Raw genomic sequence first — 144,179 nt, 5'->3', positions numbered from 1 at the left:
TTATAAGCCCAATTAAGGGCCTTTCTGGTGGCTGGACCTTGAGTGTGTGAAGCAGAGAGCTGACCTCCGACTGCCTGGTCCATGTCTCTAACAGCACCCAGGGCATATACAGTCTGTGGCTGGTCTGCAAAGTTCTGCACTATATTGTAACAGTTACACACACAAATAAAAAGGCTTATGTGGATTATGGTTGACATAATTGTGTTGACAGCTTGTGGAGAAGCAAACTTACACTATATTTTTCAAATCACACAATAATTTGCCGATTATTTGCTGGCCACGTTCTCTCCGCAGATGCTTACCCTGATCTGAAGATGTCCGTCTCCTCAGAGGGAGCTGTTCAGTCCATGACACACAAGGCTCTTGTGAGGTTCGGTGCAGACTTCAGCATCTCCTGCACTATGGAGGAACCGCTTTACCCTGTCATTTTCCACCTGCTGACTCCAAGTGGGAATTACACCCTGCCATCTGTCAATGACTCTGCTCACTTCCTGTTCACAGCCTTTGGTCCCGCCCATATGGGGGACTACACCTGTGGTTACAGTGAAAATGAGTCAAGTCACATCACAAAGAACCTGACCCTTTACATCAGCCCTGGAGGTATAGTTCCTTAGCTGTTTGAAGATACTTTCTATTTTGATTTTTATGTTTAATATCTCTACAGTCCCACACTCTGATCTGCTCCTGAGAGCTGTAATCCACATTCTCATCCTGCTCATCTCCACCACTGCACTCCTCTACTGCCAGGTAAAAAACAGGACTAAAATAAGACTAGACCAGAACTCTGATCCAAAGGTCAGGAGTTAGAATCCTGCTTCTGACATAAAGCATTATTGATAAAGCAGTCAAATATACTGACTCATAGGTGGTGATGCAATTCCAGCTCCTATAGATGAATATTGTTGTTGTGTCTATGAACAAGACACTTAGGCCTGCATCGCCCCACTGTCTATATACACTGGTGTATGAATGTTTGTGTGGATGGGTGAGTGGTTCCTTGATGTTCCTTGATGTAAGAGTGTCTTCAAGGTGTTAAAGCACTATGAATGTGACCAGCACTAAACATGTTTTTATGTAGGACCCCAGACGGCAACATTATGGACAACTGTGATTTGCTCATCTCCCTCTTCAATAAAAGGCTAAAATAACCCACATCTTTGCTCACTATGATGTTAATGTTGCTGTTAGGCTAACTAGCTAACAATTAACGTAACAGTTGCATGCTAAAGTAAATAGTTACCGAAACATTGAAAATTCACAAATCTTTAGCCTCTAATACAGTTGAAACCAGAAGTTTAGATAAAAAGACACATATGCTTTTTTTTTTTCTCACTCTCTGGTATGAAAACAGACTAAACTTTTCCTGTTTTAGGTCAATTAGAATTACCAAAATTATTTCCATTTTCTAAATGTCAGAATAACAAGAGAAGGATGTTTTTGGACAAATTTTTCATTACTTTCTTCAAAGTCAGTTTTACGTACAGTAAGAGTACTATGCATTTAAACAATTTGAGAAAACCCAGATGATAAAGTCATGTCTTTGGAAGCTTCTGATAGGTTTATTGACTACATTTGAGTTAATTAGAGACACACCTGTGAATGTATTTGAAGGCACATCTGAAACACACTGCTTCTTTGTGTAATATCATGGGAAAGTCAATAGAAATCAGCCAAGATATCAGGAAGAGAATTGTGGAGTTGCACAAGTCTGGTTCATCCTTGGGTGCAATTTTCAGATGCCTGAAGGTGCCACGTTCATTATGTTGATTATGTGAAAATACTGAAGCAACATCTCTAGGCATCAGCCAGGAAGGTAAAACCCTGGGTGCAAATGGGTCTTCCAAATGGACAATAACCCAATACATACTGCCAAGCTGGTTACAAAGTATCTTGAGGATAACAAAAAGAATGTTTTAGAGTGGCCATCACAAAACCCTGATCTCAATCCTATTGAAAATCTATGGACAGACCTCAAAAGACATGTGAGCAAGGCAGTCTACAAACGTGGCCTAGTTTCACCAGTTCTGTCAAGAGAAATGGGCCTAATTATTGTGAGAAGCTTGTGGAAGGATATCCAAAACATTTGACCCTGGTCATTCAGTAATGGTAAGGCAATGGTTCCAAATACTAATGAAGTGTATGTAAACATCTGTATTTGAAAAAAATAATGAAGTATTGTCTAAAAAAAATCCTTCTCTCATTATTCTGTCATTTAGCAAATACAAATAATTTTTGGTAATCCTAATTGACTTAATACACAAAAAGTTTAGTCTGATTTCATGTCAGAGAATGTGTCTTTTTATATATCTGTATCTGTAAACTTCCAGCTTCAACTGTATATGTGTCAAACATGCTTTTGGTTTGTTGATCTTGTAAAGTTTTATGAGAATTCCTTGAACAAATTGTTGAATGTTTTTGGTTTGCGGTGAGGTTGAGGTACACACACCTAGTAGTAAATATTTCAAAGGTCAACCAACAGCATTTGATCACAATTTCATCATCTGGGAAAATTGCGAAATGAATACATTGTGGGGAAAGATTTAGCATGTGCTATCATGCTATCAAGAATAAAATCCTGTCAGCACTGGATAATCACAGCTGGGTATGATTTAACATGGACTATGCTTTGTTTTTGTTTCAAGTTTACATTTGTTAAAGTAAGAAAAACTGTGGGCCTGTGAGAGTTTCTGATTTGGCTGTTATTAACGTTCATATTTTGATTTACGTGACCTGACCCCGGATAAGCGGAAGAAAATGGATGGACGGATCTTGATTTACGGACACAATAGCAAAATAAAAATATAAAGATCATATAGAGTGGATTAATACAAACATTTTAGCAGTTACAGAGAGAGTTGACAATTTTTCAATGTAAAGTGAATTGGAGAAGAATTGATGGAGCCAGAAGCACGCTCATGTTCACTTCCTTCTTGGAATGTGGTGGCTAGCAGGTTAGATATGTCTATTTATATATACAGTCTATGGGTTAACTACAGAATCGATGGAGCCGGAACTGTGTGCCCTTGATCACTTCCTATTTGGAACGTAGCCACGGGTAGTGGGTAGTGCGTTAGCTATGTTTTATTGTAGTTTTATTTAGCTGGTACTATTGTTTAGTACTTAAAGGTGCAGTACCTGATTATTCCACAGATATTTCTCACAATTCTTTTATATGGGAAGCATCATTATTCAACTTTCAGAAACCAGAGTGGCGTTTTGCCCTCACCGTAATCCCCTGCTAACCGCACACTTCTTGGTTCACACAATAAAATGCTTTATAATTAAATCCAGACATTGCAGAGTAGTCTCATTTTGATCCTTAAATCCTTTTACAATGTCTGTACCGGGACAATTTTTCTTTATTAAATGTAAAAGTGGGTCCACAAAAAAAAAAAGTTTGAACAAAGGGTGTATATATTGCTACATTTAAACTGCAGTTAGTGTTAGGGCTAGTTTTGGACCCAAAAATAGACTCAAGGCAAAATGTGAAAATAATAGTTTATTGTCCCAACGCCAGGAGGATGGGAAGATTTCCAGGAGAGGTAGCTACCATTTGAAATTCAGGAGCCTTCACCACAGGAACTGGTTTGAACAAAGTAAGTATCAAAATCTAGTCAAGTTGATGTAGAATCTGGCAGAGTCTGTCAAGAGAGCTGGGTCTTTGGAGTCAGCTTAATTGCAGACTGAGTGGAAGTGAGTGGTTCTAACAGACTCCGCAAACACACACACACACGCACACACACACAAGTAAGGGGGAAGGGAACACCAGACCGGAAAGATTGGAGTCACAGCCAAGGCCATGACAGTTAGTTAATGCAATTCTTAAAGTTCATGCTTAGAGTCAACCTGAAACATCACAGGCTTACATTCTTTACATTCCTGGCAGCGAACCTAACGCAAGATCTGGATATGGGTATCAAGGTGCCCACTGAAAGGTTTAACCCCAGCTGCAGCGAAGGACGGGTCAAATGCAGAGGACATTTTTCCCCCTGGCACAAGTACTACCTCAATTGGAACACCTTAAAGGCCCTATACCTGTCTTAAAAACATGAAAAGCAAAACTAGTTCATTTTAAACAGTTTGCTAATTATTCACCACAAGCACCAAAGACCAGAAAGGAGTTTCGCTATCATGGCAGAGCTTAACACAACTAGCACGCTAACAGTGTACTAAAATTAGATGCAAACTGTACACAGTGGACTTATTTTGACCTCAAAAGCTGCTTATACAACGTATCTGTATTGGGGCAAGATACATTTGCTCAAATACATGGAACAACTCAGGTACAGAGGCTTAAACTCTGATATTAATCTTTTGTTTTGAAGTTCCCATACAGCACGCAAATCTCCAGGCAGTGCAAGAAACAACTGAGCGGCCATCTTGTTTAGTTGTGAGGTTTTCTCTTCCAAACATGCCCACATCAGAAGTTTACTCCATGGGGCCACAACATGCAAACAGTTAGGAAAGAATGTGGATTTTTTTTTTTAAATACTGGTGTGAAACTGAGCAGGACTACAGCAGGGGCAGGCAGTACAGAGCTTGAGCTGGTAATGAGGTCTGCTGCGAGTGTGGGAGACATTGTCCAGAGGAGTTTAGGAGACCGAAGTGGGACAGAGGTAACACTAGGGTTATACTGGAGGAAGTAACAGCAGCAGGGGGTATATGAGGTTGTGGTTAAAGAATGGGTGTTATGCAAAATTGAATTTTTTGAGCTTTCTACCAGGTTATTACATCATTCTCTCATCAAAAAAATGCCTCAAATGGTTTTAGATGTCATCCAGGCATGTTTTAGTAATTTAGCATTCTTTCCTGGGCCCTACTCAAACCCTCTTTACGGTTAGCTGTAAGATTCTATCCAATGCTCCGCCCAAAAGCCTACATCATCCATGCTCATCTGCTGGAATCGCACCGCCAACCTGCAGGCCATTGGATCTGACCACTCGACCAACAATGCATGCAAACTTTTTTAAAAACCTGCCATTTCAATTCTCAACAGACTTGTTTGGGATAATTTTGGTGCTCATTACAACATTATAACACAATTAAAAGATTAACCATTACTTAAACATCAGCGTATAAGGTAGACCAGTGTGGGTTTACCTAATTCAGAGTTAATTCTATCCACTTTTGTGACCTCCATTGGATAATTTCTTGTGTAGAACTATAAAGGAAATGATGTAGTCCATTTTTAGACCAGGTTTAGCCCTAGATTAGACCTGGAATAGGCCTGTTATAGACTTGGTTTAGATCTGGTACTTGGAAAGCCAAATCGTTTCATTGGTGGTATTGGGTATGGAAAGTTTAAGAGCCTCTGATGTAGATATTGGCATTGTACTAAGAATGCATAACTATTGTAAATACATTGAGAACTACATAGACCATAGATCATCCTTCACAAAAGATGAACATATTGCTGCTGTCACAATGATTTGTATATATAAAGATGGAGGGGTGAATACAAAAAAGGATAGAATGATGCACTGGTTTATTCAAGGTGGGTGAAGTCTTTTGCCCAAGGACGCAACAACACTGATGTCTCATTATGTCACTTGACATTCCCAGCAGTCTCCCACTCAGTATAACCAGGCCTAATCCTGCTTAGCTTCCGAGATCAGACAAATTTGGGAATTCTCAAATTTGTATGACAAGGTTGAATGCAGGCCATTTCAAGAGAATAAGTAAGATTTCTTTGATTAAAGGGCCTATATTTCACAATTTCTTATGGCCATTGGTTTAGAAATACTCATCTAAGAGAGAGATCATCACATTCTGCAATCAGAGGACAGCCAACAGAATGTATAGACACTCCTAAACTAACTATGGCGTTATAAATAGTCACCATATTTGAAGTAAGTCCAATGATGCCCGCTCCCTCTCTAACTGAGCCTCTCGTGCACTGCAGTTGGCGCATTTACATTCTGAGCACAGAACACCATCCCTTTGGCTCAGATAAGGGCGACTCCTCCCTGGGCAAACATCACAGCAGCTGACAGGGCATTTGTAGTAATCTGAGCGCACTGTAGGGGGAGCAAGAGGTGATCCAGGGACAGCTAATGCAGTATAGGATTCAACAAAGGTGGGGCACAAATTGTAATTATGAGAATATTAGTCTGTCATAATAATAACTGTCAAGTTTTTAAAAATATATATAGTATTAACTACAGAAGACATATTGCACTTTTGGATCATTACGTTGATATGGACTTTTTAAATCACAATATTTATAATATACGACGGAGTATAAGGGTCAGTTAAATAAAATTAATTATGCAGGTGCTACAAGAATAAAGTCGTAGCATTTCGACATTAAAGACGTAATTTTACGAGAATAAAGTCGAAGCCTGAAAAAGACGTAATTTTACGAGAATAAGGTCATAGTACTACTAGAATAAAGTCGTAATATTATGAGAATAAAGTCGTAATATTATGAGATTATAGGCTGCTGTGCGTGAATGAGTGACCAGTGCGTTGTGTGCTATGGAGAATTTGGAGCATTTTGTTCAGATGTACTTTCAACTGGGGTTTTTCGCATGATGAAATACTGTGTCTTTTAGCCCACCATCACCACACTATCATCAGTATAAGTACTTTGAAGGGACAGTGCAATCATTTGAGTTTGTTTAGTCGGAGGAACCAGACAGATTTGGAAGAAATTGCTATACCTGAACAAAATGCTCGAAATTCTTCATAACACACTGGTCACTCATTTACGCACAGCAGCCTGTATTCTCATAAAATTACGACTTTATTCTCATAGTACTATGACTTTATTCTCGTAAAATTACGTCTTTAATGTCGAAATGCTACGACTTTATTCTCATTGCGCCTGGATAATTTATTTTATTTAACTGACCCTTACATCGTAATAATTAAAAAACTTCCTGATTGGAAAATATCCAAATATCCTGCACTGGCTACCTGTTGCTCAGAGAATAGACTTTAAAGCAGCTCTGCTTGTGTATAAGTCTCTCCAGCACCATTTAAGCACCAAAGTACATCTCCCACATGTTAGTGCCATATGAACCATCTCACACTCTGAGGACTTCAGGGACCGGCCTCCTGCTGATGCCCAGAGTCAGGACTAAACATGGGGAATCAGCGTTTCAGTTTTATGCAACTAAAACCTGGAGCAATCTTCCAGAAGATGTGAGACAGGCCTCTACTTTGACAATGTTTAAATCCAGGCTCAAAACAGTTCTGTTTTGCTGTGCATACGACTGAAAGGTTTTTATTCTGCACTGTTTTAATGTTCATTTTATGATGATTATTTATGCTTTGATTTGTTTGTATTATGATTTTAATGTATTTCTTATTCTGTAAAGCACTTAAAGTAAAGTACAGATGTAAAGCAATTTGTAAATCATTATCTATAAATTGTGCTATTTTATTTCTAAACTTGCCTTGCCAATCAGGTATTAGGAGCTGATTCCAGCCTGCCCCTTTACAGTACGTCGGCGTAAAATATCATTCCAATTAAAGGTGACGCATTCTCTTGGTCCCCTATAATAGCTGCAAATCACAATAGCGGATTAAAAAATTTGTGGCAAAATGGCTATGTAACACTGCGGAAGCTGATATGTATCACAGATTAAAAAAATTAAATTGGAGAACAAAGTAAGGAGGCCCACAGAGCAGTGGGCGTATGCTGGAAGCCGTGAAAAAGGGGGTTGATTGGAGAAATGACGTCTTAATACAAGAGAATAAAGATAACATGCATGAATCACTCCAAATACAGCTTGGAGAGAGTACATGGTGAGAAGATACAACTATAACTGAAAAAAGGATTTGGCATTGGTAAGTGCATTTTGGAGTTATTTGGAGGGAGTATTCAAACATAGATAACTAAAAAGGGGGGGGGAGGTGATTTATGAAACACAAATCCATAACTAAAACAACAAATAAATTAAAATCAAGGAACCGAATCTGGGTAGTGTAGTCAATACTTAATATAATTAATATATAATTAACAATATAACTTTTTCATTACTGCAGAGTACTATGAAGTATTTGAAATATTTTGTATATAACAAGGTGGATAGTACTGATTTACATTTACATGAGTAACTTTTCAGGAAATTGTACTTTTCAAAGTAATTTTCTAGCAGTATACTCTTTCTCCATCTTGAGTAATATTTGTATTGAAGTAAAAGTACTCTTATTTGAGTAAAGGTTTTGGTTCCTCTTCCCACTGTGAGTCAGTCTACAAGTGACAAAAGCTTTATGTCAACAATATGAGAGGATTTGAACATTTATGTTTCTTGCAGCACTTCTTAGAATATATGATTTAGTTTGTGTTTATCCTTTGAAAATACCATATTTTCGCATTATTTAATGTTTTGTTCTATCAATTAAGCTAATTAAGCTTATTAACTTTAAATTATAAATCAGATGTTACTCTACCACCTCTGGTCTAGAAGGATGTTGGCCTGTACTCACCCCCATGTCCTGAAGCTGATTGTAGTGTTGTATTGTGATGCCCTCTGCTGTTGATCTAGAGAAGAGCTGTCCAAACTGTAAGCAAAGGAGCTTCACAGATTTTCCACTTTCCTCTGATTCTACAAAAAGAAACATTAATGAGCAAAAGTTAGTAAAAGTCCTTCAATAATATTTCTTCAGAAACTAGCATGTTTATTTTTTTTTTTTAAATGCTTGAAAAAAATGTATGCTTACTAGATTTGTCAAATGTATTGAAAATCAGATACTAATCAATACTAAAACTAGTATTGAAACTAGATATTCATGGAGCAGGTATCAATACTAAAAAGTGGCATTTACAGGCCAGAAATGAACCTTTCCTGAATGGCTATTTGTTTAGTATTGAAATCGAGTTTTAAATTTTTAGTATTGTGACAGCATTAATTCTTTGTGAGTGGACTCATCTATTCTTAGGAAAAGCAACATGATCGCCATAGAGAAAACAGGTAGCAGACGCTCCATCAGAAAAGTTGCATAGTGCAACTTTAATATTTATGTGACGTTTAAAAAAAAAGGTTTGTGCAGAAATGTGTCCTTTCCTGCCATTTACAATAAAAAAAATCATACCGGTAATTAAAACCAAATCAAAAACTCTACATTTTGGGGCATGAGAATAACTGTGTTTGGATTACACTTCAAACTACACATGTTCGGTCACTCATGTACATTTTATTTTATAGATTCTTTTCCAGGCCAAGGTTTCATTTGTTTTCATACCTGACAGTTTGGACTCCTCACTAGCGCTCTTCCTTAGAGTGGTCGCGTGATGTTGCTGTGACGTGTCCGGTCAGCTGATTTAAAAAGGTTTTGGTGATGTCTTTCTGCTGGTGAAGGCAGGATGACAGCACCATCAGCAGTCCAACTTCTACAGGACAGTATCCCAGGTGTGTGAGAGTAAAAAAAACCTTCTTCCCAGTTTATAATCCTGTGGGCACGTTTCCATATGTAAATTGCCTCTTTAATCCAGCAACAATGTTTGTTGTCCTCCGTCACTATGATGTTTGCTCCGTCCCAGTCCATAATGTGGTTCTCTCTTTTGCAGTGGTCAGAAATGGCTGATTTGAGTTACTCCTATTCCGCTTAGTGTTTTGTTGCTCATGTGCACACCTTCATTGTTTCCTTCTCACATTCTGTCCAATGTTTCTTTTTCCATGTGCGAAAAGTTTTCTGCACAGTTTAAAATGGACACAGACCGGACACGTCACAAGACCACTCTGAGGAAGAGCGCTAGTGAGCAGTCCAAACTGTCAGGTATGAAAACAAACTAAACCTTGGTCTGGAAAAAGAATCTATTAAAATAAATGAATGGAAGACCAGATGAATCTCACTGGACTCATGTATGTGTAGAGTACATGTGGCACAGCTCACTGGCACTGTGGCCTTGTCCTATGCAGTGCAGCAGAAGATAGAACTCTGGTAATGTTTGCAGCAGACAGCAAGATCGCCCATGCATACACAATGAACCCTACTCCTGCAGAGAGAGGGGTGGGGGGGCAGAGACAGAGAGAGGGAGGGGCAAAGAGAGAGAGAGAGAGAGCGAGAGAGAGATTAATGACACAACTAAACACCTTATCCATCCAATGTACTAAAACATGGAATCTATATACAACTAAGTAAACTCAAACTAATTAGATTTTTTTTTTTATTATTATTTTCTCATAAGGCCTTTTTTGTCCTACATTTAGACTTATTTTCTAAACACAAGGACTATGTGGGCTAACCTAACCTCAATCTGGCACCAGACTGATATGTTTAACACTCTGAATAGAGTCCTACACATGGATCAATCTGAAACGGCTCTTGCTGAAAGCAGTTATGAAAAGGCAGAAAGTAATGGTGAATATTTGAATCTGATTGACTGAACAGTCAAAAATTCAAACTTTTGTTACATCCAGTTAAAGAAAAGCACAGACACCTTCCCTGAAATAGGCTGAAGTACAATAGCTTAGGGGCCTATCCTCCATCTTGCTGTGCAAAGTTATGTCTGGGCTAAGAATAAGAAATATAAATAGAAAATAGAAATATATTTTTTCTTATTTCCTTAACGACTAAAAGATGGTGCAGGGGCGTACCCATGCCACCTTGGGGTTGTACCCAGGACCTACTTGATAAGAGGCAAGTGTTAGCCACTCACCCATTATGCTGCCAAATAGCTGTATAATTACCAATTACCAATATATGTATAATTAAAGGTGCCCTATGTAACTTTTCTATTGGAAAGTCTGCCACCTGCTTGTCTACATATAGATGTTATTGGTTTGCAGGGAATGTTTCACAGTGTGGCATTACAGTTACCAATCTTCCATTTATGCAATTTTAGTTGTTCAAAAAACCTTAAAATATCCATTCTTACTGTGTACAGACTTGCCTCTGTACAGATCTGACCTGTACTACATGTAGGTAAGGTACACTTTATTTCCCTTGTAAAAAAAAAAAAAGAGTCCTCTGCATTTAACCCCTTCTTCAATGCCGCTGGGGAAACCTGTGAGGCGCAGTGGGTGCCACAGTGCTGTACTTACGCACCCATCTCCAGGTGTTTAGCTAGTCTTGGTCACGACTACCTCAGCTGGAGGATTTGACCTTGAGGTGGTACTTGCGACAGCTTTTCAGTTTGTGAGTTTGCCAAATTTTAGATCGGGTGATACATGGAAAGACAAATATTTTCTTTTGTGGTACTGGGTATGAAACGTTTTGAATTCCACTGACCTACTGTGCATGATTTGGGTTGGAAATTCACCCAGACACAGCCAGAAACACACAACGTTCTTGCTGTGAGGCTAACATGTAGGTAAACGATTAATGCTATGGAACATTCAAGGCAAAACAATAACAACTTTATGGAGAAATACAACTGGCATGAATGACATAAGGCTTCCTCCCAGGACTTACCCCAAGTCTATAGTTTCTGATGACATAACATGACACACTCCCATTGTTTTTATCATCTTCTCAATCCAAACCAGAGTGTTCAGTATTTGGCAGATAAAGAGTTAAACTGAATCCTCTATATGTACTTTGGTCCCTCCCTGACTCTTGCTTCCTTCCTCTGGTTTCAAACTGCTGCCAATGACCCTGTTTTTTCTACTCTTCCTCCAAAATCCTCCATACATTGTATTTGTACTTCTAATTAGCACAGTGACCATGTTGAATTACGCCAAAAGGTTTCCTCAAATTAAAGTGGAACTAAATGCTCTGTTACACCTTGTGATGTCATGAAGTGGTAGTTTTCAAATTACCAGCTACCTTTTAGCTTTTGTTCAGTAGAGGTTGACAATTCCAAGGTTGGAACTATCCAAAGATTCTAGTGAAGGTGCATGGAGTTTAAAAACACAGTTGAGCACTTTCTGTATTACCACATGACATCACACGGTGGAACAGAGTGTTTTCCATTTGAGAGAAGAACTCAAGCCTAAATGTGCAGGGTTTGTGTGTTACACAAGCGTGAATGAAAACAAAACACAAGTCCAGGTCTGTTTGTGATGAGGAAACGGCATTATAACATATAAGCCTTTTAACATGTAAAAGGTGAAACATGTATTTTGAATTTTTAAAGACAAATGTACTGTAGACTTCATATTTCATCAACTAAACTTCTGAATAAAAGCAATTCAAACATGTTTTTTTTTTCAGAGTTAAAAAAAATCCAAGACTGAATTTTATATGCAAACTAAGTAAATTTTCAGCTTTCAGGTCTAAAACAGAGTGTGTGCTGCCTTCAGTGGCCACTGCAGTTTCAAGTAATATGTGACATCACATAGCACTTCCCTGATTACAGCCAGGTGTTTCTGCAGGGGTGGAGTTCCTTATACACTCAGACCCCACTCCTCCTCCCCCCTCACTCTCCTTTATAGTCCCCCAGATACTGCTTAGTAGTATCTGGGGGGCTAGTAGGTTAGTAGAAGTTTAGTCCCACTTTAATGGCAAGGTCAGTGAATGAACCTAAGGATGGAACAGTCGACATTCTGGCAATAAATGGATATTATATTTTTCTTTTGCTGGTGTCCCTATCATTTTCTTTATGTAATTTTGTGGGGAGTCAACTTAGAAGTAAAAGTGAAAGAGGAACTGACATTTTGTATTTAAGTATAAGAACAGATACAGTAGTAATCAAATTACACAATCTTATGATACCTGCTGCTGTTACAACTGGTGCTCCTTGTCCTGCTGTAGTGTTGTTGCTACTACTGCTAATACTCTAGTGACAGATACTGATATTACTACAACTACTGTTACTAGTACTACTACTACAACAACGGCTACTACTAGTGCTGCTTCTTATTCTTACTAGAGACAGAGCTGCTGCTTGGAATAGTTTGACTTACAACTAATGCATTAGCTTTTTGGGACGCTAAAAGCTGCTTAAAATGGTGTGCACTATTTTTTTCACTCTATAGTTGGTGGTAGTAAGCTGTTTGCCCCAGCGGCCCTGGGACAAACTGACAGAAGTGAAGCTGCCAATCTGCGTCATTCATACTAGACGAAGTGGGTTAAGTGTCTTGCCTATTGCTCTAGTGCCCCACTGATACTCCCAGCAGTCTTCCATCATAGTAAAAACCAGGCCCAACCCTACTTAGCTTCTGTTAGCTTGTTACTGTTGCCTCTTTGTCTCCAAGGAGATAATTGAGTCTGATGCCATATTGTGGAGCATTCCAGGCAAATCAGTAACATCTCCATGGAAACAAGAAGGAGCACTCATATTACACCATTTTATGTCTGTTATATTGTTTCCTCATCAAAAGTATACCTGGATTTGTGTTTTGTTTCATTCACACATGTTTAACACACAAACCCTGAATATTTAGCTTGAGCTCCTCTCACAAACAGAAAATACTGTTCCACCGTGTGATGTCATGTGGTGATACAGGAACTGGGCCACTGTGTTTTTAAAACTCCATTTACCTCCACTAGGGTCGTAACCGGTGGGGTTGGGTGGACCAAAGACGTGCAGACTCGGGGCAGATTTACAGTGTTTATTTACAAAATGGTGAAATTCAGTTCAAACACAATAATTAATCCAGCGGGGGACAGGAGCCAGAGTCCAGGGCAGGATCCAGGAGCGGAGTGCGCAGTACGGCGCCGGAGCGAGGTGCAGAGGATGAGCCGGGATTCGGGAACGTGGGCCACAGAGGCAAAAGACCAGTAGACCAGAGCCAGGGAAAGGAGCAGGGTGCAGGGCAAGGTTCAGGGGCGTAGTGTGCAGGAGACAAGGTGAAACAGTACCATACCAGGTCGGGGAAGCCAGGCGAGAGTGGAGCCGGGAGTGCGGGAGCTGGAGCAGGGCAGGAGACAGGATGTGGACACGCGGACAATCTGCCCCCGAGCGTCTGGTCCGAGACGGTCCTGGAAACAGGGTGAAGACGATTAGACGATCTGGCCCCCGAGCGTCTGGTCTCAGCTCCTTTTATCCATGGCAGGAGGTGGTGATTGCGCTGATGAGTTCCAGGTGTGTGCGGGAGGAGCCAAGAGCTCAGCCCAGATCTGGCAGGTGAGGGAGGGAAAGAGCAGGACAGGAGGAAAACTAGGAGAGGAATCCATGGATCGTGACAACTAGAATCGTTTGGATAATTTCAGCCCTGGAATTACCAATCTCTTCTTAACTTGAAAACTAATGCTTCATGACATCACAAGGTGGAACAGAGCATTTTGAGCTTTGGAGATGTGGACAGACTAATAATGCAAGGTCACCCAAACATGTGTGAATGAAAAACAAAACACGACTCCAGGTGTGTTTTTGAGGAGGTAACAATGTTATAACATAGCTTAAATCTCTCAAGAGCCAATTTTGCGTGATATAGGACCTTTAAACTCTTTCCCTGGCTCTAACAGTGAAGCGTTTGAGGTCTTGTTGAAATGCTGCTTCCATGTTCATAAAGTGAGTGCGTCTGATTTTGCCACCCGTCTGTCTGCATACAAAACACTCACCTCTGCATTTACAGGCCTCAGACGAGCTCACTCCACTCCAGAACCTTCTACTGACAGCTGAATAGAGCCTAATTCAAGTTGAAATGCGATCATGCAACTCAGGATGGGACAACAAACTATAATATTGGTAACTGTGATTAAAAAAGATGACAGTAATAATCTGAGCTAAATTTAAAAAAATGTTATCCAAAAAACAGACAGAAATTGTAATTAGTATTATGATATTATCTACAATAAATAATAATAATAATAATAATAATAATAATAATAATAATAATAATAATAATAATATTTCAGTGTTCTTCTAAGCTACACCTTTAATGAACTTTCTTATCTTTTGCGTCAGCCCTTCATGTTTCAATCAGACACATTATTATTGCTCGATTAGGCAGCGTGGGAACCTATCAAGCAACCTCCTGGTCCAAGGCAAATGCTTAACTTTTAATGTCATATTTGTTGTATGTAATGCTGATTCTATAAAATGCACAACAGACATAAGAGTACAACTTTGAATGCAATTGGACTCAACTTTTCTGGTGGAAGGCTTGTCTCCATGGCGATGTCATTGCTTTGCCTAGAATGTCCCACAGTACGGCAATTGGTTGTTTTCAGATTCTTGAATGTGATGATGTCATACTCACAAATGAAGGGCAACAGACAGTGTTTCCTATTGATAACATTGGACTTTCTGTTGTGTAAATGCTCAAATGTTGAACCTAATCATTTCTATTGATGACTACACCGGAGAACTCGCCACATTACAACTAAAATCAGCATTTTATCAATTTTAACACGGCAATAAACTTCAGTGAGTGACTTAACAAACACCTGTAATTAAATGGCCTGGGATCCAGAATACAATACACACTTGTCCAATGTCTTTTGTCAGTATCAAATCAAATATGTCTGCTTACTATGAAAAAAAAGAGAAAAAAAATATCACAGGCGACTGAAAAACATTATGGATTTTTGCAAAATAAATGAGTGAAGCACTAAACGCTGTTAATCTGAGGTGAGAGAAATTAGATTTTGCCGAAAATGTTGGGTGAGCTTTGTTTTACATGCAAACAAATCTGTCGTGTTTGAGCTTTGCTTGAGAGGCGACGGTGGGAGCGGTGACCAGACTGATAAAAATACAGAGAGACATCAATCTGGACCAGGAACATAACTGAATAAATGCAAGATAGATATGTTTAATGTCATATTGTGAAATATTCCAGACTAAGGTGTAGACAATTTTACCTTACCAAAACATTAACAGGGAGATTAGGAGTTCAGCCACTATTTACAGTTGTTTTTTTGTTTGGTTTTTACGCAAAATGTGAATAAAATGACACACTTTGTATCATTTAGGATGCTCCCAACTGATTTGTTTTGTTTTTTAGCTCAACTTACATAATGTGAGGAGTAAGTTTTATTGTTTTCTTTTTTCTTTTTTAAGAAATGTGCTTCATTAAATACATTTTTTTTTATATATTCCTGGCATTGTAGATCTTTTTCTTTGAGTGAATAAAACAGTTTTCCATAAATGAATGTGATTTAATATATATCGTTGCATGCTAAGAATATGTTATGGCTATAAAAATTTACTTGGTGGCTCAACATTCTCCCTTTTACCAAATTTATGGACCAAAAACATTGATAAGCCAACCTTGTAGACAAAGGAAACGCTGACGGTCGCATTTCTCTTCTGTTTTGGCCGCCATGACGGATCAAGGCTGTTTCCATAGTAACAGATGCAGCTCCATGGAGAATCGGGCCTGATGCTCCACCGCCCGGTTTAAATTTATATGGACCACTAAACAAGGACAGAGAACACACGTTAAAGGTGCACTGTGTGACTGTTCCGGTTGAAATGTTATTGCCTTGCCTGGAATCTTCCGCAGCACGGCATTTAACCTATCTATTTCTATGGAGACAAGTAGGTGACACTTCAGACTATGTTACAGGTCAGATTTATGGAGAGGCGACCCTGTATGTTGTAAGAATGCATGTTTTTAAAGTCTTTCTAGCCTGAAACTGAATACATTTCAGATATGTTTAATGCCATACGGTAGAATATGCTCCGGCAGAGCAATGTCATCATCATGGGGACAAGAAAAGTTCCATAGTGCAAGCAGAGGACAAAATAAGACGGATAAGACAAGGCAAAATATGTTTCTAGTGGGGAGTATTTTAATTAAAGAATGCACATTAGACAAAATTGACTTTTAACCTTTGAGCCCTGTTATATTGTTGTCTCCTCATCAAAAAAATACCTTGAGTTGTATTTTGTTTCATTCATGCTTGCTTCATTAATCCATTAATCTGAAGTCGTCTTTTCACTCACAAATGCTCCTTTGGCATATTGACCATTTAGATAAAACTCCAGATTTCTTAAACCCATAAAGCCCATGAATCACCGGCCTCATTCTGCTGTCAAAATGTGTTCACAACAAAGGCATGGCTCTAATAGCATCACATTCACAGAGGAAAAGGACTTCAATTGTTTTCTTTCTAAATGTTAATTCCCGTAGCTGACAGTAGAGGGAGCTCCAACTCCTAAATGCTTCATTGGAAACAGACTCTTTATAAATGGATATAGCTAATCTGCTAGCAGCTGAGGTTTAAAATAGGAAGTAATCATGGGCGCATGTCTGGCTCCATCCACTCTGCCTCCAATTCACTTTACGTTGAAAAACTATCACCTCTCTCTGTAACTACTGCTGTGAGCCTTGTCATTTTGGTCTTAAAATGTTCGCATTAACCAGCTCACATGATCCTGTTATTTTTATTTTGCAATTGAGTCCGTAAATGAAGATGTGAACATTAATAACAAACAAATCAGACGCCTTCTTTCCCTGAGATCATTCCCATTAGCGTTAGCAACAGGTTTGATTGACAGCGTTGCTAAGCGCTCACTCCCTGCTAAACCAGCAGTGCGGGCATGAGGGGGCATTACTTTCAACAGCCTGGCTCTTTGGCATGCTATGAACTCAGCTCCAAATTTGCCCCTGTAACTGCTAACCTTGATTTGCTATTGCTATTTTGCAATAAAAGTGTAACCTGTGGGCAGCTGACATAGCATTAAAACAGAGTGAATAAAGCAGGACTAGACAAACAGTTTGAAATTTTGTTCATTTCTAAATTGAATAATTTGTCTAAAAATTCAGACAACTTCCTTACCATCATTTGAAATTTTGACATGATCAAACAATACAATATAAACATTAGAAGGGACAAAAAGGTTATTGAAAACTAGACATTTAGAATTTCCCCTTTCATAAAAAACTCAAGAAGTGACCATCAACTCCACATTTAAGTTTTTTGTTTTTTTTTAGCTTTTACCATATTATAATGTTGTTCCCTCATCAAAAACATGTCTGAAGAGGTTTTACATGTTATCCATGCATGTTTGCGTAATTTAGTGATCTCTCCTTTTCGAACCACCTTTACTGTTAGCTGTCAGATTCTGTGCAATGATCAGTTGATGAGCCTACGTCACCCATCTCACACGACAATTCTCCACAAATATACAAAAGCATAAAAACTGTACACAACAAGCTAACAAACTTGATGCAATGTTATGATAGCGCTCTGAAGGGCTAAGAGTGACTTAGCGCAGCGAACAAAGGGAGAGGAGACTCAGAGCATCAAAACTGAATATGATGATGATTTGAACATTTGTGTAGTACTTTCTTACTCTTACTGTTAATTTCTTGAACCACTACTTTGTACTTCTACTTTAGTAATATTATTTTTGAAGTAACCTCGCTCTTACTTGAACACAATTTTTGGCTACCCTAAATATGTTACAGCACCATGTTATATATCGGCTTTGACGTGTTATGTGGCCTTGTTTTTATCACGCCTATCCTCAGAGTTATGCTATGGTTGCCGTAGTAACAGATTATCTGCAGGATCTAGGTCAGGAGTCTGAGTTTGAGAGTTTCTATTGTTTCTGCTACCCCACCAGACCCCTCATACTTTTATACATAGTTTTGTATTATTTTTCATTTTATACTGCATTGATACTGTTTTTGTAACTTTTCTAGTTCCTCTGTACCATATATTCACTGTTCCTCCTCTATATTGTCCCTTCTAGGTAACATATATTCACTATGCTTCCTTTGTACAACATTTGATGAAGTTTATTATTTTACTTCCTGGTTGGACACAGGCAGCAGATACGGTAGAGTACCTCAACCATACTCAGAGGTGCGTAGTACTCAGTTACATTTACTTGAGTAACTTTTTAAAGATGTACTTTTCTATCAGCATGCTTTTACTCCGACTTGAGTCAAATTTGTATTGAAGTAAGAGTACTCATACTTCTCATACTTCCTCTTCCCACTGTGAGTAAGTCTACAAGTGAATAAACTTTTATGTTGATGATATGAAATGATTTGAACATTCACTTGAAATTATAAATCAAATGTGCTGACAGTTACTTTGGTACTTTTTTACTCTTACTGTGGTAATTTCTTGGAACACTACTTTGTACCTCTACTCGAGTGATATTATTTTGAAGTAATGTTACTCTTAAGTGAGGCAAGGCAGGGCAAGTTTATTTATATAGCAAAGTTTCTATGCAAAGTCATTCAAAGTGCTTCACAGAATAAGAAAGACATTAAAATGATAATACAAAAAAATCAGATATAAATAATCATACTGTAAACAAGGTCAAAAGGTTATCAACTGACTATTAAAATTGACAGAACTACATGTATGTATTTCGACCTAGCTTACAAAAGTACTCAAGTACAATTTAATTAAAAAGTTACTCAAGTAAATGTAACTGAGTACTACCCACCCATAGTGACTTTATATAAACTATAGAGTTACATTGACTTATAGATATTTTTGGAATTCTCAAAAAGAAGAAGTGTGATTTTACTCAGGAAGTGGTTGCTTAAACTGATAACACCAGGTTTAGGTTATGAAGAGTTTACAGTAATCTACCTCACAATTAATTCATCAGTCAATTGAATAACTGTAATAGACGTTTTAAGACACCAGATTTTTACTCTTTGACAACATGAAATGATTTGATTTGTTTCTTGCACTGCTCCTTCAGATATACTTTTAATTTATATTTTTTGTGTCTTTGTGTCTATCTTTTGTAAATACCAGATTTTGTGCAATTACATAAAACTCTCATGATTTGTGCTTTGTCAGTTTTACTCTTGCTTGAGTACTTTCTTGGATCACTATTTTCATATAAGTAGTTAAGTGCTATACTTAAGTACACATTTTAGGTATCTCTACTTAAGTACATTTTAAAGTGGATACTTTTGACTTTAACTTTGCTACATTTGAGAGCAAATATCTGTACCTTCTACTTCACTACATTTTTGAACTGGACTCAAAAGGAAAAGTATTTTTATTATTGCCTGAGACCTGCTGAAAAGGCTGAGGGTTTATTTTATCAACTTCAAAAATATACAAATAAAAACAGGTAGAAAAAATGATTCAATTGTTTGTTGAACAAAATTTAGCACAAATCTGTATCAAAATCACAAAATATGAAGCCTTGTAAGACTTCAAAATATGCATGAAATACTTTTACTTTTTAAATGGGTACTTTAATGCTTTTATTTAAATTGATTTTTACATGCAATACTTTTACTTGAGTATGTTTTTGCTCCAGTGTCTGTACTTTTACTGAAGTAACAAAATTAAGTACTTCTTCCACCACTGACTTGACTTAGTGATGTGTAGTCCATATTTTACAGACTAAAAGTTGCTCTGAAGTGTATAAGTCGCACCAGCCAAAAGCTGCATGATAATTAAGAAAAAAAACCATATATAAGTCGCACTGAACTTTAAGTCGCATTTTTTCAGGATATTTTATTTTACAAAATCTGAGACCAAGAACAGACATTTTATCTTTAAAGGAAAGTTATAATAATAACAACAATAAAATAGAAAACGACAGGCTTAACAGCAGTACAGCACGCTAACGTAACACATTTATATGTTTTCAGCTACATGAAGCAGAGACAATGAACTCGAGTCTGGAGTGTTAATGAAAGACATCAACAGTTAATCAGATAAAGCATAAAAAACAAGCTAACAAGTTTACTCTCGATCCCACTCCATATCACTAAATCCATTGAATTCTTCATCCTCGGTGTCGCTTTTGAACAATCCCGACAATTCTGGAGGTAGATGAAGCGTCGCTTCTGCTTCCGCTTCCGAGAGGCTGTCATCAGACTCACTATCAGTTCCAGTTCCAATTATTCCAGCCTTTCTAAATCCCGACACGATGGTTTCGGTCGTCACTGAAGACCACGCTTGGTCGATCCATTCAATGACTTGCAGGAAACTTGCATGGCGCATATCCCTGGCTGCTGTGAAACTGTGTTCATCGATCATCCACTGCTCCCATAGGTGACGCAAGACTGTCTTAAAGCTCCGATTCACCGAAATGTCAAGTGGCTGGAGTACTTTGGTTAAGCCTCCTGGAATGATGCAAGGTATGGAGTTGAAAACTTTTAATCTATCTTTGAACTGTGAAGTGATGTGCGCTCGCATACTGTCCATCAGAAGCAGGGCTTTGCGTGTTCTACAGAAGCCATCCGGACGCTTAGTGTAGCACTTTGTAAGCCAAAAGTTCATAATTTCTTGATCCATCCACCCTCTCTCATTCACGGCCACGACAACTGAGGGGTATTGAATTTTGGGCATGTTTTTTTGTTTGAAAATGACCATGGGTGGCAATTTTAATCCATCTCCACAACATGCCAGCACAACTGTGAACTGTGATTTCTCATGACCAGTTGTCACTTGATTCACACTCTTTTGTTCTTTCTCTGCGACACTTTGGCCCATGGAGAACTCAAGCGTAAGAGGGACCTCGTCCATGTTAATAATATGATCCGGTGTCACGTTGTGCTCAGTTACTTGCTTTTCAAAGAACTCACGGAAACTGTTGACCTTGGCTTGGAAGTCCACTGGCAGATTTTGGGACATAGTTGTCCTTGCTCTGATAGAGAGGCGGTTGCGGTGCATGAAGCGGTAACACCAAGAAGGTCCTCCTGCAAAGTCATTTATATTCATATCCTTGGCAATTACCTGGGCTTGGAGACGTAAGTGCACTGTTGACAAGCCTCTCCCAGCAGCACGTTGTTCAAGCACCCATTTGTGAAGTTGTTCCTCTAGCTTTGGCCATCTAGCTTTTAACCCGCGATTAGCTTTTTTTGTTTTCTCCATTGAAATAAGAATAACCTCCGCTTTTCGCCAGTCCCTCACAAGTTTCTCATTCACTCCAAACTTTCTTTCTGCTGCTCGATTACCGTTTTTGGCTGCATATTTTACTACTTGCATCTTGTAATCTGCAGAATACGATTTTCTTTTAGGGGGCATTTTTGTTCAGTCTTTCTCAGATGCCATTTAAATTATAATGGTGAAATTTTACATGGTACGGAGTAGTAAATACTGGTACACAAACCTAGAGTGCCCCCCCACTTTGTCCAACTTATAGCCCAACTTGAAGTGAATGAGGTAACTTGCATTTCTTTGAATAGGCTTATCAGTCCTATATAGCCAGTTTGTTTCCATAGACATGTAGCCAAAAACAACCACAGATGACAGTTAACCCTCCAAATAGCTCCAAAATGGTTCAGAATCACACTGTAGGAATACTTAGGTCCATTAAAACAACCTAAACATCCGGGAAACACGAGTAAATCCGCATAAAAGACGTGGGATGCCAGTCTAGTTTCTATTTTTTTTTTCCTTTTCCGCCCTTCAAACGCGGTAACGATGGAGAACTAAAAAGCCACATGATTGGTGGATGCGGTAAGCACGAAGAGAAATGTAAACCCGTCGCCTCGTTGCATCGGGGGGGCTGAAAACTCAACGCACCCCGCTTGTTTTTTTTTTCCTTGATTCAATGACGACGGTAGGATCCTGGACCCGGTGGAGCAGAGGCCATTATTCCTTCCCCGGGAGCAGAGCGTCGTCTCCGGGTTGTGCGGTAAGAGCGGGCGCTGAACACACTCCACCTTCGCCAAACAACAGCGTGCGTAAAGGCGCAAGTATAAAGGAGGAAATGGGTAGATAACAATGCACAAGGACGTAGCCCGCGGCTCTCTCGGCTCTCAGACAAACCCGGCACGGAGCAGCCTGCTTGACAGCTGCGGGGCCAATGGGAGCGCGCCGGAGCCAGCTGCGCTCTGACGCGGCCAATGGGAAGAGCAGGAATGCGGAGCTGCCGCGACTCGAGCCGAGCGGTTTCAAGGCTGCGCCAGAGACTCTGCAACAGGGGGAGATGCCGAGCTTAGAGCACAACTACAGAGAACATTTTTAATTGAGGTCTGTGAGTTAGCTTAGTAAGGCTATAATAAAACACGTTTGTTGTAATAAAGTCTCTCTTTGGTATTGTTCAGCTGTGTGCAGATCAGTCTAATTCAGCCTAGGTTTATGTGTTTATTTCCAGTAAAAGACTCACTAGGCCTATACAATGACTAGCAAAAGTTTGGCTGCAGAACTTCATTCATCACGTTGATCTAATAGCTTGCTTACAGATTTTTGTTCACAGGCTTTCTTGAACAGGCTAGGCATACTCTGACAGACTCTCAGGGATGAAGAGTCTGTAGAAGAGTCAGAGCTAGAAATGGCTCTTATGACATCTGCAACCTAGGCAATGAGGAACATGCACCAAAGAATAAAACCCTTCTATTTCAAATATTTTTAATAATCAATTATGCTTGGTAGGTTCACAGTCTCTGTCAGTGTGCGGTCTAGCCTAGCGCAGGTTTTAGAGGAAGAAATGAGGTAAATCGCATGACTAAAAGACTGCATTGTTAATCTTCAGAAAATGTATATTAAAAGCCATTTCAATTTGTTTTTGAAAATGACAAAAATAAATATGAAACACAAATTATGATTGCTCAGTATGAATTGTGATTTTTTGGGTCATCTATCATTTTAATTTATAGTTTTGTAATATGACGATGCAATGAAGTATCCTCAGAGACACAGTTGGGAAAACGTATTTTTTGACCTGCTTGTTTCACATGTTGGGCCCTGCTCATTGCTGTTGGATTCAGTGTAGGTCTAGTTTATGCTATATGCCACCCCTTTCTTTCATGCAGGACCTTTAGTCAGTAGGTTTACCTTATGTGGTAGAGTAGGACATGCTTTTGCTATGTCTGCATGGATGTCAGCTGGGTAGTGTGATTTTGGACCTGCAACAAAAATAAAGGGAAAAAATCAAAACAATAGTGCTGGGCTATCGGTCTAATAATTTGTTAGGCCTATTTGTTGTTTAAAACAGTAAGCAGTCAGATAGGCTGGGCGTATATGCTTTCAGCAAACTTGTTTCTTTCTAAATGAATCATCTACCTCCTTCCACCCTCTGCATCCTCTTCTCTGGCGCAAAATTAATAGTCACGGCTGCCCTTTTTAGTAGTCTCTGCATGCATATTAAGAAACTAATTAACATTCAGTGTCTAAAGATTGTAGGTTTACTCATGATCCAGTTTAACGCTCAAATGTAACTTTCTCACCCCTGACACTACACTGACTCCCATGGCGCGCTGTTTTTCTGCATCTCCCTCATTTAAAAGCTCTCTGGTGGCGCTCAGTGTAGCCGCTGCTGCGCTGACTGAACTAAACTTCCACCAAATGAAAAAAAAAGAAAAAAAATGTTGTTTGTGTTTTGGGCTGCTGCAGACAGAGGCCATTTTATCTCTTTAAGTTTGAATATGTTTGTGGAGATGATGGATAAACACGGGGGAAGCAGGTCACGGGCATGGAGAGTGAATGAACTCTCGCTTCTTTCCGTGGATTAAAAGCCTTTGCACGGACTTCCACTGCTGCTCTCCCTCCTCCCTCCTCCTCCGTCTCCGCTCTCCCCATCCCTCTCTTTCGCTCTCCCCTCCCACCTCTGCTGCTCGCTAATTTTTTATGCATTTTTCTAAAACTGTCATGGCGATTTGGTGTCCTTGGAAATAAAAAGCGCCAGCGTTTTTCGGGCTTACCGGGGGGGATGTCTGGCCGGTGTCCGAAGCAGGTGAGCAGTCCGCCGGGGGAGGGAGGGTTTTTGGCGGCGGGGTAGACGGCTCGGAGAGGAGTTTTTAGCCGCTGTCCACACGTGTAAGGACTCCGCTGTTTTTCCCAATGCATTCAACACAACAGCGATGCAGTGACATTACAACGCTAGCGCAGACAGGCAGCAGCTAGCGCGGGCTGGGCTAACGTGAAGTAGGACACAATGTCTCGTTTTCTCCGCTGCTTTGTGGAGTGTGTATTTTGTGCTTTTCTTCCCGGGCTCGGTGTTCCTCTGGGTTCGCCGGTAACTTGGTTTTAAGCTAGCTCTCCCAACTTGTGGCAATCCGGCGGAGGCTCGCTTGCTCCGCTTGGGTAACGTTGGGGGAGCTAGCCGTTGGTTAGCCCCTGCGTCTGCTAGCAATCATTATGAGGCAAAACGTCAAAGAGAAGAGGTGTGAGCTAGGCTGTTAGCGTGTTAGCTTCTCCGTGAGGTAATTGGCTAAATAGCTGGATTAAAATGCACAAAGGGAAGCTGGGGTGAATGGTGGAGGTTGTAGACTGGCTCTTTGACTTGTACCTGGCCAGGTGCAGTGCTCAAGGGTCAGAGACAAAAGCTGCACTATATGGCCACAGCCTAATTGCAGCAAACGTGAATACACAACTTAAATACATAACAGTGAGCAAACATGTATTTTAATTTCTCTGTAGGGCGTGTAACTTCACTGGAATAGACAATGGATTTTAAAATGATTGTTGGACTGATTGGAATAGTCCAAAACAAATTTCAGATAAATTTATAGAGTAGTTTATGTGAATTAATGAATTGGCTTATAGCAATCTTATACTATGGCAAACTACATGCGTTCATGTGCCAACTTTCTCCCTTTGCATCATTTCAAAACAATGATGTCACGGTACTAGGTTTGTACCTGTGCCATAAGCATCCATAACACGCTGAAAAGGAAAAGTATTAGTTATGTCAGTGCTATTTTGTTTTTTAATCATTATTTTGGTTTATTATTATTATTTATTTTCTTTCTTCTTTGTTTTTATTTCATTTTTTTGTTTGGCTTCGCTGTATCACCTGTTGGATTCAGAGCTTAGGCAATTCACCCATTCATGCCGCCCCTCCTTCATAGTTATGTTTGCTACATAGTAAAAGATAACAATCTTTAAAAGCTTCGCCTATATATTTTAATCTATGTACAAGGCCTTGAACTTCAGACTTGGTGCATTTGCTTTATTAAAGGTATACTATGTAACTTTTCTGGTAGGGAGTTTGCCGCCTGCTTGTCTCCGTGGAGATGTTAGCGCTTTGCCTGGAATGTTGCATAGTATGACATTAAACTTCTATATCTCCATGGAGAGAAGCAGGTGATGCTGCAGGTCAGATCTGTGGAAATGCTCTTAATAAGAATGTATGTTTTTCAATGTATTTAAAAGAGTTGCTTAATGCCATACTGTGGAACATTCAAGGCAAAGCAGTTACATCTCAGCAAGTGACTTATCCTCCACCAGAAAAGTTACATAGTGCGCCTTTATTGTGTGAATTTGATTTTTTTGCATTGTTGGCATAAATGTTGAATGACCACAAGTGGAAGTGGTGGCAACTGTGACAGAACTATACAGTTTGTATTCTCTCTATTGTGTTACTATTTTTAGCAAAGGGCATTTTGGAGTTACTCCCAGCCAATCACAAGAGTGAAGTTTGTTGTGCTAATTCTGTGTCAGCTGTTGTTTTGTTGTTGTTAGTGAACATAACCGCTAGGCTAGCTACTTTAATAACAACATTTACCACTGAATTGCAATATCATGCTAATATTAGGGTAGAATCGTGATTAGATTTGCTGTCACATTTATCATGTGATCATTATGAAAGTGAAATAATGAAATAGGCTAATCACTTGCGGAATATTACAAGAATCACATGGCAGAGTGTACAAGTTCATACTCCAGGTTTGCTGATTTCATTAGACCCCATAGAGGCACAATACTTTTAGTGGTTCCCAAACTGTGGTGCAAGTACCCCAAGGGGTATGCACAAAGACCTCAGGGGGTACATAAGCAGAGTTTAGAAAAAAGTTTTAAATGTGATGCATATGCTTTAATATAATCAAAAATCAGTATTTTGCAATGTTTGATGTGTACAGCATTCCTAGACATTGTCTTCAAGTGGAGCTGGGGCTGGTGCATGACTGATCATCTAAAGTCTCAGGGGGTTCGTGACTCTAAAAAGTTAAGGAACTACTGCCTATTGCATTATTAATATTACACTGGAGTTGGTTATTATACCACAATATACTATATCGTGTATAGTGTATATATACTATACCAATTATAAAATTATACATTTAGCTTTTTAATCCATAACCCATTTTATATTTTTGTAGAGTTTAAGTTATATACATTTGTGTTCAGTTTGGAGAGGCTAAGAGTTGGCTTGGAAAAATGTGTCATAAAAAATATTTAATAATTGGATCCATTTTACCAGTTGGGAAACAAATACATGAATTACTTACAGTTGCATATGTGACTTTTCTGATGGTGTCACTCACCTGTATGTCTCCATGGAGAGGTTATTGCTTTACCTAAAATACTTCACGGTATGGCATTAAACTTATTAAGCTCTATGGAAACGAGGTGTCTCCAGGCCAAGTTACAGGTCAGATCTGAGGGGAAACAACCAGACAACTAGTAACAATGCTTGTTTTTTATTATTACTATTTTTTATCTATAATTGTAACTGAATCTATCTTTAATGCTGTTTTGTGAAGCATTTAAGTAAAGCAATAACATCTCCATGAAGACAAGAAGTTGGCAGACCCCTAAACAGAAAAGTTACATAGTGCATTTTTAACAAATCTAAAAGAAAGCTCACATCCATATAAATAATATATTACACAGATTTAGGATAAGACTAAATCTTCTGATATAAATTAAGCAATTACTGTATGAACATAAATCAAATGACTTGAGCTCCTTTCACACAGCCCCGAGGAGGGACTTTTCTTTCTCAACTCTTTTATGTGTGTCAAAATTATGAACTTGTCCTTTAATGCCTTTTTACTGATTTTTACTGACTTAAAAATGTCAAAAAAAAAAACAAAAAACAGAACTAGTTCATTTTAAACAGTTTGCAGTGGTGCAAAGTTCTTCCTCACTTACCTTATGCAGTCTGAACATCCTAATTATTCACCACGATGAGCTTATAAGCACTTTTCACTACTTTCAGAGGCCGTAGCGGAGTATTGCGGTCAAAGTAATCCTAACAACAACTGGCATACTAACCGCACTCCTTGTTCTCGGACAATACAATGTTTTATAATTAGATGCAGGCATTACACGGCCGTTCATTTTGATATTAACTGCTGCTTATACAATATATCTGTACTGGGGCAAGATGAAATTTACTCAAATGCATGGAAAAATCAGGGACAGGCCCTTTAAGCTGTACGTCAACAGAGCTTGGAATGAATAATTGGCCATTCATTCAGTGACTTCACTCTAAATAATTTATTTTCAGAAATATCATTCATCTCCCAGATTCCCATGATCATTTTGATTTCCTTTGGGGTACTGGGAATGTCGAAATTAAATATGTCCTTTTTGTTTTATTTTAACGGTGTTGTGTCCTGGAAGGATGTTATCTGGCAAGTCCAGAGTGATATCTCTCAGTATTTTTTATACAGAGTGATGTATACGTCTGGTCCCTACTTCCTCCTTCGTGCCTCAAGCCATGTTCGTCCAATCAGATTTGTTTATTTCAATGATGCATATGAAACGAATGAGCTCATTTGTCATTCATCATTTTGGACAAAAAATGATTTCTCATCTCAGATTAACAGTTTAGTGCTTCACATATGGATTCTCAGTCAGTTTTGTTTAAAGAGGGTATTTTACTTATGTTTAGGGTCTTTAGATCACCTTTTATTGTTTTGACATATTAACATGTTTTGTAACTTTCACTTTAGTTTCTGATGCTCCCCTCTCCTTACTCTCTGCGCTAAGTCACTCCCCCTTCAGGGCACTATTATAACACAATCAGTGTGCATCCCATTAATGAAACTACTGCACATCGCATCAGGTTTGTCAAGTTGCTGTGTACAGTTTTGTATCATGTTTTTGTATATTTCTGGAGAAATGTCGTGTGGGAGCAGGGGTGACGTTGGCTTGTGGACTGAGCGTTGCACAGAATCCTACAGCTGACCGTAACTGTTCGAATATGCAAACATGCACAGATGACATCTAAAACCTCTTCAGGCATGTTTTTGATGAGGTAACATTACAACATGGTAGAAAACTAAAAACAATGCATAATACCTCTCTTTAAGCATAAAATAAAAATAAATAAACTTATTTACTTATACTATTGTTTTTTCCTGGTAAGCAGCCATATTCGTTTGTCTGATGAAATCATATTATTGTATGGTGACATATGTCAGTTGCTCAATGATTTTATAAAAAAAGAGTACAGTGAATTTTAAACTAACTCCCTTGAAATAGCATTTTCTCTGTCATTGTTGTCTTTCAGTTTGTCTTTTTTGAATATTTTTTCTTGTAAAAACCTGCACAGATGTGAACAGTAAGAAATAAATCAGATTACTTACAGCAGACATAACTGATATCAGATTTAAATGTTTTCATGACATTTCAGTAATCTGATAACTCTAGAAATCAGATATGGATCAGGTTTTGGTGTGCTTGTAAACATACCCACTAATGTATTTGGCAATTTGTGGCAAAATAATATATATTTTTTACTTTTATTGGTAATTTGAGTTAGGCCTATCAAGATAATTACTATATCAACTTATCGCCCAGTACATAACAGATGGAACAATACTTTTTGGGGAGTCAGTATTATTATTTATATTTACTTTGCACTAGTGGAGAAATTTGGGGTATTTTTTCTGTACTATGATGTGATTTGAGCATATATATATATATAAATGGACATAACTAACCTGCTAGCTGCCACGTTTCAAATAGGAAGTGATCATGGGCGCACTTCCGGCTCCAATTCACTTTACATTAGAAAACTGTGGCCCTCTCTCTGTAACTGTTGCTGTCAGACTCATTTTTGTTTTAAAATGTTCGTATTAACCCGCTTGACATGTTCCTGATATTTTTATTTTGCTGTTGTGTCTATAAATCAAGATATGAGCATTAATAACAGCCACTCTCTGCTAAACCAGTGGTGCAGGCGGGAAGAGGCAGCTTCACTCCAGATTGACTCTTTGGTTGCTATGATACTCACGGTCAGAATTCCAAATATGGAACTCGGCTCCAAATTCACCCCATAACGTCTAACCTCGATGAACTTCATTTGACTGGAGCTGAACGCCATGGATGATGAAACACTCACTATTATAGATACAAACTCACTGTTAAGTGTTGCATTTTGTCATTTATTGCAGTGTCTATATATGTATATATAAAAAATTTATTTTGTACATTTAGAATAGGTTTTTGGGGATAATTGTGCTTTATGGTTTGGTTTCAATATTATCATTTATTGTCTATATTTAATTCAGCAATATATTGTATTTCAAAATGTGTTATCGTGACAGGCCTAATTTGAGTTCAGATTTAACTATACGTCTATACACTGGCCACAAGTTGAACTGAATAAAAAGTACTTTTTCTTTTACTATTTTTAGGAAAGGGCATTCTTAGAGAAAGTGGCTCTTATCTAATCGCAGGAAGAACTGTGTTTACAAGTGCTAAATCTCTGTTACCTGCAGTGTTTTCCTGTTGAGGTAACCATTAGCTCGGACTACAGACTCCACTAAATGAACTGTCTTCAAATCAATCAAGTTTTTACTAATGTCTATATCTAAGGAACTAAGTCCAAACAAAATATAGCAATAGCACTGGTGTTCTATTTAAATATTCCAGTAATGTTATCCCAATATTATACTTAGTTAGCAGTTTACAGTCTGAGCCTATTGTCTGGCCAGCTTTATAGCACTGTTCATTGTTCTCATAGACTATATAAAGAAGGACTAAGAGAGTGTGACGTCCCCTATAGCGTTCAGCTCCAGTCAAATGAAGTTCATTGAGGCTAGCAGTTATAGAGGCGAAATTGGAGTTGAGTTCCATATTTAGAATTAGCAACCAAAGAGCCAATCCAGAGCGAGGCTGTTGAAGGTAACCCCTCTTTCCACCTGGTTGGTTGCTGGTTTAGGGGGAACCAGGCACTTAGTTACGCTGTCAATCAAACTTGTAGAGTGAGCGACCACAGAGAAAAGAGCACTTGATTTGTCTGTGTAAATCAAGATTTGAACATTAATAACAAAGTAGCTCATTAGTCACTTATTTACAAACAAAATCACATTTTTCTCACCTCAGATTTATTCATTTATTGTAATTTCTTTTTCCCTGGTATGCAGCCATATTTGTTTTGATATAAACGGACTATGCATGCCTCCGATTGGCTAATCCACCTGTCAATCACACCCATCTGAAAATGGGGAGATTCTAAGGTCACCAGATTCACATCTTGAAGTGTAAAGTATTGAAGTGTGTATTCTGGATCCCAGGCAAACTTCATGTAGCTTGTTCCTTTAGCGTTTTTTTCTCTCTATCTCCCACTGTTCACTCCTGCCTGATGCCTTGGTCCATTTAGGGCAGAAATCAAAAGAACAATGCATGTTGTCACAGCACTTGAACCAGAAATAAATCACAGAAGTGACCAGATGTTTTACTTGTTTGTTACTTGATGTTTATTTAAGGTTGTGTTATACAAAAAATACTTTTTTAGAACTTTTTAACCATGCTATAATTGTTTCCCCTTCTCATTTACCCACTCAAAGTTGCATTTAGAGTGATTCTTGTAGGGTTGTACTCCTTTAGTTGCTTAGACGGTTAATCAGTAGGCCTGTCAACTAATTATTTAATTTAGACATCTGGGACAACTGGAGAAAGAAGGTATGAAGTGAGTTGTTGAAGATAGTATTTTATGGTATTTGTAACAATGCTGATTAAACTAATGATTCACCAGTTTAATCTGTCTTTATATAAATCCATAGTTTCCTATTAGTTTTTTTTTTTTTTTTTTGCATAAATAGGTATTTTTTCACTTTGCTCTGTGGTCTTGTTAGTGCAGTTTGGGTCAGATGCTTACAGACACATAATAGTTTTGAAGCTTTTGCTACACCCCCTTTTTAGAATCTCTTTAATCGACTACAGCCCTACATTCATGCATGTTTGAGTAATCTTTATTCTCCTGCATTCTTAACATAGACTGTATAAAGAAGTGGACTAAGTGAGTCACCCATAGCGTTTGGCTACAGTCAAATGAAGCTCGTCGAGGGGCGAATTTGGAGCCGAGTTCCATATTTGAAATTCCGGCTGAATATCATAGCAACCAAAGAGCCAATCCGGAGTGAGCCCTTCCCGCCCACACCACTGGTTTAGCAGGGAGTGGGCACTTGGTAATGCCAGCGGGAGCTACCTCGCGGAAAGAAGGCCCCCGATTTGTCTCTTATTGAAGTTCATATCTTGAATCACGGACAAAATAGCGAAATAAAAACACCAGGATCATGCAGAGCAGAGCAGAACATTTTAAGGCTAAAATGATGAGGCTCACTGGAGCAGTTACAGAGAGGGGTGACAATTTTTCAATGTAAAGTGAATTGGAGCCAGAGTCGATATAGTTGGAAACGCTCCCATAATCACTTCCTGTTTGGAACGTGGCAGCTGGTGCGTTAGCTATGTCCATTTATATATACAGTCTATGATTCAAGAGGACATTGCTCCAATCTACCCTCGTTTCCACCGCCACCAGTACACAACCACTGCTCTGTACTTACTTCGTTCTCCAATTTTATTTTTTTAATCGGCGGTACGTGTAGGATTCAGCTGCTCTGCAATTTTCCAACCCAGAAGTCAGCAGAATTGTTTTTTTTATTAAGTCGCTTTAAATCAATTTTGTGATTTAAAATGTCCCGAATATGATCCACACACAATGCTCCTGAGTCCTGCCACTATCTACTATTATAAGGTCCATAATACACAAAGAAAATCTAATTCCAGCCTTATAGTAAATGCAATATTTTCATTACTTTTTGATCAGTGGTTATATAGAGCAGAAATAAACACAGTGCCACTAGTTCTCACTCATTTAACTTGTGCATGCTTTTCTATTTCAAAATGTCTTCGACTTTACAGGATAGAGTTGTCAAAATTATCAAAAATTATATAGTACTAATCAATGCTAAAACTATTAGATTACTCATTTGAGCAAGTTTCGTTACTTTCGAACAAGTTTTAGTCTGATTTCGTGGTTTCAAGTGTAAGATCTTATGGTAGCAAAGAAAGTACTATTATTTTGTGTATGAAAATTACTTTCTATTTCTAAAAAGGGAGCGTGTTTTATCTTCATTGTGGTGTCGTAATTGGTTTCGAGTACTGAGTCAATTCCTTTTTTATTGAAATCAACTATTACAACTAAAGGTACGACTGTTTTATGTCTATTTCCTCTTAATAACACATTAGAATTCCAATTCATCGAACGTAGCAGTTTTTATGATATTTTATGCTCTATTGAAACGTAGAATTACAATTATGCACTAAAATTTGTTGTAAAATCTTTTGTCCATACCTCAGTAGTTTCCTGTTGTTGACACAGCGGCTGGTGTTTATTTGCATGTTGCATAGCACAGAAAGTTATTTTAATTCCAATATTGCACAGTGGTACATACTAGAACTGTCAATCTGTCCCTGGCAATTCAATTTGATTCGATTTCGATTATTCGAGTCCCGATTCAATTCAAAAATGATTTTTGATTCTAAAACAATTCTAAATTCACTTCTGAAGCTATTTTTGATTTAGACACAGAGAACATTTATTTATTTTTATTTCAAGTTCTCTATTGTATCAATATTTTATGTAAACTGTAGATCTATACAAAATACAATTGTTCTTAAATAAGGCAAACATTTGAAAGAAGGTCCCTGGCATTGAATTTATCCATCCATCCATCCATTTTCTTCCACTTATCCGGACCCCGGGCCGGGTCGTGGGGGCAGCAGTCTAAGCAGGGACTCCCAGACTTCCCTCACCCGTCCTCCAGCTCCTCCGGTGGGACCCCAAGGCGTTCCCAGGCCAGCCGAGAGACATAGTCCCTCCAACGTGTCCTGGGTCTTCCCCGGGGCCTCCTCCCGGTGGGACATGCCCAGAATACCTCCCTAGGGTTGGCGTCCAGGAGGCATCTTAAGCAGATGCCCGAGCCACTTCAACTGGTTCCTCTCAACGTGTAGGAGCAGCGGCTCTACTCCGAGCTCCTCCCTTGTGACCGAGCTCCTCACCCTATCCCTAAGGGTGCGCCCGGCCACTCTGCGGAGGAAACCCATTTCAGCCGCTTGTATCCGCGACCTTGTCCTTTCGGTCATTACCCAGAGCTCATGACCATAGGTGAGGGTAGGAACGTAGATTGACCGGTAAATCGAGAGCTTTGGCTTTGGGCTCAGCTCCTTCTTTACCACAACGGACCGATACAGCGACCGCATCAATGCAGACGCTGCACCGATCCACCTGTCAATCTCACGCTCCATCCTTCCCTCACTCGTGAACAAGACCCCGAGATACTTGAACTCCTCCACTTGGGGCAGAGACTCACCACCCACCCGGAGAGGGCAAACCACCTTTTTCCGGTCGAGAACCATGGCCTCGGATTTGGAGGAGCTGATTCTCATCCCAGCCGCTTCACACTCGGCTGCAAACCGCCCCAGTGCCTGCTGCAGGTCCTGGCTCGAAGAAGCCATCAGGACAACATCATCTGCAAACAGCAGAGATGAAATCCTGTGGTTCCCAAACCAGACCCCCTCCGACCCCTGGCTGCGCCTAGAAATTCTGTCCATAAATATAATGAACAGAAATGGTGACAAAGGGCAGCCCTGGCGGAGTCCAACATGCACCGGGAACAGGTCTGACTTACTGCCGGCAATGCGAACACAGCTCCTGCTCCGGTCATACAGGGACCGGACAGCCCTTAGCAAAGGGCCCCGGACCCCATACTCCCAGAGCACCCCCCAAAGGACACCACTCTTCTCCAGTACCCTGGAATAGACCTTACCGGGAAGGCTGGTTCACCTGGTCGGCTCAACGCGTGGGGACGGGATGCCCCCCCTCCCCTTTGCTGGAGCCTTAGTTAGTTTAGTTGGGAAGGCTGAGGAGTGTGATTCCCCTGTAATTGGAACACACAATTGTATTTAGTTGCCTTTATTTTATTAGTTCATAATTCAGTAAAATATTAGATCTACTCAAACATGATCTAGGCCCAGTTAATCCCATACTGCAGTGATTTAACCTGTATGCATACTATTGGTCCTATTGGTCAATAATAATAAAAAAAAAGATAATTATATATATATATATATATATATATATATATATATATATATATATATATATATATATATATATATATATATATATATATATATAATATACATTTTCTAATACATATTACAGCCCATTTACAATGAATGAAGCTCTGGTCCTTAAATTCTAACAGGTTGTGTCTGTAGTTAACGCATTAGCTTACTTTTACTGCTAACAACCACACAGCAAAACAATCCACAGAGCAAAAGTGATTAAAAGTAGCACTGATGTCCTGTTTATTTCTCCTCTGTGTCAGTGTGGTCTCACGTAAGTTTCCTGCTCTGTGTGTGCGTGCTGCGTATGTAAGTGCGTATCAGTACGCTCTTCCGAACCACCACTCCTCCTCTCTCCTGTGCACAGAGCCATCTATTATTTGTTAAGCTGTAGAGTTGTATCCTTTTAAGTACAATTTTTTTTTCAACATCCCTAGTACATACTCACTTTTGTTGTCCTTAAATGAAAGTCAGTACAAGGACCTACCGTTTCCCATTGGGGTTTGACTTCGTGTCTTAAATTGCATCACATAGACTGGCATTTAGAAATCCATTTATTATGTTGTTTTTTCTCATTAAAAAAACATATAGAAGATTTGCTTAATTTACACTTTTCAGAATGGCTGTTGCTAGCAGAGGGGCATGAAGTATGAAATCACCATGTATGTTTTGTTCTTGGGCAAAAATAATCCAGTCTTCTCAGAGAAATACCCGATTAAAAGCCCTGTACCTGAGCTTTTCAAAAATCTGGCACAGCACCCTTTTAATAATGCACACGTAGCGGTATATTTTGTAGCTATATATTGCAATTTCCCTTTCTACTGTCGTATAGTTGGGCATGGTTACACTACATGCACTGCAGGATGTGTATTTAAACCACCAGCCTTTGGGTTTGTGGGTGAATGCTCCACCACTGAGCCACTTCCACCCCTCTACCTCTCAGGCTCAAGATACAAATACCATGCACGTATTGTTTGTAATTCTGTCAGCATGGCATGAGTTCAAACAAACTCAACATATCAACATTAGTGATTTATAGAGCTATCATGACCTATATTTTTTTTCTTACATTCTGTTTTGTGGACTCTCTTCTCTTCTCACTGTCTTTGCCATAAGTAAATCATGAATTGATGTAATATAATATAGTTTTGTCAAAAGCTGATACTAAAATTAGTATCGAAACTAGATATTCATTTGAGCAATTATCGATACTGTCACATTCAAAGGACCAAAATGAACCTTTTCTGAATAGCTTTAATGATCTTGAACAGTTTTAAAACAAGTATATAAAACCATCTAGACTAGTATACGCCCATGGACCGCTATGGACCCTATCTGGATTACTGAGGCATTACACAGATATAAGACCACATAGTAATATAAAAGAAAGTTAATGTTGACAATCACATTCTATTGTCTAAATAAAGTGGGTTTTTTTTTTTTGTTTGTTTATTATCGTTGTGGTATCGGACTCAGTCTTGAGTATCGAGTTTATTCCTTAATATGGAAATCGAGTTTGAAATGTTTGTATCGTGACAACACTAATATAAAATTGTTTGGTTGATTGAAGGCACAGACTGGAGATGTGACCTTAAATGTACCGCGCGGTGTAAATACAGCGCAGCGTAACAGAGGTGCAGATTGGATTAGCTCTGAGAGGCTGCTGCTGATGCTATGGGATTTGGAAGAGGCTCTGCTTTTTATAATTAACCAAAGATCTCTGGTTGTAGATATGGCAGTAACCCCTTCTGTTATGTTCATCTGGGCTGTGCATCCTTTTTTGCCTGTCGTGTCGTGTGAAGGATTATGGGTAAGGCTGCAAGAAAATCGAAATCAGATTGAATTGTGATTTGAACGTACACAATTAGCAGATTCACAAATTTGCAGCAATTTTTTGAAGCTGTTTAATTTCCCCACAAACAATAAAATACCCTGTCTTGTTCTGCATAAAAACTGCTAACTCTAGCCTATAGCTTATATCTGTACAAACGTGTTCTAAAGTACATTTTTTCGGTTAATATTTCTATCTTTTCCTCAATTTTCCTCGATGGGATTAAAAAAGCAGCATCGAACAGAATCCCATTATTAAAACATTTTTAGGGCGATTTTTACCAAATCACTCTAATCATGGGTACTATTTTTTTTAAGCATACTGTGTTATACATTTTTGATTGGGACCATCCATATAAGTTTAACAAAAAATGTGCTGAGATGTTCTAATTGCTGCTTTTGGTGAGGTTCTATGCAAAATGTACTAGAGCTTTTAACAGTGTTTTAGCAGGGCATAGACTGTATATATAAATGGACAGAGTGTTCCAGATAGGAAGTGAGCAGGGTCGTGCTTCCGCCTCCATCGACTGAGGCTCCCATACAGTTTACATTGAAAAATGGTCACCCCTCTCTATAACTGCTGCAGTGAGTCTCGTCATTTTGGTCTTAAAAAGTTTGTATTGACCTGCTCTACATAATCCTGGGGTATTTATTTTGCTATTGTGTCCGTAAATCAAGATATAAACGTCAATAACAGACAAATCAAGTTCTTTCCCCGAGGTTGCTCCCACCAGCTTTAGCAACAGGTTTGATTGACAGTGTTGTTAAGCACGCGCTTCCTGCTAAACCAGCAGTGCGGGCGGGAGGGAGACAAGTGGAGAGTTTTTTTTTTTTTATTGTAATATGAGAAGATAAGATTAGATAAAATTAGATTAGATAACATTTGAATTGTGCAGTAGTGAATTAGTCCTTTTTATGGCTAATTATTGGTACTTTCTACTATTTATTTGTTGGAGCTCATGTCTTTTAGTGTAACAGTCTATTTAACAATGATTTACTGGGATTATTGCCTTATTTAAATCTTAAATAAGGCAATAAAGTAGTTTCAGTATTATTAAATATCGCAGTATTTCTCTGTAGTTGCTATATCGACTTAGCATTCAATATATGACAGATGGAACAATGATATTTGGGGTTATGTATATTTATTGTGGGTATTTTTTCTTAGTACTGCTGGAAATTTGTGTTATTTTTCCTGTTCTTCAACTAGATTTGAGCTGCAGGGTGGAATAAATAGCTTCTATGACTCATTATAGATAGCTACTGAAGTGTTTCATTCTGCCATTTATTTAGTCCAGTTTATGTTTTTTTTTTTAATATTATATATTTAGAATAGTTATTTGGGGATAATGCTTCTGGGTTATTGTCTCAGTGATGTAAATTTACTTCAATATTATGTTTATCACCTATGTTTTCTTCTGCAATATATCGTATTTCAGAATGTGTTATTGTGACAGGCCTACTTATATGGCTCCTGATGTATCCTTGTTTTCTTTGGGGGCAAATTTGGAATATGGTGATGTAATTGCACGTGCACTGCAGCTGATTCTCCTCTCTGTTGCGAGGGGAACAAGGCTGAGATTGCAGTTGATTGCTACTGCTTACATCTAGTGGCTTAAACACTGACTTTGGAGGCTCTGTAGATGCTAAAATCACTAACAATCACAATGTTTACATTCACAGAGAAATCCGAACTAAACAACCGAATTCAAATCGTCTTTACCTCAAAACCTGACTCTTGTCCCAGTCTACAGCAGGTCAAAGAACAGAATATGTGCGAACGAGGAACTACGAGATGTTCAGGTGCTTCTAGTAATTTAGCATTAGCACTAAAACTTGCAGCTATAATTAGACCACTAAACGACCATCATACATATAACCAATGTATATGACATGTTAGGAGCTGTTTAATTTTGAACTTTAATTTTGCGGACCAAAAAAATAAATGGCATGTACTCAGTGGGTGTTTGCTGCTGATCTAAAACATATGTCCAAACACATCTAAAATTTTCCTGGCTGTTTCTCACCCTATGCAGTTCAATGCCTCTCCTAGTCTGCACCTAATGTAAATCGGACCGTGCGGTTACATGCAGCAGGCATTTGGGATTTTTGAGATTCGATCAAAAACCTCAATCGTAGTTTCCGGGTTTAGAAAAATCGGTTTCATTTTGACTAGGCCCGTTATCCGGCTTTACATAGCTATTATGAAAATTGTCTTTCATAACGTGATATAAAGTTTAGGCCTTATCACCCAGAGCTTCTTCCATCGTCAAAAAATCTTCAGTTGAGTTTCGAGTCATTTGCATTTCCATTACAATCTGTGCTATCACAAACTTTATGGAAAATGTCCTTGAGTTGTGTCCAGATTATATATTAAGAAAACAAACAAGAAAACTCCCACTAGTTCAGTACGTTTGCATGCTACCTATTCCTATCTCTTTCTGCTGTTTTGGGAGCGCCATGATCCTGTTGAATATGTACCGCCCACTTCTGCATCATTCTGTGGTTTAGACGGAACTAGGGAGCGAAAGAAGAGAGGAGAGTTGGTCCCGGTTTGTAGCTCCACGCAGATCCTCTTTGTCTTCAGTGAGTCTTAATGACTAATTCCGGAGCAGTGCTGCAGTCAGATGCACTGTTCTCTTAGCACAAGGGCAAGTGAATCACAGAGAAATGAGGTCAAGAAAACATAGGTCTTTATCGGGTTATTCTAGTCACTGTAGGTTGTTTGTTATTGTAGAATGAAAATTAATAAACAATAACAATACAATACAACTTTGCTGCAATTAGTTAATGGATTTACAGAATTTACGTCCAATGCCCTTCCGGAAACAACCTTCTCCTTGTCCCCAGAGATTGATGATACCCAGCCCTGCGTAAAAGTGAATTTTAAAGACACATATGATGCAAAAAGCACTGTTTACATTTTCCCAAACTGTTGCGTCACAGGTAGAAATGCTACCTAGTTCCCTAGTCTATAAAACATCGCCAGACTTGTCAAACACATTTATTACAGATCATGCTCATGTCGCATCTTGAACAAGTTACTTAGTCTATTTTTTGTTTTTGTCCATGGTTCATTCTCACTGCTGCTAGTAAATGGCATGCTAACACCAAATCCAAGGGGAGTGCAACTGAAGCTAAATAATTTATGTTTGAAATTGTAATGAAAACTGTTTATCACCCATGTTACGTAATATCTTCTTAATACTATTTTGTCACAAATAAAGACTATATCAAAGACAAATTGTTAAAGTTGCTAAGAGAAGTATCACGCTGCCTTGCTCTTAGCTAGCTGCACCATTGCTCGGCTAATCATTCATCTGCAGAATGTGTTTGATTAGTGGGTGGGTATAAGATCCAAGTATCCTGACATGCATCTTTAAAGATTAGTTGCGTTAGCCATATCCGAGTATATACTTGTTAAATTATCGCCTCTCCTAGAACAGAGTTAGAACATGATTGAAAGTTGAAAGGAGGAACCAAATTTGGCAACTTGTATTTAGAAAACATTTTTAGGAAGTTAACAGCGATTGTCTGGCCAGTGGTACATTTCAGCCAAAGAAGTAGCAGTGAGGCCTTTTTTCTTGGATTGGACCTAGTAGCATTCAGATTGCGAGTTATGCCACAAGTTTGCAGAGAACAGCAGGCGTTTTGTATTTTCCATATTCATGAGTCAGAGACAGGTGTGGAGGATAACAAAACATTTGGCTCTGAGTGAAACAAACTCACACACATTGTTTTCTCATCTACTGATGTTAAATGATAAATATGTCCATGATAGACCAGGTAGGGTGAACTTAATTGTCTGCTGTAGAGGTAGGTAGGACTCATGTATGTTTATTCAAGTATATTGCCTGGAACTTCTAAAATTTATCTCTATGAGTACTATTCAGAAATAATTGTCTTACCCCAACTTCCACAATATATTTTGCAATGTAACAGTACTCTTTTTTAAGCATTTTGGCTACTTGATGTAACAAAAATTTTATGTTGGCAAGAAATTTTAATAAAAGCCATGCAGCGATGATGGCCCTCATCACCACGTCCCTCTCATGCGCCGACCATGCCATTCTCCCTTCCTAACAGCCACCCATTTTGATTTTCACCCTATTTTTACAGTGAAGTGTGCAAATTGACTTATACTGGCGTGGTCCAGGGTATTGAACCAGCAACCTTATGCATGATACATGAGGTTCCTATGGTGTAATTGACTTTTTTGACTGGAATGACCTAAATAATGTCTGTGTCAATTTTCAATCACTTTGCATCCTTGATTCATAGAACCGTAGTTACATACGTAACTCTCATTATACTGATGAGGTCATGGGTTTGAACTAGCAACTTGTGCATAATAAAACCATAGTGCAATTGACTTTATGCAAAGTTGTTGAAAATTGACACATGTAGGTCACTCTGATCAATAAAGTAATTTCCATGTCAGTATATAGATGTGGAAAGTCCAGTATGAAATAATGAATGTTTATGTTTAGCACAGTTCAAACGATAAAAAATTATGTTGGTCCAATCCACTTATGCATGTTATGGTGAATACAATTAATCCCCCAATTTCGTGATAATTGGATTTAAAAAAAAAAACTTTTTATGCATATTGTAGCGGGGCACTATACCCACCATTGGTTATGTGGTCATTACTTTGCTCTGTTGAGGCTTTGATTTGCACTGTAGGCTGATGCATGTGGCGGTGAGCAGGTTATTACCTGATATTTGGTATCATAGAAACAGAAAATAAAGACAGTGTTTGATGACGCGTTAAACAAAAAAAGTTACGAATATCCAAGAAAAATGTATTCTTATTCACAGTGAGGAGGGGGAACAATTTGTGGTTGTGGCATTGACTTGGTTTTCATCAGGCATTGTCATGATGCCCATTTGATCAAATTTTTTGCCGGTCTGGTCAATCCTACACATCCATACTTGTGTAATTCTTTGGACCACTACTTTGTTCTTCTATTTGAGTAATATTCTCTCTTGAGTACAAGTTTTGGCTACTCTACCCTCCTCTGTTCTGCTAAATAGAAGCATTACAGAAGCAGTAAGAAAAATGTACTTGGATTATGGGTTTTGACATCTTTAATGCTGCATTAGTCTTCAAAGTGGAAAGTGTTCTGAGCTTTGCACACGGGGCATTGTGTGTCCGTATTGAACTGTGCAAAACTTGTATGTCCTGTCCTCAATATGCAGGTTAAGGCAACCCAGATTCACTCACAATTGTTGTCCCTTTTTAAATCAGACACATGTGAAAAGCCAGGTCATTTTAAAGTCCACTTTTCTTGCATTTTATGATAACATACAAACTTTAAAGAAGACATATTGTGCTTGTGTCTCAATAAGAGCTGGGCCATTTGGCTGAAAATAAAACTGATAATTAAAAAAAAAACTCTACTAAAAATGTAAAAATGTTCTGCAAACTACAGAAAATTGTCAAAACAAAAATATGTATGATTGTTTAAATTCAAGTTGTAGTGCAAGTGAATAGTGAGCTCCTTTTAACTAAAAGCAGCTAAAAAATGTGATGTTACTTCAACATTGTATTAAGAAGTGAGGAAAAGATGTGATTTACACTTTCACAACATTTAATTTGACGTCAGTGATTTCAAAGTGTGCTCTGGCCCTGTGCTAAACTCCTCGGCTTTTCTCTTGAGAGTTACAAACACACACAAAGAGCACATCACTTCTCAGAGTGAGCACACACTAACCCAATCGAACCGTGCCCAAGCACAGATAGCTCCTAAAGTGCGGTGCATTTGTCCAGTGTGAGTGAGACTTGGCCCGGCTGAAAGAGGTGAAAGCTTGAGAAACATGTTGCAGAGTGTGTGTATGGTCTCTGGGTCTTGTGTTGGCCACATCCGTGAAGGTCACTCTTATGTCGTGTACCAAGAGGTTTCTAATGTGAGGAGATAGTCGCGCAGCTCACACTCTTAGGACAAAATGGACAATTCATTTCCTCTGTGTAAACTCTGATAAAAGGGCTTTTGATTTAAAAAAGCTCGGATCCAGGAAGTGGGTGAGGAGCCTGTGCAACTGTAACTCAATAATACAGCATTATCTTCAATTAGTTGTTTAGGACTGTACAAATAGTGTTCTTCCCAATAGCCTGCTTTTCATTAGGATGAAATGAAAGAATAGGTGAGAATTGACTGTAATTAATTGCCATATAGTTACACAGAAATTCCCTAAGTAACTAGTGTTGTGTATGACTGTGCTAGCATATATTAGCTTCTACACAAGGCTCAAAACTTTTATTTCACCATCAAAATGCGGCAAGAAAACATTCGTTATTGTTGTTTTGTTTCAGTCTCTCATGTTTGAAATATCCATCTCAAACCGTGTGTTTTCAGCTTGTGTCATCATTAGGTGGCAGTCCAGTGTTTGTCCATACACTTTCACCAGACACATTTTAATCATGTCAACGCTCAAATTGCCTGCAAAACTTTGAAACTGGCTATTGTCTTTAGCCTCATTTACACTCATATGTATAGGTTTCCTTTGGTTCCCCCTATCTCCAAAAAAATGTGGTTCGAGGCATATTGGGAGCAGCTCAGGACTGGCCTGATCAGATGTCATTTTGTAGAACAACTAATAAGAAATACACCACTGTACCTGGTTTTCTGAACAGTCTGCATAATACATCATTTTAACAACTCTGAAAACATGACTCTTCTGGGGAGGCATGCCAAGTTTAAAAAATGGTCTAAAAAAAATCTGATATTCAAAGTCTACACTACCAGTCAGAAGTTTGGACACACTTCTCATTCATTGTTTTTCTTTATGTATTTACAATGTAGAAAGTAGTAAACATAATCTGCACATCAAGTATATGAAGCAATACCTCTAATATGCTTTATGTTTCAGATTCTGATTCCTCGAAGTAGCCACTCTTTGCTTTGTTAACAGCGTTGCAAACCCTTGGCCTTCTCAGCTTCATGATAAAGTCTCCTGAAATGGTTTTCACTTCACACGAGTTCATTACTGGATTGCCAAGAGTCCAAAGCAGTGAACAAAGCAAAGGTTAGCTATTCTCAAATTCACAAATCTAAAATCCTTAACATGTATTGAGCTATTTCACATTTTCTGTTTACTACAGTCCATTCATAATTTCAATGCCATCAGTCAGAATCTACAATGTAAATAGCTAAAAATAAAAAAAGCAGGTACAGTGTTTTGATAGGTAGTGTATATAATGCTAGGATTTCATTTGTAGCAAGGATATAAAAGGCTGGTTGGTGTATTGCTCACTGGATAAAAAGCCGTGTCTAGACAGGCTTAATAACACACGGCCTGAGCAACGCTTTATTCTACAAATATTACTCCCATTACGTTAGCATATTGAACTCGCTAACATTATTAGCTTCCCTTTAATAAAATGTTCGACACACAAAGACGTAAACAAAGTTAGAGGAGCAGCAGCAGGCCCCAAGCACGACCAGCAAAGAGGGAGGGGGCCTTGAGTAAGAGCAATAGGTATATGAAGTGGTACACAGCCAGGAGCTTTTGCAGTAACGTGTTTTGTTCTGGGTGTTTTATTGGTTTAATTTGTATAGTAATTATTTTGGATCATGCCAGCTAGTAGTTGTATCTTAAAGAGGGGGTAGTTTAACTGCTAACATATTTAGATCATAGTGTTACCTTTTATTGTTTTGAAAATGCTATATTCGCCAAAAACAACATATTGACATGTTTTACAAGTTTCACTTTCGTCTGTCCTCCCTTTGGTCTCTGCACTAAGTCACTCCCCCTTCAGAGCACTATCACAGCACAACAAGTCTTACTAATGAAACTATTGTACACAGTTGTTGTCTACCGTTTTGTATCATGCTTTTGTATATATATGGAGAATTGTTCATCTTAAGGAGGGTTCGAATAGGGCTTGGATGAGATCGCTAAATTACTGAAAGAAACCTCTTCAGACAGGTTTTAGATGAAGGAAAAACTTTATGGCATACTAGAAAGCTCAAAAAATCGATGTAGCCCCTTCTTAAAGTTAAGGCCTATAGGCATTTTTTTGTTTTTTTTAAAGCAAAATCTGAACAGTGTTTTTCTTCAAGACAGCTTAGTTGTCAAAGTAAAATATTTGACATTATCGCTATAAACAACCTAATTCTAGGCTAACACTTTTAGGATATCTTTTGGCTAATTTACGCTAACTACATCTCAAGCTGTTTCAATTTTTCGGTCATCTTTTCTTTATTTTAAATAATGTAACTTTTATTCTTTAATTGTTTTTTTGCTAACTATGATTGGAACATGTCCAGTCTTTCAAGATCCTATATTAAACTAAATTGATTCTTGTGAGGTTAAAGCCAAGTTAGAATGTTAAAACATACCTGTGGTTGTGTGTTGTTTCATTCACACATGTTTGAGTAACCCTGCATTAATAGTCTGTCTACATCTCCAAAGCTCAAAATGCTCTGTTCCACCTTGTGATGTCATGAAGTGGTGGTTTTCAAGCTAACAGCTGCCTTTTACCTTTTGTTCAGTAGAGATTGGCAATTCCAAAGCTAAAATTATCCAGATGTTTTGGGTACGAGAGAAGAACTCAGCCTAAATTTGCAGGATTTATGCGTTAAATGTGTGAATGAAACAAAACACAACCAATTATGTTTTTAGATGAGGAAACAACATTATAACGTAGGTCAGAAAATAGCGCAACATGGGAGCCCTTTAACCAAATTATTTAGTCACCCCTCATATTATTTATTAAAAAAGAGGGAACTGTAGTACTACTCTAAATGTCTGAATCGTTTTCAGGGAGTTTAGCTAGCCTTAAACGGTGTGTAAAGAAAACACATTGATAAAAAAAAATTTAAAAATCCTGGACAGATGGTTTTCTTAGCTGATAAAATCCCAAATATTGACAGAAAAAGGCGAGTTTTGCTGGATTAGGAGTACCAGGTGGTGCAGGAGTTCTCCGTAAAGGTGGACCATAGACAGGTGGTGTGCTGCACAGTTGAAGTTTATCATCCTGGTGCTAATCTGCTCAAAGACAAAACGCTTCTTGTCATGAACAAAATGTGTGCAGCTTCACCTCTCACTGCCACCAGTATACACCCACTGCTCTGTACCTATTTTGTTCTCCATATTTTCTATATATTTATCTTTAATAAATATGCCCCAGCGTATATCAGCTGTGCCCTAGTAGGAAAGCCTCAGTCTGTGCACTGTGCAGGAGGCAAGTGCCAAGAGCACATAATGACATGAGGAGCCCCACTCCTACTAAACATAGGTACAGATTAAAAGTTAAAGTTCAGTGATGTATGTCGATCATGATCACCGGGCAGGTCAGATACAGTGGGTGCGGGTGGGTGCATCTGTATAGGTTTCCCCTACCTCCCCAAAAAATGTGGCTTGGGGCATATTGGGCATATTGTCATTTTGTTGAACAACTAATAAATACACCACTGTACCTGGTTTTCTGAACAGCATAATACATCATAGAAACAACAACACTGAAAACATGACTCTTCAGGGGAGGCATGCCAAGTTTAAAAATGGTCTAAAAAAATCTGATATCCAAACTCTACACTACCAGACAGAAGTTTGGACACACTTCTCATTCATTGTTTTTTCTTTACTACTCTTTACTACTTTCTACATTGTAAATACATTTTCTTAGACCAGGGGTCACCAACCTTTTTGAAACTGAGAGCTACTTCATGTGTACTAAATCACACAAAGGGCTACCAGTTTGATACGCTCTTCTGAAATAACACATTTGCTCAGTTTGCCTTTAGTTCTACATTATTAATAATGATAAATGATAATCATCTCTGTGAAGACACTGATCACATTAATGATTTCTCACAATTATCAACAATGAGCAAAGTGGGAAACAGATATCAATATTCAGCACTTTAACTTGATTAATCTTAGTAATTGTTAAATTTTCAGATGATTACTTACATCACTACATCTCATAGGAAAAGTGTCCCATTTTCACGAGCCAATGACAAACTTTTTTAACAAAACAAAGAATGTTGCACCATGTTTCAAAAAGTTATCAACTATGTAATGTAAGAAAAATCAAGTTACATATTTTTAAATAACTCTTGGTTGCTTTTTGTGACTTTTCCACCAGTCTTGTTTAAAAAAAGACTGTTGCTTACCCAAAGCTGCCTGTAGCTCACGGGATTTTTCTGCCCATAGTGTGTGTCCCGGTGGGGAGTTGGCGTGGAGCTTTTGTGACACTTAGTGAAGTGTCCCTCCACATTGTGCCGCTTTACCTTTGCCACAGTCGCCGCAGATGAGACACACGCAGGTTTCTTCTACAGTTGTAAAAGTCATTGTGTTCTGCCATGTTTTTGGAGTAAACAACTGCATTCAGTGCACATCTTCACAGCGCTTGCTAGCTGGGCACTTGTTTTGGCACGCGTGCAATACTGACCTTTGAACTGAGATAGGATTTGAGGCAGGTAGTGTAAATAAATGAAAATAATAGAACACTTTGTAAGTTCTAAGTCTGGACCGTGGTGTGGACATTCAGGTGTAACTCAGCCTAAATAACACGAGTCACTTGGTCTTCATTATTCACATAGAGATCTTGAGACACAGATATTGACACACATAAACACTTCTGAATACTTTTCTTTTTTTACATTGTATTGATTTCTATTAAAACTATTGCATTAGAGCTGGTCACGTGACACGGTGCAGACACTCCCTCCGAAGCCTGTTCCACATGCGCTCCAGGCGGTGTGAGCGGGACACTTGGCTCTGCTTCGGAGGAGCCAACTCCAGAGGAGTGCTACAGAGTGGTCTATGGAGGAAGGATCCTGAGAATTGAGAAACACTCACTGTAACGATAGTGATGCTCCAGCATGAAAAAACTAGTGACGGAACAGTCTGCTTCCACAGAGCATATAGGTTCCTCACCTGGACTCATCCAGAGCACGTTCACACTGCATCGGTTGACTCCTACATGATCCAGGCTGCTAGTCCCACACTCCTAAAAGCTTTGCATTGTTTCCGAGCAGCACTATTATGTATGACCTAGGTCCTGTGGTACAGCACAGCGCAGTAGAGGAGCTGGCGACAGCATCGTTCGTGCTCTGAATGCGGTCAGTCTTTATCAGCATATAGTGAAGAATCAAAGGCTGTGGGAAACGTTTAGAGCCCATGAAGATGTTCTACAAAGCCCAGGCACTTTACTTTTTGAAATGTCTCCTCATACTCGCGTTGTTACATACCTAAACGATTAAGATATAGTGAGAAACTTCGCCACAGTACTTCACGCTATTGAATCCACACAGCTACTCTATTTCAGTTGGATTAAAAGCAACATAAAATGTGAGACCAGGTGTCCTAACAGATATCTGAGGCTTCAGTTTTGTTAAGACTCTGGATTTTCTGGCCACAGCCCGGTGTGAGGCAGGGGGAGTGTGCTTGAGAGCAGGGACGGAGCACAGGGAGGCAGCAGAGGGCGGTACCACTGGCACAGGAGTTGGACACACATGAAGAAGCTTGTGTAAAACATGTTAAGTTTAATAAGAATATCCCATAGTTATACTAATAATAAAATGGGTAAAAACCTGCGAGATAATTCTCAGTTAGGCTGCTACATGCATTTATTCATCACCAGATTACAGGAAATTGCATGTTTTGTGCCACATTTCTTAATGGGGGTCCTCCAAACCCCCTGCTTGAAAGAGGTGCATTACATCAGACTTTTGAGAAAAATGTAGGTAGAAATAAAAGGGGTTAGTGCCCCAGCGTAGCTTTAGGTCCAGTGACGTCCCAGCTCGCAACATTTTCTGAAGCTATCCATAGGAGCCAACAGCATGAGGCAGTTTGCTGTGATGACAGTTATTGTTTTAAGTTGTTTTATATCAATATTGCGATTTAACATGTACAAACTCTAACATAATGACCAGCAGGTGTCATAGATTATAATAGACAAAAGCTTAAGTGGATTTAGTTTTTCTTTTATTTTATAAAAAAATAAATAAAAATATGACTGAAAATGCATAAGGAATGAATGGGGATTTCTTCGTCTTCGGCAGTTTACATTATTGATTTTTTTTTTCTTTTCTTTTTTTCCTTTTTTTTATAAGCATCCAACCCTTTACTGTATATTCCCCCTACACTGTTTCCTTTACCCACTTCCTGTAATGTATCTGTTCTAATAGCAGTAATTAAACCTCACTATAGACTCTAATGAAATTAACTAAAGCTGACATTACCTATTCCCTCAGAAAGTTACTTTAACCTGACTGTTCTTTTGCTGTAAGAGGCCAACAATACTTGCAAATGAATATGATGCAATATGCAACAGAACGAACTGAGGGCTGATTGTTACTGTGTCTACCCGTGGCCACCAATGCGTGGAATGGAGTTTGTCTTGTTTAAATGTATAATGTAGCAATTTAGTCGTCAAATCTCTAACAACATTCTTTCAGTATTATGGGTGTTTTAACATTAACTACTGCACTATATTTCTGAATGGTATTGGAAAGAGTTTAAGAATGATTTAATCTCAAAATGTGAGTTGTTTTATGGATCACATGGCCTAAACTAGACTAACATGTGACAGATTTTTGTGGCTGATACAGAATACAAAAAACCATCACGAGAAAAGGGAGTTAGTCATGAGAATTTATGATTTAGGCAGTGAGATGTTATTAATTTCTTAAAGCCACAGTATGTAACTTGTTGCGCAAAATTTTACAAAAAATAAAGGCATGCATCCTGACTCTTATTTGGCCTGAAAGAGGGCCTTCTACTACCTGCTTCCATGGAAATAGTGTTTCTTTAGCTATAATCTTGTACTGTATAGCATAAAACGTGTCCATCTTCATTGAGGATGTTGGTTTTACCTTTCTTTTTCCATGGAATACTGCAGGTGACATGCTACCTCCAGAAAGTTACATACCATACCTTTTAAAGCATCACCGTGTAATGAGCTTTATGGCATTTGTCTGTTCACTTTTTATCTGGAGTTTTCACAGCAAACCTGTTAGACTGACATTTGGCAGATTGTTTGCTGTTTGCCGTCTGTGTTGCATTTATGTTACACTGTGAAAATGGCGGCTGTGCTACGTGTGAGATTTGAACCAGTGCCCCACCAGTTAGAGGGTGCATGCTTGTTAACTTCTCTTAGTTATGTACATGATTTAGAAAAGCAGTGCTTCTACTTTTTAAGTTTATTTGCAGGTGAACACATGAAAAATACACATTTCATTACAATTACATTAACTGATTTTGTCCATCATTAACATTAGCAGTAAAATGCAATAAAATGTCACCATTCCCAATACATTGTTTCCTACAGTCCATACAAATATTAAACCTTATTATGTTTCCATAATAAGTGAAAATTATTTCACAATTTTTGTTACGTCACCCAGAGTGTTTGGTTCATGCTTTGATTGGGTTAATTTAGCTGGAGCCAGACTCACATCTTCATAAAGTATTAAAGACGTGTGTGTTCTGGATCCCAGGCAAGCTTAGCAACGCTGTCAGTCAAACCTTTTCCTAATGCTAGCAGAAGCCAACCTTGGGGAAAGACAGCACCTGATTAGTCTGTTATTAGTGTTCATATTTTGATTTATAGACCAAAAAGTGTTATAAAAAACCCGGGATCATGAGCAGCACTTTAATACAGATATTTTAAGGCCAGAATGACGAGTCTAACGGCAGCAGTAATGGGGAGAGGGCTGACCATTTTTCAATAGAAAGTGAATTGGAGCGAGTTGATGTAGCTGAATCACACGTATGCTCACTCTATTTGGAATGTGCTGCCTTGTGGTCTAGCTATGTTGATATATACAGTTTATGATTCTGTTGCAATCCCTTTTACTTTCAGTTTAAAAGCAGAAGGGTCAGTGCATCAGACAGCCTAATTATGGGACAGACCAATCACAGGCTACACACCAGGATCTCAAACCCTCCACCACTGATTCCGTTAATTCTGCCTTTTAATATAACAGTGTTCTTTCTCTAATTCTCTACTCTAATTTCTTCATTTCACTGTTGTTCAACTTGCGCTAATACTGTCCCCCTCTTGTCTGATTGCAGATGCAGTGAAGGGCTAGAAGATGAAAATACACAAGAAGGACAAGCAGCAGGTTTGTTGTGACATCGCCTCCTGTCTGTCTGGAGGCTACACTTATTATTTAGTGTGAACACATTGACTACAACAGCTGTTTCTGTCGACATCTGTGTGTCTACCAATGTTCAGGGACACCAGCGGAACATTGCATTGTTATTGTATACTGCTGTATTGAGTGTATGTTTCTAGTTTTTATTATATATTTTGCATTTTCTGTCATGGAGCAAAAGTGGGTAGAGTTTGATGAGAACAGTTGGTTGTTTTGCCCATGGTTCTACACTAGGAGGCAGTAGCTAAGTTGTGGCTGTTTGTTTCCAGATTTAAAGGTCAGTGGTACGAATCCCCTCCCAACATAAACATTCTTGCCCCCAGTATCTGCGTTCACAGGTGTCTGAATGCGTGAATGGTTCCTTCATGTTAAGTGCTTTGAGTGCCTTGAAGGTAGTAGAAAAGAGGTGTATAAATGACAGAACTATGAGGACAGGGCTAATGGTAAAAACTGAATTATCTTCATTCATGGTTCAATATTGGCTACAGCCCCTTTTGTACTAAGAGACTGAATTTCTTGTATGTAGTAATCTTACAAAGAAACACAGTTGCAAATTGTATAACTATATTTTTTAATAGTAGTGTATCATAGGTTGTTTACTTTGAGAGTTGAACATTCTGTACTGTAACACCTGTAATACTTTTCCCATGTATTTGAGAAAAAACGTGTCTTCCAGTACAGATCTATTGTATAAGCGGCTCTAGAGGTCAACATAAGTCTGCTGTGTACTCTCTGCATCTAATTGAAAAGTGTTTTATTGTTTGAGAATCAGGAAGTGCACGCTTTGCAAGGTAGTTGTTGTTGTTGTTGGCATTACCGTGATGGCATAATCCAGTTGTGGAAAGCACTTGTAAACTCATCGCGGTGAATAATGAGGATGCTCGGAATGCAAAAGGTAAGTGAGGAATAACTTTGAACCTCTGCAAAACGTTTAAAACTAGTTCTGCTTTATACGTTTATGGTACGGTGGAGTCGTAGTATTTTCACATCCTTTTTATGTTCAAGTAACATCATAGGAGAGCCACTGTAAATCAGGAAAATGTATGGTTTCTGCTTCTGAATAGCGCTGTGGGCCTCATCCTGGACTTAGAGGGACAACGATGAGCGAGGCTGTAAGCTCTTGGATCACTGGGGAGTGGGTATTGAGTGTGTAATGTGTTTTACTTGTAAGTGACTGTGGACACTCGCGGGAGAGATTCAGCTGGAGGATGGGGAGTTGATTAAAATAAAGCTGTTCAGATACGGAGCTGCAGTTGGTCTTTAGTTTAGGATATATGACAAATGATGTAGTTCTCATCCCTCCACAATGTTATATTTAGTAATGATTTTGATGTTATGGATACTTTACAGCTGATGTCATTAGTATTCTCTGAGCGGTGAGGCTTACACGAGGCACTGCTCTACTCGACTTTAATCTGAGTTTATCTTCATCTTAACACAGTCAGACTATTTAGAACTGACTTAGCTGGAACTGCAACAGGTGAGCTGATTTGTGCCGTTAAAAGTCCTTCTCAAGTGACATCTCTCACCGTTTTTTGGTTGAAAATCAAACGCCCAAAGACAACCATGAACTCGTATTGATCAAACGCTCCCGAAACTGTTTCAGACGATGTGTTTTTTCTCAAAACGTAATTGGCAATGTTTGATAATGTGTGCATTGCATCACTATGGTAAGGATGAATATTCCTGCATAGACATATATACAGTAACCCTCAGCGCAAAGTCACTGCCAAGTATCAGTAATATATATTTTTTATTTTAAACTCATTTAAAGTGCATATGTTCTCATGTTTGTAAGTATTACTTGGTTTAGTGGAGTAGTACCTGTGTATTTTATAGTTTTACGTCAGTCAAGTAGCAGTTTGTGTAAAAAAAAATTGAGAAGAAAAGTACAAAAATACAGGAAGTAGCTCTAAGTTTTAAGGAAAAGGAAGGCATTTTTCTGGCAGTTTAAACCTTCATTTAATATATATATCGGTCTATTATATTTTTATTAGTCGAATGATAACTATTATGCACTGCAGACATGTTTTGGCCCTTGTTTACAGTACGGTTGCTAGGTAAAACCATACTGTAAACAAGGTTGCTAGGAAATTACCTCTACGTATGTCACATCTACTGCCCACGTCCAGCCAGATAGTAAAAGTACAAGCTTATCCAACACCAAACTAACTGAGCATCATGTTTAAAAATATCACATTATTTTAAACTAAGAAAAAAACATACTTCTTGAAACCAACCTCTATAATGCAGAACTATTCATCTATTTAAATGATTTGGTAGAGTGGCCCTTCAAACCTTTTACCCGCCTTTTTGTAAATGTCCATATCAGCTTGTTTGTTAATTAATTGTGCTTGTTTACAGATTTCCAAACTAATTACTGTATATTTAATAAACAGCAGCAACAGATGAAGATTTAATTCAATCCAAATTAATTTCATGCTTCAGAGTTTGTATGTTAATAGATTTGTTGATCCTATTAACAGGAATTGTAATTAGCCATGTGCTGTTTGCTGATGCCCTTTTGCTAGCAGTGGAAAAAAGGCTGATTCTTGAGTGGCCTATTGTTACTTTAAAATAATATTACTAAAAGTGGATATGCGCACAAAATAGGCCCACTTATTCAAACTGCTAAATTACAGAAACAATCAGGGCTTCAACAAAACATGTCTGTGGTTCTGCTACTCGATCCCATTCACAGTTGCTAATTTGTAGCACATGTTTGTAAAATACCTGGATTTTAGCTACCCATAACGACTGGAAGATTATAAAAACATGTCTAAATTTGGACAAAGAGTCTAAATTTACATATGCAAGAATCACAAGTAAATTCGGTGCTGTGGGTGGGTACAGGGGATAGGTGAAAACATACATTTTATCATCTGATTTGTAATTAAGAACATCCCCAAAACATGACCCACCCTGGATCTATTTGCTCTTATGCAATATTTAGCACAATGATCAGACGTCAATGCATGGATTGTGTACAGGTTTCTAAAGGTTCTGTGCTTTAAAATGGTCTGGCATGTACATATTGGTGCAAGGGAAGCTGATAAAATGTTTCTGAAAGGGCCGAGTTGGGCTACTAATCAAAACATCAGTGCAAATCTATGAAATTGTGGCCGATGGCTGATGTCTCGCTAGACTGATTTAATCATCAAACTGATAAATCGTCCCAGATCCTTCTCAAAACTATTGTGTCAAATGCACTATACTGTCCCTAAAGCTGTGATGATGGTATTTCTCTGGAGATGGGGAGTTTATTGTATCTTTAGTTGAAGTGGCAGCATTTATCCTCTCCATCTGAACACATAGGAGATAAGGGCGTTTGTGCCGTTTACTCTACGTGTGTGCGCGTGTTGCAGTGTGTGTGTGTGCATTTGAGTGAGTGGGGGTGTGTTTGTGCATGTGCGAGTGAGTATGTGTGTACTGTTTAGAGAAGAGCCTTGGGACTGACAACAAGCATAGTCAGATTAAAATGCTTTACAGGAAGCACTGCAGAGGCACCACCAAATTATTTGGACCATACAGCAGAGCACAAGATAATTTATTTATTTTAATGGAAGGTGACATGTCCTACAATGATTTTGCTGAGCTTTTAACTTGGTTCATTTTTAACATATCATCTTAGTATTGTTATCAAAATGACAAAAAAAAAAAAAATTGTCATCACCCACTAGTGTTGTGCGGGCTTTTTTTCTGTCCTGCCCCACCTGACCCAAGTAAAAATCCAACCTGACCCACTCAGCCCGAAGAAATGGGTTCAAATGTTGGGACCCGACTGGATCCTAACCCGCCGACATTCAAACTAGAGCATTGTGAACGTGCGATTTTGTATGCTGTGTTAAAATCATACTTTGTTTTACCGTTTACAGTAAATGATCTATTCAGGACATGCTTGAAATGGCTTATGCACTCACAGGATATAGTGGAGGTTGAATCTTTTAGGAGAGTTTATGACTAAAGCATCCCGATCATGCAGGAGTGAGGAGATCAACTTCCCTATACTAGTTCCTGAATGGTTCTTTTTTGTAATGTAAATTAATGACCAATGTTATTACGTGATGTTCAGTTATAACTCTAAACAAATGAGTGTGCAAATGAACCAGAGCAGCACAGCTGATCACACATGGACTCACGCACTTCAGTTCACTTTTGTTTTTGCTGCATACAGCACTATGGTGTTTTGATAAACAACTATTTTACTATGCGCTTACCTGGACAGAGGAGGAGGAGGATTACGGTGAACTTCACACAAACTTGTTTGTCTGCATCTTTAAGCACACACACCACAATGGGTATATTTACTACATCACTTATGTGAGAATTACACTTTTACCAGGACTGAGGAAGAGGAGGATGTTGGTGGAGTTTGGTTCATATTTTCTGTTTGGCTTCAACTTTACGCAGACACTGTACACTGGATGTGGATTTATATGGGATGTGTTTGATTTTTAGACAAGGCACTGGAGACATGTTTTTGAGTGGATATAAGTTGTCACACTGGACTCACTGTTTTTTTAGCTCTTCTGTTTGAATCCCACACATCACTATCACCCAGCCTTAAAATTATACGATATCCTTATTATCGAATACTGCTGTACTGATATATGCAGTGAGAATTGTTCTTATATATTTTGCAAAATGAGTCACTGCCTTGAAAGACAAAATAAAACAAAATGAGTCAAACTGTATTATAATAATAACTTAACAGACTAAACCGGGTCCATCCACCTTCATCAGACGCTGCCTTCTTAATGAAGAAACTATTTACAACGTACCCGTATGTCACCTATTCTATTCATGAGTCATAACATTTCTCCTCTCTTTTTCCAACGTATTTATTTTGTCAGCACCCATGAGTCAGCAGGCTGTGGGTAAAATGAGGTCTGATGGTGTGAAAGAGAGAAAGCGGTGAATCTGTGTGAGACGTGTCTTTGATCAGCTCTCTTCATCCTCTCTTCAGTTTGAACTAGAACATTTGCTTCATCAGATTTCGGATTCAAAATGGCACTGAATTTTTCACTTAGATTTTTTTTTTTACTCTGAAAAACATGTTTGAAATATTTTCATTCTGATTTTCAATTGCCGAAGTTTTAAGTTGTATACATCTTTTTAAAAAAAATAAAAATCACATTTTAAATATTCAGCAGACATCTTTTCAAGCCATCAAATTCAACAGTCAAGACTGGCAGTAAAGATCCAAGATGCCAAGGCATAAGCTTCGTCTGTGACTGACATAGACTGTATAAAGAAGTGGCCTGAGTGTGTGTGACATCATCATAGCATTCGGATCCAGTCAAATGAAGCTCTTTGAGGTTAGAGCAGTTATAGGAGTGAATTTGGAGCAGAGTTCCATATTTGGAATTCCGGCCACAAGTATCTTAGCAACTAAAGAGCTAATCTGGAGCGAAGCTGTTGAAGGTAATGCCCCTTCCTGCCCACACTGCTGGTTTGGCAACTCAGTCAAATTTGTTGCTAGTGGGAGCGACCCTGTCGTTTTCTTCTGTGGCGTATAATTAAGGAATCCAATAGGAACAGATTTGGTTTGGTTAATTCTGGCCAATCAATTTGATTCTCTACAGCATTTTCTGGCTGTTACTAAGTTAGATTGACTCATTTAGGATCTGTCGCTTATGCCTTGGCATCTTGTGTCTTGGAATCTTAGAACTGTAAGACCTACTTCTACTACTAGTATTATTTTGTGTTGAAATTTGTATTACATTGCTTTTATAATTTTTGTGGTAAGCATCTCAACCATTTGGTAGGTTTCAGTTATTTATTACTTTCATCCAAGACATAGTGCCAACAAAATCACATGTAAAAAAACAAAACACACATCTTTTTTAACATTTTTTTTTTTTTTTTTTAAAGAATGATTTGTCTAGGGAAGTTTAATTCTTCCACAATGCTGAACTACCTTTCCGGACAAGGTCTTAAAGAGGAGGTATTACATTTCTTTGGAGTATTAATTGCTAACACATTACATATTTAGACACCTATTATTTTATTGTTTGAAAATGCTGTATTAACACACTTAATAAGTTTCACTTCTGTTTTTGACGCTCTGAGTTAACCTTCCCTTTGCTCTCTGCGCTAAATCACTCCTCCTTCAGAGCGCTATCAGATTACCATTGGCTTGCATTTTGCTAATGAAATTACCCCACATCGCATCAGGTTTTTGAATGTGTAGTGTATTGTGTTGGATCCCGCTTTTGTATATTTATGGAAAAATGTTGTGTGTGTGCATGGCTAATGTGGGCTGAGCATTGGGCAGAAATTTACTGCTGACCGTAAGGAGGGTTCAAATAGCGCCCGGGGGAGTCGCTAGATTACTCAAACATGCATGGATGACATATAAAACCTCTTCAAGCATGTTTTTGATGGAGGAACAATATTGTAACATGTTAGAAAGCCCCAAAAATTCAATTTTACATAATATCCCCTCTGTGATTAGGAGTGCCTAGCTGGATAATCACACTACTGGGCATGTTCTATGTTAATTTAGCATATAACCATTGCAATATTATTGTTTTTATATATATATATATATATCTCCTACCAGCTGCATATGACCTTCGCTTGAACTGTCTTTGTAACTAAATTCACAAATCCCGATTGTGATGGTTACATTTCAGTATGTTTGTGCGAACACTGCAACTACAAGTCTCTCAGGTGCATCGAAAGACAAAAGGCAAGGTAAAACAAAAACATGAATTTGTGGACCGAACAAAGATACACCTATTTGCGTATTTGTTTAGCATAGGGCCTTTTCCGCCTGTCAGTGGTGCAGCTGTGAATAGCATCGATGAGACTGCAGAGGTCTATATACAGAATGTGACCGAGATAGCGCCAGGGCCTGTGTGATATTGATTCATACAGGGCCATATAGGAGCCAAGCAGATGAACACTACTCGCCCCTATGCTCTGCCAGATCGGCTTCGCCAAAGGGGGCTCAGATAAACACATCCTACTTTGTATCTTAGGTTTTGTTAGGGATTTCGACATGATACAGACGTGAAAATTCAAAAATACTGCAGTTAAATTTGATCTATTTGGGGTTCTAAGAAGGACTTTGCTAGAGAATAGAAGAATAGAAAAGGTTTGTGAACTTGTAGTGCATTGTTTTGTATCATCCTTTTGTGGAAAATTGCCATAGGCTTGTGGGCTGAGCATTGGAGAGGATCGTACAGCTAACTGTAAGGAGGGCCCGGGAGAGATTGCAAAATTACTCAAACATGCATGGATGACATTGAAAACCTCTTCAGGCATGTTTTTGACGAGGGAACATTATAACATGGTAGAAAGCTCCAAAAAGTGTTGCATACCTCCTCTTTAACGAAGACTAAACCAGCACTGAAACAAAACCTGTTACTAAATAATGAAAACCAACCTATACCTTTGAATTAACTTGCGCTGCCATAGTAATAATTGCTCTGCACCCATTTGTATATAGTTATAGCCTATACAATGTGCTTTAGCGTTAGCAGATTGAATTGACATGAAGCTAGCCCGTGCTTCGTGGTGCAGTTGTACTGGAGATTGATGGTGTCATTAGCTGTCTACAGTTAGCTTAACGGCTAATTTTAGATTCTGGGTTATACTTGTATCTGTCTGCCGTGCTTTTGTCGGGAAGATGGGGAATGTATGGGCCAGGTTCCATATTAATCATTTTGAACATATATCTATAAGACTGCAGTGGATATAATATTTAAAGCGTATAAACGATGCACAAAAATGGATGACGATTTGATTTTCTCATCAAGGACAATCATTCACTATGGATATACAGGGTGTCCATAAAGTCTATTTATTACCGTTTATATTATTTAGATTTGTTATATTGTAATCAGGGGTTATAAAATTTTTACATTGCATTTTTGTATTTCATGCGTCCTGTTGATTAAAGAGGCATCCTTTTGAACGGCTACTCCTCAGTGTGTATTATGGGTTCTATGGGGCTATGTTGAAGATGTCATGTATCGAACAAAGATAGGGGACATTACTGAACGAAAGCAATAGATAAAAAATGAGACTGCAACCACTGATGAGTCTATGCTACAGTACCAGCTTGATGTGCTTCGTGCGACTACTGGTGCCCACATAGAGGTGTATTAAATGAGGTAAAAAAAAAACTTTGGAAACCACTGAGTACAATAGAACAAGTCTGATTGAGATATCTTATCAATTGCCTTTTGTAATATCTTTTTTTATTGAGACTTTATGGGCATCCTGTACATAAGCCTGTATGGGTAAAGTGTCTTGCCCAGTGACACCTTGACAGTCTGCATTGCTGGTTCCGAAACATAGAAGAGGTGCAAACTATCATGTGATTTATGAAAAACAAAACAAAACATGAAAATCAAAGCTACCACTGAATATACCAGTGCATATCTCAGTAATAGCATATTTTAGTCAAGTGGGTAGCTGTAATGAAAGGCTCATTTGATTGTACAGTGCAGCAAGGGGCTATGTGTAAGAAGTGAAGAGGTTAGCGATGTTAGCGCCGTTAGCTAAGTGGCCATCGATCTGCGTGGATTTCAGGTCATAACCTCCAGATGAGAGGAGTCATGAGTCAACACGAAAGACCTCAACATAGTTTTATTTGGTACAAAGACTCATGGAGAATCAATGCTCTTTCAACAGTGACTCAAAAATATGTATTGAAATGACTGATATGTGAGCCTGTCAACATTTACAGGGGTATACAGGTATACAGTATTTATCACGGGGACTTTTTGTTTGTACTAGTGGGAATTTTTTTGTTATTGTTAGGTACGACAATGAGATTTAAGCTGTCGAGGTTTGAATTGTGAACTTCTATGACGTGTTAATCAAAGTTATACTGTCAAAACCAGACCTGGAGAGACTTATCCATGCTTTTATCTTCAGTAGGTTAGACTACTGTAGTGGCCTGTTCACTGACCTCTCCAAACAAGCGTTAACAGCTGCAGTACATCCAGAACGCTGCTGCTCAGGTCCTGACTTGAACCAGGAAGTATGAGCACATAAGTCATGTGCTCAGGTCTCTGCACTAGCTCCTGTGGCTCAGAGAATAGACTTTAAAGCAGGTCTACTTGTTTACAAGACTCTCCATGACCTAGCACCAAAGTACATCCCATGTTTAGTCCTGCCCAAAGTCAGAACTAAACACAGGGAATCAGAGTTTCAGTTTTATGCAGCTAAAACCTGGAACGGTCTTCATGAAGATGTGAGACAGGCCTCTACTTTGACAATGTTTAAATCCAGGCTCAAAATGGTTGTGTTTAGCTGTGAATATGACTCAAAGCCTTTCTTATTCTGTAAACCACTTTGAATTACTTTGTGTATGAATTGTGCTATACAAATAAACTTGCATTGCCTTGCCACTACAGATACAAAGTGTTGCTAAGTTGTTACTATTATGTAATATTAGGTTTCATTATCGTGACAGACCTACTGATATGCTCACAACCCTTTCTTTATTCCAGTGTTGTTTAATGCCGCTTAGCTTCCAGTCAAACAAAAAGGAAAATTACTTTGCGTGCGCTTGAGAAAGATTGAATAAGACCATGGTACAGGTTAGATCTGTGGAACAGTGACTTCGCTCCCAGTAACAATACATGTTTTTTTTTTTTTAATAATTAAAACAAAGCGATATTGTGGAACCTCCAGGCAAGTAACACACTGCATCTTCAACCTCCGTGATGTTCTTCAAGTCAAATTAGTTGAGCATGATTCACTTTGTACTAGTGGTATTTTATTTTATTTATTTTATCAGGAAGTCCCACTGGTATTGCATCTCATTTTCAAGGGAGTCCTGAGTACACAGTTAAACATACAACATTTACAATTCATAAAATACTTAGTAAAATGCACCTTTAAAATATTTACAGATCGTGTGGGCCATAAGCTTCAGTTAAAACAATTACCCCGGTCTGAAAAGATGACAGATATAGTGTGTTTACATTCACTTAAGGGAATTACACTCTTTAGTTTGAGTTGCTTTATGAGAGTGTACCCGTGTTCTCTTGCTCTGTGTAGATTTGTGGTACTGCTATGGTCAGTCGCTCCTGAGAACTCGTATTGTAACGATGAGAACTGAATTGAATCAGAGAGGTGAGATACTATGGACGTTTTGCCAGTATAGCTTTGTAAATGAAGATGTGGGTGTGTTTAAGTCTGCGGGTCTGCTGTGAGGTCCAGCCAACGTTGCTGTACGGATGGGACGATAAACAATAATATCGTTTATCGCAATAAAAAGGGTTGGCAATAATTGTTTGTCGCACTTTTTATATAATCGTGATAAACGCCAACAAAGATAATCAGCATTGTGTCACCAGAATGTGCAGGAAAAAAACTCCCTGATGATCTCCTCCTAAGCCAAACTCTGGATCACTGTTGTTTTCACTTATAACAAAGTACAATACTATACAGCTGTTTAAATATGGAGAGTATTCACAATATTAAAATTGTAATTATTAATATCCAGAACTAAGTTTATCCTTAAACTGTCAGCAGCAATAATAATCATGATATAAATGTTAATCACAGTTATTTTGACCAAGACACCCGTGACACCAAATTTCAGTATCGTCCCATGCCTACCTTGCCGTACAAATCACAGTGGTGAGTGTAATAAAAACGAAGTGTGCTGTGGTAAATAGTGTCATGATTTTTTAAGGTACTGTTTGCTGCGTGACCATAAATAATGTCCCCATAATCCAGCGCAGAAAGGGCTGTAGACTGACTTAATGCGTTCCTATTTTTATATGAAAAACAGGGGTTATTCCTGTAAAGAAACCTGTTTGAGTTTTAAGTTTCTGTGAAAGATGTCATTGTGTGTTTTAAAAGATCGTCTAGTATCCAACCAAATAGTGAAGTATTTATAATGAGGGACGTGTTCATCGAGGTCACCATTTATATGTGTATATGTTTATGTGTATATTATTTACTTTAAAGGAACTGTATGTAAAATTTTGATTTGAAATTCCATAAACATGACCTAATTATGTCCCCAGAACTGAGGTAAATATTCAAGCCAAATATAGGCTAGGTCTTACTGCTAACATCTGTTCAGCTTATGTTGTGGAGCCTGATATTAAGTATAACATAACTAAGAGTATGATCATGATCTGTCGGACCAAAGAAGACAAGTATATGAAGTATCCTGATTTTTGCTAATGTTGCGTTGAGGGTTACAAATAAAATGAAATATCTCGGGCGTATCGTCACTGCAGACATGGCAGATGATGGTGATATTTATAGGATGTTGTTGCTCAGACAAACACTCTTATGCGCCAGTTTGGTTCTTGTACTGATGATGTAAAGTTGATATTGTTTAATTCATATTGTACACCATTATACACTGCACCCCTCTGGACTCATTTTAAAAAAGACAGTGTGTAAAGGCTGCAGGTGGCTTATTATGAGGTTTTACGGTTGCTCTTTGCAGGTGCTCTTGAGGAAGCCATGATGGACTATTGTGGCTACACGAGCAATACTAAGAACTTTAATGTACAGGTTTATTTGCAGGAAGTCAGAAAGTGGAATAGTAATGTTACTCGCAAATATAGGATTCAGTGCAATATGCTTAGGCCTGTCATGGTAATTACTATTTCAACTTCAATACTTCAATATTTTTTCAGGCTCAGCATTTATTGCATGTAGCTTTTCTTCACGCTAATGGTATGTAATATTAGGCCTTTATGATGACATTTGAGTGGTTGATGGTCCAATAATTCACTTACATGACACATTATAGATACTAAAACTATCTACTTTGGTGTTTCATTGTGTTTCATTTATATATTGCTGGCCCCATTGTTATTCCTGTTCCTGTTTTACGGTTATTGTGATATGTAAGTGGTGTAACTTAATTTCAATATTATAATTTATTGTGATGTTGTCAGAATGAATATATCTCATTTGAAAGATTGTTATCGTGACAGGCAAAAATACGCCAACAGTCCATGATGGAAATACTGGTGTAGTCACCTTTTTAAAACATGTTAATTGTTTGTATTATCACAGTCCTTGTCTGCTTTAAAAATAGACCATGAGTCCAGAATAAAGATGAATTGGATTGAATACTTTACACTTCTTCTTAATTACATAAACATTGGACATGATGACTAAGTTGTACTTTATCTGATTAAAGTACTAGCAACACAGGTTCACTTGTGATTGTAGTTCCTTAAGCCTCTTTTCCATTGGCACAGTTTGCTTGGGGCTGCCTTGGCGTGAGTTTGTTTGGTGCGACTCTGTCCAGCCAAGCCATACTGTCCAGCAAAGCCTTAACTAAAGCGATCCAGGAGCCATACCATGCTGTCCCCCTCCGGGAGCTTGTACCCTCCAGAGTCCAGGGTGAGATCTGCTCTAAAGTGAATCAGTGGAAGCGAGGCTTTATTTAAACTTTAAGAGCACAGGCTGCATACAGTTCATTTAATTTGATCTGCTATTTAAGGCTGCCCCTTCTAAGCTGGACTTTTTGATATAGGCTACACACCTGCCCTCTTCCACCAATGCTAAACCCCGTAAATGCTCTCAATGTCCTGTGCCAAATTGAATTCCCTTGCCTGGCTTCTTTTTACAACTTGCGCGCTCCAGGTTTGAGTTGGTCGCACTTGCACTTCAGAAAGAGAAGCCAGCAGGTCAGGATGTAGATGCGTGGTGCTATGGTGGAAGTGTGAATAAGTAATAAGTGCTTTTTATGTTGCCGTTCCCCATGAGAAGGAGAGAAAGGGGGAGAGAGAGAGTGCTGTGTAAGCGCTGGTTTAGCCCCTGAGTGTTCTGGGATATGGAGCCGCTAATGTCTGTAGAGGATTCAAAGTCATTCAAAGTGGCAGACAGTTAACTTGTTGTTTCTTCACTGTTATAGGCATTGTAAACTCTTTTCTGATAGCTTCATCTGTTTGAAACTATAACCTTGGCTAACTTGTTGTTTGACTTCTAGACCTACCACTATCTCAGGAGACCCAAGAAAAAAAAAATGCATGACAGGAGCTCATTGGTCACAATGAGCTCCTGTCATGCAACTATAATTTAGAACAAAATCAAACATATTTCTCCTCATAGACTGAATCCTCATAGACAAATTCGCTCCTATAACGTCTCGCCTCGATGAGCTTCATTTAACTGGAGCCGAACACTGTAGGTGATGTCACAGTCTCTTAGTCCACTTCTTTATACGGTCTATGATTTCACCTCAGATTAACAGAGTTTAGTGTGATTCTGCAGAAATCCGCAGTGTTCGTCATAAGCAGCCATAATAGGGACCACTGATTGGCTGGTCCATCTGTCAGTCACGTCCATCTGAACTTGGGGAGATTCAGAGGTGACCAGACTCACATCTTCATAAAGTATTTGGAGAAATGTGTAAGGCATTAGAAAGGCAGGCAGGTACTTCTTCAGTAGTGATGAGGTTTTGTTGTTGTCTTGCATGGTATGCTGAGTCGAAAAACAAAGCTCTCAATTTATCATTTAATACAGTCCTACCCTCTACCATCAATAAGTCAAGATCCATGGAAGCAAGTTGAAATGAGTTTCCGTTCCTTCTGAGATAGTGTGAGAAGCTTAGTTACCCAATTAATGGATGAATGTAAAGCAAAGATGTAGAAAGACTTGACCTGACTTGACTTAAAGCTGCAGGAAATAACTATGCAGCTAAAAAACTGACTCCATGCGGAATGTTACAAAGGATGGTTTGGTTTTAACTTTCTCTTTCCATGGAATCATGCTCGTGAAGCGCCACCTCCAGAAAGATTCACGGTGTGGCTTTAACTGAAATGCCACACCAACCAAACCTGTTTTAGAAATGTACACTTACTTACTGTAACTTATCTTATACGTTCAGCTTAGTCTTATTTTTTCCAATATTGTGACTAACAAGTTTAACTTAAAGACGCTGTACTTGATTTTTACTCAAATACGTACATTTTTGCAGTGGTTCAAAGGTATTCTTCACTTACCTTATGCATTCTGAGCATCCTAATTATTCACTTTCAGAGAGAGTTTTGCCATTAATGTAAGCTAACACCAACTAGCATGCTAACAATGCACTTTTGGATTCATAGACGGTAAAACGCTTTATATTTAAATACAGACAGTACACAGCGGGTCATTTTGATCTGCTTATACAATATATCTGTACTGGGACAAGACAATTCTTGCTCTTTATGTAGACTTGGCGTTCTCAAACCTACAGCATTTTTCAATCCCTCTGACGACGACACGTGTATCTCGATAATAGATCCACGGCTGAGGGGGCTTTCTCTACAGCGGCATCGAACCGGTCTCTATGACGACCACATGTTTACCCCCGCCTCCCGCAGCTTCAGCGCCGAGAGCCAGTTTCCATGGTGACAGCCCCATTTAGCCCCACCCCTCCCTCTCCCTCTCTCTCTCTCTTCCCCCCTTGTGTCTGTGGAGGCCGATCGGTTCTCCTCGCTCGGCTGTGTTCAACTGTTTTCTGCCTGATGGACCCGAGCGAGAGGGATATCTGCATTAGGCTCACGACAAGCAGTAAAACGCTCCGCCGCGTCCAAAACCAGAGTCTACACCGGCAACATGTGGCGGGAATGGCAAGACACTAGATGCAAGTTGGAGTTGTACATCTGGGACTGGGTGGTGTGCAGCCAAAGTTTCCAGGACAAATGACAAAAATGTGTGCTTTTGTCTGAGCTGCACTGTTCTGGTGCCTCAAATACAAAATTATTCAGACAGTATTATTAATATTCACAGCTGAGGTGGGAAGAATGCAGTTTTGAAAATTTTAGCAATGGGTTTTTCGTTTACAATAAAAATGCTGCAAAAAGAGCTGTATTCAGTGTCACCCACCCTTAATAGTTGGGTTGTCAAAAGTATAAAAAATCAGATAATAATCAATACTATTTTGAGCAGGTATCGATACTAAAAAAGTCACATTCACAGAACCATTTCCAAATAGCTTTAGAATGATCTTGAGCTGTATCAGGACAAGTATAAGACCACACAGTCATCCAGGTAGGTTCCATAGTGGTACATGGGCGTATACTTGTCTTAGTATGTCTTTTATATTACCATGTGTCATCTCTATTATTTAAAGCAGACCTATTATGACTTTTCAGAGCTTTTAACCACACTATAGTTGATTCCCCTTTCCCTTTACTCACCCAAAGTTGTATTTGGAGTGATTTATGCATATTTGAGCAATCTTTAATCACTCATTTTCGATACATATTGTGATCAATCCCCATTTCCACCGTCACGGCATACGCCCACTGCTCTGTACTTACTTTTTCGTTCAATTTTATTTTCTTAATCGGTGATATGTGCAGGATTCGGCCGTGTTGCATAGTCATTTTGGTACAAATGAAGAAAGATCTGCAGCTATCCATCAGAGGTGCAGACTCTTTGTTGTGATGACATTTACAGCGACCTCAGCTCCCTTTGGGCACCTTAGTTTTCCAATGCAAAAGTCAGCGGATTTGTTTCTTTATTAAGTTGTTTTAGATGAATATTACAATTTAAAATGTGCAAATTAAAACATAATGATCCACGGCTGTCATAGCTATATAGCAGATACAAGCACAATGGGTCTTCTTTATTGCTGAAAATCACATTTTATTCTCTTAAGCAGTGTTTTTTTTTAATCATTGTAGTGTCCATTCCTTAGTATTGAAATTGAGTTTGAAATTTAGTATTGGCCGTTTGTGGGGAAACGGTGGCTAGCTTAGCAAATTTAGTAATAGCATTGCAAAGCAGTTTTAAAGTAAAGCGTTTAGAGCTGCCAGTTGCTTAAGTACAAGTTAAATACCTAACCAGGCTGAATAGTTAAATCTTGTCCTGAGTGCAAATTGTTTGTTAAAGGCCCGGCTCTTGTTCTGTTTTTCACATTTTAAAGTAAAAGACTAGTTTATCTGGAACTGTTTGCAACGGTTCAAACTTTTTCCTCACTTTCCTAACACATTCTTAACAACCTAATTATTCACCATAATGAGTTTGTAAAGCACGTTTCACAACTTTCAAAGGCCAGAGCATTAAAATGACTAGCATGCTAACAATGCACCAGCCTTAGGCCTACTTCCTGGTTTGCTGAAGATAGAAACACTTTATAATTAAAATATGCACATTGTCATTTTCACTCTAATATCTGCGTTTACAATCTGTACTGGGGCAAGTCAAATTTTACTTTACTACATGAGATACTGTAAATCTGGTGCAGCCCCTTTAAAAGTTGAGAATACAGATATTTCAGTATCTTCTAATCTTGGTAAACTGCTCCACTTGCTTATTTTAAATCGGATATTATTGCCTCACTCTAATGTTACGAAAGAGAACACAGTTTGTGAGGCCATTCACTTAAAATAATCAGGTTTATATTTGCTGCTTTGCTGACGTCTTTACCTGCGTGCATGCTCAAAGCACCTTTATCAATTCATCTAAAAACTAAAGTGAAATCTGGTTTCTGTTTTGTATTTTCTATCTACCCTGCACTGCGTGAATCTGAGTCCTTGGAGGCAGGCTGATGTCATGTCATTTACTGTGGTTTCTAAATAAAGTCGCAGACACTTTTAGACTCTGTATGACATGTGCTCTGCTGTCATAGAGACCGAGCCATTTCTATCACCAGGGCTGGATGGGAAACAGATTCACACTTTGTTCCTATAGAAACATAACAAGCATGCAAGCGGTTATTAAAGCCCCAGTATGTAACTTTTTGCCCAAAAAATAGACTAAAAAAGCATTTCCATTGCACCAAAAAACGCGTGTCTTTACTGTGAGTGTGGTTGCATCTCCACAAAGCTGACTGTTATTTGACCTGGAGAAAGGCCTTCTGCTGCTTGTTTCCTTGGAAATGCTGCTCCTTTAGCTTTAATATACTGTCACTTTAAGTTGTTTGTGAATTTCAATTTCAGTTTGCATTTGGTCATTTTGTACAGTATCTGATTTTAATGTCTTAAAAATTTGAAGAACTTAACTAGTTCATTTTAAACACTGCTTGTAAAAAACAACTAGCATGCTAAAATAGTTATAATTTGTTAGGGTGTACTTTAGAACATGCAAACTCAAAACCATGCAAATACTTTTTTTTTAATATATATTCACAGTACTCTATTTTTCCAGTGAGCCCTTCAGTCTTCATTGGTTGGTCCTGGCTGAGACATTTGTGTTAAACTGCAGTGCCATCAGTGTATAGCCTTATATTGATATTCTGGAGGCATAAGTCTTTATCATCATTAATGTATTTGAAGTGGTTTAATAATTGAAACCCTGGTCGTGCTGAATCTTCACACCTCGTGCAGGCTGCGTGTGATCGGCCATTTTGGCGTCTCCGTCAGATCTGTGCAACTGATAACGAGAAAAAAGTGGTTTCAGAAAGCGTAAGCACCTTTAAAACATATTTGAGTCATACCAGTACGTAAACAGTTTATCAGCCATATTCTTGCATCTCCCACACCAAAACAACACAATTCACATACATCTCATTAAATTGAAGAAGACATTTGTTATCATCAATATATTTCCCATACCAGTTTTTGATGTACACATTTTTGTGTTGTGGTAAAGTCACAATTTGTAATTAGCTTGGCCGACCCGCCTCTGTTGTTTTCTCACATAAAACCACTAGATGCAATCAACGTTACTGCTGTCTGATAGTGACGAAAATCAAATAAACTTGTTTCCTTTTCTCATTTACCCTCTCAAAGTTGTATTTAGAGTGATTCATGCATGTTTGATTAATATTAATTCTACTGTATTCCAGACGCCATTCTTGCAGTTAGCCCCATTTTCACCGCCGCCACTGCTCAATTTCAACTTCAATTTTATTTTAGGTGATACATGTAGGATTTGCATTGCATAGTCATTATAGTACTTTTTTTTATTTTTATTGGCTACTCGCTAGCGTGATCTACATCTATCCATATGTTGTGATGATGTTTATGGTGACGTCAGTTCCCATTGGGCATCGCAGTTTTGTAACTGTTATTAAGTCAGTTTAGATCAATATTTGATTTAAAATGTCAAAATAACACAATTGTACACGGGTGTCAGGTTATAACTACTTTATATAGCAGATATAAGCACAATATGTCTTAATTACCAATACCTTCCTCTCTTTTGACAGATGGCATTTTGATCAATTGCCACGTTGCGGCTCCATCCACTCTGGCTTCTATTCACTTTACATTGAAAATTGTCACCGCTTTCTCCGTAACTGCTGCAGTGAGCCTCCTCCTTTTGGTCTTAAACTGTTCGTATTGACCCGCTCTACATGATCCTGGTGTTTTTATTTCAACATTTTGTCTATAAATCAAGGCATGAACATGAATAACAGACCAATCAGGTGCCTTCTTTCCCCATGGTCGCTCCCGTTAGAGTTAGCAACATGTTTGATTGACAGCAATGCTAAACCAGTGATGCGAGCGGGACGGATTGTTTCAACAGCCTCACTCTGGTTTGGCTCTTTGGTTGCCATGATACTCACGGTCGGAACTCTGCTCCAAATTCGCCCCTGTAACTGCTCGCCTCGATAAGTTTCATTTGACTGGATTCGAACGCTATGGGTGACGTCACACTTATATAGTCCGCTTCTTTATACAGTCTATGATTGAAGACGACTACAGTGACGCAAAGAAAGGGAGGAAAAAAAACAAAAAAACTTCCCCATCACCCCATATCACCTGTCCAGTTACACTGCCCTAGTGTAACTGGACAAAGGACAAATAGGTTTGGTCCCTCATCCAAGCTGCTCAGTTTATCACTTGCTGCCTTTACTATTTGAAAACTTAACCTTGCTACATTCTGGTCAACTGTAACTATCTGCGCAAATACTAATTCCCATTGCCAATTCAGTGTACATGTGAGTGGATATGTGAGGTTTTTCCTAATGACAGAAAGCTACCATCCCTGTTAGCACAGCGCATTTATTGACAAGACCAAATCAATAGTCTTCAGTTTGTCACCATTTTCTTCTAATCAGTGACCAACACAAGCTAGACAAGATCGGACCAAAGATGTTTACTTTTTTTTTTTTTTTTACTGTTTATTTTTATGCATTTTATTTATTTATTTCAGAGACAGAAATAGCCAGTGTTTTTTTTTTTTTTTTTTTTTTTTTTTTCCAATACATGTTTTGTAGTAACGAGAGAATAAGCTGTCCTCTCCTCCATTGGTTAGGTTTATGACATTTGGCACTGTTCAAAGCTGCATTTACTGCTACCTACAGTGTGCATTATTAACAATACACAGTGCTAAAAAAGAAAAGTCAGGAAAAATAAAATGCTATATATTGATTTAACCAATAAGCAACTTCTTTCTCCAATTCCAAGAGAGGCCTCCTTTTATTTAGTGTTCTGAACAAGTCTTCTCCGGCGATGTCCCCAGTGTCCAAAAACCATCTTGCTGCATTCAAAATCATATTTATCTTCTCTGATATTGTACCCAGATTTATAGTTATCGGTATAAAAGCTGGAAAACATTTCTTGTCAAATGTGAAATACTATCCACTTGAGACTAGCTTTAGTTTCCGTATTTACTTTTACTTGTTTAGCGGCCTCTGCACCTGTAGCGGTCCATTGTGAGTTGTCGATGTAAATCCACCTCAGCTTGTCTGTTAAGAGCTTCACATAGAGACAACTGCAGAGGCCTCATTGACTCCTGTTTGTCCATCTGACCTTCAGGAGGCAATTCCCAGATCTTTACAAGCAGCTCTGTCAGGTCTGGGAGATACAGTGATATAAAAGGAATTGCGATTTTATTCCTGATGATCTCTTATTGTGATTCGGTGTTTAATCCAGTTCTATGCTCAAAAAAGGCATTTTCCTCACACACTCCTACTATTGGTCAGCCTCTGAGATTCACAGTTTTTCGAAGATGTGAGTGTGGTCACCCTTGAATCAGGGGCAACCATGGTCCCTCCATATCAAAACAAACATCACTGCTCACAAGGAAAAAATAAATTACAAAAAGATCACAGGAGAATGATCTGCAGTAATTTGCTGTTTTTCAATGAGTGAAGCACTAAACTCGGTACAATCTGAGCTTTCACCTCAGATTTACAATCATTTGTATCAAGACACGATGAAGGGCGTGTAGGGACCAGACTGATATCAAGATATAATTTTAGTTACTAAGGAGCATCTGTTGATACTGAGCAATTTCAATGCTGGCAGCTACAGTTTTACTTTGAAAAGAATGTATATTTACATTCTTTTCTCTCTACAGACCCGACTTATAGCTGGCCTGTTGGAGGGTGCGCCGTCTGATTGTCTTTATTATTGCTTTGACTGTAATGTTCTGTAGTATGGGATGCAACTCGTTCGTCTCCATTAGGGATGCGGATTGTAAACAGTAATATCGTTTATTGTGATAAAAAGGGGAGACAGTAGTCGTTTGTGGAGCATCTTATATAATCGTGACAATCGCTAACAGAGATATTTGTCTTTATATTATCAGAATATGCATTAAAAAAAACTGATCTGACTGATTCTCCATGATGTTCTCTTCTAGATCATTGTTGTTTTAACTTATAACAAACTACAACACTATAGTCTCTCTCAGTCTTGCAGTTTAAGACTGATAATCCACATTTTCTCCCCGGCATTTAATACTAGCTAGACAGAATAAAATGTTTTGTTTTTCTTTTCCTATGTATCGTGTTATCTGTATTTTTTTTTTTACTTTTATATGAAGCACTTTGGTCATCTGCAGTAGTTTTTGATGTGCTATATAAACACACATGAATTGAATGGAATATAACAATTGTTTAAATATGTAACTCTCAGCAACTTCAATAATGATCATGACATAATTAAGTTAATTTCAATTATTTGGCCATGGTAATTGTGACACCAAATTTCAATATTGTCCCCTGCCTAGTCTCTATTAGGGGTCTTGGAAAAAAGTCAATTCACCTAAATCAATTCTTAATACTCCAATAACAATATCACATACTGTACTGTATTTGGATTATCAGACAAGAGACGGATTTTACGCCCAAGCAGTTATTCTCTTATACTTGAAGTGATAATTTACATTTTGTGGTAGCCCTTTAAAATCATAGAAAGTCAACGTAAAATCACAATAAATAGCAATTAAAATCTGGATACAGTGTGATATCTTGCATCATGACATGTGAGTATGTGTAGTATCCATAGACTGTATATATAAATGGACCAAGAGCTTTTACTGTCTGACATCAGTTAATTTTGCCAAACATAATTACTCTGCCAGTGTTAATTTTATTTGACCTCTATAACAGTAAGAAAAAGTCATGCACTGTTCTCTGAAATTTGCGAAATGTTCTTTTCATGCAAATGTAAGAACTAAGTTTGGTGACCGTGATATGAAATTGAAATGAAAATTGAAAGTGTAGTGAGAAGTTTTGATTGAAATAACCTTGAGAGTAAATGGATTAAGTGCAGTTCTGGAAAGTAGACGAGAAAATTTATTTTTGCATAAGGTCCATATTTTGTGAGAAGATTTTTGTCAATTCAAAAGTATTTTCAAAACATTTTTTAGTCTTTTACCGCAATCAAATCAATTTGTTTCATAAATACTGAGAATTAATTGCAACGTTATAGTCTAATGATTCACAAATATTATGCTCAAAATGTCTGCAGTGAGTAAGTCTGATAAATGTTTATAGAAAAAGAAAAATATACTACTTTATTGTCAAGAATCAGGAAGTGTGTTAGCTTGCTAGTTGTTGTCAGCATTACAGTGACGCAAAACTCTGCTTTGGTCTTTGAATGTTGTTAAAAGCACTTATAAACTCATCGTGGTGAATAATTAGAATGCTTGGAATGCACAAGGTAAATGAGGAATAACTTGAACCACTGTGAAACATTTAAAATGAACTATTTCAATTTTTTTACTTTTTAAAGTCAAATTTGAAGCTTTTTTAAAACAGTGAAGCGTTTATTTTTTATGCACAATTTCAAAAGTGCAGACAAATTGTGGCGACTTGCTTTTAGCCGGGATTCTAAACCAAATTCAAAGTGTAAATAATTGAGTAGAATGTGCCTCTGGCCTCAGTGGATTTCCAGTGTGAATGAAGTCACTGAATACAGCAGCACTGGTACACCTCATTCAAAATTCATGCACTGCTAAATTTGAATTACACTTTTGCCGTGTTTCTCTCTTCTGATTTTTATATTGGCAAAAAAATATATTTCTGCTTTGCTCGTTTATTGTGCCGTATTTTCAGTCAACATTTTTAATATAGAACAGATTTTGGAAATCCCATTTTGGAACATCTGCTTTGAAAAACACAACTTTGTTCTGTTCATGTGAAAGGCTTTTTTTTTTCTTTTGCAATATATTTGTTATATAAATGATCAATTTCCAGCATACCTCATAAACAAAGCAGCTTGCTAGTTGCAGACCAACAATACTATAGAAAGTAAAGTAACCTGTACTATAGGATCATTTTCATCAGTTGCTTAGCTCTGTTCCACACAGTTTGTCAATACAAAAATTCCTACTTGACATAATAATGGGACGACAGTAACTCAGTTGGAGTGTTTGTCCACTGATCTGAACTTTAGCAGTGGGGATCCCGCTCTTGACTTAAAACATCACTGGTAGAGTGGGCAGATTCACTGACCCACAGGTTGGCAGTCCAATTCCAGCTCCCACAGATGATTCCTGTCATTATGTCCTTGAGCAAGACACTTAACCCACCTCACCCCCAGTGTCTGTGTACACTACTGTATGAATGTGTGTGTGAATGAGTGAGTGGTTCCTTGATGTAAAGCGCTTTGAGCACCTTGAAGTAGAAAGGCTCTATACAATAATGTGACCGCCGTAAGACAAACTTGTATTTTTAATCATTAACTACATATTGTTTCTCAGATTTAACATTGCTTTGTCGTTAAGGTCTTAATCTTAGTGGTCTCTGAAGTGGAATTACCAGTCTACTACATATATCCAGTCCTTCAATCTTGTTGGGGCTCACATAATGTCCATGTTTTATGTTGATAGCGGAAAATGTAGTAACCTGAGGAAACACACCCCGACACAGAGAGAACATGCAAACTCCACACAGCACAGAAATAGAACGTGGATCTTCTCGCTGTGAGGTGAGAGGTCAAGCCACTCGGCCGCCAAGCCAGCTGTTGTTATTGAGAAATATAGCACTGATTTTTTTTTTTTTTTTTTACTTCACCGCTGGAAATATGTAGTCAAAATCTGCTTATACAATATCATAGAAAATGTAGTGGAAATCCCCCGCCTCCATATATCCCTCTATGATGACATTATGTAACAAAGAGCAGAGTAATGGAGCAGGTTACCTTTTATATCTTAAAATAGGAGGATGGATAAACAGCAAATCTAACACTGACATACATAGAATAAATGTTTTATTGTTTTACGTCAATGCCTTTTCTCTTGGAAGTGTAAAGTTGCCCGGGAACACATTGACAGTATGTGCTTGGTCATGGTTTGAACAATTTATCTTCCATTTGAATGGCACATGCTTAGTCTTCTGTTCTACTGTTGTTTTCACTACTTACTGTCAGTTTTAAGGTCAAATAATAATAATTCATTTAATGGGAGAGTATTGTACTGGAAAGGTAAAGCGAGTTTATTAGCACAATTCATACACAGTGTAATTCAGAGTGCACAACATAAACAAGTCAAAACATAAATAATCAGTTCAGTTATATGCACAGCTAAACAGAACCGTTTTGAGCCTGGATTTAAACGTGAGCACACGATTTATGTCCTTGTACTTCCTGGTTCTAGTCAGGACCCGAGCAGCAGCGTTCTGGATGTGCTATGGCCTTTGAATTTATCTTGCCAAGTGTTTTTTCATGGGCCACACCGATAGTGATTATTTAGAATGCAGGACAACTGATGGCCGATAAGCTCTGCCGATATTTTTGTACCTGTACATAGAGCAGATTTGAATTATTTTCCTCAAATTAAGAGTATTATACACTGCCTGGCCAAAAAAAAGTCATCAGCTGGATTTAACTGAGCAAATAGACAAGAGCCTATAGGTACGAGTCAGGTCTAGGTTCAGCAACAGTCTGTGCTCAAAGAATGAGGTCAGCTGACACCTGAATACACTGAATGACCAGGTTATTCCATCAATGGATTTTTTCTTCCCTGATGGCACGGGCATATTCCAAGATGACAATGCCAGGATTCATCGGGCTCAAATTGTGAAAGAGTGATTCAGGGAACATGAGACATCATTTTCACGCATGGATTGGCCACCACAGAGTCCAGACCTTAATCCCATTGAGAATCTTTGGGATGTGCTGGAGAAGCTTTGTGCAGCGGTCAGACTTGACCATCATCAATGCAACATCTTGAAGAAAAATGAATGCAACACTGGATGGAAATAAACCCCTGTGACATTGCAGAAGCGTAATCCAAACAGTTCCACAGCCAATGTGTACCGTAATCAAAGCTAAAGGCGGTCCAACGAAATATTAGAGTGTGACCCTTTTTTTTTTTTTGGTGGCGACTTTTGTTTTGGCCAGGCAGTGTAAGTTAAATTTATGACAAACTGACCCACAGCCCTTGTTTTGTTTTTGTTTTTTACCACAAACCCTTAAGAGAACAGTGTATCACATATAGTGCAGTTGTCTCTTTGTATTAAACGCTAAACCTGAAAACTGAATTACTTAAAAATGTACATTAAAAAAATTAAAAAATGTCACAGATGTAATTGTTATCTCTGCGTTCTGCTTAAGGATCCACTTAAATCTGTATCTCTCTCTAATGCAGTAGATGTTATGTGTGCAGACGGAGCATGAGATGGAGATAATCTGAGGCTGTCTGGAGCGTTCACTGAGTCAGATCTTTGATACAAGAATATCCGTTTGTCTGTGACAGCAGTGATCACAACACAACTGCACTGTGTCCCACCAGCACACATCTTCATTACGATACAGGAAAATACATAATATAGAGATAGACAGCAATTCAGAGCTCCTCAAACTATAAGCCATAACAAGAGGTCATCTGGTTTTTTGTTTGTTCATTCAAAGTTGATAATGATTTGGTACATTTTCAAAGTTGATAATGATTTGGTACATTTTCAACATACTAATCGTGGCCTCAGCCTCCTGTTTATTGATGATATTTTGAGTTTTTGTCTTTTCTCCATTCACATTATATTTTGAATTTGTAACTGCTATGGCAAGAATGTTAGATTTTCATCACTCTGAAGCCCATGGATATAAATAGATCCCTCGAGATACTACTGACCGAGATCTTGGCATATGACCTGTAGAAGGGTCTACAAGGTCCCATCAGATTGACCCAAGCCTTCCATACCCTTAGATCACCCAGTTTAATCCCAACCTGGTGACCCTCTGTTTTAAGATTAAGGTAAACCTGTCAGAATAATCACTATATTGACTTATCGTTCAATAAATGATAGCTAGAACAATATATTTTGGAGCTCAGTATTTGTCACGTCTACAATTTCTTTGCAAAAATTGGGAGATTTGGGGTATTTTTGTTGTAATAAAAACAGATTTGAGCTGACGAATATCTTTCTGGAGGAATATATCCTGTTTCAAAATGTGTTATCATGAGGGGTGTAGATAAAGGTACACTTTATTGTCCTCGTACGGAAATGTGTCCTCTGCTGTTGACCCATCCTTCAATGCTTCTGGAGAATTTGACCCATTGTGAATGTTTAAGGTTGATGTGGGAAACCAGAGTGCCTGGAGGAAACCCACCCAAACCCACAGAAACAGACACTGAATTTCACTGTCGCAGCATAGATGTGTAATCTTTGTTCTGGACACTTGTTTAACAAAGTCGTCTAACTGAATCAGTTGGACTGGCCAACTGAGACATAGCCCCCTTCCAGAGTCTCTTTTCCATCTTTAAATATTTGTGTACTATTGTTGTTGCATGTACTATTGTTGTGGTCTGGTCCTTGTTAGTGAAGGGACTATTTGTTGTTTGTCGTTGACTTTCTGATCTCGTCTTCCTGACATTACCAATATATATGGTCTCCTGAGAATTACCTACACTTCATTTTTTGGGTTAAGGTTATACACACTATATATTTTTTATCATACATTTATTGTCTGTGTAATCCCTCACTTTTTCCATGTCCGATACTGATACCGATTGTTTAAAATACAGAGCAACGACGGCCGATGAAGTCTGCCAATAGTTTTGGACCAATATATAGGGCTGATTTGAATTATTTTCTTCAAATTATGTAAGTCAAATTTGCTACAAACTGACCCACAGACCCTTTTTTTTTTTTTTTTTTTTTAAACCACAAACAGTGTCCACTTGCCACGGGGCAGTGTTTACCCATAATCTGATCAGAACTGAAGAAGCGGTTTGGTTGAACAGTGAAACAGTTAACAGATTTGAATTTTTCTTTTACCATATGTTTGTTTCTTTTGGATAAATACCAAAATATTGTGGTATTATTTTGAAGTCTATATTACTCACTGTAGAACATTTTGAGGAATGGAAGGAGAGGAAGTTTAAAACCAAGGGCACTAGAAAGGACAATGGGACAATGGGGGTTGGGAGCATAAAAGCAGTAGGTCCCGGGGTGGCTGTGGCCCACATAAAATTTCCCTACTCAAAAACTAAGCAGAAATCAGTCAATTTCACATGCTGAAAACTGTTACCTTAACCGATCATTTAATGTTCATCATTAACTTTTCAGACACTTCCTGACATCCCCATTTCTTCTTCTCTTCCAGATGTTTAGTGGTCTCCTGAAGCACACTCCACCTCCGGCCCTCGCTGCCAGCTCCGCCTCCTCCTCCCCCTCCTCCGCCTCGGACCAAAACAACCACGACGCACAGCCCACGCAACCTCCCCTACCCACAATCCCAAGGGGTCACCTGGTCGTGGGCTCCAAAGACCAGCTCCGCCTCCTGACCCCGGTGGGCAGCTCGGCGACGTCCAATCACTGTGCGGCAACCATCAGAGCATCCAAGCCCCTGAACCAAGAAGAAGACGATGATGACAATGGTGGAGGGGGTAGGGTCAAGAAGAAACGCAAGAAAAAAGACAAGCGTGAACGAATCGGAGATGTGGAGGAGGAGCAAAGAGGAAGCAGTAAACCAAAGAAACGCAAAGAGGAGAAGGAGAGGGGGCCAACGGTGGTGGTGCTGAGTCCGAGGAAGGCCAAGGAGCCCAAGGAGAGGAAGGAGAGGAAGAGTAAAACCAAGGAAGCTAGAAAGGACAATGGGACGGGGGTTAGGCACGTAAATGCCGTAGGTCCCGGGGCGGCGGTGGCTCCCATCAAAATTCCCGGGAAAAGAGGGCGCAAACCCAAGATTAAGATCCTACCTCCTATACCGCCAGGGCAAGGTAAGGACAGGCTCTGGAGGTGTGTTTAAAGGTCTTGTGCATGAACCATAACAGATAAACCGTTTCTACCATCAGCCCACACCCACTTACTTCCTTCTCACTCTGATTTTGAACCATAATAGAGGAAAAGGGTATATATAGCCACACCAGGTTGATATGGGTAACACCGACATGAGTTTTAAACATTCATCAATCTGGAACAGCCCTCACACCTCATTCATGTAATACTCCGCTCTCTAGAAATACACAAGAACAAAATGATGCAATATAGCAGCAGAAAAGTTGTATTTCCCAGTAGAATTAAGCTATTCAATGTAACAAGGCTTTGTTTGCCACTTCTTCATGACCCCTGACACAGATTAAATGTGCTTCTGTCATAACAGTTTCACCCTGGTACTGTCCAGATGGAGCCAAAATTGTCCAGTTTGAAATAAAAGCGGTCCTCGTCAGTCTAACTTTGTCACGGAATATCTGCATTATAATTTTATAACTCATTTATGCTGCATGAAGCAGGATCCCCGCATCGGCACATAGGTGTCCTATGAGCGCCTGCTTAAAAACAATGATGTCTAAAGTGGAGTTTGTGCTGTGGAGTTTTGCTTTCTAGAAATTATTTTGAGATTCTGATCAGTCCCTTGTGGCTTTGATCTTTGTCAGTGGACCATTATTTAACAGATTACACAGTCATTCTTTTAACAATGGAGGCTCTCACTGATATGCTGGTTTATTCTCTCTCCCAATAGGAACAAATCTTAATCAGCCAAGCAGCGGGACCTCCCACCCAAATCCAAATTAAATGAGAAAAGCACAGATCTTTCCTGTCCACAAATGTGTAAAGTGCTTCCCTCTGCGGAAAATAGCCCGTATTTCTGCTAAAATAGGCTGAAGTAGATTCTGTTGCGTCACCGTGTTTGTTTTGATATGTTTGGGTGCTGTGCCTCACCTTTGGCTTCTGCCTAAGCCATAATGCTGCTCTGTGATTGGTCTAAACCACTGGTTAACCGGACAGTTGCAACAGCAGGAGGCGGACCAGATGGCTTCTTATCAGACATATTGCGAGAGTTCATCTTTCTGGCCAGGTTAGCAACAAGATTGTGTTTGTAGTGTTAGCCCTGTGATTCTCCAATTTTGGTCAGGTTGAATTTTCAATCCCAGCTCCCAGTTGGTTCAGATCGGCAGCCGCAACTCTTGTTAGTCAGCCCCAGGGCAGTTGTAGCTACTTTAGTTTCTTGCCACCATCGACTGGGGAAAGAATAAATGAAGCAATGTAAAATGACTCAAATCTAAAATGGGGTTAGGGCTTTTGAGCCTTTAGTCCTGAACCAAAAGATACCTGTTTATACTGCAGTTTTTCAAAAAGACGACCTAGTGTCATATATTACAGAGGAAGGATTCCGTGTCTTGAGACTGCGGGGTCTCTCTCTCTCCTCTCAGCTGGTTTTCACAAGTGTTTGTTTTGGTCGACAACAAAAGGAAATGTTTCAAAGTCTCCTGCTGTCCTTAAACGCCCCTGAAGCTACTGTTAATCGTGTTGCCTTCAAGGGACCTCCGGAGAGTGGGATTTTAGTCTTTCATCAGTACGGTTTGTAAATGTCGGTGCGTGTGGGAGGCAAGTTCTTCAGAGCTGGTTGGAAAGATATGGAAATAGCTCCTCTCCGCTGGAAAAAAAAAAGAAAAAGAGATTATATTCATGCAATAGGAAATAAATTGTAATGCATGAAAAACATGTTCTAAGCAGTGACCCGGCACAGTCAAAGGGGCGGCCCACAGCTGATTTTTATGTAGTAAAGTTAATCTGTTATGTCACAGTGCAGATATATTATAAATGTTGGTCTTAGCATAGAAATGAGGCCGCTGTGTGTTGTCTAGTCAGTGTTTTATTCTCCATGGAGCAGTAAGTGCACTGTTAGCATGCTAGTGAATTAAACAGTTGACAGTAAACTCCTATCTGTCCTTTAAAAATCAAAGCACTTTTGAGGACCTCTTACAATTTTTCTCCTACATCAAGCTCTAGAAATAATAATTTTATCATTTATTTATTTAATACATTGGACAAACTGGATGTTTTGCTTTGAAAGGGCTGTATTATGCAAATATTTGACCAACGTTAAAATGTTATACTTTCTTTAAAACCTATCTGGAGTTGTGTTTTGTTTCATGGTTAGCACACAACTCCTGCATATTATATCACTAGAATCTTTTGATTTAATAATTTGCAGCCCTGGAATTGCCAATCTTTGAAGCTACATCTTTTGTTTTAGTCTCATTGAAACTTCTTCACTCCTGGTTGCAGAAGATATTGTAAACTTTCTATGGCAGTCTTGACTGAACGAAAGGTAAAATGAAAATACTTTTTAAAGAAGACAACTTCTAGTGTAATTTAAAGTAAATCAGTTCATTTGAGGCTAAAAATAGTTGTTTTAGCTTTAAAACTACCATTTGATGACATCACAAGCTGGAACAGAGCATTTTGAGCTTTGGCGATGTAGACATCCTGATAATGCAGGATTACTTATGTTTTTGATGAGGTAACAACATTCTAGCACGACTAAAACTCACAATAATCAATTTGGCATAATATAGAACCTTTCAGTAGTATAGCAAAGATGATACGTTTCCACGCCTTTCTATATAAAGTATCTAATTAATCAACTCAATTAATCAAGTAGTTAATTAGACTGGACTGTCTCCATGAAAAGCTGAAGGGAACTGAATGTAGTGAGTTGGTGCTGTGGGCAGCACACTAGATATGTGCCTTTATATAAGTGTCAGATCACAACATTCTATAGACTCAGTGTTAATCATCAGAGCAATGCATGTGGATTTTTCTTTTGGATTTATTTCATGAAAACACCGTATAATCCAGAAGAATATTGACACCTGCTCTTATTTGAGAGTAACAATACTTTCAATCAAGAATCTAAAAACAACTTATAAGCTCTGCACACATAAACATGCTATTTCTAAGTAGGCCTATGCTTCTATTTAAAACTAGAACATTGCATGTTTCTATGGTTACACAAAGTAAGGGATGATGTCTGACTGATGAGAAGAAAAACAAAACGTATCAAGACAATTGACAACAGTTGATATTTCTCAGTTGTGATGGACTGCAATACAACCCAGGATAATACCAATTTATTTTCCCATTGACATTTGGAAAAAACATCTTGGAGTGTAATCAGTTTTTGAGTAGCTGGTTACCTAGTTGTATTCCAAAAATATACAATAATAAATAATATAATCATAAATGTAAACGTGATAACTTTTTGTACGTAAAGAGGGGGTACTACGCAAAATCAACTTTTTGGAGATTTAATGTTCCCTCGTCAAAAACATGCCTGAAGTGGTTTTATATGTCATCCATGGAATCCAATACACTACTACTTCACAAACCTGATGCAATGTCCAGTATTTTCATTAGCAGGATGCATGCTGATTGCGTTGTGATGGTGCTCTGAACAGGAGTGAAGGAGGAGCACAGAAAGCAAGGGAAGAGAGGATTCAGAGTGCCAAAAACGACACTGAAACTTATTTAACATGTTAATACATTGTTTTTGCCAAATATAGCATTTCCAAAAACATGGTGATCTAAATATGTTGTGTGTTAACAATCAATACCCCATAGAGATGTAATACCCTTTTAAGTTTCAGTCAGATACAAGTTTTTATTAAAATTTTCTGTGTTTCATGGTCACAAATCATCTTAAAGTTCCAACCAACTTTTTGAATTACATGTTTCTATTATCATTACTATAGAGTCACTTTAACATCCTGATTTTTTTCTTCTTTTTCTTTCCCTCCACAGGTGCCCCAGCTCCTCCCGTCCTATCCAGCAAGGTCTCTGGACACCACCAAGCTTCCCCGGCCAAGGGCAACGGTCCGGCCCACCACCGCGCTCCCCCCTCTGGCCCCAAACAGCGCGGACGCAAGCCTAAGTAAGTGCCTCCTCCATGTACAGGGACACCACTGTAATAGTAATTTATGATCATCCGAAACAATAAAAAACCAAAGATGCAGTTACGGCTGTCTTCAAGTGGACAATAATGGCGGCAATGGGAACAAGGTAGCAGTAAAGATGTCAACCTTTAGGAGTTATAGCTTGTTCTTGACTGGTTTTGTAATATATCACTTAAGGGTTGTTATGGTCTGTCCCTTTTCATTTATAAAGGTAAAAAATAGACAATTGATTTGGACGTTTAGAGGTGGAATATATGACACCTGAAAAAAATAATGTCTGTATTAGTTAAAATGCCTATTCAGAATATTGTTATGGATGAAGTCAATGGAGGAAGAAAACCCTCTTAAAATAAATCAACTGCAACTCTACTGATACACTTGCTTCACAAAAGATGTTTATTGCAGTAAAAATATATTCTTAAATGTGACAAGTTAAATAGTCTAGAGCGGAATGATTTTGGACACAATTTTTCTGCCAAGTTTCGCTTCACCATTCGCAGATTAGATTTGGGATTTGTATTTTATTTGTTATGTTGTTTGATTCACATAGCACAGAGCATTTCCAGGAGGTTTCATATTTTCTTGTTTTCGCTTACTTCGTTGTTAAAGTTGTTGCAAGGTGATGCTGGGAGCCAAGTAGAGCCATTCTTGCGAACCAGTTTCTTCCACCGCTAACGTCAAAACTAATATCTGGTCTAGTCCATTTTGAACAGAATTTTTAAAATGAAAGAAGCAGCCAAATATTAGATATGTTTGGACTAGGGGTGCACCGATCCAGCTTTCTGTTCTGATACCTATGTCGTTGCTTTGGTTTTATGTATCTGCCACTACTCCGTATTAGTTGATATTAGGGCGGAGACTGAGAATATAATTTATTTCCTTTAAACATAGACAGCATACGGTAAAAAATGTATCTAAATGTGTTTTGCAACTACAGAACAGTTTTGTAAATTTTAATATTATGAGATGTTTCAGCAGATATTGGCCAATAAATCATCTTATTACCCCAATTTATAGACCAAAATAAGATATCAGCTGAACTAATATTTTGGAAGCCAATATCTGATCAACAAAAATTTTTAATATCGGTGTTGATTCCAGTATTGTATCGGTGCATTCCTAGTTTGGATGTGCATAATCAGCAATGACACACATTTTGGTCTCTCGACTGTGGACCTCCTTGTGGTGTTTTACTGTTTGGTCAGTTACCTGAAAAGTGCAAAGTAATAACTACCTGTGTTTATTTTTTGCTATGGGCATGTTAGTCATTCAGAACAAGGTCACTTTAATTTGTTTGCAGTGATACAAAGTTATTTTTCGCTTTCCTAACGCATCTTGATTATTCACCAGTTTATAAGCACTTTTCACAGCTTTCAAAGGCCAGAGCGGAGTTTTGACTTCAAAGATGTAAGATATCTGCGTAATCCCCCAGTCGTCCAGGTATGATCCATAGCAAAAGAAAAATTGTTAGGAAAGTCAATTGACGATCGTTGCACAGGACTGAGGGGCTTAGACATAATTTATCTCCTATTTATAACTCCATCCTCAAACCTAAACCTAAACAAGTCCAGTGACAGAATAGACTTTTTCTTTTGCCATGTCAAAGTTTTAACAACAACTAGAAAGCTAAGAAGGCACTTCCTTGTTCTCAGAGGACAAAAATGCTTTAAAATTAGATTCAGACAGCACACCTTGATTTGTTTCATTTTCACGGCTTTTGTAATGTACTTTATCACTTTATTAAATGAAAAACAACATTTTTTGGCATATCGCCCACCTTTATTTGCCATTTTCTCTTTTAGATGTTAGAAGGACCCAAATAATGCATACTGAATTTATTCATGGTCTCAATAATCTGGACGATCATACACTTTGCCTTTCATTGTTGATATACATTTAATATCTATTCATCTTTTTCTCCTCAGAGCGGCTGGTTCTCTGCCGGTGGAGAAGAAGAAGAAGGGGAAGAGGAGAAAGGAGGAGCTCCTTTTAGAGGCTGTGGAAAGTGATGACACCACGTCCACGTCAGGCCTCACTGTGGGGGGAGAGGACAGCCAGGACCCTCTGGACAGCAGCGTGAGTGGAAGAAACAAAACAACTTGCAGATCTGATAAATTTTGGGATAAAACTAAGAGTTATGTTTTAAAATCATAATTCCTTTCATGCTGCACATTTTAAATGTTTTCAGGAACCTTAACACGTGAGAAAACACAAAATACTTAAAACCCCATGTAACTTTTCAGCCCAAATAGACGAAAATAATAGATGTTTTTTTTGCGCTGAAAAATAAACAAACCTGACTCATATACGGCCGGATGAAGTCCATGGAAATATTGTTCTTTTGGCTCTAATATTCCACAGTATGGCATAAAACTTATCTACTTACATGGCCAATGTTCTTGAGAATGATTTATCTGTCTATTTCCATGGAATTGTGAAGGTGATGTGCCACCTCCAGAAAGTTACACAGTGTTACTTCACTATAAGATCCTGTAAACCTGGGGGCTGGGAGGATCTCAACTTATATTAGCTTTTATCCAAATTAAAATATACGTCCTCAAAAACATACCTGGAGTTGTTGTTTTGTTTCATTTATACATGTTTGAGTAATCCTGCTCTAAATCCTATTTAGAGTACCGTAAATTTCGGATTATAAGTACTTTTTTTTTCCACGCTTTGAACCCTGCGGCCTATACAGCAGTTCGGCATGCACGCAGAGCGGACTGTGCGTGAGAGTCACCTGTAGCGACAAACCCAGATTTTAAGTAGGCATTGTCTGTTAAATTTATCTTTCTTTTTCTTGGAGGTCGTAGTCTCCTCTTCTGGCTCCTCGGTTGTCCTTTTCCCCTTTGTTAAAAAACTCTCCAAAGACTTTTGTTTTGGCTCATTTTCACTCGCTTGTGGCTCTACTTTTGGACGACATGTCTGATGTGTTATACGTGAAACGTCATCACGGAGACAAGAGCAGATAATGTACTTGCTACTACATCAAATAGATTTCTGTGGCGATTTCCAGCAGGATTTTCATGATACATCTACGGACGAGCTTATTAGTGTGTCACTAGGCACGGGCGAAGGTTGCTCCTGACCCCTGTGCGCACAGCGTCTGAAAATTAGGGCTCTTTACGCAGGACTGTGAGCTGTGTCAGTGTTTGTGAGACGTGAGACGTGAGCGGTGTTTGTTTTGAACATTGTTCCATGCTAACATTGTTAAAAAAAAGCATGTCGGTGCACCGTCTTTCTGTGTAAATATCTCATGTTACAATATGAAAACCTGCGGCTTATATTCAGGTGCGGCTTATATATGTACAAAATTGATTTTCTCTTCAAATTTAGCTGGTGCGGCTTATATTCAGGTGCACTCTGTAGTCCGAAATTTACGGTATATCTATTGAGTTCTCAAAACACTTATTCTCACTGCAGATTGTCATAGGCTGTGTATATAAATGGACATAGCTAACCTGCTAGCCGCCGTGAAAGGAAGTGATCATGCTCCATTGACTCACTTCACTTTACATAAAAAAACTTGTCACCCCTCTCTTTGTAACTACTGCAGTGAGCCTCATAATTTTGGTCTTAAAATGTTCGTATCAACACACTACATGATCCTGGTCTTTTTATTTTGTTATTTTGTTGGTGATTCAAGATATGGAAAATGAGTAACAGGCAAATCAGGTGCCTTCTTTCCATAAGGTCGCTCCTGATAGCATTAATAACAGGTTTGATTGACAGAACTGTTAAGCACCTGGTCCCTGCTAAACCAGCAGTGCAGCCAGGAAGGGTGTTACCTTCAACAGCCTGAATTCCAAATGTGGAACTCTGCTCCAAATTCACTGCTATAACTGCGAGCCTCGATGAGCCGCTATGGGTGACGTTGTCCAGTAAGGCTCCTCTTTGTTTTTAAAGTCAGTATATCTTAACCAAACTTATTCTGATCATGTTAACAATTGTATTCTCTACAGAGGTAACCCTCTTCAGTTGCCAGCAGTTGAAGTCCTTACAGTCTCTGCTGCCATTTTTTTAGTATTATGGGACAAACAGAACAGTGTGTCTTTAGGGGTAACCTCCTCCCTGTCTCTCCTCCACAGAAGCGGCGTTCCGGGCGGCAGGTGAAGAGGAGGAAGTACAATGAAGACCTGGACTTTAAGGTGGTGGACGATGACGGGGAGACCATCGCAGTGCTGGGGGCTGGGAGGATCTCTGCTCTCAACGCCACAGCTCTGGCCTGGCAGGCAGAGGTAACACTGGTGCTGTGCTTTGACATTCGAATTCAAAGTGATTTTAGATGAGATTTAAAGCATGTTCTAATGTTTAGTCATCAGAAATATACTTAGATATCTGGGAAGTTCATGAAAGTGCTTCAAGGAGACATATTATGCAAATCTGACATTTAAGAGCTTTTAACCACGCTATAAATGTTATCTCTTCTAAGTGGTAGATGAGATTAGGTGATTTGTTTTAGATCAGTATTGCGATTTAAAATGAACAACGTTCTAAATACTGAGAGAGATCATGGCCAGAAAGAAAGCTATTGATTTTGCCGTTTACATTTTAATAGTCTTACAACTCCAAAAATCTGATAATAATCAGTGTGCATGCAACTGCAGGCACTGTTTGCAGAAGCAGACACTTCCAAGGAACAAGGATTAAGCAACTCTTGCAAAAGAAAGATGTTCCATACATAGTAACTAACATGATCAATGCAAAATCTTAAAGCATTTTTTATATATGTCTTCAGAAATGCTGCCTTTTGGAGAGGACTTAAATCAGACTATTTTTCTTTCTTGTGTCAGGAACCGCCAGAGGACGAGGCCAACATCATAGAGAAAATCCTGGCTGTCAGACCAGTGAAGAAAGAGGTAAGTTTTGGACAGGACTAAAGGTGAACAGGGCAGTCTGATGGCAATGTGTTTCATGGACTGCATTAAATTCAGTTTTTATTGTATTTTTTTGACAGCCTTAAATACAATGTTGCAAAATGTACTAGTGAATATTGTTAGACTGTCCATTTTTTCTTTCTTTTTGTGTAATGCCATGTAGTTTGGTGCCCTCAATTGCATGCTGAAACCACCATGTATTCACTTAGGAAAGTAATTGTACTCTGAATGCCATCAAAGCCATACAGTTACTCATTAAAATTCTGCATATGTATTTTTAGCACATGTATTTAGTTACTTCCCAACACTCTGTGTGTACATAGTAAGGTGAGAAAAGCAAGTCCTGCAGGTCCGTAAATTGACTCTTGTGAGTTTTAAGGGTTAGAAACATACCTGGAGTTTTGTTTTGTTTCATTCATACATTTTTGAGTAACCTTTCATTATCAATCTGTCTACATCTCCTAAGCTCAAAATGATTTGCACCTTGTGATGTCATGAAGCAGTAGTTTTCAAGTTAATCGATACCTTTTACCTTTTGTTTAGTAGAGAATGGTAATTCAGAGCTGAACTCATCCAACTGAGTCTAGTGAACGGATTGTGGAGTTTAAAAACACAGTGGAGCACTTCCTGTATTATCACATGACATCACAAGGTGGATCATAGTTTTTTTCTTTTCGTAAGAAGACCTCAACCTAAGTATGCAAGGTTTGTTTTAAACGTGTGAATGAAACAAAACACAACTCCAGGTATGTTTTAGGTCAAGAAACAATATTATAACATGGGTCTGAAAATAGTCAGAATATAAATTTTAAAGGGTCCATATTACACTATGTATTTTTGGTACGTGTATTTAGTTATTTCCCAAAACTCCCTGTATGTAATTCGACACTACCTACACTCACTGTGCCATTTTTGCCTGTCTCCAGACTTCATCAACAGAGGACCAATCAGAGGAGGCGGAGGAGTTCTACGTCAAATACAGAAACTTGTAAGTGTCATGGCGGTGCGTTCTCACTTCTCCACACTCGACAGACACCGTGTATTTTCAGATCTGCGTCAGCTCCACGTGGGTTTGAGCCTTTTTGTGTCTGTGTGTCTTAGGAAGAGAAATTACAGCTATAAGTAAATAATCACTTCGCAATCATAGTTGTTAGACTCCAGCTGTTTTCAAAAGTATGTGATATTATTTGTGCCCTTATATATGAAGTAAACATGGCTGCAATGATTAATCTGCATCACTACGACTACTACAATAACTGTTTGACTAGTTTAATTATTGCCAATCAATACCAATCATCCTAAAAGACCATTTATAACAAATAGAATGGCATGATTAAATAAAAATGTAAACAAATGGGGATTTCCACTTTTCATTAATACTTTTTATTTGCAAATATTCTCTATGAAGAAGCATTCAGTCAGTATATTTACCTTTACCTATCGCTGAATTTTCAACTATTATTAAAATTGCCATCAGTTGCAGCCCTAGTTAACATGAAAAATTGTAAAGGTGGGGATTTATTCTGAATTTGGTTTTGTTGTCAAATGAAATACCTAATTAGAAAGAAGAATACATACAGAACATCCTAATTATTCACCACAATGAATTTATAAGCACTTTTCACAACTTTCAAATGCCAATGTGGACTAGAACTTCCAGTACACTTCCTGATTGTCAAAAACGCTTTATAATTACATGCGGACAGCACAAATCGATCTGTACTGTGGTAAAACAAATTTTGTTTAACTTCATAGATAAAAAATCTGGTACAGCGATTTTAAAGATGCCAGGCAGGCAAATCCTCTAGCTAGGTATTCCCATACCTCCAAAACGCTCTAAATTCCTCGAGAAATTTCCTCCCTCTTATGAATTAAAACACTATCTCCTAGGAGTACCACTGAATATCTGAAATTCCCTGGAGACTCATTGTTTGTTCTAGCACTTTGCTTGTCGTTGTTCAGGCCACAGCACTGACACGAATAGGTTAAGATGTTTGTAATTTATTCCCACTGGTGATGAATAAAACATGTAGCCAAGGCCTTCGGGGAATTTTTATTTTCAAATTCAGAAATAATGTATTCAGGCGCAGCAAAACTTACAAAAAGTTAAAATTTATACCAGTAAAAATCTCCTATCGCACAATGCATTAGGACAATTTTTGCCAGTTTTATCCAAGTTTTATTGAATTTTTTAATCAGCCTTGCCAAAAAAAAAAAAAAAATTGAATAAGCTAGTAATCAGGCAAAAATAATATCAATGTAATACCTACATGTTAAGAAAGTAAATATACCACAGTATTGGTTTGTATCAATATACAAAATGAAAATCTGCTCGGATAATAATTTCAATTAAGTTTATTTAATTTTATTTCGACAAATGAGACAAAATCAGCTGTATCTGTATCCAAATTTTTCTCCGTGCATTTGAGCCAAATTTGTCTTATCCCAGTATAGATGTATTGTATAAGCAGCTCTTGAGGTCAATATAAGTCAGCTGTACTGTCTGCATCTAATTAAAAAGCGTTTTATTGTTCGATAATCAGGACATGCTTGGTTAGCATGGTAGTTGGATGCTCTCCCTGTTTCTGTGTTGGTGTGTACACTAGACTTTCCTTTGGGCCAGGAGTTCTTTGAAATCTGAGTGAATCTGTCCTGGTTAAATAAATATGTTTTGATAGTATAAATAATAATGTGAATATCGTCTTACTTCTGTTGTTGTTTTCAGTTCGTACCTGCACTGTAAATGGGCCACTCTGGAGGAGCTGGAGAAAGACCCAAGGATCCACCAGAAAATCAAACGCTTCAGGACCAAACAGGCCCAGATGAAGCACCTCTTCACTGAGGTCAGACTCAGCTCTTTGTACTGCTTTACACCAATTATTGGCATATCTTTGAAAGATTAAAGCCGGGGTACCCAACCTTAATTCTGTTGAGTAAATATTGTTTTCCCTAAAAGAATATTGACCTTATTCAGCCTCCCAACTTTTGCCTTTTTGACACGGTTTCTTTGTGGTCGCACTTCTGGTTAAGCGGGAATCACTAAAATATGAGACAAAGTAGGTTGATTTGTGTAAAATGTTTAATGTTCATGTACACCAACAAGTCATCAATACACCTATTCTCTGGGAGGATTTTTTTCTTTTATCTTTATTTATACAGGGGAACCCATTGAGAGCTCTTGGACTCTTTTTCATGAACGCCGTGTTTAAAATATAATTTTAAAAAAACAACAACAACAAAACAAACAGGTATACAAGTACATGTATACAAGTCCATGTAAAACATTAAAAACAGGTGTGAATATAAAAGGTCATTACCAGATGATTAAATTACGATTGTGTCACCAACATATCCAGTTTTACTTTTCTTTGAAGTGTATACCATTTTTGTGGCGCAAAACATCTAAAAGCCTCTTTCCCGTCTCAGTTCTGGTGCGACTCGTCCTTAGCCTTATGCAGTCATGTGATCTGCTAATAAATGTTACATTATCAATGATTAATAAGTAGGTGAGGTATATTTAAAACGGCTTTGTAGTCTGTATAGAAGCTAATTGATGTCAAGATCAGCAGCTCCATGCAAAATAATATAACTCGAATAATGATGGCGGCGCCCACGGCAACGTCTGGGATAAGGTGAATATTGTAAAAGCAGCCCGTCAACCCAGAACTAAGTGCCAAAAGCTCTTATTGGCTGCGCTTGGACAGTTCACCGCACATTTTGTGGTCTGAAAAAAGCACATGATGAAAATGATTGCATATGAATATTAACGTTGTGCTAAAAGGATTGTCAAATCAAATCAAATCAGTCTTTATTTATAAAAAAATACAAAATGCTACATAAAGTGCTTCCCAGTCATTAAAAGTAATCCTTCATGCACATGTATCAAAGTATTTTTGTAAATGTATCATAAAAATCATTGAAAATAAATGGCGAGTTAAAACAACATCAAAGTTATTTCTGTAACTGGTTTTATTACTCTTCCATGAGTTGAAATGGAAAATGTCCTGTCTGAAAACTAAACCCACGACTACAATCACATAACATTGACTACATGCATCAACCACACTACGTTTCTGTGTGTCCTCAGCCTGACGAGGATTTGTTTAATCCCGACTATGTGGAGGTGGACCGAGTGCTGGAGGTGGCTGTTACCACGGATACAGAGACAGGAGAGGTACGTCATAGATAAGAAAATAATTACAGTTTTATAAATGCATACAATCTTGTTGCTAAAAATATTTTCAAATAAATGTGACAGTATTTTAACATATTGCGGCAGGACTAAACTGGACTAAACCAGGAACAAAATCAGTGACAAAACAAAGAATTGGTACAAAATCAGTACAAAAGACTAAAACAAAGAATAAACAAGCAACACAAAAGCAGAAAAGAAGTCACAATAAGGGTCATTCCAGGAGTAAACCAGGGAGTAAACCTGGGACTAAATGAGGTCTAAATCAAGACTAAATCAAGGACTAAATCAGGACTAATTCAAGGACTAAACCAGGGACTAAATCAGGGACTAAATCAGGGACCTAAAGCAGGGACTAAAGCAGGGACTAAAGCAGGGACTAAAGCAGGGACTAAAGCAGGGACTAAAGCAGGGACTAAAGCAGGGACTAAAGCAGGGACTAAAGCAGGGACTAAAGCAGGGACTAAACCAGGGACTAAACCAGGGACTAAACCAGGGACTAAACCAGGGACTAAACCAGGGACTAAACCAATATTATACCCGGGACTAAATCATAACTGAACCAAGGACTAAATCAGGACTAAATTTGGACTAACTAGTACAAAACCAGTACAAAAGGCACTAATCCAGGGAATAAACAAGAACTAAAGAAACTCCAACGCCAGGACAAAAAAAATGTCCAAACCAGGACTTCACAAGTACTGAACAAGGACTAAATCAAGTCTAAGCAGGATCTAAACCAGGATCTAAACCAGGATCTAAACCAGGATCTAAACCAGGATCTAAACCAGGACTAAACCAGGACTAAACCAGGACTAAACCAGGACTATACCAGGACTATACCAGGACTATACCAGGACTAAACCAGGACTAAACCAGGACTAAACCAGGACTAAACCAGGACTAAACCAGGACTATACCAGGACTATACCAGGACTATACCAGGACTATACCAGGATCTATACCAGGATCTATACCAGGATCTATACCAGGATCTAAACCACGATCTAAACCAGGATCTAAACCAGGACTAAACCAGGACTAAACCAGGACAAATCCAGAACAAATCCAGGACTAAAGCAGGACTAAACCAAGCCTAAGCAGGATCTAAACCCGGCCTCTCCCACCCTCTCTGTGTAGGAGGTGACACACTACCTGGTGAAGTGGTGCAGTCTGTCTTATGAGGAGGCCACGTGGGAACTGCAGGAGGATCTGGACCCAGAGAAAGTCAAAGAGTTCCAGGAGATCCAGAAGCCGCCCTCAGACCTCCGGCATGTGGTGAGCACTGGAGTGTTCTGAAGTTTATTATGCATTTGTTTATATGTAAATAGGCTCATCTTTATCAGAATGGCATTGAAAACAAAGAATCAGCTATGTAAATGTATTTTTCCATATTTTGATTAGATTTGTAATTTATTTCTATCATCTATATTAAGTGCACAGTGACATTTTTAAACGTGGTGAAGAGCAGTGACATGGGTGATCAAATTCGTGTTTTTAGAAGTATAAACAGAATGGAGTTTGGATGTTTCCTCCTACCAATAAAAGTGAGTACAATAGGCTTCCATGTGGGGCTAATACTCTCTTAAAAATGAGAGTATACATTTCAGCGGGACCTTCAGTGGGGTGTCAGCGGCAAAACTGTTGTTGTGTTTTTTGGCAAGACACTTCACACACGCGTAGTATGAATGTGGTATGTGTGTGAGTGTTGGCGGTGGTCGTAGGGGCCAATGGCGATGTATAAATCCATTATGTTATTATTATCATTATTATCAATAGAAAAAACTACATTCAGATTAACATTTTATATATGTTTTACATGTAATTCAAGGTCAAATATTTAGTTCTCTGAAAGGACATTATATTACCATTACATCATAGACCCTTTAAAAGTTTGTTCAATGTTTTTTGCATTGTTAGGTGGTTATTCTATGCTCTTAAACTTTTTGATAGGTTTTACTAAATAAATATTGAGCTGAGTCATATTAGATATACACTGTATCCATAGATTTATTTTTATTCCATATATACCACAAACCATAAGTTTTTTTTCTTTTTCTTTTTTTTTTTTTTTTTTTTTTGTTGTTGTCTCCATTCCAAAATTTTACACATTCGGATAATTTAGCATTACGGTGACCATTCAAATAGCAACTTTCATTTGATTGGATTTCGCAACACTAGTGACCATTTTGTCTTTTTTTATAACATACTTTTTATTTTTATTTTTTATTTTATTGTCTTCTTAATAGCAATTTTAACCCTACTCTGTCAGCATTGTCTCCGACTTAAGTGGACCATTATAGACTTAGGCCGTGCTCGTATGGTATATTTTATCAGCTCGCACACATAAGAGCCCATCATTACAGGTTTATTTTTAATCCTTACCGCATTTCTCAGAACATAGTTTCCCCATTCAGCTACTGTCCTTGAGACTCCCCACTCTGCCCATGTTTGTATGGCTAATTAGCTGCAACGATAGCCTCATACTACGAGGGGGAGGGGGGTCTGTGGTGTGTTTTTCAAATGACATTTAGAGATTGTTCAGATGACGCAAACAGTTGTTGGAAAGTAGTTTGAAAATTAACAAATCTAGTGCGAGTTGGATTTAATGGACATTATACAGTGTTATAATGGTGAAATCGCAGAAGGAGGGCAGAGCTGCTATTGTTGAAAGAGATTGTTATTTTAATTAAAGGGCCACTGTTACGCTGTTTCCCGATCTATGTTATTATGTAATTTTTAAAAATCAAAAACATGCCTGGAGTTGCGTGTTGTTTTATTCACACATGTTTAACACACAAAGTTCCTCTCTCATACAGGAATTGCTCCACTGTATAGAATCATTTGGATAATTTCAGCCCTGCAATTGGCAATCTCTGCTGAACAAAATGTAAAAGTAGCTGTTAACCCAATGACTAATAATGCAGGGTTGTTCAAACATAGCTCACAAGAGTCAATTTTGTGTAATATAAGAGCTTTAATAATAAAATAGGAAATATGTTTTTGCCAGTTTATAGCTAAATTACTTATAGGTTGCATTAATGTTCTAGGATTTCATAATTTAAGGTGGATTTTTATTTGTTCACGACTGGCCCCTCAAATTTGCCATATTAATCTCATGGTTTAACGTCTGTTCAACTGACTACAATCACTTCTTTGGGGTTGAATAATGGCACCACTTTCTGAGGCGATTATTGAACAAATTATGTTGCGTTTGTTTATTTATACTGACAGAGAAGACATTAAACTTTGTGCCAGTGTCTGTTTCAATTGGATAGACCCAGTAATTACAGAAATATTAACCATAATCCAGGTCAACAAATTTGCAGTCAGTCTAAATGACACTGTGGCATGATTGGACAAGTACCACAGGGCAATGAACAAAGGGTGCATTTTAACAATAAACATGTTGTTGCTTCTGTTTCAATTTAAAAATTGCACTCTGCAGCCTTTCTGTTAGAGGGTTCATCTTCCTACTTATATCCATGGAGATGTTATCATATATATTGCCTTCACTCCATTAAATGTATCTTGCATCTATTATGAAATATGGGCTTATACTGCAAAAAAGCCTTTAAAAACAAGCATTTTTACGATGAGAAGGGGTGTCTCTCCACAGACCTGACCTGTGACTTGTTCTTGTTGGTCACCTGCTTGTCTCCATGGAGATAGGCTACCAGAAATGCTACATAGTGCACCTTTAACAGTATAGAATGTTGTAGTGGTCAGCTGAATCTTCCGTTGCTCCTGCTTCAGGTGCTCCTGCTCAGATCTAATAAAACCCATAGTACAGAGAAATATGGTTTGATGGTCGCACGAAAAATGAGAATCAATGATAATAAATACAGAGCTGTTTGGGAGCAGAAAGATAAGTGTTGAATGTGTTCTGTTAGCTTTATCTGTTATTGTAAATGTCATAGTGGGACAAATTTGAGGTTTCTTTAGTCGTTGAAAGGTGTATGTGTGTGTGTGTTTTGGGGCTAAATCTTGCCAAATAAAATAAATGAGTTTGGAATAAAAATATTAAATGTGTAATATTGTGAAATTAAAATTACAGTTTCACAATTATTGATAAAGTTTGTCACTGTGACATCCTTGTTTTGTCCTTCATGTATTTCTGGGGCTATTGCAGTTTTCAATGAAATAGGAGAGGAATGGTTGAATAATTAATGCTGGTATACAAAACAGAGAGAATGAAATAATAATAATAATAATAATAATAATAATATAAGATTTGCACATGATGATAATAATGATGATGATGATGATAATAATGATAATCATAATAATCATAATCATATTTTAGATTTGATCATTTTGCATCCTTGAATCTGTCCTAGAAATATATTGATGTGCCAGTACCTTCAATTTCAAAATGTTTTATTTTTTCATTCACAACAATTGTCAACACTGTCGGTAAAACACTGAACCTGATTGGGTTGAAATAGGCTTCTTAAAATAAAAGAAAATTCTCTTAAATTGATCTGATCTGTAATGATTTCCCTCATCATTAAGAAAATTTGTGGGCAAGGAATATTTGACCTAATTTGAGTGCAACTGTTTTAATCAATTGACAAAATGAGTTTGCCAGAAAAAAGTTAATTTAACCCAGAAAAGCCTAACGTGAGGGTTTTATGCAAGAATCTTTTTTTTTTTTTTTTTTTTTTTTTTTCTAGTTTTCTACAATGTTGTAACATTGTTCCCTCATCAAAAACATGCCTCAGGAGGTTTTAAATGTCATCCATGCTTGGTTGAGTAATCTCTCTCTACCTCACGATTTGAACCCTCCTTACGGTTAGCTGTAAGATTCTGTCCAATGCTCATCCCACCAGTCATCCATGCTCCCATACAACCTTTTTTTAAATGTTTTTTATTTTTTATTTTTTATAAATAAACAAAAACATGATACAAAACTGTACACAACAACTTCACAAACCTGATGTGATGTGCAGTAGTTCCATTAGTGGGATGCACACTGATTGTGTTCTGATAGAGCTTTAAAGGTTTAAGCACGTAGAGGAAAGGGAGGGAGGAAATTGAAATTTTAAAAACCTGCAAATATAGCATTTTCAAAACAATAAAAGGTAAAATGGTCATCTAAATATGTTATGCGTTAGTAATTAATAGTGTAATACCCCTTCTTTAAGCCACTAACAGATATGATCTTGCTAGAAAAAGGTCAATTTTTAAACATATGAAATACATATTTTAACCTATTTTAAAATGTAAAAAGTATTTTATTACTGTTTTTCAGGAGCGTCCACCTCCAGAGAAGTGGCAGAAGTTGGAGCGTTCCAGAGATTACCGTAATGGGAACCAACTGCGGGAGTACCAGCTGGAGGGCATGAACTGGCTCCTCTTCAACTGGTACAACAGGTCAGTGGTGCAGGAGAGAGGGATCTTTTGGGGTATTCTTAGACCTCAGGGTAGTACTATGTTATGAAGGAACCCCAAACTATTTATTTACAAACTACAATGTACATAGAAACACAATGTAGTAGAAAGTGATTTACAATCCAATGATATCAATCCCACCATCCTATCTGGGTTTTCCTGATGTCACACTTTTAAATTAAACAGGTGTATTATGCAAAATCGGCTTTTTGGGGCTTTCTACCCTGTTTTAACATTGTTCCTTCATCAAAAACATGCCTGAAATGCTTTTATGTCATCCACACATGTTTGAGTAATCTTATAATCTCTCCCTGGCCGTAATCAAACCCCGTCCAGTTGCAGCTGCAGTGTCAGACTATGCGAGAACACTTGTTCATGCGATAACTATTTATTAAAGGAAAAGACTGTGCTGGGCTCCGGCATTTGGCCAAAGCACCGCGGCACCTCCACTGGATCACTACTTTGAACTTTAGAACTTTAGGGAATACTTGCAGCCACTGGCCAAGAACTGCACTAGGAGCAGTTTGAGCCTGAGGTTATGTTTAGCAGCACGATCCTATAAAGTCCGCACTCCTACGTCACCCATACTGCAGCGATTTTTCATAAATATACAAAAGCATGATGCAGAAGAATACACAACAACTCCAGAAACCTGACGTGATGCGCAGTAGTTTCATCCCCTCTCCAATTTCTCCTCTTTTGATTTTACAGGAAAAATTGTATCCTGGCCGACGAAATGGGTTTGGGGAAGACAATCCAGTCCATCACTTTCCTGTACGAGATGTTCAGTCTGGGCATCAGGGGGCCGTTCCTCATCATCGCCCCCCTCTCCACTATCACCAACTGGGAGAGGGAGTTCAGGACCTGGACCAACATGAACGTCATAGTGTACCACGGATCGCAGATTAGTCGCCAGATGATCCTGCAGTACGAGATGTTCTACAGGGATGCACAGGTCAGGAGCCGACTTCAACATCTTTATGGTGCACTGTATAAAGGTTACATAGTGCCCCTTTAACTGGTATATTGGTGGTAGATTATAAATAAATTAAATACATAAATATAATACAAATAATAATAATAATAATAATAATACATTATAAATATGCTACTAAATAAATACAAATATAATAATAAATAAATACAAATATAATAATAGCTCTCCATCTAAGGGCACTCACACTAGCCCAATCGTACCATGCCTAACCAGAGACAGCCCCTAAAATGTGGTATATTTGTCCAGTGTGAGTGCAAATGATCCAATCACGCTCCAGCCTTTGGCACAGTTGGAGGAAGTGGGCCAAAGCACAGCACGATTACTTGTGTACGCACTGGAGCTCTGTCACATGCACTGATGTTGCTCTTAAAAGGAAGTGAATTTTACACTAAGAGGACTGTGGGTGTTTATGTCTGATCAGATTTTGAATTTTAAATGTCGTTGGAATTTCTCACTTTGAATTTTTTAACTCTGAAAAAAACATGTTTAAACTATTACTCTGAATTTCAATTGTTTAAAAATTCTAAATAAAATCACCTTTTAATTATTCAGCACATATATTCTCACGCCTTCAGATTTAACTGTCAAAATTCGGAGTGTAAATATATACTTAAAAATTCAGCAAATTAAATTCAGAATGAAGATTTTTCAGAGTTAAAACATTCAAAGTGAGAAATTCAGCCGCATTTAAAATTTACGCTGTTGTTTAATCCATAAACTGACAGAGGTGTGTATCACAGCAGGAGTAATTTTTGCCTCAGTGTATTAGAGATCTTCTTCTTTCAGTTTATTGGTTAGAGATATTTCATGCTGTTGACTGGGCTTGTTTTCTCCAGCATTAGCACCATCGGTCTATAATAAGAACTGGAATAAAGTGTCATTTTTGGCATCATGCGCCTGGGCTATTGAAACCAGTATAGCACCATGTTTGGTTCATCTTCCAGATCTTATTATACGTTTGTAGTTAGCACTTGTAAACAAACAGAGCTACAACATGACGTCATTGGGCCGTGGCTCTGTTCATTTGTGAATGTGGGTCGTAGAACCCTTCACTGTTCAAAAGATCCAGTGGGCGTCTCCTAAGATTTTTACATTATCACATTCTTAAAAGTGAACCCAACCTATGATGGCATACTAGTGTTGTCACAATACTTAAAATTTCAAACTAGTTTTTGACTAAGGAATAGACTTTATACTATACTAATAAAAAAATAAAAAATAAAAAAAAAAAGCTCTTTAAATAGACAATAGAATGTGATTTTCAACATTAAATGGTAGTACTTTCTTTATAGTACCTTGTGGTCTGATATCTGTGTAATCCCTCATTGTCCAGGTATGTTCCATAGTGGTCCATGGGCGCATACTAGTCTATGTGGTCTTATACTTACAGCTCAAGATCATTCTAAATCTATTCAGGAAAGGTTCATTTCTGTCCTGTGAATGTGACATTTTTAGTCTATTAGTATCTGATTTTTGATACAACCCTAGACAGTCAATACAAGGTGATATACCGGTATTACAAACACACTGCAATAATACGCTTTGAGTGCCTTGAAAGTGGAAAAGCACTATATAGAAATGTGACCATTTATCATTTAATGATGATTAAACACAAAATTGTGTTTTAATTACATCAGTTTAAATAGGCTTCATTAAAAGACATTGATCTGTTAGCAGTCATGTGGCTAAACTTAGCTTCTCCCCTTTGTTACCAGCAGAAGGTGCAGGTGACACTAGTCCAAGGCTGCTTTTTTTTTTTTTGAATGATAATGTATTTTTACTAGTATTTAATAACCATTATATGTATTTGCATATTATTTATCATAATTGTGGCATAAAAATATAGCATAGTATTCAATACAATATTTGTTCTTTGTTGCTTCAGTGCATCCTGTTTACAGATTATTAAATTATTAAAGTTTGCATTTATTTTACATGTTATAAGCCTTTTAATTTGAATTTAATTTTACAATCAATAGTAAACTAGACTTTTTTTCAATGGTTTCTGTAGGTTACAGTTATATAATAGCACTAAAATGATATGTAATGTTCTCTTTTCGTCTCCAGGGTAACACTATCCCCGGCGGGCTGAAGTTCCACGGGTTGATCACCACTTTCGAGATGATCATGGCCGACTGTCCTGAGCTGAAGAAACTCAACTGGAGATGTGTGGTCATTGACGAGGCGCACAGGCTCAAGAACAGAAACTGCAAACTCCTGGAAGGGCTCAAACTCATGAACCTGGTCAGTACCTCCACATGGGACATTCACCCAAGAACACACTGCCATTGGTAACACGTGTTGGCCTTTGTCCAGTCCAGGCACAGTAATGAAACTGCTTACAAAAAGAGGGCAGCCATCTTAAAGCAGATCTATTCTGCAAAGACTTTTCAGATCTTTCAACCATGTTATACTTGTTTCCCCTTCTCATTTACCTTCCCAGAGTTTTATTTGGAGTGATTTGTGCATGCTTAAGTAATCTTTAATTGCTTATTATCAAGACACCATTTTGCCGATCAACCACCACCGGCATACGCCCACTGCTCTGTACTTACTCCGTTCTTCAATTTTATTTTCTTCATCGATGATAGCCGTAGGATTCAGCAGCACTGCGTAGTCATTATGGTACAAAGAAATTTTTAAAAACCTGCTACTCGCTTGTGTAATCGGCAGCTATGACACATGAGTTATATTTTTAGTTTATACATATAAATATACCATTTTGTAATAATATCCTACATAAATACAGCATGAAGCTTGTGCAGTTGTAGTGTTGTGTTTGCAGTTTGGATGAACCCTAGTGTTAACCCTCTGGTGGTCATCCGGGAGTCATAAAGCAATTGCCTATTTTGTGCTTTTCACATCAACACATGAATGAGCCTGTGGTCCAAACTCTACTGTGTTTTCAGGAGCATAAGGTGCTGCTGACTGGGACCCCTTTGCAGAACTCTGTGGAGGAGCTCTTCTCTCTGCTCAACTTCCTGGAGCCGCTGCAGTTTCCCTCCGAGAGCGCCTTCTTAGAGGAGTTTGGAGACCTCAAGACCGAAGAACAGGTCAGTCAGGCGTTAATACATCAAATTCAAATCTGCAGTTCAATTTTAGCCCTGCACATTTACCATCTACTGCTCCTATGCATGCACTAAGGGAATCATTCAGTTCTTTCAGGAATCATAGATCAGTTTGTGTTGCTTCACTATGTGCAAGACATTTTCTGCATTATGTTACTGTTTTATGGAGGTAGTGTTGTCAAAAGTATAGAAAATAAGATGGTAATCAATATTAAAACTAGTATCGAAACTAGAGCTGGTATCGACACTAAAAAAGTCACTTTCACAGAACAGAACTGAACCTTTTCTGAATAGCTTTAGAATGATCTTGAGCTGTATCAGAACAAGTATTGGACCGTGTAGACAGAACTGACCTGCAAGACTGAGAGATTACACAGAGGCCACATGGTAATATAAAAGAAAGTACTATGATTTAATGTGTAAAATCACATTGTATAGGCTGTTTATTTATTAACATTGTGATATCGTATTAAATCTGTTTATTACTATAGAAATCGATTTTGAAATTGTTGTATTATGACAACACCAAGATGTGTGTCACTGCAAGAATGAACACTTTGTACATTAAAGTTCTTATTATAGCGTGCAGTTTTATTTGCAGGTCGAATAAGTTAGAAAATGAAATCGCAATGTCACTCACAAACAGAACATTCAGTGCAATACCCTAGTCCAAGATGTGGAGACACTGGTATGGTTGTCTTTTGAAACATCATTTTTTACTATATTGTCACTGTCCTTGTCTGTTTTAAAAATGGACCATGAGTTTGGCATAAAGATGAATTGAACTGAACTATAACACTGAAGAGAATATTTTTTGGTTCCTTAAAAATTTAACTATTACAGATCTTAGTCATGTGTAATAAGAATAATAGTATTTTGTCTGCTGAATGCCAAAGTGTAGCATTTATAAAAGAAAAAAATGATGGTAGAATTTCATTGGTAAAATTTAGCATTACACAAGCACACATGGTCATTAAACATTTATTCTTCTGTATACTGCTTATGACCTTTGCCCTCTGCCCCCTGCCCCCTGTGCTGTGCTGCAGGTGAAGAAACTCCAGGCCATTCTGAAGCCCATGATGCTGAGGAGGCTGAAGGACGACGTGGAGAAGAACCTTGCGCCCAAAGAGGAGACAATTATTGAGGTACTCAATGAATCTATTTGGATGGTAACTAAAAGAGTAGTTTTGATAATTATACTGTCATTACTCATGGACACAGGACACAGCGGCGCACATTCTACCGCCACTGTAGTCAACAGAGAAATTATTGGTTGACAAAAGATTTGCCCTGTGCATCAGTTAATTGACTAAAAAGGAGCACGGTTTTAGCAAAAGGCTTCAGAATGATCCCTATGATCTGACCATATATTTATCCCCATTTACACTGACAATACAAGAAAAGTCTCAGTTAATTGTAGAGTTATATGAAAAAGACAAATAAATTCCACAATTAATTCCCAAATCTTCTTTCTTTATAATTCCAGTCAAATAATAGTCAACTAAGTTTTGGTCGACTTCTATATTTTATGGTCATTTAATTAAATAAGTGGTTTATTTACTTAAATGTAAGAAAAATTTATTTGTATGTAAGGTTGTATATTATGGAAACATTTACTCCTGTGAGCTTTAAGCCATGTTATAATGTTGTTACCTCATGAAAAACATACCTGGTTTGAAAAGCATCATTAGTCTGTCTACATCTCCCAATCTCAAAATGCTCTGTTCCACCTTGTGATGTCATGAACCAGTAATTTTCAAGTTAACAAGTACCTTTTACCATTTGTTCAGTAGACACTGCCAATTCCAGGGCTGAAATGAGGTGTATGGAGTTTAAAAACACAGTGGTGCACTTGCTGTATCACCACGTCACATCACAAGGTGGAGCAGAGTTTTCTGTTTGAGAGAAGAACTCAGCCTAAATAAAACTACATTATAACATAGATCAGAAAATAGTGCAATATGGGGCCTTTAAAGTTTCTCATAATGTATGTGTTTTATATAACCAATACCAATTGCACATATTTGACATTTATAAACCTGAAAAATGAACAGAGTCTGGTTTAAATGTCTTCATTTTGTCAAATTAGATACAAAAATTGTGCTGAGGAAATTCTCGATATCTTACTTCAAATTTTGCCCAGTTTTTTATAAATCTGCTTAGAAAATAATTTTGTACAATCTGTCAAAAAATGTTTTAAGGTCAAGATGGGAATGGTGTAAAATGTAAAAGGTGCATTAGTGTCTCATTATCCAAGTTACCATTTTATTAATATCGGTATTTTGGTAATAAAAGTTAAATCAGAACAAATACCAATTGCGTCTTAAACCTTTTAGTAATTACAATAACATATAGCTATATCTTGGTCCTATATTGTGTTTTTGCAGGTGGAGCTGACCAACATCCAGAAGAAGTATTACCGAGCCATTCTAGAGAAGAACTTTTCATTTCTGTCCAAAGGAGCCAACCAGCACAACATGCCCAACCTCATCAACACCATGATGGAGCTGCGCAAGTGCTGCAACCACCCCTATCTCATCACAGGTCTGAGCCCACAGCACATACATCTCACCAGACTCATAGCAGCGCTGTCCAAGTCATTTTTGGGCCAAATTCAGTTTTCAGTCCCATTCTACTCACCAGATCCTGCTGCATCTATAGGTATCAATGGCTCTGTACTCAACCAATCAGAAAGAGTTTTACAGCCAAAAAAAACTCACAAACTTTCTCAATAGTAACAGTTTTTAATAGTAAGTAAGTATAATAGTAAGTAGCAGTAGTAGTAGTAGTCAATGTGATCTAAACTAGGGTTAATATGGCAACTATAACCAAGTCTAAACCAGAACATTTTACTAGACTGGACCACTTATCCTGTTCTTCTAATTTGTGCAGTAAATTACCCAAGAAAACTTTAATGTGCCTTATTAGAGTAATATTTAATTGTTACAAATCACATTTTTTAAAGGCAACTAGGGATCTGCAACCACTACTACTATGATTACTACTGCTGCAACATAAAGAGCAGTACTGCTGCTACTAAACTGTTCCACTATTAGTTCTACTTCTCTATTACTTACATTACTATTACTACTATTAATACTATTACTATGACTACTGCTACTACTACTAGTACTGCTGCTGTTACTGCTACTGCTACTATTCCACAGCTACTACTCTACAACTACAGGTAGTACTTCTACTATGCTACTATGGTTTCTTATGTGCCAACTACTACAACTACTACAACTCTAACTGGACAAGTAGTAACTGTAGCAGTCGTAGAGTTATATATTGGCTGATATTTGCTTTCTGTTCACAATCTTTCGTCATCCGTCATCTGGAGCTTCAAAGAATATTTTTGTTCAGTCAAGATAACTAATTATCAGTAGATAACACTTCTTATAACTGGAACTTGTTTATCTAGCCAATGTCAAACCCAATTCATTTTTTTCACTCAACCCTTGACACTACTATTACTATTTCTACTACTGCTACTATTACTGCTATTACTGCTCCTATGATATTATTTTACTAATACTATACTATTATGGATGTAACTTCTACTATGCTACTATGGATTTATATGTGCTTACTTCTCCAACTACTGCTACAGCTACTACTTGTCCAGCTACAAAGTTTCATATTGGCCGATATATATTAATATATATATAAATATATATTAATTTGCTTTCTGTTCACCATCTCCCGTCATCGGGCTCTGAAGCTTTAAAGAATATTTTTATTCAGGAAAGATAACTCATTTCCAATACTTAATGCTTCTTATAATTGGGACTTGTTTAGCTAGCCAAAATGAAACCCATTGACTGTCTGAATCTGGCTCGAAACATAATGGAGCGAGTGATGAACAGATTGATACCCCTCTGCAAAAAAAACAAAACACATTAAAAAAAACAGAAAAATGTCATTCTCGACTAACTGGCAAAGTTAACATATATTGTCATGTGGTTATAATTTGCCAAAACTATTTCTTGATTCCCCAACATCACTATACGTTTCTGCTTTTCACCTCGACAGGAGCGGAGGAGAAGATCTTGGAGAGCTTCCGGAAGAGCCACAGTCCAGATGCTCCGGACTTCCAGCTCCAGGCCATGATACAGGCTGCGGGAAAACTGGTGCTCATCGACAAGCTGCTGCCCAAGCTGCTGTCAGGAGGCCACAAGGTCCTGGTCTTCAGCCAGATGGTGCGCTGCCTGGACATCCTGGAGGACTACCTCATACAGAGACGGTACAGCAACACCGCACTATGAAAACACTGCGGAAAAGAAAGAAGCTATACAGTATTGGATAGCTGTTGTTACGGCTGTACGATCGTGTAGTTTGTCCGGCAAGTTTTGCGATTGTGATTAAACAGTGGTGCTTAGAAAGTCAAAAATAGCCTAAAAAGCCAAAAATACTCAATAATAATTAATTTCACAAACGTTGCGGTTAAGATTATAGTTTAAAACTGTCAAAAATGTATCTTATGAATTACGCACTACTCATTTTCACCCTCCTTTAATCTAAAATGATTTCAAGTACCCCCTGCTAAGTGCAAACTCCAGGGGTCCCCATTCATAGAGAAACACCCATGTACAGCGCTTAGCATAGTGAGATTTTTACTCCAACTCATTTATATGTTGTATTTTGGTACCTATTTTATTTCTTACTCCTTTTATTCACATGTTTTAATTATTGTTAAAGTGGGTGAGAAAAATGTGTATTGTATTCTCACTCCTTACAAATAAATAAAAAATAAAAAATTGGGGTATTTTGTGTTGGTGAAATACATTCTCACTAACTCACAAAAGAATTTACCCTAATGGTTCAATTTATCTATTTTTTTTTTACTCAAGGACCACTCAAGTTTATATAAAACATTTAAAAACAGACAAAAGACAATTGCGATACCTAAAAGAGCATAGCCCTTACTCTCCCCCTTACGTCTCTTCTGCAGTTACACATACGAGCGAATAGATGGTCGTGTGAGAGGAAATCTACGCCAAGCCGCCATAGACCGCTTCTGTAAACCCGACTCAGACCGCTTCGTGTTCCTGCTGTGCACCAGAGCCGGAGGTTTGGGCATCAACCTCACCGCTGCAGACACATGTATCATCTTTGACTCTGACTGGAACCCACAGAACGACCTGCAGGTACAACTACTGCATTTTCAAAGATCTTTAAGGACCTAAAATGGTTAATATCTGGAGGTAACACAAATGAAAACACTAATGTGATCGTAATAAATTGAATGTTACTTAAAAGGAGACTGTTAGTGAATGAGGATTGCAATGTGAAACTATTTCTTGTAGGTTACTCATATAAAAGCAACGATGTAATGAAAAATTTTAATAATGTATCTTGTGATTAGGGATGCGCCGATCCGATACTGGTATAGAATATCGGTGCTGATACTGAAAAAACTGTTGGATTGGACATCAGCTTCCAAATAACGATTAAGCCAAAATCCTGGTTGGACTTGTAAAACGATGTAATAAAACTATTACAGATGGCCCAGAAAGACTCATAATGATTGAACTTTTAGTTATACAAAGCTGTTCTGTAGTTACATGAGGGATGAATATAAGCTGCATTTGGAGAAGTTCTGTCTTATTTTATTTTTGTTTCAGTCTCAGCCCTGGTATTGATTGATATCGGGTATTGGCAGATACTTAAATATATTGTACTAAAATCTGTATCCTAACTGAAAAAGCTGGATCGGTGTATTCCTAGTTATGATGTGCAAACGCAATGTATATAGAAAATAAATGTGCAGATTTCCATACATTTCTAACACAAACTTTGGATTTAAAATGTTAATTGTGTTGTTATCACATGTACCAGACTCTGCACATAAGAAAATATATATAATATATATATATAATACTTAACTACATTTTCAAAATATAAAAAGCTTACACAAGGGTGGCTAAATATTCCAAAACCCCTTATTTGATAGTTTTCTTAATTCAAGTCATTTTAACTTGCTTAGATAATTTTGTCTTTGTGGTGTAGAATTTTCTATATTTATTTTAAAAAAATGATTTTGTTGTTGTTCAGGCCCAGGCGCGCTGTCACCGGATTGGTCAGAGTAAAGCAGTGAAAGTTTATCGCCTCATCACAAGAAACTCTTATGAGAGGGAGATGTTTGACAAGGCCAGTCTCAAACTGGGACTGGACAAGGCCGTGCTGCAGGACATCAACCGCAAAGGCAGCCTCAACGGGGTCAGATATCACTCTATAGTTTTTTACCACTTGCTAATTTAAACAAATGTTAAGTCCGAAAGGAAACTTGCATTCATTAAATTATCAGTATTAAAGGCGCTTTATGTGATTTTTTTTTTTTTTTTTTTTTTTTTTTTTGTGTCTTCAAAAAACTTGAAAAACAACTTTTTCATTTAAAACAGTTGGCAGTGGTTCTGGGTTATTCCTCCATTATTTTATGCATTCTGAGCATCCTAACTATGCACTGCAGTGAGTTTATGAGCGTTTTTCAAAACTCTCCAAAAACGGGAGCGGAGATTTGCGGTCAAGGTAACGCTAATAACAACAGGGATACCAATGTGCACTTCCTGATTCTTGGATAATTAGATGCAGTCAGCACGCAGCAGACAAATGTTGACCTCAAGAGCTGCTTATACAATATATGTGCATTGAGGTAAGATACATTTTGCTCAGATACATGGGAAAAATAATGTCCAGGACCTTTAAATCTGTTTGATGATTTGGGGCTTTTAGTTCTTAAAGTAAAATTTCTTTCAGTAAAAATTTTTGATAGAACCAATATGGCGGGAACTGTTTGACAACCATGCGATATCTACCCTGACTGCCCCCGTGAAAGGCTCTGTACATGATTCCAGACCGTGAGTCAAGAACATGTTTAAGTTTGAACTTTTAACCCCACCCACTTAGTCCTTTCTGCTGCTGTGATGTCGCATCATGACACAGAAACTACTGTCTGGTATAGTGTTATGCAGTTGTTAGTTCTCCAGTCCGTTTTTTGCTATGCTTGAAAATCCACCAATGTGTCTGAGATGTTGTTAAGCAATTGATTCCCATGATGCTCAATAACAATGTGCCTGATTGCACAAAAAGAGGTGACCCTGCCAGTACCTTCTGTGTTAGTTGATACGTGACAAAATGTGTAGATTATTTATTACAGTCTCAGTTTTTGTATGTAGCTGTTTTTACTCTACAACATGATGTAAAGAGCATTTATCTTGATTAGAATAAATTAAAGGTTCAGTCCCTATAAGAATGCTGTATCATTTATTGCTGTTGTCTTATGTAGGTGGCGCAGTTGTCCAAGCTGGAGGTGGAAGACCTGCTGAAGAAGGGTGCGTATGGAGCCCTGATGGACGAGGAGGACGAAGGCTCCAAGTTCTGTGAGGAGGACATCGACCAGATACTTCAGAGGAGAACCCAGACCATCACCATCCAGTCTGAGGGCAAGGGCTCCACATTCGCCAAGGTACAGATGGGGCGAGGGGTTAAAGCCCTGATACTGGTCTGTGGTTTGATAATAAAAGGTAGTACAGAGATTAGTTGTGCTGCAAAATAGATGTCTATGCAGTATGCTTCTATTTAACTTCATTTACAAGTGTTGATAATGGATCTAATGTAGGTCTTTTTTATAGACTGGATAAAACAGTACCTATGCACAGGGGTATACAGACACACGTGGACAAAATTGTTGGTACCCATCAGTTAAGGAAAGGAAAAACTCACAATAGTCACAGAAATAACTCGACTCTGACAAAAGCAATAATACATAAAAATTCTATGAAATTCAATCAGTGAAAGTCAGACATTGCTGTTCAACCTTCAATAGAATTACTTAAAAATATAAACTCATGAAACGGACCTGGACAAAAATGATGGTACCCCTAGAAAAGACATAGCAATTAACAACTCATACAATCATTTTGCATGGTTAAAAGTGGACAAAAGTGTGCTTATAAACAGGAATATCCCTTCCTACCTACTCTCGACTTTCTTCTGATCTAACAATATGAAGATAATAAGTGTTGCTGTAAACATAGTCATAGTCACATATTGTACATAAATAAATAATGAAATTGGGTTTTTGTTATTATTTTGACTCTTTGTTTTTTTGTTTTTCAGGCCAGTTTTGTGTCGTCTGGAAACAGAACAGACATTTCTCTAGACGACCCAAACTTCTGGCAGAAATGGGCCAAGATCGCTGAGGTGGAGATCGACTCCAGGTCTGAGAAGGTAAACGAATCCCTCAGCGGAAATGTGTACGGGAAATAACCTTAAAAGCTCTGCACTGGATTTTACTGTGAAAACAAAACTAGTTCATTCCTCACGTACTTCCCAGCATCCAATTATTTCTTCATAATTAGATCTGTAGATTTTATCTGTACTCGGCTGCAACACTTAATTCTCGAAAAAAATGTGGTACGGCCACCCCTACAGCCAGAAAACTTACCATCCACAGACCAACTCTGCAATAAAAGTAGGGGTGGTCTGCTTTTTTTTAAATATTTGCCTTGCTGTGGTGTCCGATAATGAATATTTGCCGATAGCGATTATATACTAATATTTTTAAATCCATGTCAAGGCGCACTAATTGAAATGAGGATGAATATATGTCCACAAATAAGCTTTTCCCTCATATTTTTATTCTTGGATATAAAACAAATGGTTGTATTTATGATTGTGTACAGCCAGTTCTTTAGCTTCACTATATTGATGAAACCCAGACACTAAAAATCTAATTCCATTGCACCCTTTGTGTCAGTGCCAATGCATAAATTTAATATCTTGGATAAAAACAGGTTGATTTTAACAATGAAATCCACAGTTAAATGTAGCAGTGAACTGTGTAAAGACCATACACATTTGGGATGCACGGTTGCAAAAAGCCTGGTTGCCTCCCGCCAGCTCCAGCAGATGGGAGCTCTTAATGAATGAAGTACACATGCTGCAGTTTTAGGCCATGTGCGACTCGTGAGCAGAATACCTCATCATTATGATCCTTATATGCCCCCTTTTCCCTTTTTTTGAACTTATTTTTCCCTTTTTTCAGAATTTTGTTTGAAAATTTGAGTCTTGTGAGCTTTAAGCCGTGTATTAATATTGTTACTTCCTCAAAAAATAGCCGAAATTGTGTTTTGTTTCATTCACGTGTAAATAATCCTTTATTATTAGTCGTTCTATTTCTCCAAAGCTCAAAATGCTGAGTTCCACCTTGTGATGTCATGAAGTGGTAGTTTTCAAGTTAACGGCTACCTTCTTATCTTTTGTTGAGTAGAGATAGAGCAATTTTAGTGCTGAAATTATGATTCTAGTGAAAGTGTATGGAATTTAAGAACACAGTGGAGCACTTCGTGTATTGCTACATCACATCACAAGGTGGAACAGAGTGTTTTATGTGTTTGAGCGAAGAACTATACAAGGTTTGTGGTAACATGTGAGAATAATACGAAATGCGACTCCAGATATGTTTTTGATGAGGAAACAACATTATAGATCACAAAATAGCGTAATATGAGCCCTTTAAAGTATATATATTCTGCATTATTGTGGCTTTAATTGGCCTTTTAACATGCTTTTAGTCATCTTGGCATTTGTATGGCTACAGTACACTAAAAAAACACTATAAATACACCTCTGGCTCCAACAAGGGATTTTGGTGAAAAATTAGTTCCTTCTTTTTTTCTTATTATTCAAGTTTTATTTGACAAAATGCAATAAATATATATTTTCAAATAAAGTTGTAAAAAAATATCTGATTTAATTATATTGCTTCATGGTCCTTGTACCACATGTTTGAAGGCCCAATTTTTCCAATGTATTTGAGTAAAATTTGTCTTTCCCCAGTACAGATATATTGTATAAGCAGCTCTTGAGGTCAACATAAGTGCACGCTATGCTGTCTGCATCTAATTAGAAAGTGTGTGTTAGCATCCTAGTTGTTGTTAGCATTACCGTCAAGGCAAAACTCCGCTCTGGCCTCTGAAAGTCATCTATAGACACTTTAAAAACCTCTGGTTCAAACAAGGTATCTAGGCGTTGGAGTGTCCTCTGTTGTCAATGAACAATGAACATTAGACAACGTGACTGTTATACTGAAAGAGACACAATTTGACCGCTAAAATGCCCAAAGTCTTGTGATGGTTAATGGACTGCACAGGAGGCTTTCAAGTTGCTCATCTATTACGTAATTATGTGGTGAAAAGTTAGTGTGAGCGATTTCTGAAGAAGACCTTAAACGGGATTAAGAAAACAAGTGCAAATGAAGCAATTCCAGGTATGTTTTTGATGAGGGAATAGTGTTATAGCTACGCCTGTCATAATAACATATTTTGATGTTCGATATATTGCTGAAGTAAATATAGATGATAACCCGAGGGCAGATTTAAACCACAAAATCTATTCTAAATCTACAATATTGTTAAAAAAAAAATCATGAGCTGCAATAAATAAACGGCAGAAAAGAAACACTTTAATACTTACTATATAATGAGTCATAGAAGTTATTAATCCAGCCTTTTATGACTTGAGTCTTATGTTAGCATCACAACTTCCTAATTTTATCTCTGCGAGGTTTTTGCTGAAATGAATAAATATTTATAGATAAGACCATGGACAGTGACTCTAGGGCTCATGTCTCTGACAACATATCAAAGATTAAACAAATGAGGTGACAACTTCCCGGGGGGACACGTCTGTGTTTAGAAAGGCAGGTGTTTGTGTGTCACTGCTAAGGCTAATGCTAATTTTGAGGCATAAAAAATATTAAATGAACACCACAAACTGAAATAATCTACACATTTAATTAAAATTAAAATTGATTAATGATTATGGATTTTTTTTGCTTCCTTATTTTATGTTTTGAATAAATATTAGCATTAGCTAGCTAGCATGCGCCTGTGCACAGAGCCTATTACACCAACAGTATATTCAAATAAATAATCAATAAAAAGCCTTTCTGTAAAAATGTGTTTTTAAAAGAGATTTGAAGGAGGATTCCTGCTGCTGTATTAATGGAGGGTGATGAATTTATTTTGAGTTGATCCCTGAGTAAAGGGCATTGCAGTATCAATCCTTGACGATTGAATATGTGCCCTTTAAGTCTGTACTTGTCATTTTACTCTATATACAAGCTGAAAAACCAAACTGCAAGACAGACGGACAGTTTGAGGTAGGAGAAACCACTGTTCACTGTACAACACATTTCTGTCCCATTTAAGTAGGCTATATAAACCAAAAAGACAAAACATTGCAAATTTGGACTAGTGCTTTCATGGAGGTCCATGTTCAAATACTTTTTCAACTTTTTAAAATGTTTTCTTTCAGTTTCACAAAAGTGTATTAAGTGCACTTTTGTGATTTATTTTACAATCTCTACACTCGACCCATTGTTAGGAAATTTCTGATCTCTATAACTTTTTGTTGTTCTCCTCCCTCTGTCCAGGAGTCGCTGGTGATCGACACTCCGCGCGTGAGGAAGCAGACGCGTCACTATAACTCGTTTGAGGATGACGAGCTGATGGAGTTCTCGGAGCTGGACAGTGACAGTGAGGACAGGCCGTGTAGGACCAGGAGGCTGGGGGAGCGGGGCCGGAGGTACCTGAGGGCCGAGTGCTTCAGGGTGGAGAAGAACCTGCTCATATTCGGGTAAGACACAAAGTACAGAAACATGACATTAGGAAAGTGTGTTTGAGACATAGATGCATAACTTAACATGTGATTATAGATGACATTGTAATATATGAATTTATTACATACACATAATATCGATTTACATTTATTCTATACAACAAATTTTTTGTTTTAATCTTTTGACTATATTAAATCAGTTCCTTATTTTTGTTTTTTAATCAAGTTTTATTTAACAAAAAGCAAGAAAGGTATTTAATTTTATTGCGCAGTTGCATGAGCCTTATACTGCATGTTTAAAGACCCTGCACCCAATTTTTCCCATGTATCTGAGCAAAATATGTCTTGCCCCAGTACAGATATTTTGTATAAGCAGCTCTTGAGGTTAAAATTAGTTGTTCTTTGCTTTACCATCATGGCAAAATTCACTCTACCCTTAGAAAGTTGTGAAAAGTGGTTGTAAACTCATCATGGTGAATAATTAGGATACACAGAATGCATAAGCTAAGTGAGGAATAACCTTGGGTCTCTGCAAACTGTTTAAAATGAACTAGTTCTGTTTTCACATTTTTAAAACTGGAAAAAAATAGGTACAGGAAGTTTTAGAGTTTATAGTAATAATAAAGCCATTGAAGTAGTCAATCGCCATGTAGTGCAGTGACTAAAAGAAATATTTTTGAGAACAGAAATGTGTTACAACCCAATGACAAAATGGTTGTGCATAAAACCAAAATAAAATAAAAAGATTTAGACTTTGCCTCTGCCATAATAGTGCCCACAATGAAGTGTTCTAGTTTTATCAAACAGTTATTGTACATGCCGGATGACCTACTTCCTGTTTTATTTTTCAGCTGGGGTCGGTGGAAGGACATCCTGAACCACGGGCGATTCAAATGGCATCTTGCAGAGAGAGACATGGAGGTGATCTGCCGGTGAGTTATAATAATGTAAAACATGCCAATAGTTAAGATCAGGTTTTCAAAGCTCACACAGATTCTTAGATGGGATACTTTTTAGTAGGGGTGGGATGAGACACAATTTCCACATGGTAAGACAAGAGATGAGATTTCATTTATAATATTTTAAAATCAGTAGTTGAATTCACAATTTTGCCCTTACCATTTTTTATTTACTTTATTTACATCATTGTTGCTCTGCTTTTGGAATTACAGCTTCTCAAAATGTGTGACTCATAATGCTTAACCCCTTTTTTGTCCTAGTCAAATGTAAATGTGCAAAAAAATCTCTCAAAATCTCATATCTGCACAAACTTGACCATTTTAACTCGTGAGATCCTGTGGCTCAAGAGCTTGTCCCATCCCTACTGTTCAGTGTAAGAAAATGCAACTAATAGTTTCATTTTATGCTCTCACCTCATTTTCAATGTCTGAAAAAGAACACTATTTGGTATCAGCGTGTCCTTGGGCGACATTTCACCAAACATGTATCTGTATTGTTGGTGTGATTGGTTTTGTTTTGAGGAACTATAGGCGTTAATTGGCAGCCACATTTTGTCAAACTGCCACACAGGCCCGGCTGTTGTTAATGAACCACCAACGAGTGTGACTGAGGGGATAAATAAGCAATTTTTTGCTTTTCAGTAATTTTTTTTTAAAGTAAAAAATACAATATGTTTTTATTTCCCCAAACTACTTTAAAGGAGACATGCGCATATGTCTGCTATAATCTGGTGGAATTTTTGTTTTTCAAATCAGTGAGAATGTACCAACGCCATCACAAGAGCTCCCCTGCATCCCAGTCCGCCGTACATCTCCATCTTAAAGCCACAGACCACTCATTTGAAGATAGTGAGGGTCAGATCTTAGCTTCTTTAACTCCTCTCTCAAACCATTTCTTTTCTCTGGCTATTTTTGTTAGGAAAGACAATTCTTCCTTGAACAGGAATGGTTGCCTCAGACATAATCTGTGCCCCATTTACAATTCCATCCTTAGATCCAAAGCAAACAAAGGAAACAAAGACAACAATAGAACCAGCTAGGGCCATTAATGCTGAATGGTGCCCATCAGGCTGAAACTGTAAACAATAGCTGATTACAGTAGATCCTCCCTGCAGATAGATATAAGGCAGTTTCCACCAGCAATCTGTCCAGAACTGAAGAAGCGGCTACCTGTTGATTTTATGTTACTATATAATTATAAAAACTATAAAGCCATATCACTATGAGTTGTATTTGTCTTTGATAGAATGTCTTCACCCCACATTTCATTATGTAAACTGAATGTTGTTTATTTTGTCCCAGGGCTCTGCTTGTGTACTGCCTCAGACACTACAAAGGAGACGACAAGATCAAGAGCTTCATCTGGGACCTGATCGCTCCCACCAAAGACGGACAGGAGGACCAGACCCTGCTCAATCACTCCGGTAAGACATACTACGCAACACATAGAATGGAAACTGTTGCAGTACGTGAACACAGGCAGATGTTTGTTTTAGTTTTTTCTCTTTCAGTGTTAATGTTGCTGAAGTTGTTGTTGTTGTTGTTGTTGTTGTTGTTGTTTTATCGATTCACAATGGATCAGAAAATTGTAATTTGCTTTTTTTTTCTTTCTTTTTTTAAAGAAAATTCTGTGTGAAATATTTTGGTCTTATCTGGCTCTGTTTGTTCCAGGTTTGTCGGCCCCGGTTCCTCGCGGAAGGAAGGGGAAGAAGCTGAAGACCCAGGGGGGAGGGGAGGTGGAGAACGCAGACTGGCTGGTTCACTGTAACCCTGAGCTGGTGCTGCAGGACGAGAGCTACAAGAAGCACCTCAAACAGCACTGCAACAAGTGAGTCCTGCTCTCTCAATGCACGTTAACGTACACTGACACTGGAGCATATTAGTCATGTTTTGGTCTGCCAAAAATGAATCACTACACTACAAAAATATATTTTTTCTCATACACATTACTAGTGTTAGAATCCTAAAATTTCACTCCATTTCAGTACTAAGGAATAGACTTGATGCTCAATACAGTTTCCAATACCATGATGATTAAATCATAGTACTTTCTTTTATATTATCATGTGGCCTTATATCTGTGTAATCCCTCAGTCGTACGTTCCATAGCGGTTCATTTGCATATACTAGTCTATGTGGTTTTATATTTGTTCTGATACAGCTCAAGATCATTCTAAAGCTTTTCAGAACAGGTTAATTTCTGTCCTGTGAATGTGATTTTTTTAGTATTGATACTGGCTTAAATTAGTATCTAGTTTCAATACTCCTTTTAGTATTGTTTAGTGTCTGATTTTCTATGCTTCTGACAACTCTACACATTACTAAGATAAGATATTTAGCTTGAACTAGGACGTTTTATCTTGAAGGCAACAATCATGAATTTAAAGTGGCTTTACCTAACTTTTCCAGTGAAGGGTAAATCACCTAACACGCCTGTTTTGTATGTTTTACCACCTGTAACTGAATAAATGTATAAAAGATCAGTTTAATGTCATATTGTGGAACATCCAAAAAAGTTCGATAGTTCACCTTAATAAACTAGATGTGCGCTGATAGTCTGAAGGAGGACACGTATCTTCATGAGTTCACTGGGTCTTGGGGCTAGAAAGTCTCAAAATCTGTTGTTATGATGTGAATTTGTGTTGTAGTTTTGAAGATATTTTGATTTCTTATGACCAGTACTACAACATTTTGTCAAGACCAAGTTCACATTTGTTGTTTGTGTCCCAAGGGTGCTGTTGAGAGTGCGAATGTTGTACTACCTGAAGGTGGAGGTTTTGGGAGAAGCAGCCACTCAGGCGCTGGAGGGGGTCCCTGCCAGGTAATGGATTCAAAGTGACAAAACAGTTTGAACAATATTACATAGCAAATCACTAAGGCTAAAATTTGTATTCTGTTCAGGTGAGTAGAGTAGCCAAAAATTGCACTAAAGTAAGAATAGTGTTACTCAAGTACAAAGTAGTGGTCTAAGAAATGATTTAAGTAAGAATAAAAACATGTTTGGGAGGCAAGTAATCAAAGGATATACCTCAAGTCAAAATTCAGAAAAAAAACATTCATTTCTGAAAGAGCAGTGCAAGAAATACAAATGTTTAAATTATGAAATATTGTGAACATAAAGCTTTTTCCATTTATATTCTTACTCACAGTGGGAAAGTTAAGTGTAAGAGTACTTTTACTACAATAAAACTCAAGTAAGATGTATAAAAACTTCAAAACTCTAAGAAGTACAATTTTTGAAAAGGTTATTTAAGTCAATGTAAATATATCTAAGTATTGCCCACCTCTGGCTGTAGTCCTAACTTTGCTGAGTACTGACAGAGATTGTTTGTGCTGACAGTAAACTGGAGGTCACTCTCCCGGACATCGACTACATTGAGATTCCGGCCTCATGGTGGGACGCAGACGCCGACAAGTCTCTGCTCATAGGAGTGCATAAACATGGTAAGGGCAGATTTACTAATACTACATACACTATCACAATGCAAGTGTTGTACCTTAAGTTCAGTGGAGATTGGCAATTCCAGGGCTGGAGCTGTATGGAGATTAAACATACAGTATAAGAACTCAGTCTAAATATTCAAGGTTTGTGTGTTAAACATGTGTGAGTGAAACAAAACACAACACCAGGTCTGTTTTTAATAAGGAAACATTATAACATAGATCAGAAAATAGTGTAATATATGTCCTTTAAACATAGGCTTCTCCCTGTGACTAGTGATACTCCTAACTTAAATTGTTAATTACTTCATTTTATCCTGGTTACTGTGGCCATTAAAATTAACATTCTATTACTCTTGTCGTGTTCAGGTTATGAGCGTTACAATGCGATGCGAGCAGACCCAGAGCTGTGCTTCCTGGAGCGGGTGGGGATGCCTGATGTCACTGCTCTGTCGGCTGAACAGGGAGGAGTTGAGGCCAGTGGAGACGCTACAGACAGGTACAGGACCAAGGCAATGTTCAGTCTGTGTGTATGTGTTTCTACTGTCAAAAGTGAAAGGTACTGTAAGTTTTTTGGCAGCGCTTAAGCTAAGGAGCTGCTATTCACTATGGCTATGGTTGTCCAAAGAAAACTTGATACCCAGATATTAACTGACACTAAAACTAATGTTGAAAGTAGATACCCATTTAAAGAATCACTCATACTACTAGTTTTATATCCCCAAAATGAAGCGCTTAGACTATTATTCTATCAGTAACCCCAGATGTAAATAAGGCCTAATGCCGTCTGTACAACCCACACGGTGTCACCATTGTTGGCATTGGTTTGTTGTGTCTCAGCCTTCACACGGAGCTTGTGCAGGAGGAGAGTGGGCCGAGTGGAGCGTCTGTCGACAAACAAACAGCTTTGGCGATGACAGGCCCTGTGTTGTTTACACCAGTGTGGGCTCCCGCTGCCAACGCTACTACAGACATCACAGCATCATTTAAGAGGCAGATTTAGTCTCATTCACACACATTTAAGAATCCTGTTTGCTTATGTCATCACCTTTTACCAAACAATGCTCCTGCATGTTTTTTAAAGTTTGTAGACTTTATTTTAGAAAGTGATTTTGTTAGGCAATTGTTTCAGATTATTTCAAATTTACCATTCTCAGAAAATCCTAGAGCCAGCATCCTTTAGCTTCCTATACTGTATTTTGCAAATTAAATAGGTAACTGTTCTGGAGAATCTGTTTGTCTCACCGATGTTACTGCTTTGCCTCGAATGTTGCATTTATGCAAATGGTGTTTTATTGTAAAAAATAAAAAATAAATAAATAAATACTGGGCCTGGTGGTGTCTTCGGCTTGTCTCCAAGGAAATGTTTAATGTCATACTGTGGAACATTCCAGGCAAAGCAGTAATATCTCCATGGAGACCAGAAGGTGGCAGACCTTCCATTAGAAGTTACAGTGCACCATTAATATCCTCAAAAACTGTCAAATGATGCACTTGATGATATTAATGACCAGTGTTGGGAGCAGTACATTACAAAAGTGATAGTTTGACAGTAGTTATTTAAATTATGATGCAATTTAGTACAGTCCCAGGCTTTAGGGTGCGCTCACATGGGCCCAATCAATCTGTGGCCAAGGACGGAAACCCCCCAAAGTGCAGTATGCTTGTCCAGTGTGAGTGCACATGATTTTAGTAGTAGTTTATGAGGCCTGGGTCATGTGCGCTGATGTTACTCATAACTGAGGAAAAAATCTGCCACTATTTAAAAGGTTGTTCATGCCTCTGGGCTTATTTTCTCAGCTACAGTGTTAATACTTCAGCACTACATGTAAACAAACAGCGCCCCGTGATGATGGTTCAGTTGGGAAGGTGTGCGTGCGGGCCACACAATCTTGCTTGAGCGAGCGTGGCAACGTGCAAAAGGCCTAGTGTGACTGTGTTAAGGTTGGCTGACTGTAGCTTTGCCTGTTCTGCATAATACGATGTCACAAACTCTTCTGCAGACTTTGATGGCGAGCTGGAGGTAATTGTAAACGACAGACACTTAACGCTGTACCTTCATCTCAAAGAGGAACTCCACAGGCACAGTGCATGAAAGCAAATGGTTTAATATGAGCCCTCTAAACACTCAAACAGGTTGATGGAGGAAATGTGTGCCCAAGGACCTGACAAAACCTATTATTATTCAAAAAGGAGGTCTGGTCTAGCTCTAGTGATGTCCAGGAGTCTTTTTTTTTTTCAGATTTTTTTTCGGTTTTGTTTCTGTTTGGAATTTTCATGTTTCTCTCTGTGACTGGGTTTCCTCCGGGCACTCTGGTTTCCCTCATCAGCCCAAAACATGCACACTAGTTAAAATCCTCCAGCTAAAGGAGTCCTGACCAAGACCAGCTCAAGCTCTGGAGATGAGTCCCTGGCACATCGGGTGGGTCAAATACAGAAGATACATTTCACTAGTTGGTCAAGTTTTTCTTAGATACCAACTTGAGCGATCCATATAAATGAAATATGTACAAAACATTAAAAAAAAACAATAATAAAATAATACAGGCTCTAACAGAGTATGGGTGCAAGTGAAATAATTATGATTCATATGCAGTTATTGGTTTCAATTATGACCTAAATTAACTTGACTTTTTGTTTGGATTTTTTTTTTTGCTTGTTTCTGTCTTCTACCTCATCTCTGGTCCCATTAGCAAGTTCCACATCTTAAAAATTGCCTATTGTTAAATTGCGTTAAGTTTCAGTCTTTCTGTCATTTATCCCGAGGTTTTGTTCTAAACATTTTGTGATAATGACTTTTTGTGATGATGGGATTAAGAACGTCAAAAGTCGTTGCGTCATTTGTGTTTTCAGTTGCTCTGATATGCATTTGGACTCAAGTTACCATACATAGTTATTGAATCCTATTTTTTTCTTTCCTAGTGGCAAAGCAGAGGAGACGAAGGAGGAAGCCGAGAGCAAACCTGATGGAGGAGAGGAGCGTGAGGAGAATGGAAAGGTGAAAATTAATTTTGTCACAGTTTATTAAGATGCAGTGAACTTTAATCGAGCATATTGCTTTGATTAGCTGAACTTTTTTAAGTTTGAAGTATTTTATTCTGTACCCGATTTATCAAATTAGCATAATGTGTCTCCCCCGGTACATAAATATTGTGTAATAGCTCTTGAGGTCAAAATAAGTCAAAATAATAAGCTGTGCCTTGCCTGCATCTAATTAAAAAGCTGCAAAGAATTTTTTTTATGGTCCGATAATCAGGAAGTGTGTGTTAGCATGCTCACAACAAAGTTCCGCTTTGGTCTCTGAGAGTTGTGAAAAGCACTCATAAACTCCTAGTGGTGAATAATTAGGATGCTCAGACTGCATAAGGTAAGTGAGGAATAATTCTGCACCACTGCAAAGTGTTTGAAATGAACTAGTTCACTAGTTTTATGACAGTAAAAAACAGTTGCAGCACCTTTAATATACTTCATCTAATTTGGTCTGTCTGGTTATGTCAATACCCAACCATGTCCATGTCTACTTATAGCTAGACTATTTATAAAACTTTATTGACACAGTGTGAAACAGACAGAGGGCAAAGGTCAAAGTTTATTAACAACCAGGACCAGCAACAGTGACAAGAGCAGGAGGGGGATTGACACCCTCACACACTTTTTCATATATATAGCTACATGTCATGAACAAATAAAAACATAAGAAATACTGAGTGTTTTTCTCAGATTTTGCATATGAATTTGTGCTAACATTGTGATAATTTGATATAGATATGTTTTCCCTCTAAAATAGTATTAGGAACATTAAAGGGACTATACATATTTTATCATATCATCATCTCATAAAGTAACATTTGTCTTGTCCCAGTACAGCTATATTGTAATAGCAGCTCTTAGGGTCAAAATGAGATCACTGTGCATCTCACTAAGTCACTCAAAGTTTTCCGTCACTGTGACGCATTCCTGATAATTGGAGAAATTAAGGAAACATTTCCGTCAATACGTAATGTGAATTTTTTTTTTTTTTCCTGCCCCGGCACGATAGGCCATCTGTCATTTAAATCCACATTAGAGTTTTGATTCTCAGCCAGCTGGGGTCCACTAAACTTTATATAAAACAGCGTACCTTGTATTCATCCGCTGCCCCATGCGCTCTTTGAGCATGATGATTGACAGCAGCCCCAGTGCACAGAGCTCAGCCACCGTGATGTTTTTTCTCTCTCTCAATTCAAAATAATTAACTCCTCATACACATGCACACATACATGCAGTGAGGGTTGAAGACTTGTGGATGAAAGTGCATGTCACTTGTACAGAGGGGAAATACAGCAGAGGAGCTGGAAAAGAAAGGTAGATGCCCTGGAAGAGAGATGTGAAGGTATCTAACACTAAAGCATGTAAACACATTATCAGACATGTTTATTCTGCCATTAAAACTTTGAACGGAGCATAAATGTAATTTAACGTAATCTCGAATGGCTCGGGCTTGGGTCAGGCCCAGACATGCAGGGAATAATTTGTGGTGGGTTTGCAAAGTACATGAGCTGGCTGTATTTCTTTGGTCCCGATCTAAACTTTCTTTCCGTTGGTAAACAGCCTGCAGGCAGCAGCGTGGTGCTGCCCCATATCAATGCACAGGCTTACTGAGGCTTACTGTCCCTGACTGTTAGGTGGGGGGCACAAACGGCGATGAAACGGCCCCACTTCCCAAATTAATTTCCAGTTGCTTTCAGATGCACCACTCTCCACATCTTTGCCTGTAACATTTCACCAGAACCATTGCTTCTCCAAGCAAGTCCCACTCTGATTATAGATTATTACGCAAAAGTCCTACCTGTCCGCCTCACATATCCGTGTCACGATGAGAAGAGCGAAGAACACAGAGCTAAACTCCAAGAGTTTCTGATCCAAACTGATCCCACAGAGCTGCCTGAGCAGAAGACAGAGATATATTCTATGTTGTAGTTTTCTTCATAAAGTGCAATAAATGGCTGTAGGTCAGTTTGACACGAGGAGCAATGGGTCTGTGCAGAGGCACTGCATGATCTGCACAGCCAAATACTACAGACCTAAAGTGCACAGGTTGAGCCCAACATGTAAACGAATAAAATAGAAAATGTAGGGCAGGCCTAGAAAACATAACAAAATGTATTGTAGCTTTAGCTGTAACTTTTGGCGAAGTTTATGCTTTGCCTGGAATATTCCACAGAGACAACCCGATTACTCTTACCAAACTAACTAGCTGCTACTATGGGTTTCAGTGAATGCTTTTTGGAAATAACCTTATTCCTTCTTGTGTCCAGGGAGGAGAGGAGACCTGCTCCAGTACAGACACCTCGGACAAACCTGACAGCACAGCCCCGGGTAATACAGTTATCTGTGCAGTGCAGTCTACACAGTTTCTAATTTGTCAACACCTTTACATTTACTAGTCACACAGTGGAAGTGGTTAGCTATTTTTCAACACGGTATGATCTAGGGTTTAGTTTCTTGTGTTTTTCCTTATGTCTTTGTGGGTTGCCTCCTATCAACTTTTGCAACAACATATACTCCTGGCCAGTTACTTGGTTTACAAATTTGAGTAGAATCCTGACTCCTTAAACTGTACCAGGGAAGGATGGGTCAAATGCAGAGGAAAAACTTCTTTACTGGGTCAACGTAATCTTACCTTAAAGGAGTACTGTGTAACTTTTCTGGCGTAGGATCCGTCAACTGTTGTTTCTGTAAAGATGTTACTGTTTTGCCTGCAATGTTTCACAGAATGGCATTACACATCTACCTCCATGACTGGCAGGTGCCATGTTAGATCTGTGTACAAGTAATCCTACTCACAGTGAGAATACATGTTCCTCAAGGTATTTTTTTGACATAAAAACTATTAAATAAAGAAAGAAAAAGCAATAACTTCTCCATATAGACAAGCAGGAAACCTCCCACCAGGAAAGTTACATAGTGTTAACCTGGTTCATGCCAGATTGATATGTGCTGCACTCTGAATTAAGTTAGGGATGGCTCTCACTAAGAACTGATTGGAGGATGCGTCATAACATTGGAACAAGTCGAAAAATCTTAACTTTTGTTATATCAAGTGAAGAGAAAAGCACAGACATTTTCCTTGTCCACAAAGGCACAAAGCACTTATCTTACACATTTTTCACAAACAAAATTTTCTGTATGTTTTCTAAAATATGCTGAAGTAGGTCTTTTGACGCTGCCAAGTTTGTTTTTGGTTTGCACAAAACTCAGCTCTGTTCTGTGATTGGTCTGCCAGCTTAACCAAGTAAAATTTTGACACACTACAGTACACCTAAATCACATGTGTCAAACTCAAGGCCCGTGGGCCAAATGTGGCCCTGCACATCATTTTATGCAGCCCTCGACAGGGTAAATTAAAAGGTATGATGGTCTTAAAATGTCGTTTTATCAGGAGATACAGTTACACAGCCATATTTTTACATCTTTGCAGATACATATGCAATATTTGTAACTTGAATAAGTAATAAAAATAGAAACGGTTAATTAACAAAAGTTTAAAAGGTAGTTAAATTTATTTTACTTCTGGCCCTTTGATGGCAGCCATTTTGCTGATTTGGCCCTTGATGAAAATGTGTTTGACATCCCTGAGCTGGATAGAAGACAGCAATTTATGTTGAGCAACCCCAAGAGGAGGTTAAAAATCAAAATCTCAATGTTTTTGTTTTTCCCAGAACCTCCTTCTGTTCCAGACTCTCAGACCCAGCTCTCCTTAGACCTCAGCGCTCAGGATGCTACTCTTGTTACCACGACGACCACCGGGACCGGGATGGGCGTGGCTGCTCTCCAGTTGGTGCAGACACGCCCACTCTGGCCCACTGGCCCCGCCCTCACGGCCCGTCTGAGGCGCCTGATCACGGCCTACCAAAGGTTCACCCTGCGCCGGGAGCCAATGCTACGCCACGACTTCCTGCTGCATGATGGACTGGTTGCCATGGGGATCGGAGGAGGGGCGGGGCATCACGGGCCGTTGGCGTGGCAACTGGGGGAGGAGCTACGGAGGTGTACGGTGGTGCCAACCGAAGCTGACCCGCTGTTCCTAGAGTGGCAGAGAAGGTAACTACACACATTTGAAATATATAGTAACATTATGGATGATTGACGACAGATCTTCGAGTTACCATTTATAAAATAAAATTCCCAATACTAGTGTCTACACAGTGGCACAGTCAGTAAAAAGAAGCCCTCCAACCAGAAGCTTGCAGTTTCATATCTTGCCATAAGTGCATTTCATTGTTTTCCCTAGTCACTGAATGTGGCAGAAACAGCATTGGTTGTAATTACTGTAGGACTGGAGATGGGTCTGCTTTGGATGGAATGTTCCACAGTATGACATTAAACCATCTGTTTTCCAGTTATTGCATTTCACGTTTTCACGTAAAATACCTCAAAATGCCTTGAAAAGTATACATTCTCACTGTGAGTGGGGTGACTTTTACTCAGACCAAGCCTAATCTGCTTGTTACCACGGAGATAGTTAAGTTGAATGCCATACTGTGGAACTTCTTGGCAAAGCAATAATAGCTCCAAGCAGGTATAGGACTCCACAACTTAAAAGTTACATTCTGCACCTGTAAATATAATTTCTGCCTAAAACCACAGGATGTAACCTTTTATCCAAAAAACAGACTAAAATAAAAGCATGTTTTCTTTTGCACTGAAAAACTCCTCACTCGCATCTTGCATCTCCACAAAACTGACTCCTATTTGACCCTTCTGCTTGTTTCCATGGAAAAGTTTATCTTTGGCTATAATATACCACAGTATGGCATAAAACTTGTCTATCTCCATGGAGAATGTTCCCATAACAAAGTATGGTTTAAACTTTTTTCCATGAAATTATACAGGTGATATGCCACCTCCAGACGTACTGTTGCTTTAACTTTTCAAAAATCTGTGTTGGATTTTATATGTGTAGAATATAATGGAAAAAAATAATGCAACTTTTAATATCAGACTACTACATGATATTGAATCTATGCATTTCCTTGTAGATGGACGCGTCGGGAGCAGGCAGACTTCTACAGGACCGTGTCCTCCTTTGGGGTGGTGTTTGACCCAGAGAGGAAGGCGTACGACTGGTCCCAGTTCAGAGCTCTGGCCCGGCTGGAACGCAAGACCGACGAAAGCCTGGAGAGATACTTCAACTCTTTTGTCAACATGTGTCGGACCGCCTGCAAACTGCCCCCCAGGAAGGAAGAAGGTCATCTGGAGCATACAATCTTCATTTTGTTTAATTTAGTCGAGATTTTATATCTTAATTTTTGTTTTTATTTTGTGCGTTTGTAGGTCTAGTGGACCCTGCGCTGGTTGTGGAGCCTCTGACAGAAGAGAGAGCTGCTAGGACGTTGTACCGAATTGAGCTGTTACGAAAGATCCGGGAGCAGGTAAATTCACTTTTTATATAAAGCTTATATAATGTTTTTTTAGGTTTAGTGATAATGACAACTGTCAGTGTAAGATTCAGGAAATTTTCTCTTCAGATCTGGATTTGTATCAGACCATGAACTGCTTTTACAATTTGTACATGCATAAAACATATCTAGTTTAGATGGGAGCTATATCAAAAAATAGATAGTATCACATTTGTAGCTTTGGGGATATTGGGTAACAGTGGCTCAGAGGTTAGTGCAGTGATCCCTCAACCTGAAGGTCACAGAATCAATTTCCCTTCGGCCAAGTTCTGTTGTTACGTCCTTAAGCACCTCACCTTACCTGCCTAGTATGAATGTGGTGTGTGCCTGTGTGATTGGTGATGGTCAAAGGGGCCGATGGACTGGCAGCCTTACTTCTGTCAGTGCCCCAGGTTGCTTGTGGCAACAATTATAGGTGTCTACAACTGAGTGTGGAGTGAATGAAGATAATGCAAAAAAAGAGGCATATATTTTTTCAATACTGGCAACCCCTATAAGAAATGTACACTACCAGTCAAAATTTTGAAACACTTTTTCATGTATGTTATTCCACTATTTCCATGATTATTTACACTATATATTTATAGATTCTCACTGAAGGCATCAAAACTATGAATGGACCCACATGAAGTATAGTAAACAAAACTTTTTACTCAAAATAACTTTTAGATCGTTAATAGTAGCCACCCTTTGCTTTGACCACCAATTAGCATTTTTGGCATTCTCAAGCAAAGGGTGGTTACTTAAAGTATTTGAATATAAAATGTAAAGTTGGGTCTTCCGTATGTATATAACATGTAGAAAGAGGTAAACATAAAGAAAAAAAACATTGAATCAGAAGGTTTGTCCAAACTCTTGCTGTCAAAAATATTATTAAGGCATTCATTATAATCCCAATTACTTCTGACATCCTAATTGAATTTTTACACTTCACGGTACCATATTTTGAATGCTTAAGTTCTTCCTTTGCCCTTCTTTGCAGGTCCTCCGACATCCTCTCCTCTCTGCCCGCCTGCAGCTGTGCCGGCCCTCCCTGTACCTGCCCGTGTGGTGGGAGTCCGGCAAACACGACCGTGACCTCCTCCTGGGGGCAGCCCGGCACGGACTCAGCCGCACTGACTTCTATATCCTCAACGACCCCCAGCTCAGCTTTCTGGAGGCCCACCGCAACTATGTCCGAGGCCACCCCACAAACCCCCACCACCCCGGGCTAGCTACTCACCCCGGGATCCCTCAGTCTACCACTCAGATGCCCCATTGCTGCATGTACGATTCGGGTATCCAGCCTCCAGACTACCATGCCGCACACCAGCAGACTCAGCATCACCCAATAGTGCCTTCTCCAGCTCCACAGCTAGACCCCCATGACCCCACGCCCTCGAGCCTGGGGATGGTCCCTGGGACACGGGCAGCCGACTTCATGGACTGTCCCCCCCTGGATGAGTCCCTCGAGCTCAGTTCGTTGCAGCACGACGCAGATGGTTTGCACGGAGGGAAAGGATCTAAAGACGCTCTGAATGGGTTTCCCTTTAATTCAGCGGCTGGGGGCCAGAGTATGTTGAATTCATACGGAGTGGGCGGGGCAGATCTGGACTCTAAGCTCAGGAGTGACGTGTTGGTGGGTGAGCAGGGGTCGTCAGAGGAGAGTGGACTCATGGCTCCTTCTGTAGAGCTCAACCAGATACAGGTAGGTACAGCACAAAAGCATCACCAATACTACTACAGAAACTGGGATGACTTTGGTGAATAGGAAAACAAATCTTACATTTAGAGATATAAATTTGAGTTTTTCTGTCTTTAACTTATGGGATATATACATCTGAAAAAGTGCTAGGCCCAAATTTAAATTCCTTGCTTCATTTTGTGGACATATTAGAGACATACATACATACATATCCAGGAATTTTGGATATCTTATTTTGTATTTTTGGATTATATATCAAAAATATCTTGAGGTGCAGATTGCCCAATTTAGTTGTTTCCAGGTGAAAGCTTGGAGTTGATGTTAAGAATAGAAAAAATGGTGAATAACATGTTTCACTTTGATTCACTGTTCAAATTCAAATATGACTTCATCACTGTGGCCTATGTGAATTTTCAAAATTAAATTTTTATTATGTTTTTTTCAGCACACAAATAGAATGGTTTCAAGTATAGTGCATTACCAGTTGATGGTAAATATGTGTTAATTTAGATAAATCTTATATCAATTTGAAAACGATACAGATATCAGACAGTTTAGATCATTTTTAGAGAAACATACATTACAGCTCATATTTTTACTCGAGTGTCTCTCAACCACAGAAGCTCAGAACAGACTCTTTTTAGAGTAGTGGCATATTGTGTCTTCAGACTTTTATCTGTAAATTTAAATAAAATCTCATTTACTTACCTCACCTTCCGCCCCACAGGCTCCTTGGGACAGCACAGAGACCTCCAGTCCGGCTCATCATATGTTCAACGAGTCGGACCCAATCCTGGGCCCGTCAGGTCTGGAGCCGGGCTTCCTGGAGGAGGATGAGGAGGACACGAGGGGGGCAGACCGAGCCGAGGAGGGGGGAACACTGGAGGAGTGTCTGGGCCTGCCCCCGTCTGCCTCCCCCTCTCACCCCTCTGCTGGAGATGCTTCTACTTACATGCTCTTTAAGGTCAGTGCCTGTCTCACTAATTTTATCGTAAAGCTTCCAAATTACCTATGTGAAAATAAGTTTGCATCTCTGAAATAAACCGGGACTAACATCAGTTTCTTCACACGTAAATATAAAAGATTTTGTGATATAACCAGTTACTGTTGCAAATACCAATACTTTATTTGATTATGAATTTTGACATTGCAGAATGTTTAAGTGGTTTCATTAATCCTCTGTAAAATGATTTGTTTTTTTGTTGTTTTTTTTTGTTTTTTTATCTCTGAGCCTCACAAAACACTTACTATGAAATTTACCAAAATCGTGATGTCACCGATAGAGATCATCTACAAGTCCTTAAAAAATCGCCTGTTTTTTTAGGCATTCATTACTACTGCATGCATTAACATGATCAGGCATGTTCATCATTAGCTAGTTTAATTATTTTCCACATATGTATTCCCTCACTGCCAGTAGATGGTGAGCTGCACCAGATCAGAGTATGGGGAGCACTGATGCTGTGAAATGATGTCAGTACCATGTTTAAAGGCCCATAACAATACAAATAATGTACAATATTTGTTCTTTAAGTTTCAAAAAGTTCCAAAATTGAGAAAACTAGTTTAGGTAGGATCGTATATTTTTTTAAAACTCGTATTACATAAACTTTGTTGACTAAGAACAAAATTATGATTAAATCAGGACTGAATACTTGACTATAAAATCATAACTTTTGACTTTTTGTTGTTGTACTCTTCTCCCCTTGATAACTATTATTGGTCTAATTTTACATTTGGGCAACATTAAAGAGGATATCTTTAGTAATGGTCTGTGTGGTTAAACCTCCAGGGTAATCACTCTCAAGGACTGTAGATAATAGGCTCTTTATGGAGAAAGTATGTGAGGCCAATCAGGCTTTTTGAATTGGAAAAAAATTTTAATGTAATCAGTAGCAGATTTGTTTTGTAATGAAGTACCCTGGGGTAAAATCTGAAAATAATTTGGGTATTAGTGATAGAAACGATTATTTGTTTTTTGCACTGATTGTAGTGTTGTACACGATTAGGGTTAAGATGAAAACCTGGATTGTTTAGTTTCTTGCTAACCTAAAACAACATGATAAAAATGTACAAGAAATTACATTTAAAGGCGCCATATGTAACTGGTGGATTGTCGACCACCTGCTTGCCCCAAGGGATGTTATTGGTTTGTCTGAAATGTTTGCTAGTATGGCATTGAACCAATCTAGCTCCATATCTCCATAGAGGCAAGCAGGTGACGCCAACCTTTTTATTACCCTTTTTCTCTATACAATATGCCTAATTGAATAAATGCCAAATAGATAAGTTTAATAGAACAGTTGAAAAGCAATAATCCATGGAGACAAGCAGGTGGGGGACCGTCCACCAGAAAATATTGTTAATAATGAATAAATCTTAATGGTACACTATCAACCTTGATTTTATGAATAAGAACACACCACTGAGGAGTAGTTTAAATAAGGCTAAACCTGTCATTGCTAGCAAAAAATGGTGGCTATTAACACGAAGTCCTGTGATTGATTTTCAAAACACGGATAAGCACTTCCTGGAGAAAAATGTGGGAAAAATATGTTGATGAAACAAGACACAGGATATTAAACACAATTTAAACCCAAAAACTCACTGTAGCAAATAAAAGACCACAACATGGCAAGACATCAAGACATCTATTTATTAGTATATAAAAATAATTCTAATTAGTTATTTTTGTCCATCAAAAATTTGTATAAATGCTATAACTGTTTTTTTTGTTTTTTTTGTAGGATATTGGCGTCACCGAGGAACCCAGCGCAGACCAAACCGACCTATCAGCGAGCCCTCCTCCTCCTTATGTCCCGCCCCCTCCGCTGTCTCTCTCTGACATCACTGACCAGGCACAGGATAGGCTGGACCAGAGTGATGTTACAGAGAGCCTGACCAATCCCGTGGAGGAGGGGGAGGGACAAGATGGAGGCACAGGGTTCGAGTTTGACAAGAAAGAAGATGAGGAAATGCAGAGAGATCCTGAGAGTAAGGATGTGGATGTTGACCCAGGTATGATAAAGATTAGATGTATTTTATGAATAAACCTTTTGGAAATTCTTCTTATTTTTCAGTTATATGAAAGTTTATAATGTGAATATTAGAAAAGCAACATGTATCTAACATTGTTGGGGGGGGGGGGGGGGGGGTTCATAGTGAGGTATTAAACTTATCTATCTCCTTGAAGACATGGAGCTGACACTGCCGGTCCAAATTCCCATCTGTAGATTCGAGTCCACCAAGAATACATGTTTTAGAATTACATGTAATAGAATTAAAGCAACGTTTATTGCCATACTTTGGAATATTTGTAGCAAAACGACATCTCCACGGAGACAAGCATGTGGAAGACCCTCATCAAATAGTTACTTAGAGCACCTTTAAGATAATGCTTGATCCAGTCAGTTGCAAATACACAACATACAACAGTTCTTCTTCACCAACGAGTCCTAAAGCTAATGATATCAACATTTAGTTCATGTTACCCATATTCAGAAAACCAAAAAAATCAGATTTAAAGAAATATATATATTGTTCGGTTTTAGGTACAGACCCAGACGTGATGATGGACGTATCCAACCCACTTTCCGAGGACCTCCAAGGCACCTACAGCGAAACAGTGGACCCCTTTATGGGCAAGCTGGACCAGGACAGCTCCCTAGCCTGCTCCGAGTCCCTGGGAGAACCCGGAGAAGACGTAGACCAAATCATGCTGTACCAACCCATGGAGACCGGAAACCCCCTCAACGAAGACGTGCTGATGGATAACGCCACGGATGACTTTTTAGAACCAAATCTCAAAGAGGAATGTACAATGCAAAACGCGGAATTAGCCAGTGACGTAGATGCTATTTCAGAAGGCCAAGCAGATCCGGTATCGCTAATGGAAGTTCCAATGTTGCAGCCAGATGAAGAAATTGGAGAAAAGGTGGTTCAAGTCAATGAATCAGACTTGGAAGAAAATTCTGTAGCCAATGCCGCACCAACTAATGGCAAAACTGAAATCAAAAATGAAGTATCCATTGACGAGGATGAAAAAAATAATTTTGAAAGTGAAATCAAGCCAGATCCTACCCTTTTCCAAAACAGTTCAGATTTTTCAAACTTTTTAGCAAATGAAGACGTTGAGAAGAAGCCGCAAGAACTGCCAATCAAAATGGAGGATGCAAAGCAAGAAGACGTATTCACAAGCTACGAGGACGCTGTGGAAACGAAACCGCTAGCATGTTCCATAAAATCCGAAATGTCCACTAAAGTTGAGCAGTTAGACTTTCCGATCAAGGACGAAGACACCAAACCGGAAAATTTGAGTTTGAAACAAGAGAGTGTGGACAGTAAGGCAAACGTATTCCAGTTAGCTTACTCAGATGAAGTTAAGAGTGAAATCAAGCCATTGGAATTGCAATCTTCATTTGCAGATCTCAAGACTGAAGCAAAACCGGAAGATTTGTCAATGTTTGCAGATAATGTTAAATCGGAGATGAAAACTGAGGGGTTGGAGCTGACCGCGTGTCCAGATAGCACTGAGGTGAAAGCCGAAAGCAGGGATGAGGGGTTGGAGATGGTGAAAGGGGAGGCCAAACAGGAGCTACTGGAGGCAGACAGTACAGTGATGACCCCCAGGATGGAGCAGGCTGGAGGGGTGAACGAAGGACCTGAGAACCTGTGCAAGAGTCAAGTGAAAGAAGAGCAACCCAATACTCCAGGTGAGAATTCAAACGGACTAGTAGGGATGGGAGATTTTACTAAAAATGGATAACTAGATGTGTTTTTAAGTAACCTGATAAACCAGGTCCCTAATATAGACAATATACTGTATTCTAATTTAGCATATTGTCAAAACATCTTTTTTGGGGTGGGGTATATCTACATTTCCATATACAGCCCTCCTTTGCTGGGTGTTTGGCTAGAGAGTGCATATTCTTCCTGTGCATAGACTGTCAATAAGTAGACATAGCTGCTGCTGTTTCAAATAGGAAGTGAACATGGGCTAAAATTGACTCCATGAACTCTGGCTCCTATTCATTATGTATTGAAAAATCAGGGCCCTTCTCTCTGTAACCACTGCCCTCAGGTTTCAAATTTCGGTCTTAAAATGTTCGTATTGACCCGCTCCACATGATCCTGGTGTTTTTATTTTGCTATTTTGTCCATAAATAAATATGAACAATAATACCAGACCGATCAGGTGATTTATTTTGCCAGCTCCAGCTTACCTTAGCGGTTGTTTTGAGGGACAGCTATCCTGACTTGTTGCTAAGCATGCACCCCCTGCCAAACCACTGGTGTGGGGAGAAATGGATGAGTACCTTCCACAGCCTTGATCCTGATTGGCTCTTTGGTTGCTATGAAAAGCACACTCGGAATATGGAAGTTGGCTCAATTGGCATCACTTGGCTGGAACCAAACATATAGCACCCCTACATCTACTTTTATATACAGTCTATGTTTTTGTGTGCTCTATGGGGTCATGTGTCTTAATAGGTTTAATGAAAACTCTTGAGTTGTTGAGGAGAATGTTTGGAAGGAGTCTGTTGACAGGTTGGCTCAGTTACATTGAAAGGCAAGTCAAAATTTACAGTTGACCTGTTTTGATAATGCTATGAGGTATTAGTACTAGCATTAGCAAGAAACCACTGCCACTATTTTTGATTTCTATTTTGATCTTTCTTTGAGGAAATTATTTTAAAATAGCCCCCAAAATAGTATATTTATTTCACTGTCTAGGAGAAGTGATGAAATATATTTTTTGGAGTGTAAGGTATATTGAAGACTTTTTTTTTTTTTTTTGCTAGCAGTTATAATTTTCCTACTCAGTTATCCTCCATTCATATGATAATATTACGGCATAAATTGTCACAATTAATGATAAAATTGACATCACATCTAATCATGAATTAGATACTTCACATCCACATCACATATTCTAATGTGATGTGACCTGATCAAATATACTCTGTTTCTCCTTTAGCCCCTGTGCTGGAGGGCTACAGTGGCAGCCCCCGCTTTGCCACCCCCATGTCCATGTGTGACATCCCAGACGGCCTGCACGACTCCAGGGAGAGAGAGCCCACCATCGCCCAGCTGCTCCAGGAGAAAGCGCTCTACTCCTTCTCCGAGTGGCCCAAGGTATGCCCTGTCTATGCTCACTTAGACAGAAAGAAGAAAGAAACTTTATAAGATGAATACAAATAAAATACTTTTATTGAGACTATATAGATTTCCATTTTTATTAAACCATAATTCACCAAAATTTTAAAAAGTACAAAAAACTGTGCAAGTTTTTTAGTAAATTCATAAATATAATTATGTGAACTATGTTTTTAGTGAAATGAGTGTAACCTGTCATATGTACTTTAATTTCCCAGTGCCAACTCTTCTCAACATACTATTGAATTTGACTAAAACATTTAATCCTGTTAAATTAGTGTCCAACCTATAGGAACTTTTATTGTGCACCATCATATTTTAATGTTGTAAATCGAAAGTTAAGAATGTAACTATGGTTCTATGATTCCCAGATTCCCGTTGAGTAGGGATGAAATGAAACTCAAATTATTGCAAGTAACTTTTAGTGTCAAGAAAGATATTATGGGCTGTATCTTGCCCCTGGTCTTAACAGAGCAATAGCATTGACGAGGGGGCGTGTCCAGATTGGACTCCAGCTACCTATCTATGATGTTAACCCTGGCAGAAAGAAGCTGTACCTGACCGCTGGTGGCTGATTTGACACAGTACAAGTAGATATATGGTGATGGCATCTGAACCAATCTGTGACTGCTGTGGCATTTAAAATCCTGCAGGAAAAAAGAGACAGAAAAAATTATATATGGGAACAATGAAACAGCCTCAAAGTACCAGTAGCACTAGTAGCAGCACCAGGATTCATATTTTGGATGGGCCATGACAGTATGGCTGGGCATTTGTTCCGAACACTCCATGCACATGTGTGCCACTCTCATGTATGTGAGACGTGTGTCTCCTCCACTTTGTTCTGTGCCCTTGGCTGTTAATCAAAGCACGGGCTGATCCAGTGCACTGTCCTCATCTGTGAGAGGTTCAGCCCCTCCCTGTGCAGAGTTGTCTACGGTTCTGATGGTAGCCATCTACTTTCAACTAACTTTATCAACTAAACAATGCAGCACAATGGGAATAATTTAGTCACGATACGAAATGGAGTTGATGACAGAAAAAACACGAGAATGTCAGGAAATCTGACATTGCAGCATTAGAACAGCAGGGTAAGAATACACACTTTAGGATAATGGTGTATACAGCCTCATGTGAATAAGCAGCTTTTATAGATCCAGATCAAACCAAACCGTAGAGCAGCACTGAGTCAATACAGGGAGCGGGCGAGGGGCTGTGCTCTGCTGCCGGAGGGCAAGTGGTTCTTGCTATGGCATATGAATCAGCGAAGGGAGGAAATTTTAAGTTATGCTATAGTTATTAATATTTGCATAATTTCTGTTGTATCCTTTGTTATTTCGTTTTCTTAGAATTAAATGTACAAACCACCGTATTGCACTTCATTTTCTGTAGCCGGAGACAGCTGCAATTTGTGGTTCTACGTGTGTGCACCACGTGGACACACATTTGGCACTATTCCTGCCCTTGAATGTTAGCCATTTATCATTCTAATACATTTCCAAATAAAAGAAGGGTTTTTATGTGTTGAGTATATTTTTGACACATTATGTTTTTCAGTGGACTAGTTTGATATTTATTTTAACAATTCTGGCAACTCAATGAATGCACCACAACCTTAATTTGCTCCAATCCACTTGATGTTTTGGCACGGCACGCCTCTTGTTTAGAACTCCACACCCCATGTTCTCAGCAGTAGCGCTGACACTATCTGCCAGCAGATTGTCTCGCTAACGCTACTGCTCCGCTAAGATCGGAGGGGCGAGATACGGCCCTTAGAGTCTAGAGCTAGACCCACAGTTAGGGATACAGTCAGTACATTTACATGCACGCCAAACTTAATCTATTTTTCATGGGAGTCCTGGCCAAGGGCAGCAATGTACCTTTTGTATGTTCACTTTACAGGACCGTGTGATCATAAACCGCCTGGACTCTATCTGCCATGCCATCCTCAAGGGCAAATGGCCCTCCTCCAATGAACAGTATGACTCTCCCGGGGTGCTAGCCGCTAACTCTTGCCTGGCTAACAGCTTGGCTCAGCACCATCAGCAGCAGCAGAGGGCCGGGTTCCTGTCCACCACTCCAGTCTCTGTACCAGGACAGTCCCGGGTCCAACCACCACCTGCAGGACTCAGCTTCCCCCTGCCCCCTCCCCTCACCAGGCTGCCTAAGGTGAGAGTCCACTAACAAGATTTTTTTTTTTCTAATAGAATCAATACGTTTTTCAATATGTCCCACTAAGGCATCCCACTGCCTCATGTTGTAGGGGTCAAAAAGTGGTGTTGACTTTGAAGAGTTCAGTTCAGTTGACTGAAGTATGCTTTTAGTTGACTTAAGTATGCTTTTAGTTTACAGTGATTAGCGGTAACTTTGAGTCCACTTCCCTTTATTATATCCTGCTTTGTATGCAGCCCCATATGCAGCCATCTGGAATGCACTGCGTTTTAGGATTTACTACTCCTCAGCAATTTGGCAATTACTTACATAGGACCCGTATCCTGTATTATTCATGCTTTTTACGCTACTATGGACACCTTTTGCTATAATTTATTCACTGTGGTAGCTATGGCTGCATTATTTTTGGAAAAAATGTAATTGTGATGTTTAAAAGGTAGAACTGTGCATATTGTAAACAACTCTGAGCATTGAGAGACTGAAATATGAGCTAAATGTGCAATAAGATTTTATATAAAAAGACAGGATATTTTGTTCTTAGTAGAGGACATTTTAGTATGTAAAACCCTAATGTCAACCTGTCTAAGCTGCTTATAGGAGGCAATTTGAGATTTGACATGATCAGAACAAATGGAAAGGTGTATGTGTGATCACTGAAAAGATTTAAAAGCTCAAAATGGGTCAAAACAGAAAGTAACAGCTGCTTAAAATCCTCCACCTGATCTGTGTTTACTTCACCCATCGTAGTTTGTTGTATTTTGACAAACACAGTGACTATGGTAAGGTGCACATCTTTACACATTGTACCCTGCTTTCATCATTGTGTTGTTGCTTAATGTAAAGTTTTTTGTCTCTGCAATGTGTATTGTTAAGAATATGAATGTTTAGAACAGGCCTGGGTGGGTAAAATATTAGTTGGACTTGATAAAACAAGTTCGTAGCTCACACGCTGGATGTAAAATGAACAAGAATACACTGAAATTCATGCAGGTACTGAATTATTGGCACTATTAGATTTGATTAAAAATAATATACTTTTATGCTTGTTTATTTTTCGCAAATTTTATGTTGCCTATTAGCCTCTATGGAGATGTTATTGCTTTGCCAGGAATGTTCCACAGAATGGCATTAAACAGATGTAACATTTATGTTATTACGGGTGTATATATAGAAAAAAACTTTGAAAAACATGCAATCCTCCCCACATTAACCTGGCCTGGTGACCCCCCCCCCTCCCAGCTTCATGTAGAATAGAAGTTTAATGCTATACTGTCAAATATTTTAAGCAACGCAATAACGTCTCCATGGAAACAAAGGTGACACCAGAAAAGTTAACGCACATTTAAATTGAATGATTAATTCATTAGAGGATCATTTCATTATAAGAGGACTAGCATTATTCTCAGTTTTGCCCAGGCCTGCTTGCAGCTGCTTGTATGCGTCCTGTTGTTGTCCGTGTGTGTCTAACAGTGCTGCATCTCTCTCCCACCCATCCCTGTGTCTGTCGCCTGGTGCAGTTTGTGTCGCGGGGCGGGGCAGTCGGGAGGGGCGGAGCTTGGCGCCTCACCTCGTTGCCTCTGTTGCAGGAGAGGCTGGTGGCTCCTCCCTATCTGCCCGAGCTCAAGCGAGGGGGAGGGCGCCGGCCCTTTGACTATGAAGCCGCCGCTAAAGCCCTAACTGGTAAGATGACGCCCAGCTCCACCAATGAGAAGGCAGCAAGTATAGTAGCTCCGCCCACGCACCGTACACCGCCAATGTTGATCAACGGCTGGCAGGAGACGGCCATGGACTTGACCAAGCCCTCAGGAGGTGACCAGGAAGAGGGAGGAGGTGCCAAAAAGCTAGCTCCACCCCCCATCTCTGCACCATTGCCAGGACTGGACATGGCGGGCATCTTGCAGGCCGGCCTTATTCACCCAGTTACAGGGCAGATAGTGAACGGCAGCCTGCGCTCTGATGACGCTCTGAGGAGGAGGAGGGGCAGGAGGAGGAACGTGGAGGCGCTGTACTCTGAGTTCACCAAAGGCAGAGGGCTGACACCTGAGGCACAGGTGAGTACAGGGGAACATCAGCTCTGTGTGCACTCTGTTTATCCATATACCATTACATTACATCATGTCTGTACAAGCTAAGATCTACGGCTGTGCTTCTTAAACTCTGGTATGTGGTTGCCTATATGGTTTGCCTTTTTTAAATTAGAGACTGGTTTCTGGTTTCCTATATTAAAGATGCTCATCCCAGATTAAACTTGGCTTAGTGCTTTTGCAGTATCCAAAGATTCAAAACTTTTAAAATATATTGTAGGAAAAACACCTTGTCCTTTTGCTTGTTGGATTAATAAAAAAGCATAGGAAACTACCCTGACCATAATCATTTGCTGTGTTAGTGCAGTCATGACTGCTCCTCAGGGTATTAAAAGTAGAATTACTACAAAACTGTTTGCCTCTCAAAATTTCCTAACAAGTAGAATGTAGAAAAAAGTAGCTCGAAGAGAAGAGTCATGACCCTGCAGTTCTAACAAAGAAGTTTATTTACCATCAGTACAAGACCCAGGACCCAGAGACATGAACCCTCAAGACACTGTGAAGGTGTTAAGTTCGAAAAGTTCAATTCACTGAAGTATGCTTTTAGTCCATTTAATAGCATTGAAACCACCTTCGTTTGATATAAAACTATTTTTATGATAACTTTCTTTGAAAGCAGCCCCATATCCAACAGTCAAAAATGCACTGCATCCTAACATTTACAGCTTGTCAGCAAATCGTTAATTTTGGCATACATAGAGGCCCTATATCTTGTATTCTTCATCCTATAGACACCTTAGCCGTTGGCATAGAAATACAATGAATATGGAAATTGAAGTCTAGTCCAGTCCAGTCTGGGTTTAGCTGTAGGGAGTATTATACCTCCGATGATGTAAGCTAAGGTAACAGGGACTGAGCTCGCAGTGTGGGGCTGGCACAGCACAGAAATGCAATGTTAATATTAAAATTAATATTAACATAGATTTCATTAAATAATTTATTTACGCCAATGGCTGCAGGTATAAAGGAAGGTATTTAAGGTAATTAAGGCCTTAGTGGTGTTTCTACTTTTTCTTTAGATTGATCCAATAGGTCCCTTTTTTTCAGTACAGTACAGTGCCTCAAGAGAATTTTTTTCCTACTTGACAAAATACTGTGAAAATCCTCTCAGATTTATGTTTTTGCTTCCATGTCTTGTTTATCTCCCCAGGCTCGCGTTGAGGCTATCAGCCACTCCACTGTCTCTTCCTCCACCTCCTCTCCCTCCCCCTCCCCGTCGGACCGCCCCCCTGGCCCACCCACGCCCTCTTCCTCCTCCACCCCGACCCCGCCCACTCAGACCCCCCCACAGCCTGAGATTGTGGCCATTGACCGGGAGGCAGCAAGCAAAGGCCTCATTGAGTGGCTCAGGCAGAATCCTGGATACAGCATGGATCTGCCTGCTTTCGCCCATGTGAGTCTGAATGTTTATATTATATCGAGACTCAAAATAATTAAGCCTGGACTTCAAACTTTTTTTTAAATTAAACTTGTGGCAAATTGATTTTTTACTGAAAAACTAAAATGAGGTAAAATAAAGATAACTTTTATTTGTACTACAAGGGGAAAACAAAACAAAAAAAATGAATAGAAATAGACTTAAATCTAATAACTTAACAATTATATTAGAACATAGTTAAGTTACAATACAAAACGCATAAAAATAATGAACTGTAACACTTTGTAAGTATAGTAAAACAAGGCTACAAGACTATTATTTCACTAGTAAGAACCATGCCACAAAAATGGTATACAATAAAGATATTTATGAATAGATGATTATATGAATAGTTGTAAAGGCTGGATAGAGACTCAGGATGGAGCCTCTCTCTCAGGTGGTTAGCTCAGCTGATTCAAGACCCCCCTCTGTCGATGGTGAGGTCTTTGGGCTGAAAGATGAACAAGAGACATGGGGTGAAGACGGGGTGGGACGAAGGGGTCGAGAGAGTCCAGAAAGTGTTGCTTGTTTAACTAGGGCTTCTGGGTAATTAGAGGTGTGGTTTAGGTGAGATGTGGTTCGCTGGAGGAGAGCAGGAGGAGGCAGAGGCGTGGTCCTGCTCCTGAGTCTCAGTTAATCATATTAACTTCATGTAAAATAATTGGCTAGAACTAAACAATACAAAGGTGGAAATCAGCATTTAGAACAAATGCTTTTTTGTGACATTGGAAACATTTCTCATTCGCATTACTACAAGATAGAAATTCTGAATTTCAGCACCAAATGGAAAATCAAAAGTCTACACAAGAAAATAGAAAGAACACACAAGCTAAAAGTACATCTGTTAAAATATGTCCACTTCTTGTGTGTTGTAGACTCCAGGAGCCAGTGTGCTGCATGGTTTTATAGAGCGTCCCAAACAGAGGAGGCACCGCTGCAAAGACCCCACCAAGCTGGACGTGAACTCTCTGACTGGAGAGGAGAGGGTCCCTGTGGTGCACCGTGGCACCGGACGCAGGGTAAAACAATATAAAGTTAGTTTACAAGTACTATCATAGGTTGTATTTGTCATATTAACCCAGTGTCCTATGTAATGTTGTGCCTCCACAGCTAGGGGGTGCTATGGCTCCAGCGATAAAGGAGCTGTCCCGGTGGCTGGATGCTAACTCTGAATACTTTGTGGCTCCGGACTGGGCAGATGTGGTCAAACATTCTGTGAGTACAACTCACAACAGAGGAATTCCTGTCACTTTTTTCACTTTTTCAGTTTTAACCTCACTTGAATTTGTCTTCATGACGTATCGGAAGTTTCTGCACTGCCCGACATAAACCACTCTTTGGCAGCTTGAGCCTGCTGAATCTTGGCATTGTCATGTTGAAATAGTGCTGGGAGATATGGAAATAAAAATTGAATTATGATCTGTTAATTTTTTTTTTTTTCTGTCTAATGCTTCTCAAGCATTTTTTCCATCCACATCTCCTATTGGTCAGGCTTTGTGTGAGTGACAGATGGATTTAACCATTTATAGTGAAGTGTGGCCTTTTTGGTGAAGAAGATGAGATCATAATAAAATCAAAAGTGTGACCTGGCGCCAATGGAATGTGCTAAACATGAATTATTCTAAAAAAAAAAAATACCTATTTGCTTAGTTTATTTTTTTTTTCATTTCAGTATATATGTATATTTTTTTTCCTGTCAATAGTTCAAACTGAACTATATGGCAGTGGTCTAAAAAATATCTTAACCAAAATCCTTACTGCAGTACTTGTATTTGTAGTGTTGCTAGTATATGAAGTTGTAGGTTTTGAAGTAGTAGTATTTGTTGAAGTAGTAGTGCAGCAGTAAGTACTTATTGAACATTACAGCATCATGTAAACACAACCTCTTGTGGCCTTCACAGGGATATCTACCTGAAGGGAAGTTCTCCCGCATCCTGACTGAACCAGTGAACCGGGACGCAGCCAGACGCCGTGGTCGTCGTCCCCGCAGTGAGATGCCCAAGCCCCTGCTCTCTGTATCGGACGCCTCACCTACCACTCTGGGCCCCCCTATATTCATGAACGGAGGGCTTATCGGCAGTGTGGACACTATGGTGGCTATGCAAAATCTGCGCGGAGCTGCTATCCCCGGGTTACCTATATCGGGCATCATGGCAGCTGGCTTTCCTCATGGCTTCCCTGGGACTTCTTCATCACCAGAAGATGCTAAAAATGGCCTGAGCATGCTACCAATGATGCTACACGGTATACCACATGGCGCCGCTATACCGCAACATGCTATGCTAAGTGTTGGTATGATGGCACACGCTCCTCCGCCACCTAAAGCTGCTCAGTCTGAATCAGCTAGCCCTACTTCTTCGACTACAGAGAAGGAATCGTCTTCAGGTGCGGCTGAAAAGGATACAAGCAAAGATGAATCTGGAGAAGGAAGTCTAAAAGCTACAACAACCACAGCAGCAGCAATAGTGGAGCAAGCCGCAATTATCACCTCTACCAGTAGGGGGCATATCGGAGCAGCGCACATCGGAACAAGCGCAAGTAGCCATCTTACGTTTAACCCTTTCTTAATACCGGGAATGTCGCACGGTTTGCTGTACCCGCACATGTTCCTTCCGCACGGGGGCATCATGGCACTACCAGCTATGCCCCCCGGAGCGGTGGACGGGTCCCCGGGAAGCCCAAAAAGGAGGCGCAAGAAAGAGGAGGAGAAAGGAGACGAAGGAAAGGAACTCAAAGCCGACGCTAGCTCACAGCCGGTTAGCCAGACGCCGCCTCCTGCTAGCTCCTCTGCGAAAGACGCAAGTGAAAGTATTGAAACGCAGGGGGCAACAGAGAGTCAAGACTCGCAAGAGCGCACAGAGGAGGCAACATCGGAAGAAGAGAGAAGGCAGGAAGTGGTAGAGGACCAGAGACAAGCAAACGGAGAGGAAGGCTAAAAATATCCAATCTACTTTCTTGTAAAATTTGTGCCGTGTCTGTCAGTTAATGTCCATGTAAAGATTTTTTCAATATGGCAGTTCAACAATGATAATGTCTTACTCGGTCATGTTTATAAAGCCACCTCTCTCACCACTTCTTCTCCTTGTATACAGATACTAGTGCAAGAGACAGAAATACAACATCAGTGTATTCTTTCCATTCTGCATCAACAAAATCAGATCAGGACAGAAGGAAAATACTGCGACCAAGATGGCGGCAGTGACATAAACATTGTACTCTAAGTGAACTCTTGTTTATTGGACTTAAAGGACTTATGAAAACACATTTCACCACATCATGGGATTTTTTTTTTTACTTTATCAGTACATTTATTTGATTTCCTGGCACACTCCAATGTTCCAACCAAGTGCAATGTCGCATACTGAGGAGAAGGCAGAACCAGCATTCCTATAAAGACTGTGGAATATATTGTTAGCTAATGTTATTGGTGAAAATGATGAAAACTCAAAGTGCATTGTAAACCGTGTATGTTGTCCCTATTTGCAGTAATCTTGACTTGTCAAAACACAGCAAGATATTTGAAAAGTAATGATCTATTAAGTAATATTTAAGGTATAATATGTGTTGTCTTCAGTAAATGTCATTTTTCTCAACTTAAAACCAGCAACATTTATAAGCTCTAACCCCCGTCTTATTCATATTATAACAGTGACTTAAAGATACATATAAATTCTCCATTACAACTTGTTGCACATGTTATTGCTGCGTACATCACATTAATTAAAGAGGGGGTATTATCCAAAGCAACTTTTTTGAGTTTTCTACCATGTTATAACGTTGTTGTTCTCTCCTCAAAAACATGCCTGGAGTGGTGTTATATGTGATCCATGCATGTTTAAGTAATCTAGCAATCTTTTCCAGGCCCTATTCAAACCCTCCTTATGGTTTGCAATACGATTCAATCCAATGCTCAGCAAACAAGCCTACATCACCCATGCTCCCACACATCAATTTTCCATAAACATACTAAAGCAGGATGCAAAACAATACACTACAACTTCACAAACCTGGTGCGATGTGCAGTAGTTTTATTTGCGAAATGCACACTGATTGTATCGCGATAGTGCTCTGAAGTGGCAGTGATTTAGCGTAGAGAGCAAAGGGATGGAAGGGTCAAAAACTTATTAAACAGGTTAATATGTTGTTTTTGGTGAATAAAGCATTTGACATGGGGACCTAAATAGAAGTGTAATACCCCCATAGAAGTGTAATACCCCCTCTTTGAACATATTGTAAATTGACACTTCTATTATGTACTTTTGTTAAGCTAAAAATTGAAGTCCGAATATCATTTACTGAAGACAAAACATTAACCGTCCAAGTACCTTACTATTACTGAGCTAATATTTCATCTTTTAGCTAGATAGTATTAGTTAGCTTCACCAAAACATATAACGCCTTTTACTTATTTGAATTGGTTATGGTAAGGCAGTAATTACCATAAGAACAAGACTGATCATGTACCAACTGTTCTTTCCTGTTTGCTTTCAGTAATTTGGAGCAAAGAACAATCGTGAGATTAATTAAACATTTGAATCATGTTTTTAGTTTTTAGATTAAGACACAGTCACTTTGCTAATAGAAAATACAAAGATTTTAAAGTGTCGGTTTCTCCACCAGATGGCAGTATATGGCAGAGTTCAGGCTGTCTGACTTTATCCAGTATTTGCCCTTGAGTTTAAAATGGCCCCTTAAAAATTTCTGCACAATGTCTGCAACTTGTAGCATCAAAGTCCCTTTTAGCATAGCGCTGTCCTGTGCACTTTTCATTGTACTAAGTATGTCTATATGTGTTACTATTTGAAAGGGAAAAGGCCAGGAAGAGGAGGGATCCACATTTGGACTGAGTGCCTCATATTGTCTCATTACTTTACATCGACTGTCACGCTACAACTTTAAAATGTGTAAATCTGTCGCTGTAAATTGCTATTTTTATTTGGCATCGTATATAATTTCTCTTTTTTGCCTTTATTCTTCAGTGGGGGGGAAATACTTGACTTACCTTACATTACTGTGCAAAAGTAGGTGTCAAAAAAGTCACACTATCTTGTAATGGTCAAACTCTGTATCAAGTAATCAATTTCGGGGTAAATGCTTATTTTCTTTAGCCACTGAAGTGTTAAGAAAATCATACAAATACACAAAAAATTACTCATCTTATTCATCGCTAGTAATTAGAAGTAATGCGTTACTTCAGCCTATTTTAAAAAGACATTTGGATACCTTCACACTGATGATGATGATGATGATTTAAGTTATTTTGTTTAATTTAATATGTCAAACTTTCACTTTCCCGAAGAACGGTTGGATTATTTTTTTTTTTACGTTTGTTTCTCTCTGCTGGCAACTGTAAGAACTAAAACATGCTTAAATGGCTAATTAGCAAATGTCTTTAGTGCATAGCAACATCAAGCTCGGGATGTAATGTCATAAAAAGACCGTTACCATGGAAACCCACCATGTTTCCAGCTGTAGTGCAAAATACGCTGAACTAAAATGACATAAAAAAGCGTAAATGAAAGTGTAGTGGAACAACCCGATAAACCCGCTGCGTCACTACTGGTAAAAAAACTGAAACTAAGCAACTAACGATTACCTCCTGATGTTTTTAAGCTAACACACTAGCATAGCATTAGCATACAAAGCATTTCCACTCCGATATATTACTTTTGCACAGTATTGTACAATGAGGAGCTACTTGTTGTATCAAAGACAATGTACTGTACATTGATGC

The 144,179-nt window shown here is 38.6% G+C and overlaps 1 protein-coding gene across 2 annotated transcripts; it reads left to right on the top strand.

The window, feature by feature from the left end:
• Positions 1-24,258: 24,258 nt before the first annotated feature.
• Positions 24,259-142,092, top strand: chd6 (chromodomain helicase DNA binding protein 6). 2 transcript variants are annotated; one of them, XM_055222157.1, is made up of 45 exons: positions 24,259-24,397; positions 50,617-50,666; positions 77,363-77,978; positions 81,787-81,916; positions 83,864-84,014; positions 86,027-86,176; positions 86,732-86,797; positions 87,742-87,803; positions 89,541-89,658; positions 90,903-90,989; positions 92,148-92,285; positions 96,262-96,383; positions 97,113-97,356; positions 99,466-99,642; positions 100,308-100,451; positions 101,513-101,611; positions 102,854-103,010; positions 104,502-104,712; positions 105,421-105,616; positions 106,524-106,688; positions 107,755-107,934; positions 108,588-108,698; positions 111,907-112,109; positions 112,943-113,023; positions 114,353-114,474; positions 114,722-114,878; positions 115,782-115,871; positions 116,391-116,494; positions 116,861-116,990; positions 119,414-119,489; positions 121,789-121,849; positions 123,193-123,574; positions 124,513-124,721; positions 124,808-124,905; positions 125,915-126,619; positions 127,344-127,580; positions 129,364-129,634; positions 130,168-131,328; positions 132,594-132,751; positions 134,675-134,941; positions 136,531-136,995; positions 138,179-138,421; positions 139,321-139,464; positions 139,556-139,660; positions 140,347-142,092. In XM_055222157.1, exons 2-45 carry the CDS (start codon positions 50,637-50,639, stop codon positions 141,379-141,381), a joined length of 9,858 nt encoding a protein of 3,285 aa, XP_055078132.1. In that variant the 5' UTR covers positions 24,259-24,397; positions 50,617-50,636; the 3' UTR covers positions 141,382-142,092. The 2 variants fall into 2 exon arrangements, with proteins under 2 accessions (XP_055078132.1, XP_033821992.1); XM_033966101.2 differs by having other exon boundaries at positions 136,462-136,995.
• Positions 142,093-144,179: the final 2,087 nt, after the last annotated feature.

Source organism: Periophthalmus magnuspinnatus, chromosome 5, assembly GCF_009829125.3.
Source record: "Periophthalmus magnuspinnatus isolate fPerMag1 chromosome 5, fPerMag1.2.pri, whole genome shotgun sequence".
Lineage (NCBI taxonomy): Eukaryota > Metazoa > Chordata > Actinopteri > Gobiiformes > Gobiidae > Periophthalmus > Periophthalmus magnuspinnatus.
Note: the sequence above shows the minus strand (reverse complement) of the source record. Positions and strands in the feature narration are given on the sequence as shown.

Coding starts and splice junctions, on each gene's coding strand:
- chd6 (XM_033966101.2), top strand. CDS start 50,637: ATGAAAATACACAAGAAGGACAAGCAGCAG. Junction 77,979..81,786: donor TCCTATACCGCCAGGGCAAG/GTAAGGACAGGC, acceptor TTCCCTCCACAG/GTGCCCCAGCTCCTCCCGTC. Junction 99,643..100,307: donor GGCTCAAACTCATGAACCTG/GTCAGTACCTCC, acceptor CTGTGTTTTCAG/GAGCATAAGGTGCTGCTGAC.